Below are 136,256 nucleotides of genomic sequence, written 5' to 3'. Positions count from 1 at the left end.
CCTCAGCTCCTGTTCCCTCATGGGGGAAAGAAAGCAGAAAAGTCAGCTGAGAATGCTGACACAGTAGACTGGCTCTCCCTGGAGTAATTTGTAGTAGAGTGTGCACAAAACTGAAGGGGGCCCTGGCCCTGCACAGTGGGGAGTTTCTAAGCAATCTGATCCTATTATTCACTTATTTTGATGGCTACTACTTCACACAATTTTTTCTTAACGTATAAGAGTTAACACCAGAAGAATGCAAGTGAGTGGCAGTCTTTAGGGAAATCAAAACAATGCCCCTATGTTGAAATAGGGTCACACTCTAGTTCAAGAGTTTGCCTCTAAGTTTTCCATACTTACTGTTTATTTCTGCAATTGCATGTGAACACACAGTACTGTGGGTGAGGTTTAGCTTGATCTCACTGGGACAGCAGGTAATGCTGAACTGTCATTTCCAGTGAGCATTAAATATTGAAAACACAGACTCAGCCTCTCCTTTTGGCAAGTCTTAAGTTTCCATTGGAAGCAGATGGTATACAAGGTAGGGCTAGGCACCTAACTATAAAGACCTCTTGTTTCTCAACTGTGTATCTCTACCACCTGACAGCCAGCCCTCCTCTGATTAGAGTCAAAGGAAGTGGGTGTGCCTTCCATTAGCAAAGGCGGAAAGTAATATTGGTGCAGACTTTTCCTCTTGTCAACTTTCTTTTTGTGACTCTTCATCTTGAAAGCACTTCTCTGCACAGAAGGTGCTGTAGAACATGAGCTGTGGCATTTGTGGTGCTACAGAGGATTTGGGGAGGTGGGGGGATGTGTGTGGGAAACACATATCTTCAGGTGGCTCTCATTTAGCATTCCTCATTTAGGCTCTCTGGTTCCAAAAAGCCAGGGAAAGCAGATGAGCCTCTGAGCAATGGATGGACATGTGTGATAAAGTCATTCCCCCTGAGTTGCTTGCAGCTGTAGAGTAGAGCAAAGTGCAAGCTGGAGTTCTGAAGAAAATAGATAAACTTTGCTGTGAGGATTGAATGTGTAGACTAAACTCCTAGACTTGGTAAGGCTAATCAGTCACAACAGTGCAGTAAGTGTGGCCCTGTACACTGCAGCTGTCCCCCTGTTTGTTGGCTACCCTGCAGTTCCCTCAAGACAAGAGCTCCAAGAGCCCCTCTCCAACAACAGGCCAGAGCAGAAGCACAGGTTCTAAGGCAAAGTCCCTGCTGGGAAGTCCGTGCCCAGGACACTGCAGTAGTCTGTACTTTAAAGGCAAACTCTTCAGTACATTTTTGCACACTGTGATACCTGTGGGAGCTGCATGCAAGGATCAGAGCACAAAGCCACTGGGGCTACTGGTACATCCTGCATCATCAAATCAGTTCCATTTCTGGACTTTTTACCTTCTTAAATTTCATGGTGTACGTAGCTGAATTGAACACTTAGTGGGGCAGCAGCAGCTTCCTGAGGAGTCCTACAATTAGGTTAGAATTAGTCATCACTACAGAGAGCTTGAAGGACTTTGGATACAGCTTTAATAAGCTGCAAACATTAGATCAGGATTTACATCATAAATCTTGCCTTTTTGTTCTACTCAAACAGGAGTGTCTACAAATCAGGTGAATATAATTTACCAGTACAGTAGTTAAATAACAAAAAGGACCATAATTGGTAGTATTATCTAAGAAGCCACAGCAATCCTGCTTACAGCTGTCAGCTAAGATCTGACTCATCTAAGGTATTTTATAGCAACCATATGTTAGGCATGCCTATCTCACCTATTATGCAGAAAAATGATAACGTTTCCTAATCAGGATTTGCCACTAAGCAGGATTTTCCGTAAACACCTCAGTACTGCAAGTGCTATCCAGAGTCAGGGGAAAAGCTTTTGCAGACACTTCTGATTTGGTCATTTAATAAATAGAATAAATGGTTGCAAATGTGTGGCTAGTACTGATTTAGCAAGGCTGGCTGTATTTCAGAGTGTAGGTACATTACTTCAGCAGTTAAATGGTGAACATCACTTTAGCACAGAATTCATTAAGATAATTACTAACTTTTGCACTTCTTGTTCAAAAGTTTCAGATTGCAGACATGGTCTCAAAGCATGTGATCCATTAAAAACACTTTGCTGAGAAAGTGCAAGCAAAGTTGTATTGGTGTAGTATTTTTACCTGCATAGCCAGAAAAGAGAAGGAGAATTCACATCAGTATGGGAGAGAAATATTAAAAAATATTTAAAAAGAACTTTTAAAATACTATGGTCCTTTGATAACAATGTGGGTGGTTAAGCTAGAATAATAATTGCACTTTAAGAAAGGCAGACACTGTTGAAAACAGTTTGGCTGTTGATTTTTGAACAAGGTTTAGATCCAGTTCACTGTTACCTGCATAAGCCTACACCCTCTGCAGTTCAACTTGACTCCTTCTTGCACAAAGGCTGGTTAAATGTCCATCTAACTTAATTTTTCCCAAGCAGTCTTGGGAATACAGGGGAGAAAGCTGCAATCCCAACATTTCCTTCTGCTCTCAGTAGTTTTAGTGCTTAAAAGCTTTTTTGAGTACTGAAGAGTACTTTTTTTTTCCCCTGAACTATGGGTTCTCAGTAAATTTTAAAAAAAAATAGATACTTTTGCTGTTTAAGATCCTTGGCTTAAAAAATGTCACAACTAGAAATGTAGTTAAAGTGTTTGTTCCTTATTAAGATAATTAAGAGAATTTGAAAACTTGAAAAATAAGTGATTTTACAGATACCACATTAGCCCTCTAGAGCTCTGGGTCACATATATGTCATCTCTGCTAAGTATTCATTTCTAAGATCCTCCCAAGCTCTGCTTTTTTTGTTCTCTGAACATCTGATGCTTCTTGTTATTCTTCTATAACCACAGATGTGCCCTCTTCAAAAAACTCACAATCTCACAATGCTAAACTGACAAGCTGAGTGTCAAACCACACACCCCAAGCAGCCCTGAAGAAAAACAGAATCACGCTTGAAGCAAAACAGAATAAATCACACAAATTGTTTCCAAAGAATGAATCTGAAACATTGCAAACTGTGCACAGGCATTGTTTCCTAAGAATGCAAATGCCATTTTTTTGCTCACTTACTCTATAAGCAGGGAGTGTTCTCCGAAATAAGACATTAATGTGAACAACTTTTTATTTCCTTGTTAAGTTTTCTCTCTCTTTGAGCTGAAGAGAGCTTTGCTGTGGGAACGAGCTGGGTCTCCTTTGTGCCGAAAAGCAGCATGGGTGTGCTGGCTGAGTTATTCGGGGCGAGCGAGGCCACTGCCCTGGGAGCGTTTGTGCGGTTTGTGCAGCGCGCCCCAGAGCCCTGCTGCCCGGAGCACACGGGAGCTCCCTCCCGCCCGAGAGCCCTGCTGCCTGGAGCACACGGGAGCTCCCTCCCGCCCGAGAGCCCTGCTGCCTGGAGCACACGGGAGCTCCCTCCCGCCCCAGAGCCCTGCTCTCTGGAGCACACGGGAGCTCCCTCCCGCCCCAGAGCCCTGCTCTCTGGAGCACACGGGAGCTCCCTCCCGCCCCAGAGCCCTGCTCTCTGGAGCACACGGGAGCTCCCTCCCGCCCCAGAGCCCTGCTGCCTGGAGCACACGGGAGCTCCCTCCCGCCCCGGAGCCCTGCTCTCTGGAGCACACGGGAGCTCCCTCCCGCCCCAGAGCCCTGCTGCCTGGAGCACACGGGAGCTCCCTCCCGCCCCAGAGCCCTGCTCTCTGGAGCACACGGGAGCTCCCTCCTGCCCCAGTCCCGCAGGGCCCAGAGGCGCTCCGGGCACAGCGCACTGGAGCCGTTTGTCCGGCTCTCCGCGGCCAGGCTGTAGCAGGACCCACAGCTCTTTCAGCTGCAGTGCCTCTGCAAGCCGTCCCTTCTCCCACGATGTGGGACGAGATGAAGTCTGCAATGCTGTAGTGCCAAGGCATCAAATACCTATAATTTGCCTTGGCAGTAATGCCATAACTGATCTAAAAGGTTTTATGATACTGTCCTGCAAAGAATGAAGGGATCATTTTCACGCTCAAATACTCAAGACCTGCTCGCTGTTTTCTTGAACTGTCGAGCCACACTTCACACTTTACAGCATGTTATCTCCTCCCTACAGTTCAAAATTTGTCACAGCATTAAAAAAAAAAGTTAAAGTGTAGGTACAAACACTTACCTCCCTGCCTTGAAGGCTTGGTCAGTATCTAACTATAAGTAGTGCTGTTGTCTAGACTTCACTCAAAGGTCTCTTTTTTCTAATCTGCTGATTCGAAGCTGAAATACTGACCTCCAGTTCTGATACTTGACTGATCTGTATAGGAGTAATGCTGTATTCTGGGTTACATCATTTATATCTTAAGGGTTTGAGTCAAAAGTTGGATTTCTTTTTTTTCCCTAGTTCATCTCTATCTGATAACCTTGAATACAAGATAGATGATGCCTGAAGCAAAGCTGATAAAGTCACCAGTGCTAAGAAGCATGAGGGAGGGGGGAATGGAAGCACAAGAGCATAGATACATATCTTCACATCCTTATTTCCTTTACAAATGGAGGAAGGAAGTTCCCTGCAGGTTAGCCAAAGAGTATCCGCTCTTACCATCTAAGTACAATTTCTAAGAGCCACAGGCTCTTACAAACACTGAATTCAGAACTCCACAGATAATACTCCATAAATAATACTCTATACTTTTTGCTTCTGAAAAACTTCTACTAAAAATTCACAGCTGGGTATAAAGCCAGAATTATGGACACTCACCCCACCCTGTTTCAAATCTCTACTCTGTTTCTGTCCCCTCTTCTTCCAAATCCTTCCTGTTCTTCCCATCCCAGTGCATGGCCATTCCTTTCTGCCGTACCACTTCACCAATTCCAGCAGTTAGCACTCATCCTCCTGCCTGCTCTGCATGTGTTGCTGTAAAGATCCCACCCAACTTCCCCAGCAGGAGACCCCTGGGCTTCCCACCGCTCCTGCTGCTCCCTGCGCCCAGCAAGGGATGGCTCTGTCTGGCCGAGCGCCTCCCACCTCACGAGGGCACAGGGGCTCACTGTGGGGAGCCTGTTGCAGGGCTCATTCCCCAGCACAGGACAGCAAACGGCCCCTCTGCCCCCCTGCTCCTCCTAAGTGTGCCCTTGGTTTGGTGCCCCTGCCCACAGGCGCTGCCCTGCAGCTGGAAGGGCCCCATGGGCCTCATGAGCTGTGACAGGCAAAAGTACTCATATAAAGAGTCTTACAACAGCACCTATAGATTATTATGAAAGCTGGCTCTAAAACAGGCATGAATCACCCAACAGCTACAGCAGTACTTCTGTGCAGAGATGATTAAGAATTTTTATGCAACTTCTTTAATCAGAAGCGGCATACTTGGTTGAAAATGAAACCTCTGCAGGAAAAGGTTGGTTTTGATTAATTTCTCAACTTGAAAAAGTGTCCAAATTGTCAGTGTGTTTCATTTTGACATTTCTAAACATACAAAGAAGGAAAGAAAGAAAGAAAAAAGAAGAAAATCAAGTTTCAAGTCACTTTTCATTTTAAGATGGGTTAAATTTCATTATGTGATGAAGGGGTGCAGTAACTGCCTTGTTCAGAATTTCTTGCTCTATAAGAATCCCCATATAACAGCCCCTGTATCTCTATAGGCTGTTACCTATCAAGGCCATTACCTTTCATAATGCAACCTCTGGGAAAATTTTTTTACTAAAAAAAGATGCATTCCTACTTTTAATTAATTGTTGTAAGAAATTGTTTAGTTTCAGAACTTTGACCAGGATTACAAATTCACCACTGAAGATGGAACAAACTGATCAGTGACTTCACAGGATAATGCTTATTTTTATTTGCGGATTTTTTTTGTTTGAGCTAATGGTCTCCTTGTGGAATGTTTACGTGCATTGAGGTGAGCTCTTTACCATTAGCAGTCTCCTTTAGAATATTATCAATTGGAAGTTTGATCATCAATTTCAAAGCATTTTTCAAAGATGCTAAACCCCTTTTCACAGAAAAAGAAAGTGAAAGGGGAGTGGAGTGACTCATCCAGGCACACAGACTATGTCACCTGCAGAGCCAGAAATACACTCTGAGATCCTGGTACCCACACTGATGGCCAGGGCATTAACACATCTTGTACCAAAACTGATGGCAGGCATCCCACCATGTTGCAAAGGAACATCTCCTTCTGATGGAACATGCATTTGAAATTCAAAATACATTTGCTTGCTTTTTGGCAACACGTGTTGTAATGCCTCCCTTACTCTTTTGCCTAACCCTACACAGAGCTGAAGAAAAATAAAAGTCCATTGATCATATTTTTCCATATCAGTTGCTTTGCATTGATGTTGCTGATACTGTAAACTTGGCTGCACACCAAACAGAAACGTTACAGCTGAACTGGGTCAGATTTTCATAAGTAATCACCACCAGATTTGGGTCATATCTGTAGATACAGCCACTGCAACCTTTAGACTCAGTTCTGAACATGGTTAAGTATGTTGAGGCCAACCACTTTGGAATAAGAGACTAAAGCAGACCGTTTGCTCTGGCCTCAAAAGTGAACTGAGGAAGAGCTGAGCTCTTTGAGGAATCTGGGTGACTCCATCCATCTTCTCTATTTATAACTATTCTCCCATTGAAGAAGACAAGGCTACAGATGTAAGGGGAGCTGATGGCTGGGACAGAGCTACACCTCAGAAGTTTGAGAGCTTGAGATCTTCTAGTTCAAAGCTGCTTATTGAGGCCACCTAACAGTAAATGGCTCTTGGGGAAATGCTAATGTGGCCACTTAGGGAAAATGGACTGCTCTAGGCTATACAAGAAAGAAAGCAGGATGGGCTAGACCAAATAATGTTACTTTTTAAGTGTCTTGAAAAATCAAAGTGTGTTTGAAAGTAGCAGTGAACTTCAGTATGTTTGCAGTATTAAAAGGTAAAAGAGGTTATTAGGGTCCAAGGAAGCCTAAGCCACATGGTTAACTACTAGTACAACCCAATAGTTCTGGTTATTAGGAATGTCAAAGCAAGAAATAAATGCATGGGGATTTGGCATGGGGGGAACCTGTTATTACAAACTAGTAAGATTACAAATCCTGAGTTTCTTCTACCAGGCATTATTACAAAAAAATTAACCCATTAGGGAGAACAAAAATAACAAGGATGCACATTAAATGTATGGAAAACCAGCTTGAATGACTGAATCTCAGAGCGGAATCCAGTAGTGAATGGGGCTGACTATGAGCAAAGATTGTAAATACTAGTTTTTCACTCATGGTGGGTTGGTTTTGGGCAGCTGTTGGAGGTATATGTTTTTCATGCAGGCCATCTGTGTAGAGGCAGTTTTTCATGCAATGAATTCTATCAGCACAACAGGTGAGGTACCTGCAGTGTGTCTGTGACAGTAAACCTACAGCTGGTACTGAGCTTGCCTGGGATTAACTCCTGTTCAGAGAGGGGCAAGGAAGGGCCAGCACCAGGTGCCGTGTGGAAACTTCAGCAGAGGTTTAGTGAAGAAAAGCAGGATGTCAGCAGAGGTTTGACACAGGAGGGACATGAGCTCACAGTGAGAGAAAGGGTGTGGGGAAGAAGCTGTCATGTTAAAAATCTGTGCCAGTAGAATTGGCAGATAACATTAGAGCACGTGGAGCCAGAGGGTGATAAGGAGGGTAGGTCAGTGTTACAGAGTGATCTGATTCACACAGTCACAAAATGTGTTTTAATACAACCAAATGCAAGAGAACCCATCTGGGAGAAAAGAAAAATCTCTGTGTCAGGGTGAGAACCTGGCTCTGAAAGCAATTATGGGTACAAGGTATGAAGTTCAGGCTGGATAGCTGAATGCTTAGCACAAAAGTGTAACTATATTTTTAGCATCTGAATCTATGTATCAATATTATATACTGCTTATCAGTGTGCAGACATTTCTTTAGGTACAGTAGTAATTACAAATAGGAGAACCACCACAAAATCTGCACAAGCATCACAGACCTGTGAAACCATTGCAGACCCAAACCACGTTGCAGATGGTGAAACACAGCATTGTGTGGGAGTTAACTATTTCCACATTAACGTTATTCAATCACAGTGGCCCATTTTCACACAGCTTGCTCAACTTCAGAAAGTTTGCACAAAGGTTAAGGTTTGACATTTCAAGACAGAATGGCTTAGTCTTCTGTCCTCTAGTGAGAACTACAATAAATAATCAATGATAGAAGAGAAACAGACTCTTACTGCATCCCTTTCCACGGTGGAAGCACTGAAAACATGTTTTTTTGACACAAATGCTTATTCTGAGGTCTTCGTTACCAGGATTTCCAGTAAAATAGCCCATAGGCAAGAAAGCACTTAATCTGACTGTTACATTAGGCTTCCTGAAACCCTATGTAGGTGCAATTCTGAGTGAAGCCACAAGAAAATGTCCTTACACTTCTAAATGCAGTAACAGAATTATATTTCCATCAATATGTAAGGTTATCATGAGGTCCTACTTAAGGGGTAGTCCTGTCGTGTGTTAAAATCAGGTTTTTTATAAGCAGTGTGATTTCTGTTAGTTTATGCAAAGCATGCCTCTAAGAATGAAACAGATTGAGATGGGGCACAACATCCTGTCACAGCAGCATAATTCATGACTGCACTCAGAAATCACTTTTCTCTGTAGATTTAGGTATTAGTTCAGAAATTACTTCTAGAAAGCAATACTCTCTCTCAACCACTCAGTTCTCCATATCTCTAATTAAGTGTTTAGGTTATTACTGCTGCACATCTGTTATTTCTGGAGTAGTGGGTACATACAGCACAGTATTTTCAGTGTTATTACCATTACTGTATCTATAGGTGTTGGCCCACTTCTTGAATCAGAACCTGCCCTTTGAACTGTGGCACTTGGTGTTTGGAGGCTGTGGGAGGAGGAGGACTCTGGAGGATGCCTGACTGCTCTCACCTGGATGCAAGGAACCAAAGGGAATTAAGGGAATTAGGCTGCAGAGCCCTTGAAAGTCTCCACCAACCTGAACTGTGTGTTTGTTCACAGCTTGCAGTAGGAGATGCATGTTGGCCACAGGTAAAACTCCAATACTAAACCCAAGATGTTTGCTACAGGCTTAATCTCAATGTCCCAGAGCAATGAAAGGGCAGGAGAGGTACCAAACTGATAGCCATCACCAACATGGCAGGAGTCAAAAAACCTCTGGTCTGTGTGCCAGTCCCAAGTGAGTAGCTGGAGCTGGCTGCACAGCACTTCCCTGGCACACAGCTGAGCCACTGCTTTGCTCAAGCAAACACAGTGATGTCACCCAGACACCACTCACAGGCAGGCAGGTACAAGCACGAGGTAGAGGGAATCGGCAGGGTCATTAAGGAATGTCCATATTCCCTTGTTTGCCCAGGTATAGGTCTCATTTCCTTGAGGTGAAGAGACAAAAGTGCCCATCTCAGAACAGCAGCTTGAGAGGGATGAACTCTTTCAGGTGCTTCTTGCTCCCTTGGGAAAAAGCAATTTTGCAGGTACCCAGCAAATAGAAGTGTGGAAAAGGGAAGATGTCCTATCCAAGGTGCCATGAGAGGGAACTGTAGCTTCCTAAGGAGGAGGGCACAGAGCAAGAGTGACATTTGCCCAACATCTCGTTCTCAAAGATGGCTGAACTACAATGACTGTCTGTAAACCCAAGCAAACAGCAACATAACAGGTCAGGCACTGACATAAGAGACTTCAACCTATTTTGTTGACAGTTACAGACAAATGAAGGCAGGGACCACAGCATCAACTCTTACACAACATTTAAACACAGTATTTCCTATATGCTCATAACATACAGCAATCACCATGAACAAGTTCTCTTAGCTCATAATGACTGCTAAGTCGCCCAAAATCTAAAAAAAAAAAAAAAACACCACTAAGCAATTCTGCTTTTTAAATGCAACAAAAAGATCAAAAAAGAGGAATTTGAAATAAATACTTGCTACAAAATAGGAGAGGAATTGTCAAACCCTGCTCTGTGTGTTCTGCTAGTTGGAGCAACCCACACCTTAAACCACAGAGCAGTCAGGCAGGGTGTAATCCCATTGCAAGGGGGCTTCTGTCACACAATAACCTCCCCTCTTCCCTAAGGCTGGGGAGAGGAATGTGTTCATCCTTCACCCCTGGTTTCTGAGGATTTACTGTTTTGATACAGCACTGGATATGTCACTTCCAGTTTAATGCAGTGAATTTCAGGCTGACCACAATCAGGTGTGCAGCTACCTAGCGTGAGTTCTTTCTCCAGGAAGTTTTAAGAGTAGCCCTTAGTGTTATGTTAGTCCCTGGCCTCGAGGAAGAGCAAAGTGAAAACCAGATGCTGCCATAAGCACAAAGACCAAATGTGCTGAGCCACACAGAAGTGCAGTGGAGTACTGAGGATAAGAGTAACACCCACTGACCCGGCCTCTCCAGCAGCCAGCAGTGACCAGGAAATGACCCTTTCTCCCAGCAGACTGATCATTGCCGAGTTTAGTCTGCAGAGACACCCCACCAGCAGCAGTGAGACTCTTGCAGTACTAACTAGATGCAATCCACACATCATTGACTGAGTTACAGAGCTGCGAACATGTTCAGTTCTGTTTAGAGCACAGACCACTCAGATTTACACTAAATATGATATATTAAATATAGGTCATCCTGCAGTCAGGTTCCTGTTCTTTAATTTCAGTTAGAGTAAGACAAAGCTGTCACATGTGAGTCAGCTTCTAAATGCTCTTGGAGCAGTGGGAGTTGGCTTCTATATAGAACCATGTAAATACCAAAAAAGAAACTGAAGATTTGACCTTTGTTTACCCAAGCGAGTCTCAACTGACCAAAAGGCATGTCAGATTTTAATAGCATTTCTAGGATTGATTCAGCTCTGACAGGCCAACTTCCACAACTTGATGGCAAGTACAGCACATCAGTCAGCAGGAAGCCTACACAGAGACTGCAGAGGCACCAGGAACCCACAAGTTACACAAAATAAACACTTTGGTGCAAAAATCTGAAACAGGAGCTGAGCCAGCATGACAGAATGCACTGATTTATTCACCGCCTTCACTCTAGTGAGGTGCCCTCCTGCAAACGTCCCCGTCCCCGTTGCATCTGGCTCTCCCAGGGGAATGCCCAGAGGCTGGGGAAGGTGCATGAGCAGTGCCAGTCCTGCAGCAGCAGTGATGAGTCAAGCCCTGTCTGCATGAGCGCATGGGGGCCAGTCATCAAGGGGCCCATCTGAAATGGGCCGTGAGCACCATTGCCACAGGGGCAGTGCTGGCAAGGCTCCCCATCACAAAGCTCTGCGTCCCTTTGCTCACACATAAGCCCAAGACAAATCCTCAGCCAGGGCACTGTTACCTTTAGCCAGTCACAGCTTCACGACCGTCTTTGTAATACCTTGGGCAAATATTGACTCGGATCCAACAGACTGAAAATATTTGGTTTGCACCAGATGTGGTGCGTGTGTATCTTTGAAACATTAGCTAAAGGAGTGATTTGGGAAAATAAAAATTGTAGGTGGATGTGTTTACTTTGCAAGGTTGTTCTCAATGTGCCCAGATGCCAGAAGTGCGCGTGAAGGGTTCACCCACAGGAAGAAAGGCAGCTGTAAGTGCCGTGATGCACAGTCAGACTGGGTGTGCACGTGCATCCCTGCGCCTGCAGCTCACCACATGATAGAGGAAGGGCTGAGGATCGCTGCTGAGACGTTAACGGGTCCATGGATTCCCGCTCTGAAGACTACCTGAAAAGGTCTGTTAGCTAGAGAACAATTACTGAGCTCATTGCTTCAGGACACAGCCTCCAAAGTTCTTGCCATGTAGTGTTGGGGCTGCTTTCTGCAAGAACTTGAGCACCATTTCCGTGGCCCACAGCTGACAGCAGCTTTGGAAATGCAGATGCTGTTCCAAGGGAAGAAGGGAAGGTAACTGCCCACTCCTCTCCCACTTCTCTTTCTCCAGCTAATTAGAAATTAGAGTTCCAGTAAAAAAACATGCATCAAAAGCACTCATCCAAGCAGAGAAACACCTTTTGTTAGAAGGGTGAAAGCAAAAGAAAGGTAGTTTGATTGGTTTAAATACCTTCAGTTTTCAATTCTTAGGTCCCTCCCTGCCCCAACTGTCAATTCCTCGTGTGCATCTACTCTCTCCTGCTAAATATCATCGGTCAGGTGCAGCTTTGGCACTCACAGACCTTCCTTATGGAAACTGGGGGAGGGAGGGAGGGAAGGAAAGCACTTCAGCGCCATCCAGTAACCTATGGCTATTCCTACTATCCATTATTTGCATTTTGGGAATTGATGTGCATTCGTTTTGGGGGCCCTTCAGAAGGAACAAGAGTTCTTGGAAGTAACAAATTTTCAGAAGAAAAAGAGGTTTCTTTTTTTGGTATTTACCAAAGTATAGAAGAAAAGAAAAACCACAGAATTTTGTTCAGTACATTTGCAGGAGTAACAGTATATTTGCAGGGAAAACATTAGTGAAATATTTGTTTGCTGGACCACTCAGGGCCAAACTCAATTGGTAGAATTTTGTACAGAACAGAATTATTCTTTTGGGACTGGAAATTCATAGTAATGCCCTTTAAGCACCTCTCTTAAATAATTTAATCAGCAGCACATCCCAAACAGCACTTGAGAAGTACAAGAGTAACATTTTGCTGAGTCTTTTTCCACAAGTGAATCTTTTCATCAGATACACAACACCTGACACCTGGGGCTCCTATACCCTCTGAACAGTCAACAGATTTTGCCCAGAGCAAGAAAAACCAGCAAGCCACATACTGATCCACACATACACCCACCTCTAATGCATTGCCTCCCAACCCCACTGGAAATTCAGGGGTGTTGGAACTTTCCTGGTCACAAAGGACCACTACAGCACCCAACCCATCCTTCCAGACAGCTTACCTACAGGCTTACTGTGAATCTCTGCAGAAAACTAACCCTGAAAACTACTTAGTCACTAAGCTTGCAATTCATCTGATAACACTGAGCTGCAGGAACATTGCACCTCCCAAAAGGGGAGTTACAAATGGTTTCAACATCATGATCAGTTAAACCAGCACTAGGAAAGAGATGAATCTTTAGCCATATGTTTCCTTGAAAATATTCCAAGTTCATTACCAGAGGCCAAGACACTTCACAGTAACACACCACAGTTCAGGAACTAAGGTTATTTTAAAGGAGCCCTAGAAAGACACTTCTCTGCACTCATGGTAAGGTAGTTAAGCTCAGGCCTCAGTGTCACAACAGCATGTAAAGCCTCCTAATGCAGCAGTAAATCTGGAAAGGCCATTTGAGGTTTCTCTCTGCTAGGGAACTCTAGACATGTTACAGTCAATATGCCTCATACCCGGAGGCTTGTGAGCCACCATCCCCACCATGCACTGACAGGGACAGGAGCTCCCGCCCCAGCTAAGGACCGACAGTCCAGCGTGCTCTTAGCTCTGCGTGTCTCAGTGAGTTCAGCCTGGGTTTCCCTCCTCCAGGTTGCAGCATGCTTTTGAGTACTCCATCTCCCAAGGAATATTCAGCTTATAGCCCCCCTTTGAGGGTTTCCTGTGGAGGAATCAAATCTGTCCAGCAACACCTCATGGATCTTTATCCTGACCTTTCTGCCCAGAGCCTGGATGTGCCAGAGGCACTTGCTGCACACACATTTTCTCTCAGTATTGTGGTGGAGTTTCCTCTACCTCTTTGGCAACCGCTGTTACAACATAAACCTGAGCACCACTGTTAGCAAGACGTGCAATTACCCTATTTTAAATTTCTCTTTCAAGTTTATAGGACTGCTAGGAGTCCCTAGCCAGGTCTCTGTATGCCACGGCAGGTGGACTTAAACACAATCTCCTCTGGCCCATGATTTTATTGTACTGATGGCATCTTCCCTGCTCCCTCTGGCTCCGCTGCCCTGGCCAGCCTTTACACATATCTCTGTCTAACAGAAGTGAGTTTCAGTCCTCAGGGCATCATATAGAATTAAGTCAGATTGTCAGTCCCATGAACAAGGCTTTGTGAGAGCTAACAATGAAAACCTGCTAATCAACAGATAAGGAGTTGGGCTCATTTACACTTGTTTAAGCTGGCAAATTATTTTGTTGTATTGTGGAAAACATAAAACTTCTCAGAAGCATGTCTGGCCAGCTGTGGTGTCAAGGTGATCAGAGATTTTATCACGTCCCTGGCTACTGTGGGCTGTGCTAAAAGGGCACTTTAGCTCCTTTATCCCACAAACCCGATTCCAGTTTCCAGCCTTTATTGTCAATATACCTAAGAGCAGCTTGCTGGAATAAAGGGATTGAAGAAATAGGAAACAGAGCACCTAAACCACGGGCCAGGAGCAGGCCTGCACCATCACAGGCCTATGTTTGCCATGCACTGACCTGCCGGGGGGCCCACAGGCAGGAGCCAGCTCTTGGCAAGGCTGACTGCCACCAGTTCTCACACATGGGTGACACTCCCCTCCTCACAGCATGGGGGCCGGGAAAATGCACAGCCCTGAGTCACCCTCAGCAGCAGAGAACAGGCACAGCAATGCCTGCAGCCCAGCCAGAGGGAGAGGAGAAACAGCATTTTGGATAGAAAGCAAGGCCTGCTATTTTTTGGTTTCTACGTTGGTGAGGAAAATGAAGCACAAGGAAACAATTTTTTGTCGTTGTTGACAGGCTTTTTTACCCTTTTTGCCCTCCCTGCAAAACAAAGCCCACCAGAGCTTCAGGACTGCCAGGTCTCTGGCCAAGAGGCACTGGTACCACCATTGGAGACTGATTCACATGCCAGTACTTGTGCTCTCAGGGAGCTTCAGTGATTGTCAGCTGAATTCCCCCCACACAGCTAACAGGAAGGGGGATTGGAGAGAGGGCAATACCATAAACCCACGAGACTCTCACCAGCAGTACCAAGAGACACTGTCGCTGTTACACATGCTGCACATCCAGCCATGCTCCCTAACTGCAGCATTTCCCCAATTCAGATGAACACTGGCAGAACCCAACGCAGCCGGTGCAGTTGTCTTTTTGTGTTGCTCTTTACTGTATGGGACCCATAGGATCCAACAGTTTCTGGATGAGAAGCACACCTCCTTATACTTGCATTTTGTAGACAGCATCTTGGCTCTCCAGACACTACTGGGATCTAAAAACCAGGAGTCCTTAACCTTGCCAAAGCATCAATATCAAGGCTGTGGTGGCCTTCTCCAATATAGAGATGTTCACAGAAAAAATTGCTCAAACATGAGATTTCAGCAACTGAACATGCAGAGGAACAAAACCAACATCCAAATGGCAAGTGGAAAGAGCCACAGTTAAAAACTAAACCACAGCAGTCTCAGAAGAGAGAAGTAACAGTCAAGCATCTCCCCTTCTGCAATTATTTGGTGCCTAGCAGTTTGAGGCACTTCACACTTAAGCAGGCACATGCTCTGCCACGGCCCCATGTTTTCCTGGAGTATGGTGAGTGATGTGAAAGGTTTCAGACAGACGTATTTAGAATTTAGGGAAAAGTAAGAGAGGACAGAGTTCACCCCACTTGCATAAAACCCCTTCCTTCCATAAATGCAACCGTTCTTTTCCATCCCTGCAAGGGTCTGTGATGCAACTTGGGTTGGGGGAACTGGAAAGGAAACACCCGCTGGAAGATCACCCCCCTCGCCTGGGATGAAGGGAGAGGTGGCAAACGGCCTCACCACCTCAACTGGCCACAGAAATCAATCCAAAGATTGCCAAACGCCTGTAGGGAACAACAGCAGTGAGCCTGCCAGAGCCAGGCCCAGCTGACACAACAGGCAGGGAGGGAGCGAGGCTACCTGGCTTAGTAAAGGAGCTGACAAGCAAAACACCTCAGCCAGGGTGGAAATATCACACAGGAAGGAGACTCTTCTCAATTGCCATTAATGTTAATTTAAGCTACTGAAAACACAAATAATTCCAAAACCAACTGACAGCAGATATATAGAGTACACAGCAGAGCTCAGCAAAGGTCGGGCCCCTGCAGCACAAAGCCCAGCACAAGCACACAGGAAGACCCAGCTCTTTGCTCTCAGAGCTCGAGGTGACAGCACCCTGACTCACACTCACTATTACTCAGTGTGAGCAAGAGCATCCTGGTCCAGAAGGTCCGAGCTCCCTGACTGCAGGTTTGCAATAAGGGATGTTTATCATTCCTGCAATCATCATTCCGGCAGCACCTCAAAGAGTTAGGACAGCTACATAAAAAGGATCAAGACTATTTTTCACCCATTCCCTTTCTGGGTCTCACCCTCCTGCCTGCCTGACCATGTTGCTGTGTTTCAGGGAGGCAAAGGGCAACAGTAGAGGCAGAGCTGATAGTCTGTGAAATTGGGAATTTAGCAGGTATGACAGGCAACATAAGATCCCTTGTCTTAAATAAGTTAAAGTTAATTGCTAGGAGTCCTTGGGAGCAATTTAGACCAAAGTAATGTCTATTCTTTTCTGGCTGACCACATAATATGTTGTGGCTCTTCACTTCAACACTTAAACTCTCCTATACAAAATAGTAAAAAAAATTGGGAGTTAGCTTCTTGTTTTTTGCAATGATACCTCTTTTTCCCATTTGAATTCACCCCTTGAGTGCATCAGTGAGCTTTGGAAATGTATTATTCATCGGGGGAAAAAAAAAGTGTAAAACATAAGTTATGTATCATAATGAACTGTCTGCCACCTCAGAGGGTTACAGTTTCCCTTTAATGCCAGCTGGCCCTATGACAGTACCTAAATCAATGGAATATCTTGGCCATTTCCAACACCTGAAGCGCTGCACTCCTGCCAGCCAGTGCCAGTGCGGTGGCGGCGCCGCCACCTCTGAGCCGGGTGCCACAGAGGGAGCTGGCAGCAGCAGCCAGCAGCTGAGCTGCCTTCTGGGCTGCCTGAGCAGAGGAGCCCAGCGCTGCTGCAGCAACTGCCAGTGCCTTGGGAAGCTGAGCCTGAGTGAGCTGGGGTGGATGCACCCCATGCACTGTGCTATCCAGCTGGCTAGGGGATCCCACGTGTGTCAAAAAGTTGCTGCACAGTATTAAAAGAAAATCATTTCAATACCTATTACATTATTTTCCTTCTATGTTTGCCTTATTCAGTATTCTTTTGTCATGTCATCTCTACTAAAAAAAAAACAAAAAACAAAAATGCAGATGAGAAGCAGCATGTTGGAACAAGCACATAAAAGTGGTTTGCTTTCAACTTATTTGAAAGCTTTATCCCATGTTCCAGGTAAATCCATTAGGCAGCATTATTCCAACACGCATTTTTATAATCTATGAAACATTTCCTTCAGATTTATGTGCTCTCCCTTTACAGTCTGTATGTTGTGCATATCACAAACTGGTGTGACACAGACTCAAATGTTCTGAGACTTGTGTTGGGTTTTTTCATTTTTCTTCTCCCAGTAAAGAACTCATATACAAAACTAGATACTCATATCCAATCCACATTCAGACATATCTGCAACTTTAGATGCATAAATACCTTTAAAATCTGGTTCTATCATTTTACACATCTTATAATGCATAACAGATATTTACACGTCTGACATCTATTTAGACTGCTTTATTACTCAGAGGAAAAAATACTGGAAACTACCCCTAGCCTATTGACAATTAAAAAAAAATACCATTGGCATTCTCAGAAGCCACCCCCACTGCAGGTGAAAATAGACAGACAGGATGTGGCTTGGCAATGGAGTAAGGTCTAAGATTCAGTAGGGAAAATCTCTGGAATTTTAACTCTGAGCAGGCATCCAGTAAGGTCTCTGCTAGAGACACACTCCATTGACTTACATGCATATTTCAGTGCTTTTCTAAATCAGAATTTCCTCAAAGGGCTGTATGCTGAGCTATGTTTCACTATTTAGAGTAAGACCCAAATCTTACAGAGTAAAGGCAAAATCCATTCCTGATGTGACCTGGGGTTATGCTGGAGACGAATTTGATACAACTGACCTGTTTGGTTTTTCTCTCTTACAGGTGGAAAATGCAGAGGCTTAAGGAGCACGCCTTTGTCAACATGCAACAGCAGCACAGCTGGCAAGCAGAATTGCACGAGTCTCGCAATCTTTCACCCAAGGCTTATTCTAGAAACCTCTTCCTCCCTCCCCCATCAACTGCAACAAATGTTTTGCTTGAAGAAGGAGCAAGTCCCAAAAGAGCTGCTCTCTAACTTGTGGTGCAATATCCAATCTGAGTGTTACTATCAGCTTTTGGAAACTGACTGTATAGAAAACACAGCTGATGTTTGCATATTTTAATTTTAAACATCTCTGCTTGGCATACGGATGGAACCTAATAAGGCACTTTGTTTCTGCCTCATGAATAAATTCAGCCTGCTAACAGATTTGGATAAAGCATTTTGATTCCAACTAATAAATTTGTTTTCTGTACAGCCAAAACAACTTTTGGAAGCAAAGTAAAAAGTTCTCTAGCTTGCCTGAGAGGTACTTCTATAATATCTATAAAGAATAAACCTTTTATTTTTATAATCCACTTGTTCCACCCATGTCTTTTAAATCAATCAGATAAATTCACCTTGTTTTTCAATGCCCTGAATCCTGATAGCTTTGCACACTTGATAGGTAATTTAATCATTGTTGGTGTGGATGAACACAAGCTCAAATTAGCTTCTGAAAGGCTTAGTTGTCCCGTAGATAGCTCTGCCTTTCCACTTTTATGCAGGAACTGAGCTTCACCAACTGGTTAGCTAGAGGTGTCATTAAAAATTTACAGAAAGAAACAAAGGTGTGCTCCAGTGTCTCTCCTTACCCTTTCTACTGTTACTCTGGCAAACAAAAGGTATGGAACCTGCTTCATGAATAATGGGTCATGTAATATGCATAATGCATTTTTAATGGCACACAGTAATAACATTGAGAGAGATATTTCCAATCTTCAGACTTGCTCCACAGCCTCTCAGTAGCCTGTTCTGATTCTCTCCAGATAAATCTTCTTTTCCTCTTCTTCATTTCAATTCTTCACCTTAAAGCCATTACTTTTCTCCACGGGTAGTTGCATTTCACCCAAACCAGCAACTGGCACTCATGTAAGCAGGGCTGGGGACATGGGAACACCCTCCCATGCAGCAACACACAAACATTTCAGGGGGTTTGGAGCTGCAATGCAACAGTTGTGCCCTGAGACACCACTAACTGCAAATGCTCTGGGAGGAGACACACTTAAACCAATAAAACACCTGTGGGTTTCTTCCCATGAAGAAGAACATTTTTGCCCCCTGTGCTGTGTCCATACTGCCTCTGGCCATCCACCCCACCCTGTGGGCAGCACTAGACTCAAACCACACCGGTTGCACTGTTTGGAAATAGGATGCTCCAAAGGGGCAAGCAAACATTGATGTTGTACTTTTAAAAGTAAATACCAATAACTGAGCCCGCTCAGGGCCTGCTGGAGCAAGGCCTGCTCAGAGGGAGGAAGGAGGGAGGCTGTGCCTGGCAGGAAAGGTCTTCCTGAGGGCAGAGGGACTGCGGGCAACAGCTGCACCCCAGCCAACCCATACCCAAATCACTGGCCAGCACTCACTCCATCCACAACAACAGCCTCCATGGAAAATAAATACTGAGCATCACCCTGGGGCAGCCCCAAGCCGGCCTGTGCCACCTCCCCTGGCCTTCGGCATAACCACCAAGTCTCCTGCACTGACCTTCCGCATTAATTAATCCAGCATGATGGGTCTAGTGTGGTCTTCAGAGCACCTGTCACCTCCTGCAATGCCTCTGCCACATCCCTTCAGCCTGGCCATTGTGATTGTGGCCACGTTTCTGCTCTGTGAGACCTCAGCCTACGGCGCCCGGCCTGGGCACCCCAGGGGCAGAGCGCAGCCCGAGCGGGTGAGCCCTGAGGGGACACGGCCACAGCCACAGCCTGCCAGGGCAGCCCTGAGGGGACACGGCCACAGCCACAGCCGGCCGGGACACCCCTTGGGGAGCCAACTGAAGTTCTCAAGGGTGGCAGAAAGCAGAAGCACAGGGAGGACCTCCTTGGCACCATGGCAGGTGAGTGCCCCGGCCTCAGGCGGGAAGGGCGCCTCAGGGCTGGGCCAGCCCAGCAGGGCACAGGGCAACTCTGCTCACTGGGTTTGTCCAGAAAAAATATAAAAAGCTGGAAACATGAGTATACATACATACCCGTGTGGGCACATAAGATTACTTGCACATCTAAAAAGCCAGGCTGTCATGCTGTGCTCTGTTGGGAAAAGGACAAGGGACCCCTCCATCATCCGCCTGCTTCTCTTTTGTATGGGCTGCAACTGCCAGATGGAGCCAGCCCTGCTGACAAGGCAGGCAAAAGGCCATATTGTGAGTCCCAACAGGCTTAAGTGTAAATGATGCACCTGCTGCTCAGGTGTCCCTGCAAACTCCCAGGCACAGATATCTAATCTTGTGGGAGACATTCAAGTTGCTCCTGGGCTAAGCAGGGACTTCTGGCTGTCTTACATTTCCAAAGTGAAGCCTTAAAACTGCATTTTCCCCCCTAAATCCTTTTATAGTGATAGTCCAAAGCCATGGTATACCCTTTGTCCTCAAAAGTGTGAATGTTTATCTGAAATCAGTAGGAATAGAACAAATAAATATGGCAGTTGTGTTCTTTAATCACTACAGCCCTTGTGTCTGCATTTCCTCCTTGGATTCCCTGACAGTCACTGTGGTGTATTGTTGTAATGGCCGACATTCACAAATGTGCAGTTACATATGAAATTATAATCACTCTGGACCATCCTCAATACTTTATTAACTTAAAACATTGTTCTAATAAATATGTATCAAGAAATGTAAGACACTCCATAAAATCTAAATAAGGACATTTACAAACTTGTCAACAAAGTAAAAACAGGTTTTTTTTTAAACTGAGGTACATGCAGAGTTGTTAAGGCAAATTAAGTACATTACACTTTTATAGTAAGTCCTGCCCACCTCAGAAAGTTTCCCTTTAAAAATTAAAAAAAACAAAACCAAAAATACAACTGATGGTATTGAGGAACTCTTTTCCAGTTATTAGAACAAGCCCAGAGTGTAGAAGCCAGTAATGGTTCTGGACAGAAAGTCTGTGCTTCCCTGGTGCTCCTGCCCTCCTCAGGCAGGTTCACTTGTTGGATTGGTTTCTAGTTCTAAGGCATAATTCTGTGCTTTGGCTTTTCCACTGGTCTTTCACAAGCTTCCTTCTCCCTAGTGAATGTAGGAAGAAGTAACCCTCCATGCTCCAAACACACTGGCAGTCGGGCCTTGCACAGAGAAAGATGGCTCAGGGAGGATAAAAAGGACCTCTCTGTAACTGTTAATGCAGCTCCTGATTTGCACCAGAATAAGTGAGAGCAGGATCAGACCCAAGCTGGTACCTTTGGTTAAAAACCAGCAAGATGTCAAATTACACAGTCCTGATCCTCCAGGTTTTCCTGACAGGAAGTCATCCAAGAGTGAACCCATTCAGCACTGAACTCAACCAGGGCAGGTGCTGATGGCTCTCTTGTTTTCCTGCCAGCTGATTCAAGCTACTGAAAACTTGAAGGGGTTCATCATGGCCATGGGAGAAATATTTTCCAGCTTGCAGATATTTGATAGCTTATCCATCTTTGGAGTATTAGGCTTTATATCTAAAAGGCTTGTATTTCAGTGTTATTTCAGAAACAACGAGGGAAAGAGAAAGAGAAACCCCAGCCTTTACTTTCCCCCTTCACAGTCATTCAGGCTGAGCTGTCAACATATGGCTCTTTCCTCCTAGAGCTCCTGTTCAGAAAGGTAATGCCAGGGTCCGTGTTCAAGACAGGGTCCAGCAGGGAAGGCAGGGGAGTCCGTTCTCATAGTGTTGTAGCGCTTTCCGTACTGCAGCTGGGACTCATTTCAGGCCGTGCTGTGTCTCCCGGTGTCTCCGTAAATCCACCTTCCGCTGGAAGCCCTTGCCACACAGATCACAGCCAAAGGGCTTGAAGCCTGTGTGCTTCCGACTGTGGGTGATGAGGTTGGAGCTTTGACTAAAGGCTTTTCCACACACCTGGCACTTATGAGGCTTCTCACCTGCGAGCAGAAGGTGGGAGAGAGAGAGGCTGTGAAAGAGGCAACATGCTGATTATGTGAGACCACAGCAAATATACACTGGTACTTAGGGCTTATCAAAGAGATTTTTGTGTGATTACCTAAGTCATTTTTACAAAAAGACATGGAGTTGAGAGCCCAAGACAGAGCATTAGCTGAGCAGGCCTGGACTTGGGTGCACCTCCATCAGCTCAGCATAGTCCTGAGAGTAGCCTGAAGCACGGAGTGCTCTCAGGACACCAGACCTTGTGAGTGTGTTTGTCTGCATGGGCTCTGTGAAGTTTAAACTGGCTTTGTGTCCTAGGAATATGAGGAACTCCTGGAAAAGTGATGAATGCCTGACATTGATTACTATACCATCAGCATGAGGGCTGGTGGAATAGGTAGATAGAAGTTGTTAAAACAAACCCAGTGATCTGGGGTCTGTCCCCAAGGGAGGTATGAGGGCCATTAAGTGAACCCTGAAGGGCAGGGGTCGTCCAGGGTTCTCTCTGTTCCCCACACTGCAATGCTAGCAGTCAGAGCCCTGAAGTTCTCCTGCAGGCAGATGATGTAAATGGGAATAAATACAGCCTCTGGAACTTCTACAGAGGAGTCAGTGACAAAACTCCATGGGAGCAGGATCCAAGTGTATTTTCTTACTGTTTATTATCAAATAACAAATTAAAGGTAACCCAACCACAATAACAAGCCGGATTTTCAGAGTGGCTTTGCACCTGCAGAGCCCACTGGCTTCAGCTGGGAACAACAAACTCTTTGGGTGTTTGAAGTTCAGATTCTTAGAATCAAAAAAATAATGCAAAGTGTGCTTAAGGCTCATTTCACAAGTATATGGTGCATATGAAAGGAATCCCTCATTCAGTTAAAGACCTGCTTTTATATCAGCAATTTAAAAGCCCAGGCACAATTTCTGATCTTACAGGAAAATAATCTGACTGATTTAGAATTTGTCTGAAATTCTACTTAATCAAGCATAATTTTAAAAAGTTACTAAGGAGCTACTTCTTGTATTATTTCATAAACAGTTCATTTTCATTCAGCAACATTCAGTGAAAAATCTTTATAAGTAACATTTATTATTCACAGTTTGTCACCTAGAAAAGTCACAGCCAAGCAGTGCTACGTATAGAGCCATTTCTCTACATATTTGCCTTTTTTAGGCTTCACCCTTTATATCTGCTAGTGGCCACTATCAGGAAAAAGGATTTTGATCATCTGAACTGTACATTTGTCCGGCACAATGGATATTTCACGTCTACAGGTTCTTCCATATCTTACACATTCATTTCACTCTACTCAAGTGAACCGTGCAGGTCTGAAAAGCAAGATATTCTTTTAATGATTTCTGATATGATAAACCTGCCTTCTCACTGAATGATACTTTTGAAACAATTTCCTTTGGTGATTCACCTGCACTTTATATTAGTTTCCATGTTTATTAGTAACAGTGAAACTTGAGAACTCTGCACCTCTCCTATTCAGTATCAAACTGTAGCCATTTCTCAGAAAGTCCAGGTGGAAGTGCAGACAATCTCTGAACAAATATTTAGACTAAGACCTAGGCCCTCTAGTTTAGTGTTTGATCTAGAGGAGGAGACTCCTGTTGTTCCTATTGTAAATTGGTAGATCCTGCAAAAAGCAATGCTGAAATCAAATTTACCTGTCATTTTCCCGGGACCTCAGCTGTAAATCAAGGCCACATGAATATAATACTCTACAAATCATCTTACACAAAAGCCCTGTGAATAAACATTGGTGGATCCTATTAAGGGAACACTGATTGGATTGCGAGGATTTTTGTAGGTTATTTTGCAGCTGCTGTCCGTTAAACCTCCTCCAGATCACCCTGCTTTGCCCAAGTACAGCTCAGGTAACATGAACAGCAGCAGGACAGTGTGTGTGCTGTCCCAGCTGAGGAGGAAGGGACTGCTGCAGAGAGACCTCTGAGACCTGCCCTCGTGCTGGGGCTGACACTAGCAGTTGCAGGGCTGACCTGTGTGAATGAAGGTGTGTTTCTTCATATCGGATTTCTGGTGGAACCGCTTCCCACAGTACTGGCACGGATAGGGTCGGGTGTCTGAGTGGATGAGCAGGTGGGTGGAGAGAGTAGAAGATCTCTTAAAACTCTTGCCACAAATCTTACAATCAAAGCTGCGTTCCTGCAGAGAGATGAGCCCAGACACACACATCACACCAATGATCTCATCAGCAACAAACTGCCCAGCAGCATGTGAGTGTTGTCCCTTCTGCATTAGCAAGAACTTACACTTCTCCAGAGAGCTGGACTGGCCTACACAGATAACACTAGCTTGATAGTAGCACCACATGATAAAAAAGATAATAGATCTTCTCCTAGTGCTGTGCACTACTAAAATGTAATTGAACAGCTCTTCCTGGTGGCAGGAATGGCCAGGTGGGAGCAACCCCAATGGACTAGGCAGAGTCTGCCAACACACTTTATCAGAGGCCTGAGACACAATCACTCTACTGGGAAGCCCAACAGCTGCAGCACTGTTCAGAGGCCACCTCTCCACTGTACACAGGAAAGTGGGTGCCAAGGGCTGCTTGGGTCTCTTGGGAAATCCCTCTGGTAGACTGAGTTCTGGCATGGTAACAACTAACTGTTTTTTTTAGTTCCATTAAAATTCAAGTGGAAGGTATGTAGAGCACCTGGGACAGCTTTTCAGCTTACTACTTTAACATATAAAACCCCATATATTAAGATCTTACTGTCTTTCACCTCTCCCTCACACACTCCTCTCCATCAGTTATGTATCAGTTATGTATACCACATATCATCTCTTCTTTACATCCCTCAACTTGCATTGCACCTTCCTCTTCCTTCTTTGCTTTCTTCAATGCTTTCAGAGAATCACCTTCTTTATTTGGCTTTTTTGCATTCTCCCCAAAATGCTGTCCCCTCCATGGACACATTATGCAGTGCTGCTCTTTTCACCATTGATTCATGGATAATGAGAAATCTCCCTTCATTGTGTGCTCTGCTGGTTGCACACTCACAAAATTATAAAGAGCAAAAAAACATTACTGTAACACTATCCTCCAAAAGTCAATCTGAAGAAGGAAGATTTGCTGGGTCAGGTGGGTGGGGAAGGGGAAATATGGCATGGTATCAGCAGGTGGAAAATGTTACAAGTCCTCCTACCAAAATTAACCACCATATTCTTTTGGTGTGTGACTCAGTGTGTCGAGACGGGTGAAGTCAGTGCCCTATACCTGAATGGTCGTTTAGATGTTCCCTGCACTGACAAAAATTACTACAAACAAGGGAAGACTCACTTCTTTGTGGGAGGGAGGAGAAAGAATGAGGAGTGCTGCATCAGAAGAAATCCCACTGAGTTGCTTTAGCTGTTAAAAAAAATAGCCAACGTCTGCATTACCATTTCCAGCTCTGAGAGTGAATATTTATTATTTTCTGTTACTACTTGAGTGCTAGAAGTGCACATTGCTTAATACAGACTATGCAGGAAAGGTCTGAAGAATAGAAACAAAGCCTGTGTTCTTTAATTACCTGATAGCTCCTCTGCACGCTAACTGGCCACCCTTTCCTCTGATTGTCACCATATTCTTCACCTACAACTGCCCGCTGCAGCTCTCCACGTTCTCTTCCCCTCCTCAGTATAGGTCTCTGCCTCCTTGCCCTGTATTTGCCTTCGTGGCTTCCCCAGCCAGCAGAATGGAGCAGCTGGCCCTGGCCCCCGGCCGCCCATGCTGGCAGCCTGCCTGCTCTCACCTGCGAGTGCACGGCCTTGTGCTGCTCCAGGCTGACTGCATGGCCGAAGGTCTTGCCACACATGTCACAGGCAAAGGGCCTCGTGCCGCTGTGTGAGCGGCGCACGTGTACCTCAAGGCCATGCGGTGTAGAGAAGACCTGAGGAAACAGAGTACACAGCGTCAAGGTTGCCAGGGAGAAAGGGCTGGGGAGAGTCAATCCAGCGCGGGAGAAAGGGATCCCTACCTTGCTGCACTTGACACACTTGTAAGAGCCAGCGCTGATGAGCAGGGGGCGGCACAGAAGGTCAGACTCCACTTTGATGCCAGCTGGCCCCTTCTCCTGCTGCAGTCCAGGCTGCGTTTCGGCGTAGAGTCCAGGAGCTGCTGCTGGCGGCCGCTCAAACAGCCCCGGGCCCGGGGAGCTGAAGTCACCGTACAGTCCCAGGGAAGAGCTGCACTCGGCTCCATAGAGGGCGGGCTCCGAGCCTCGGTCGCAGAAGAGCCCCAGGGCTGAGGTCCGCTCCAGCGCTGGGCAGGGCCTGTAGCTTTGCACGAGGTGCCTGAGCTCGGAGCCACCCAGGCTGTTCCACATGTAGGGTTTGAAGGGCACCGAGAAAGGGGATGCTTCTTCTAGGGACGGACACACAGATCTCTCAGAGGCTGTGGAAACACAAGGGCATGGGAATTGGTGCACTTCACAATCCACACTATAATGAGGCAGAGCAGTCTCAGCATCCAGGCTTATGTCCAGAGCCTGACTCCTGGACTGCACTTTGAGCCTGCCCTTTCATCTCAATGGGAGGACATTTTATATTGCATATTACAATCTGAGTGTCCAGTACTAACTCCTTACCCAGTTACTACTCCAGCCAAATTATTTAAACCCAACATCAATTTTGTCTACTTCCTACTCTGAATACCTCATGTGTACACACTGATCTGACTAGCAAGACTCTAAACGACTCAGTCTGCAACTTCCTACAGTTTTATCTGCAGCTTCTTTGAAACATGTATCTACTGTATCCTAAGATGGACATCAAAACTGACAGTCCACATGTTTAAGCTCTGATGGAGATCACACACACACAATATATATATATATGTGTGTGTGTGTGTTTGTCTGTGCAAATATAACATTACAGAGGTGCCAGGCAGAGCAAATGTGCTGAGATTTAGCTGGTCAACAAAATGAAAAAAACTTGTTGCACAATTTAATGCCCAAATCTAGTCTTTCAACTTAATGCCACAACTGACCATAACTATACTGCAGAATAACTTAAATAAGTAACAGCTTCTAAGGTGCTTGCATGTTATGCTTCACTTTTTCAGAAAAAAAAAACTTCTCATCTGAAAGAAAATCATAGCTGTTTCAGATTGCTCCAAGGTTCTCCATATAAAGAAATTGAGTCCACCCAAAACACAGTGCTTTGTAAAATCATTGGGATGGGCCACATCCAAACATGAAGACACAAACTCATTTTCCTAGCAGTCATAATCAAAGCAAATTTCCACCAGGGCAAGCTTAAATGGCTTTCGCAGGCTCGAAGAGGCTTGCCTTCAGCAGTGGCATCTGACCAATGCAGTGGGCACATGAGTCACACTTGGGGAGCCGAGTCCGATACAACGGCAGGAGCACAGCTTTTGAGAGGAGTCTCTAAAGGCACAACTGCTCAAGGAGCCTCACATGGAGGAAAGCACAGCTGGGATGGAACATGAGGCACCAGACCCCAACAGTGTCTGCCAGAGATGCTGATTATTGCCTGAGGTGCACTGCTTTCACTCCTTATCATAAGAGGCAGCAGCACTGGGAGAGTCAAATGTCTCCACTGGACAAGTTTTAGTGAGGCAAGGAAGAGATTAATCAATTAACTACTGAAATGCTGATGTCTTCATGGAGATATTGGCTTCCCTTATAACTTGGGCTTCCAGAGTAACCTCCTTTAACCCACTTGTCCACCCACAATGAATCTCTTACTTATTCATGTCAGCTCCCACGGATTTTTCAGCCTTTGGCAAACCCAGATAAATGGGGGTGGACTGAGCAAAGAAGGCACGATGTGTTAGGCTATCCACTTGGATAGGCAAGTGGTCACCGAGGGATTACAGACGGCAGAAGGAAACGAGGTTAAAATTGAGCTTTGAATGACTTGACTTTTTCCTATCTTTTACATAATTTCAGATGTTCACAGTCTCAAATTCTTCCATTGAAATTAGCAGTCTTTTGGTTGGAAATATACGCACACATACCAGCTGGGACATTTGAAGAGAGTGATGAAATCAAATTAGCTGACATGGTGTTCAGCATGATTTTTCCTGTTCTGCACTGACTGCAACATTGTGGTCAGCATCACATCATCTATCTTGTGTCTTTGCAACCAGTTTCAGTGTTGCCATCTCACATGATTTTATCACAAAATTCAAACCTATCTTAAAGTCCCAGCTCTTGAAATGGCATGATTTCATCAGGCCCTCAGCTCTGCTTTTGTTTGTTCTTGTTATAAGTTTATTTTTGCCTTTTAAAGTCAACTTGTAGCTCAAACTGTAAGAAAAGCATGAAAACATAAACCCTCAGTATTTCAACACTAGAACTGAATATCCACAAGGTATTACTTACAATCTTGACTTCTGAGCCAGCTCATTGAGTGAGAGGGAAGGCTGACCTGATTTTTGAGCCCTTGGAATTGGCAATACAGTACACAGTGAACATTGCACCACAGATCAGTTTGCGTGCAATGTTCCTTCCATCACCTCACATGCTTTGGAGCCCTCTCAAGCACAAATGCAGGGTATTTCCTCACAATATACTCAAGCTATCCAAGCTTAGTGGCAAAGCAACCGCCAAACTCTGCTCTCCCACACTGCAAGGCATTTCTGTATGTGCCTCTTCTCCACAGCACCTAGGGGGGAGCAGAGACACAGAGAAATATTCTCCCTCATTTTCCTAGAAATTCTGTGCAGCCGTTATAGAGACTACTTCTGGGAAAAAAAAAAAAAAAACAAAACAAAATCAGTGCTTGTTTTTGAAGCTAAGACAAACTCAACCTTAAATGGTTGGCAACAGATTGATAAGCACAGCAAAAAAAGATTGGAGCATCCTCTTACACAAAACACCACATTTTCTGCACAACTCCATTATACCCAGGAAAATTCTTTCTCCTTCTGCATCATCAACAGGCTCATCAGGAGCTACTAATATTGCTGCACTGAGCTGTCATGCACCTTCTGCATATGCACATGTGTGTGATTAGACACATGTAGAAAGGTGAGATTAAATAAAGTGATTTGCGCTGGTGGAGTTAACAGCTACTATGTCTGTGTGTTGTATGACTGCCTACATCAGCAGCACAGCACTCAAAGACCAAAGTGAAATAAACACAGCTTTCACTGCATATTGAATTGCAACCTGCAGCTGTGTTCACTTCCAGAGATACTGGAGTGGTAGTACTACTCACCACACACGCCTTCAGCGTGATTGGGAACCTGCATTTCTCACCTGCTCTGCCTGGCAAAGCACAAAAATTGTGCCCCATCTGAACACAATTGTAGGAATACTGTCTCACCACTGCATGTTGCCGAAGTGACCTAGACACAAATTCCAGCTTCACACTGAGTCTAAGAAAGCAGCTGGAAGGCAGTGGGGCTGGAGGAGGTGAGCTATGGGAGGAAGCCCAACTATCTAATCCTGTTGCCACTGCCTTCATCATTAATATAACAGCATGTCACTCAGTTCACTGAGATTCATTTAATAAAGCTCTTATGTGCTTGGAGTCCTGTACATTCCCAAAACTCCTTTGAATGGGATCAGACGGCCCCAGGATTGCCCATCCCACCCTGAAGAATCTTGATCTGGGGACATCGTCCTCATTTTATAAAGATATCTTCCCTGGACAGCCTGATGGTTGGCCAAAAGCTGATGAATGTGAGGGAAGAAATGAGAGGGAAGGAGGAAAAGGCAGAGCAGACCTGATAAAATACCTGCTCTATTTCACATCTATCTTTTTGACACCCCGTGAAAATGGTCTGTTTCTTGTGCAGAAATTGTAGTTATTTGGGAAAGGAGAAGCAGGAAAAATTCATTAGAACAAAAATTACACACATTGCTACTGTGTCTGTGCAGAAATATTACCAGAAGAGTAATGCAGCAATGCTGCATTTGGTCTGGTGTGTCATTTGCACAGACTGAAAGTGTCCTGTGGCTGATGCTGGACAGCATTTTGAATGTCCCCTTAACGGAGCTTAGGACTCTTGAAAGAAGATGCGGCTTTAAAAATGCACATTCAAATCATTACAATTAGCCATTCATATGGACGGACACTGCAGAGACGAAGTGGGAATGGGTGGCAAACCGCGCTAATTTTTTTTTGCTGGCGTCTGCTGTCAGTCGGTAAAGCTGACACAATTTTTCCTTCATCAAGACAAAAATTGTCCTTTTTCCAGATGTCTCTTTTTAATCGAGGCAATAAAAAGTGGTTATATATATACATATTTTTGTTCTAAAATGACGCCATTGTATTTTTAAACGAGATAAGTATTTGTGCCAGGCTGGGGACAGCGTCTTCCACTGCTCCAGCCACATCAAAGGCAGGACAAGGGAGCTAGAGACAGGCGCTGCAGCCATAAGTGTGAGTTTCCTGGATTTGGGGTGTTTAAATCTGACCATCATTGGGGGTTTTTTCCCTCTGTTTTTTACAAATGTGTTTTTAGAAAGGAAAAATAAACAGACATTTTAAAACCCCAAACAAAAATACAAAGAAACAAAAACACAAAACAAAAAGAAAACCCTCAACCAAATAGCAAAAGAAAGGGCGTTAGGAGAATGTCTAGCCGGCTGTACAAAACACAAAATCAGCTCTGTTTACTGCAGGTATATAAATTGCCTATACTGTCTAAAAAGACTGAAAAATTCTGTGGAGACATGACACTGTAGGAGAATGCTAAGACCATTAAACATAACCTGGCTTGCCTCTAACAATTAATCACAAAACAGAAAATAACACCCCATGTCACGACAACAACTTTCCTGCTGCAGCGCGTCACCTGCTGCTCCCTCAGCAGCGCAATACGGCCTGGAAAAGCAACCCAAAAGAGGGAACCCGAAAACGAAGGGAAAGAACAGATTCTGGCAAATCTGGGGGGAAAGTAATAATAATTTTTAAAAGGGCCAGGCAAATCTGTCCCTTATACTCGTTTGTGGTGGTGGCGCACAGCCATGAGATGCATGGTCCAGTGCCCCACGGCACGGGCACAGGCATGCAGCCGGACTCTCGCTGAGCGCTGCTCTCCCCGGTCCTACCTGGCGAGACGGAGGGCGAGGGAGGTCTCCAGAAGTCCTCGAACTCGGACACTCTGTCACAGACGCTGCCCTCGCAGCTGGGCGCTGACTCGGAGGTGCCATCGGCAACCTCCGTAAGGTGGGATTCCGGGGAAAAGCGCCCCCGGGAAGGCTCCGGATCGGGCAGGGCGGTGCGGCACAGCTCCGTGTCCTCGGGGATCTTGCAGGGGTCTGCAGGGCAAAGGAGAAGAGGGAACTCCTCAGCGTGGGTCCCTGCTAGGAGGCAGCCACCTCCCGCGCGGCCCGCTCCCGCCAAGGTTTGATGCCCGACTCTCTCCAAGCTCGCATCAGCCCCTCCGGCGTCCCGCAGGGGCTGCAGAGTGACCGCCCGGTGCCGAGAGCACCGAGGTGATGTCGGGCAGGTGGACAGTCTCCGAGTGAGGATGCGACAGAGGGACTCCTACCTGCACAGATCTGGGCTAGCACCGTCTCCAGCCGCAGGCTGTAGTCCTCGTCAGCAGAGCGAGGCTGGTGGTAGCTGTGCGCTTTCTTGCTCTTCACTAGGAAGGACCTCGGCATGGTGGGGTGCTGTCACGGCCGGCGCGGCCGCACTCCCTCTCTAAGAGCCGGGCACGACAGCGGCGGCGAGCGTCACCCCCGAATCTCCTGCGGGGCGGCGGCGGGGAGGCGACCTGCGGAAAGGCGCCGCGCCCGCCGGTGAGGGCCGGGGGCGCCGGCCAGGAGGGGCCGCTCGCCAGGGGCGGCGTGCCAGGTGGCAGCGCGCAGGTAGCTCCGGCCACCGCCCCCGGCCCCGCTCGCCTCGCCCCCTCTTCCAGGAGTGCAGATAACTCAGCCTCCAACCGCCCCCAGCCAACGCCTTTTACCCCCCCTTCCTCCCACCGTGGCCTTGGGGCCGCCCCGGACACGCTCCGACAGCCGCTGCCGGATTGCGGGGAGCAGGCAGTAACAGTAGCTGAGCACGGTTCTTCGGACGAGCGGAGGCTGACTGAGCTAGGGGGTGCGGTCGGGTGTTATCCCGTCCCTCCAAGTGGGCACACCGCGCCTCCGTGTTTGCCCCTGCACCGGTGCCATCCGAAACAGCTTATCACGTCCCACCACCCTGGACGGGCTGGCCGGCGCGGGGTTGTTACCGGGATGGGAGGGGGAGTCGTTACAAACCCGACAGCCCAAACCTGGCGCCTGAGAGGCTGTTGCTGTCGGAGGGACTGATTCACCCATCCTGCGCGAACCACGATAACACGAAAACGAACAAAACGGAATCTCTCCTCCAGCCCGCAGCTGTCGGCGCCGCGCCACCTTGCAGCTGCGAGCACCGAAAGCCGGGGCGGGGAAAGCAGACAAGGTGGGAAATCTGCGGGAGTCGGGGGGGAACCGGGTTAAACAAAACTACCCCGAGCCGACTCTTCGGGAGAAGGCCGGAGAGGTTCATTCGAACCCATCCAGCACCGGGCCGCCTCTGCCGTTACACTTGACTTTGCGAGTTTAATCCACGTTCGTTTGGGGGATAGGGGACTTCGGAGGGTTGCAAACGGGGAAGAGAGGGAAGAGCCCCAGTCCACCAGCTGGGGCCCAGGAACTGCCCCGCAGGTGGCGGCACTGGCTGCGCCACAAAGCTCCGGCCCGTCCGCGCCCGGCAGGGGCAGGGCTGCTCAGCGCTGCCAGGGAGGCGCCGCCCCCCGGGTGGGAGAGTTGCTGCTCGGACCCACCTGTGCCTGCGTTCATCCTTGAGCAGGGGCTAGCAGCCGGCGGGCCCGCACGGAGGGGGCAGAGAAATCAAAGCGGCCCGATAGCGCGTTACCCACCCGCGCCCCGACAGCAACCGCTGCGGCAGCCGTTGGGGGATCCGGCGCCTCTCCTGCAGCGTGTTTCCCTCCAAAATCACGCCGCGGAGGCGCCGCTGGCTTTCCAAGGCCGGAGCTGGCCAGGCAGGTGCCAGGCCCGTGGGAAGGCGAGTCCCGCAGCCCACCTGGCCGCCGTTCGCCCCGGCTCCCGCTGGCCGCACCCGCCCGGCTGCCGTCACTGCGGGGGCGCGGGGCTGGCGCCGGGCCGCGCGGCTGAGGCAGGGCAGGAGCGGCGCGGGGTCCCAGCCGAGAGCAGAGGGGTCGCTGCCGCCCCAGCCCGCCCGCCGGCAGCTGCCCACGCGAGGCGAGAGAAGCGAGAACGCTTACCCATTTGGAGGGCCGAAGAAAGCTGGGCTGCGGACGGGGTATGCGCGGGGCAGCCTGCTAATTTGTGTGACTTTAAATTTAGCCTCCCTTTAAGGAGCAATGGTGCTTGAGTTGGCTTTTTTTTTTTTTAACTTTTCTGTCTCTGTCAACTCCTTCAGAGCTCGGCCCCCGAAACCACAAATTCCACTTCCTGAGCGTTAGTTAGGAGCTTCTGCAAAAAAAAAAAAAAAAAAAAAAAAAAAAAAAATTACAAAAAAGCGCCAAAGCCTCACAAATCAGTAGTGTTCCCCGCCTCTGTTTCTCTCTCAGTTTTCCTTAAATGAAAACGTCTTACCGTATTCCACCTCACAGAGCTCGCTGAAGTGACATCGAAGTGTCATTCTGGAATCGGGCGTTTCGTTTCTCTCGGGGTTCTGCTCTAGAAATTACACACATCTATCTGAACTATTCTTGGATCCCCTTCGACTTCCGCAACGAGAACAAGTCACAGATTCAAAACACAGATTGATTCGGGCGGGCAGAGGGCAGGGGCTGGGGCAGCCGGCGCTCGCCCTGCCCGCTCCGCGCCGCATCCCCTGCCCTTGGCCGGCGGTGGGGGAACACAACTCCCGCCGCCATCGGGCCGTGCATGGCGTTATCGGGGCTAGGGCCGGGCCCTGGGCGCGGAGACCTCTCCTAGGCTTGAAATAACTTGTTGTGGAAAACTCTTCTGGGATAAATACGCCCAACGGCGCTGAAAATACCTAAAGACCCAAACCTAGAGGTTTGCTCATTTCCCTTCGGATTTAGGTAATGGTTAAATATGGAAGGGGTAGGCGAGAGGTGTCGTCCCCCCGTCCCGTCCCGTCCCCCCCACCCCTTCCCGGCCACTGTTGCTTGACTGCGATTCAAACTAAGGCGAAAGCGGAGCGGAGTCAGGCAAAGTGGGGAGAGATTGCCCTAATCCTCCTCGTCTGCGTGCCTGTGCTCAGGTGCTAACTCGGGGTGGATCCGCCACGAGAACGGCAACGGGATTCGCATCAGGCAGCATCCTGCACCGCTGGGGACCCCTGCGTTGCACAACGGGGAAGCCTGCTCCCTTCTGCAAAAAGAAAAGGGTTCGCCTTGCTTTATGCACACACACACGACCCCAAAATACAGTTTTCCAGGTCTCATCTCGGATTCCTAATGCAGCCAGGAAGTCAGGCTTAGATCTTCAGTATCTTTCTGAGGCGATTCTGGGCTTCGGTCTTAGACATCTCAGGCCATCAGCAACTTCGTTTCAGTGACTGTAGGGTCGACTAAAGTGCGACACTGCAGTGAGCGAATCGAGGTTTAACACCATTTCCCGTTCAGAAACGACAGAAGCAAACTTCAGCTTCCCTCACGCTCAGGAGTATGCTGGCTTTGAGACCAGATGCTTGTTTTTCTTCACCAGTCCGGAAGCATTTACAGAAAAATTAGCCACTTGGTGATTGTGAGCCCCTACGGGCTAGTTCATAGGAACTAGCCCGACTTCCCAAAATCTAGCTAAGCAAGTGAACACCACCTCGAGTAAAACTGTCCAACAGCTGTGTGATGCTTTACTGTGACACAAAAGGAAGCCGAAGAACACGACTGATAGCTTCATTTTTGCCGGAAAGTTCCTGGTGCTGGGCACAGCAGTTTTACTTTCCGCAGTCGCCTTGCTGCCATCAGCCTTAGGTTGATTACTGCGAAGATCATTCACGCCTTCAGCTTCAAGAATCAATGCTGGAATCAGTAGAAATAACCAGATGAGAACAACTGGGTATAATTTCGTGTATGTGCCTTCGTTGACTCACTGTTACTTTTTGCAAAACCATCTTTCTCGTTTGCTTCTGAAATGGGATGATAAATTCATGCCCTTTCGTTTACCTTGCTACACATCTCTCTGACTGTGTAATGAAAGCGCCAGAACACACTGAATTACTAGTAACTCTCATAAATAATTGTGACCTGGTTACAAGAAAATATACATTCGTCTTTATATATGTAAATTTAAAATGCGTACAGGTGCTGCTGTGGGCAGTAAGGCGTGGTGATCTCCGTTCGGAGGGTGTCTGCAGCCTTCCAGGAAGCGGGATGGGCTGCCGGGCGCCGAGCGGCTCCGCTGGGGCTGTCCTGCGGGAGGCTCCCTGCTGAGCCCCTTGCGCTCACCTGCGGACGGCCCTTTCTCACCTACTGCTTCCTAATCAGGTTAAACCACTTCAGCAGAAATAAATAAATCAAACGAGTGAACAAAGCAAATGCTAAATCCAGCATATAATCTCTCGTGTGAACGTGGGTGCTGCACGGGCACAGGGAACGCACCTCCGGCTCCTGAGGTGTCAGCTTTCTCAAACGATTAGAGGAGAAATGGTACGAAACTGGCTGTGTTTCGTGTTTTGCAAAACTAGTTGAAGCACATCCTCTGCCTTCCCGAATCTCGGCTGGACGGGCGATTTGTTTCACGCCTCCGGTGAGGACGGGGGAAGCGGGGCGCGGGCGCTGCCCACCGAGCGGTGCCGAGGATGACCCGACACTGCCTGCGAAGTTTTGTCTTTAGCTCTGTCACCGGAAAGTGCGCGAGCAGCAGCTTTGGCCGGGACGTGGCGGGTCGTGACACGGGCCGGCGGTAGCGGGGGCCGTGAGGGCTCGCACAGCCCGCTCTGCCCGTGGGGCCCGGCACGGCCGGCGGTAGCGGGGGCCGTGAGGGCTCGCACAGCCCGCTCTGCCCGTGGGGCCCGGCACGGCCGGCGGTAGCGGGGGCCGTGAGGGCTCGCTCTGCCCACGGAGCCCGCGGGGCCCGGCACGGCCGCCTCGTGCGCGCGGGCTGCTGCGTCACGCGCCCGCGGGCGGAGGCGCGAGGCCGGCGAGGCGAGAAGCTCTGAGGGGAGCCCTCAGCAGCCTCCACAGCCGTGGTCCCAGGGCTCTTCCCACCCCGAGAGGAGCTGCTGTCTGCGCTACCAGCACGCCGAGCAGAGGTGAAGGGGTTCAGCTTTTATTCTTGGTTTACGGTGTGACCTGTGTGCCGCAGCTCAGTAACCATTGAGATGGTCTTGCGTGTGCAGTGCCGAGCTGTGTGACAGTGCCAAGTGTTCTGTGGTCCAGCGTGGAAAAGCCATACGCCAAGCCCAGAGCTGGCACAGCGATGTAATTAATGGGAAGTGTAAGGCTGGGTTGTAATGAAATTACTCTAATACTTCTCTCAAAGGGAGTGTGATATTCAAAGTAAAACATTAAAACTTCGTAAGATGCATTTGAATGCAATGGCACATGATTGTTATATCATTGTGACAAGAGAGGGGAATAAATAAATAAAAGGAGGGGTTTAAAGTAGGGTGGGATTATGTAATAGTCGTGTTTAAGATTGAAGAGCTACTCAGTGTAATTCACTGCATGGTTTACAGCAGGTGCCTGGTGTCGGCATTAGAGCTAAAACATCAGATAAGGCACAAAAGGTGTCAAGCTGGAGGTGAGATCTTTGCTTTCAGAAGTGATGAGACACTGCAACAGGAGGAAGGATTTGAAGAACAGGATTTGACAGGTTAGCTGCTTGGTACAGAGGGGAGGAGAAGTGGTTTCCTGTATGGGGGAGCCAGGACTGGGAGAAGGCAGCAAAAAGGATGATGCTGTGGGGAATTTATACCCACTTTAACGTGATAAAACTTGGGATCACAGTTATGCAGAACACTTCCACTATGAAAAGCTGCTAGAACTTGTAGCGCTGTGCATTCCGTTGGGAAGTGTGTCTTTACCTTTGTAAAACCTTGCTTGCTTTTTTTTTTCCCTCAACATCTTATCACTGCCTTCTCTGTGGTCCTCCTTGTGGCATAAACACATGCTGTAAATATGTCAGAAATTAATCAGTGATTTTGATTGCAATTTTTTTGATTGCTGGAGAAACCAAAGAAACTTCTGCTGCTCCCAGAGCAGATTAGAAAATGATCACTGTGAACACAAACTGGAGAAAGTGATGGTAGGCTGTGGTGTTGAAGGCTAGGATGAAAAGAGGGATTCCAGCTTTGGGAAGGAGTGGAGGACCCAGAATGTACCTCCACAGTGAACAGAAAACAGTTGAATCAATAGTTACAGAACATTGACTGTGCAAAATGTTCTCATAGGAATTCTAGTTTTCATAGTGGGGCACCAGAAATTTCGGTCACTTGTGCAGTACTATGCAATTCAAAGAGTTTACATGCTTTTTCACCTTATGCTTTTACTATTCATATTGAGCTTTTCCAGCCTGCATGCAAGAGCAAATCTAAGTAAATAGCAATGTTTGTTAGAAGGTAATGAAAGAAAGGTCATAGTGTGTAGGATAATTAGCATGTTTTATTTGTTGACACGTCATTATATATATTGTCTATTATGGTAATGATTTGTCATTATTCTGATGTATATTCAAATTGTAATATACATAGGCAAAGAGATTAGTGTCATTTGTCTGCCAGAAGACTTGGAGAAAAAGCAGAATGATTCTGAAGAACCTATCCTGGGCTGCCTTTCTAGGATAGTCTGTGTATAACCAAGTCTGAAACTGCAGCGTGTTCAGTGATTCACTTTTATCACTAGAAGAGATGTAGTCAGTTGGATAAGGACTTCTGCAGATTTTTATTTATGCAATTATTCAGTATCAGTATTTATTCTATTTGTATATTTAAAACCACAAAAGTTCAGGAAATAACCCTTGCCATCTAATCTCATTTGCTATCACTTGAACCGTAAGGCAGTTATTGCAAAATCATAACACTTCACTATTCAAACAGACAGAGTTTTTATGGCCCTCCAACTGAATTTTACTCCTGCCACTTATTACAGAACATTACCTTTAAGAGAGGCTTGCAGCTGGTACTGATGACAGGCAACAAGACATTTGTCACCTATCCTCTTGGGCAACAATGATCCAGGTGCAAACATCAGTTAGCAGATGCTCATTGGAAGGAAAAAAGACAACTGTTACTCATTTGTGAACAGAGTGCTCCTGATTTGGCTTTGCATACATGACATTTTCAACAGGAATAAGAATCACTCAGCTAATCCAAGTCAGAGGTGGCAATTTCCACAGGCTGTACTTGGAGGTACATATCCACTGGTATGATATGTGGAAATTTGGCAGAAATACTGAAACAAGTTAGGAGCTGCAGAAATCAGTAATTGGGAATTTGTCACCTACATGCTTAAAGATTTAAATTAGATTGCACCTAGGCAGATAGTTATAAATATTGTTGAGATGCCCATAATATGCTGTTTCCATACAGTCCTTATCATTCTTTGAGCATTTGTTATCTCCTAATCGTGCTGTTTCTTTCTTAAAACACATTCAAAATAAAGGGAAATGCCTAATGGGACCAGCAGATACATTCAGCAGAACACTTCCACACTTTTTTTGCAATTTTAAACAACTACACTGCTTCTTGTAGGTAGCAAGCCAGTTAACATACACACTGCTTATCAGTACCAAACTTCTGCATCACTACTTTTTATTTAATAGAACAGTTGTAAACATTTCTAAAAGAAGTCTTAAAGATTGCCTCATTACATAAGATGGCAATAACAGAACATTCTTGACTCTAGAATGTGTCTGCAAGTGCACATAAATGTTCATATGACAACAGTAGGATATCTTGTTCTGTTCGAGAAGCTCAGGCTGTTTGACCAGATCTCAGTTTTCCGGAGCCTGGAAGCAGATTGCTCAGCTCTTACTGCTCTGCTCAATCACAGCTATTTGGTGGTGGCACCAATTGTTTATTTCCTAAATAGCTCTGTAATATAAACTCTAAGAGGACTGAACCTATGTGCACTGCTCTGTGTATTTATTAAAACTAAGACATGAATAATTCTTCACCTTATTTGAACCTAGCTAGAGCCTATGCAAGTAACTATGTGGTAACCAAGTGGACGGGACTAAACAGTAAATGCTGCAACCTTGTTAAATCATGAAAAATTTATTTTCATTACATATACATGAAGGTAAAAGATTTCAGTCAATAGTGTTTTGAACAAGCATTTCTGACATGAGCCTGTTAGTGTAGCTAGGCTGAAACTTAATGCAAAGTTAGTGTTTTGCCTTTATTTAGTAATTCACTTTTAGTGTGTATATACAGAATTCATTTTCCTGTTAGAATACCAGAGACAGTAATATCGCAACATTTACATTCCTCATATAAAATGGAGTAATGTACAGTTTCAGCTTGGTGTAGATACATAAATATGTACAAAATAAACATTATTGTAATTAACATATTCAGACCATTTATTATTTAGCAACATCAAAAGCAGATGCACATAGATTTAAGTGAAAATGGTGAAAAACACCTTTATGACATTAGTGACCATTATTTGCATATATGAAGTAGTACAGATAAAGGCTTGCCTTTCAAGCCTTCTGTGGGCATCCAATAACTTTAGTAAAAAACCAAAACTAATTGAGAAGCATAAGATAATTATATATATATGTGTGTGTCATGATCAGATGGTTTACTAGGGTCCATCTTGATCACAAAAGGATAACAATGTAAAACATACACATTTGTTCAGAGCATAAAATATTGCACAAAAGCAATTTCTTTTGAGGAAAATAATTCCTGTGTTTGTGAACAGCAAAACTGCTTCTTACACATTAAAGAAATTATATATTTGCAGTTTCTAAACCAAAGAACATTCAGTAATACTGTCAAAACTGTCATCCATCAACTTCTTCCCAGCCTGTTTTATGGCAATGGTATGTCATCAGCAAGATTTGGCAAAGAGAGAAGGCAGATAGACAGTACTTGTATATATTTATCACAGGCCAGACCAATCCAATAGTTACTTAAACCAACTGCTGGATGGTTTCAGTTCCCTCAAACTTTCAGCCTTAAAGAAATATGGAAGTCTTCAGTGCTAGTCACAGTGATAATCACACAGTAGTAGAGTAAGATTCTGTTCTTCTCTGCTTGGAAACCATCTTGTCTGAATTCCCAGTCTGAAGGGCACTTTCCTCAGTATCACTGTCACTGCTGTCTACAAGTGTGTGATCCAAAGACATCTGACCAGTCCTCCTGGGAAGATGAAAGTTCACCCCACTCTCCTGTATGGAGTTAGTTAGAAAATCTTCATCAGAAGAATGAAATGATTCATCATCTCCGGTGAAATGGTTGACAATGTGAATCCCATCAAAAGTGGGTTGGTCTGAGAAGCTTCTCTGGCCTTTTAGACATTTGATCTGTTAGAAAAAGTGGAAGTTGACAGTTAATCACAGCTCAAGAGTCCAGCAATAAAAAACCCAAACAACAAAAACCAAATGAAAAAACCAAGTGTATTATCAAGAAATGCCTCATTGAACTCTTACTGGATAAAATGAAAGACCAGAAAGTAGCACCTTTGATGATCACTTCAAGTATTTCAGTTCTAAGGCTTAATAATCAAGGTACCTAGAATCAGTAATGAGAGATTCTGCTTTTACTGCATCTTTAATATCCCCACAAGGATGGCTTCTGTCTTCTAGAGTGGCCTATTTGTTTCAACAGCACTTTTGGCCTTAACATTTTACTTTATAGCTCCATTCTTTCTCATACTGCCTGATTTCTTACTTGAGAAAGCACCCCCTTCAATGAACAGGCTCCCAAGTAAATATTGCCAGAGTCACAGAAAAAAATCCCCAAGAGGACGTTTAGTTCAGTCTACATTGTAACACTGAGTATCTTAATTATCTAATTCAGATCCTATGAGATTTCACATCAAATAGTATGAGAGAAATATCTCTGTACAGCATAACGAGATTGTAGTTGCAATTTTAAGAGAATGTCAAACAAGACAGAAATTGTTACCTGACCACAGACAGATATTTTAATTCAATGTGCTGCAGAGTGATAGACAATTTCAACCATGCATTCAAACTATTCAAAACTAAGACCCAAAGCACTAAAGTTTGGCAAGTCTCCTATTAATTCAATGAAAAATAACTGCAACTCATGGAAGACATTCCGGAGGTTGATTGTTTTAGTGGTGTTTTGGTTTGTTTGATCTAGAATTTAATTTTTGTTAGCTTTTAGTAGAAGATACCTCAGAATCAGTTTCACAGTTAGATATTAAGCTAAAAAATCCTGAGGATGCAGATAAATATTAAAGATGGATTATAGAGCCTTCCTGATGTCACTCTAAAAGCTTAAAAGATGCACCTAGTGCTAATTTGGAAGCGGCTTTTTACAGTAAGAGACCTGGAGAATAGAAGGAATAAAATGCTGAAGTATTTCTTTACCAAAATCTGTTTGATGTTTCAGAAATCTGAGGCAATATTCACTTTGATAAGTACGAAGTGCTTGTATGTCCTTGGTATTGACACCAATAGGAGATTTTTACCTGTCTGTTTGGGGAAGAAGGCATCTCTCTACTTACCATGAGCTTGTGCAGAAGATGAGAATAAAAAAGGAGTTGAAAAAAGATCACAAGAGTCACAATCATGCTAGAAGCCATGAAATTGCATGTTAGCACGTAAAAACTCCAACTTTTGATGTTATAGTAAAAAATCCCTGTTAGGAATACGGGAACATGATGTAGATCTAAACCTTTGTGGTTACTGTGCATACTAACAGTTTTTTGCATTTTCTTCACATACACATAGGCTGCTGCTGTTTCATGAGGACTTTGTATAAAGACAAGAAAAACAGAGCTCCACACTTGTACAGCATAACTCATGATGCAAGCAAAACCAGCTTATATCACATATAAATATATCTGGAATAGATAATTTTTACTAGCTTATATATCTAGATGCAGAAAGCCTTGTGTTATTTAGAAATATTATTCCTGAAAATATCCTGCAATATGATCAGATTAGCTACCACATGAATTTTCCAAAACAGCTATCAATTTTAGTCACTAGGAAAATAAAACACAGAAACCCAACAATTTCTCTCCACCCTTACCACAGGAAAAAAAAGAACTGCTGTACAAGCGACTACGAACTTCATATTAGAGAAAGAAATTATATGCTTTTAGGTCTGTACAGTTAAGCCCTTGGTTCACCTGAAATTATAAAGCTGATACTCAATGTTAGTTGTTTGGAACACTCAGCCAAGCCAATGACCTCAACTGTTTTTGTGAAGACTTAAACATGATACCTTTAGATGAAGTTATTTAGGTAACATGACAAAATCATGGTTTCACAGTTTAGGCAGCAACTGTTCCAAATGGGAGTCTGTGGAAAATGCTGGTGGTGAAGATAATCATGAATAGACACAGCCTTTGCCAGTTCCTAAAGGGAGGCTCAGAAAACACTGTGTTATCTTTGTGCATCCTTTTGTTAGAATAACAAATCTCTGACTTTCCAGAAACACTTTTGATCTGCAGCTTTACACTTGGCTGCCTTTTTTCTTAAGCACTCCTCACATGTAAGGGAAACAGACCGCTGTGAAGAAACATAACACGCTGCAGAGAATACACACTACACATTTATCAATGGTCACAGAGCTCCAGAATTTCTGTCTGCTCCAGAAATGGCCACCTCAGCCAGAACACTGTGGCATGGACCTTGCTTGTATTACAAGGATCAGCAGGCTGGAGAGCAGCACTGTTAAGAGGACAATGGGATCCTGCCACAAGGAAGGCTAACTCAAACCCACACCACCCCTGGGCAGCGAGGAAGGTAACAGCATGCTAGGCTGCACTGACAGGGACAAGTGTATGTCATAGCTGAAAATTGTTCAGGGCCCCTTCAACCTAACATTTGTTCAGGAGCATTTCTGAAGGAGCTTGATTATTTGGAATTTTTACTGCAACAGGAATGCTTTGTATGGCTTCTCAGAGTATTTGAAACAATTTGCAGACAGCCTGCACTCCAATGCAATTCAATACAAGCAGATAATGCAGCATAAAGCTCTACAATTGAAGTTTCCTGAAATTAAGTTTTGCACTCTCATATCTCTCATATAATTTTACAGTCTAGCAAGTGAGGCTCTACACTTCTAAAAGAAAAAGCAGTATCTTTTTTCAAGGGAGGAACTTTACTGTACTGTTGGCTCAGGGCAATGGTCCATCAGCCCAATATGGTGTCTCCAACAGTGACAGCAGGATGTTCACATTACCAAGCCTCCATTCACTTGCCAGAAGCTGTTGTAGCAAATAGGAGTGAAATCCCTTTCTAGCTGCTCTGGCATACATTCATAGATCAGCTGTCCCTGACTGATCATAAATTTGCTGTCTATCTCCACATCTCATGTGGCAGCAAATTCCAGAAATTCTTTTATTTGTTTTAAATTAATCTACTTATTTTAGTAAGTGCCCCCAGATTCTAATTATGCAGGAACAAATGGTGAAAAGCAGTTCTGTGGTCATTATTCTGAAACTATAATCATAGTACCTTCTTCAGTTTTCTCTCTAGAACAGATGCCTCCCAATCCACTGTAGCTTCTCATAAACAGGTGTTAATCAAGACAATCATCATTCAGTTCCCTTTAACTTTCCTACAGACCTTCTTTAAATTCTCTACATCCATCCAGATGCCAAGTGGCAATATAACTCCCTTTATATGGTTTTTAATATACTTCCTGTTAATGCCCAATGTTACTTTGTCTGGTTTGGCTGGTGCTGCGTGCTAAGCCAGTGTCAGAGGACTCAATATCAACTGAAAACATCTTTCCTGATTTGTAACTACCAATTCTATGTTTGCCATTGTGTAGGTATGGCTTAGATTTTGCAACAGGTGAACAACCAGCTTATCCACACCGAAACTAATTTGTCAGCTTTTTAAGACAGACTTGAGATTCTTGTTGTCAGTGTCTTATTTGAACATGGGAAAAGAGTTTAAGGTAGGAACGAAAGCATTAGGCGAAGATCTTGCCATTCATCTAGCCAAGCATACTGAGACAATGGGGAATCCAACTAAGAGCTTGGAATGCAGGATGTGTGGATCCAACCCAAACACTCCCCCCACAGCCTAGTTCTACTCTATACCTGTCCCTAAAGGAACTACAGCCATGTTGAGCAAAGTGTGGACCTGCACCCCAGGGTCTCTTAGTTTCTCTTCTCTTTTATACAGTCGATATTGGTTAAAGGCTTTCAGTTTTGGGTCTGGCCTTCCTTCATGTGAAGGGAACTTGATCTCTGTCACTCCAACAAGTAACATTTAAAGGAACCTGTTTTTTACTGCTTCAGTTTGCAAGAATCTCAAATCTGATCTCTAAAGAAAAAAAAAGAAAAACAACAACCAATAAAAAACCAGGTCTGGTAAACCCCATGTGTTTTGCTTTTAATTCTCAAATCCAGGTCATATTGTCTAGATGACTGCAACTTCAACCCAGTTAGTTTTTACTACAACACATGCAACAAGGTCTTTAGGACATTTCAAAGGGTTAATAATGTTATGTGATCAAAATATATGTCACCATTATCCCTTCAAAAGCCAGCTGAATCAATAACAAAATTTTAATAACGTGCACATTTATATATCTTCTTGTGTCTAAAGAATTCAGCATTTGAAAGACAAACTGTTATGTCTACTGGGCAACATATGAAAAAACTGTACATACTCTTAACAGGTAACAGTGTACTTCCACAAATACAAAAGAGCTGAAAAAAGGCTAACAATCAGATCCTTGAACCTTAAAATAAACTTTCTTACCTGATGCTGACTGCCTCATCAAGCCAGGCATGAAGGAGAAACAGTAAAGAGAAATTTAGAAGTTTTAAACAATTCAAAGGTGTTCCATATTAAATCATAGAATCAAGTTTGAAGGGTGATAGTCAGTTGCAAGCAAGTTATATTTCTAAGTCCCTCTGGGTTTTTTGAGTAGGGAACATAGGTTAAGCTTTCAAGTGGGACTTTTGAAACAGTTTGACTTAAGCTCTGGGAGACATTTTTATGTTGTAACCTGTGAGGTTTTAAGCTAGGAGTTCAGTGGTGAAAAGTGGAACTAAAATGCTACTGTCTGCTCCTTTTAAAAGGTTTCACTCAGTAATTCATTCTTTAAATTTACTCAATTTCAAAGTAGTAAAGACAGGTTTTAACAAAGCTTGCCAATAAGTATTAAATCTAGTCACAGTAAGATAACCAAGAAATACACAAGTGAGATGGAAATGTGACCACTGCCTTGGGTGAATAAAAATAGTTTTGGCAGAAGGCAGTATATCAATTTAAATGTTTATTTAAAGAATAAAGACCCTGAATTCTCAGTGCTTTTACTTGCAAGAAGAGGAATCTAAAAATCAGATTTCCCTCTTTATGTGTTCTAATCTTAGTAACATTTGAAAGTCTTCATAAGATTTCCTACTTAAAACCCAAGCATGATTCAAAAGAAAACTAGAATGCTGCTGAAAATATGATCTAACCACATTTAACTGAAGAAACAAGTCATAAGGATTTACAAATACCTTTCCTCTAATTCAGAAAAATACTGTCAACTTGGCACCATGAATAATAGAGGTTTAGAAAATTACAAGTCAATTAAAAATCAGTTATGATCTATTAAATTATAATCACATTTAACATGAATAAAAGCAAATTAATTGGAATTCTTAAAAATTCCTGAGACTGTCCACAGCATCTAATGGGATCCCTTATCCTACTTAACAGCTGACTGCTATTTAGTGATGACTCTCCTGCTGTAACAAGATGATTCCAGTTTAAGGCACAGAGTAGTACACTATCACCTCATTTAAAAAACTCCCACTACCTTCTTTTGGAAAAATGCTTATCACAGCAAATCAAGTAAGTGAAGCATCTCCAACAGAATTAGTAGGAAATACACTGCCATTAATGACAAATATCAGTCCAGACAAATATTCCATCCAGCAGGTGTTACAATGCAGCAGCCATTCTTCCCCTGTACTCAGCACTGGTTAGGCTGCACTTCAAGTGCTGTTTTCAGACCTGGGCCCCTCAGTTTAGCAGGGATGTTGAGATGCTCAGACACATCCAGAGAAGGACAACAAGCCTGGTGAAAGCTCTAGAACACAAGCCCTGTGAGGAGCAGCTATGGGCACTGGGGTTGTTCAGCCTGGACAGGAGGCTTAGCACTCTCTACATCTCTCTGAAAGGAGCTTAGAGCAAGACAGGGTCTTCTCCAGGCAACCAGCAACAGGACAAGAGGACAAAGTCTTAAGCTGTGCCAGGGGAAGTTCAGGCTGGACATTAGGAAAAACATTTCAGTCAGAAAGAGTGTGTGGGGATTGGAATGGGCTGCCCAGGGAGGTGGCAGAGGCACTGTCCCTGGAGGGGTGTGAGACTGGATGCAGCAGTCAGTACCACGGTCTAGTGGTGGTGTTATAGGTGTGATAAGGTGGTGTTAGGTCATAGATTGGACTCAATGATCTCAAAGGTCTTTTTCAACCTAGTTAATTCTGTGATTTTTGGAGTTTATGAACTGATTCAATCTAATATAGCTGCAGCATCATTTATCTACTTCTCATTTCTTCAAACACTTGCAGCAAAAAAAATTGAAAGTGGCAAGAGTAGCTCATTGGAAATCAGAGCAAGCAGTAAACTCCAGGCTGGATAATCCTACGGTGGGCCCAAGCCAGAACAGCGGTGAATGGCAATATTAAATACCTGAATAAACCTAGGCTCCTTTTTCTGGCTGTGCCAGCATAGCTGCTATTCCTAAAAGTTAAAAAAACCCCCTGGGCTGACTTTTTTTTTCCTTTTTCCACCTATAGTAGGCTTAAAGGCAACAGTCATGAGGTACTACAGGATAGATTGAATCTGCCCCACTCATCATTAGCTCCTTGGAAACCAAGATTGTGTATGTGATTAATTACTGAAGTCTCCTGTTTAAGGAAACTATTACCTTTGGGTTTGAAACTCATACTTTTAAAAGGATGACCAACATATTGCTGTATAACCTGAAATATTTATGTCAAATGAACTTTGCTGACCATACCACTAAAAAGAGATAAGTGTGCTGTAAGTGAAAAGCAAAAGAGCAGCAGAGAATTTCCAAGACTGAGTAATTTCAGGCTTTAGGGGTTTTTTATCAGCATTTAAATATTTGGCTTCTGTTTTAAATTGCCAGCTTTCATAAGTCATAATCAGTCTAAGAGTAATACAAAATGTATTTTAAAACCCCTATAACTGTCAGGAAGCTTAAATAAATCTACAGAATAAAATCTACTGGAGCTCACCTCCAGTTAGTCGTCCACATGTTTATTTCATACTGCTCTGAATGTACTCTTAAATTTCTTGACTCAAGTTTTTTTATAAAAAGTGGGTTTTTTCAACATTATCATTTTGAGAGTACTTGAGCTAAAATGAAATATGATGTTAAATTAAATGTATGTTGTAGATCAGTTCTACCATAGAGAAGTCTGCTGCACTGCAAACGTGACAAAGATTAAAACCAGCAGCAAGTGTTCAGACCAGAAGGTTTCCAGTGAATCAGAACAGGAAACCAATAAAGCGATCAATGGGAGGTCATGACTTTTTGATCACTGCACTCTATGGTTAAGTATCTGGTTTTGATCTGGTGCAGTCTAATCAAGCTTAACTTTGAAGTTAGGTATCAAATATACAATTGAAATAGCAACAGCACTGAGGAATACCCAACTTTAATGCTGTTTGAAAAGAAGTTAGTATTTAGTAAGTGTGTCAGGTTTTATTTCTTGAGGGAAGTTTTCTAAGAGCTGACAGGTTTGTTGTAGTGAGACTGTGTGCAATTCCAAAGGAAGGTCCAGGACAACAGGCCTAGGAATTTTCCTTCTACCTCCTAGCCAGTTATTTATAGAAAGTTCCCAGAAACTCTTTCTACAAGAAGCTGTAATGGAAGTGTTTGTTTGGTGGGAGGATACAGCAACAAAAATATTTTAGAACAGCAGTGCAATCACACCTCATGTACTGCAATTACTACATTCAAGAAAATACCTAAATCTCAATAGTCCTTCTCCCTACCTTATGCATCTATAAATACAAATGTCACTGAAACCTCAAGTATTAACTAGAATGTACTGGCTGATAGAGACTGAAAATGCACCCATGACAGGCAACAGTTACAGGAAATGAGCATTTCACACTTTTACTCTGTCATTTAAAAGCAGGACTTAAACTCAGCATTTTTAAATGGACTAAGTAACATTTCTGCCCCTGATTGCAGAAGCTACTTTCATCTGTGCTGACTGGCACTCAAATTGATAAAAGAATTTTAGGAGGTGTTTCCACTGTTTGCCTGCTTATATTCAGATAAGCATACAGAGACCTATAACAAACTAACATATAGTAATCTTCTCCAGAGCTTGTTTTCTCCCAGAGCTGGCACCCGTGTATGGGTGCTAATCCACAGTTTTTGCAAGGAACAACTACTCAGATAAACCAGTAGACCCTCAATTCCTCCATTTTTTAATCCCTAAAATTTTATTTATAGGCAGAAAAACATGACAGACCCTAACATAGCTCTATCAGTAAAGCAGACAGGTCACACAGCTTCAACAATCAAGAACATTATAATGCCATGATAGAGAAACAATTTTACCTCTAATCAGTTTACTTGCTTTGGCAATCCATACAAAGTTTAAAGGACACAGTGTAATTAATTATAGCTAGCTGTATTTCTCTCTAATGCTGCAATCAAGAACTATTACACTGCTCAGCAAGACAGATCTGGAGCTGTGATGTGTAGGATACAGTCAGCACAAAAAAGGGGGAAAATGTTTATAAAAACAGCAATCACCAATCTTAATTTATTTTAGCACTGAATTCAATCTGTCACTAGTGGTAGTGCAATAGTTAAGATTCATACCAAAAACCATTTCCTCATCCAAGTAAACAAAGTCATACCTGTTCCATTTAAGGAAAACTACACCACTGTCCAGGTTATATTGATCACATTTAGAGGTTTTCTTCCCTCTCACAAGGGATGGAAAATATTTTGTTGATGGTGTTACCAGGGGGGAAGGGAGAGGAATCAACTCTATCTGACAAAGATGACGATTCATGGAATGAAGTACCATCATTATGGAATCAATACTGTCATTTAGGGCAAGTGCAACATGCCTGTGTTAATTACATTGTGACCACTCAAAGTTAATTGAATTTAAAAAATGATGGTTATAAAATACACAGGGATTCAATTGTGTATTCCATCTGCCTGTTGATTGCTTGTTTAGTGAGATAGTTTCTAAAGGTAGTTGCTTTATTAAGGGCAATTAAATTGGAGAAAGCTACTGAATAATTAAATCTCCCAATCAGTTCAGTCTTTCAGTAATAATCTGGGTATTTTCAAGCCAGTATAACATCTCTAACCCTTATAAGGACAAGCTGAGTTAAAGGAATAAAGCAATTCACTTTTCTAAAGTATAGAGTATATATTTAACTATCCTGTGTAGACAAAGCTGCTACATTAGATTGGGTGTTTGCAAACCACATGACCTCACAAACGCTATCTTATCACATCACAGGTTCCTCAGACTGACCACAACCACTTAAATCAGACTCTGCCAGCACAGACATTCTGTAACTTTGACACATACTAGTAAAGCAACTACATTTTTTAGCTGTCCCTGCAAGAGCTTTATTTGTGGGGAGGGAAAAATCTGATCATCTCTTGTCCAACTGTTCTTGCAAGATATGGTAAAAGAAAAGCACATGATTTATTGTGCTATAAACTCCACCACAAGCTGAAATGCTTACTTTGTAAATCTGAGGGCTAACATATTTCCTTTCCGAGACAACATTTCCTATCAAGTAAGAAAACATTTATAAAGAGTCACATATTTTGAAAGCACTTGTCTAGTAAAAAATCTATTAGAAGATGTTAATGTGACTCTAGTCTGGATTGAGAAACAAGTGCTTTACAAGAGTTAATACAGGACTTTCAACCAACATTACTGAGAACTGTGAAGGGAAAACAATTGACTGAAGTAAAAATTGACTGGAATGAATCCCACAAATCTTAGCTGGTTTTATCAAAGTGAGCAAGTACAATGACAGTTTCCAAGAGACAAATGTAGCTGTGTTTGCACTACATAAAAAATGAATAGTACACTTCTTCCAGAAGAAACGGAGGGGGGAGAAATAACTTGGCAAGAGACTGAGTAAAAGAACATTATATCTAATTGCATATATTACAGAAAGAGGATGAGACCTTTTGGGCCTTGCTGGTTTTGCCTTAGCTCTGATAAATGAAATGTTAGCTATTTCTCTTCCTCAGGTACTCAAATGGTGATAAATTTGATCTTCTCTCATTCTCATTTGCGCACACGATCTGATCCGCTGCTATCCGTCACTCTCTAAGTACGTCCTCAGAGAACTTGAAACAATTTCTGGTAGGTTGAACTTCAACTACCAGAATTCACTTTCCCCAGTCACTCCTCATCTCCATTATGCAAAGCTGTGTTACTTACTCCAAGTTATTTGCTCTGCTTCTGAATGTAGTCTAGTGATGCATCACATAAGAAAACATTTGATTTGGTAAGAATTAAATTTGACTCAATGGAAGCCTAATAATAAAATTAACAGAGGAAAGGAATATTGCTTCTACTGGCATCCCATCATCAAGCCCAGATGCAATGATTACAAGAGACAGGAGCTAGGAATCTGCTAGAAGTGGCCAGCCCATCTTGTGCTACTCCAATGGGCCACAAGCAGTATCATCATTTTGTTCTCAGCTATGGCCAATGCAGAAATAATCATTTTACTGCTTGTACAGACTTACCCTCACCTCTTCAGGGGACAACCTGGATTCATCAGTGCTGGGGCCCAGAACCACTAACTGATTTAAGATTATTAGCTAACAATAAAAAATACAAGGAGGAAACACTTTAAAACACAATTTACCTACCATATAAATTTATGGTATTTAAGACTAAAGCAACTATTGATGTGGTTTAATATTTCATTCAGTGTACTACAGTGCATTGAATTTTATTTAGGTATTCAAGTTCAGTTTCCCATCTCCATTTTAGTTCAGTGAAAGCCTAGAAACCTAATGCAACTTGCAAGATATATCCTTATTTCAGCCATATAACCAATTACTTTGTTGGTCACAATTTATACATTATTTATCCTCAAAGTCATTACTTAAAGTGTCTTGAATTTTATTTAAACAAGCAAAATCTTTTAAAAGCATAGTATTTAATCTCCAACTTTTATATCTCTTTTCATTAAGCCAATCTTAAAATGTTAGCTCACCAGGAGCACGATCAGACCAAGAGATAACACCTATATCAGAATCTTACTGACTGCATTAGGCTCTAAAGACATAATATCAGATCCATTCCTAGATAAACTATACCTATGTGGAAATAGAAGATTAGTAAACTAATGCTCACTACTTCTTCAAATAGCCATCAAGTTTTCAGATTCTGAAATGGGAATTTCACTTAAAGGGACTATTATAAAATCTTCTAAATGCCTGAAAATGATTCTGGCAGAATAGTAACGCTCCAGTTATTTGTCATGTTGTTCTTTTCCATCAGCCGTGCTGAGACACTGTTAACTTGTCCATGCTGGACAAGTTGCATTTTCTAAATGTTGGACCAGTGTATCACACTAACACCAAAATTTTGGTTTTCATTCAAATATCGAACACCTGCATAAGATTTGCACATCATCCTTGCTTCTTCTCAAAATATTGCAACTAATTATTTGTCAGGAGGATATCTCACTAGAAAGGACCAGCTAGAAGCTGTATTCTCCCTCTGACATTGGTCAATAGCAGATGCAAGCACAAAAAAAGACAAAACATGTAGTGCTACTTTCACAATATTCTTCCTAAACTCCAGCAATCATCTCTAGATTAATGGTGGGTGGAATAGTCCATGCAGATGCACAGATGTCATAGTAAAACTGAAAAATGGGCTATCTTCAACATCCATATTCCTACTTTCTGAGGAAAAAAAGTCTTAAGTAAAGGAAGCACTGTATGTTCTGTGTATTGCTGTTGCCTTCATAAAGCTGTCCTGTAACAGACAGCCAATACACATCCACAATCCCAAACAGTAGAGGCTGCTTGCTTTTGTACAAGCAACATGTTAGGCAGAATTCAGCTTTTAATATGACAGCTGTCATAAGATTAAACCAAATCCACTTTTGAAATACTATAGTACATAAAGACAAAAACCTGAGATTTTACAGCAAAACAAACATAGGATTCCAAGAGGGACAAAAATCACCTAACAGTGCGACAAAGGCAAACTTTGTCAAATTTCAAGTGAAACAAATTAAACTTAAGCACTTCAGTCCTAAATCACAAAGTCTGAAAGACTGGAAACCACTTTCTTTTGTCTCCAAAGGTGTCTTGTGGTCTGCCAGTGTAGTTTGTGGGTAAGCACATCAATTCTAATCTTTTGTACCACCCCTGTAATCTAGGTAACACATACAAGCCTTGCAACATCCAACAGGAAGCAGAAGCAGCTGCTGGGTAATATATATAAAGTGACTGCACATACAGAGAGGTAGTGCATGAAATGCAGAACCTCAGCAGTTTATAAATCATTTAATTCCATTCAGTTTGAATTAAAAGGAAAAGGTGGGAAACTACAAACAACCTCCTCCTTGTTTCTCCAGAATATGATTTGTGTTTAAAAGAGTAACAGCTTTTTCAATAATCATAGTTTTTCTTAAGCATTCAAATTTACTTAATGGAAACTTGTAACAGGCCAAACTTCCAATGTATTTATTTCCACATAGTTTAACAGCTTTACTTCAGTACTACCTACTTAGTGATCTATTCTCTTGAACAGTAAAAATGTTTCACAGAAGTTGCTTCCACACAACATTTCTGTATCTAATCAAAGGCAACTTCTGTGAAATGTTAGCATTCCTGGGGCAGCCTGAAAGTATCTAAGTACAGGACAACCTTAAAGGGTCTGTGTGCTCAGGCCATTTACGTTACATCAGTTAAAGCACAAGAACTGGGAGGTCAAGTGACAGAACAGACTGATCACTACACCTTATTTCTCCTGTAGCAAACATAGGGCAGCCAAGCTTCTGTACCTACTGACAAGAGTAACAAAAGCTGCTTCACAGAAGCTGCAGCCTGCAGGAACTGCACATTGAGAAAGTTAAAATCCCACTAAGCTAGAAGTCAAGAATGCTGCAGAGATAGCTTTAAGAATGGGAGGGAAAAGAAACAAGAAAGAAAATGCTAGGTGGAAAGCCTTCAGTTAATGAAAAGAACAAATGGCAACTCAACACAAGAATCTGAGAAGGCAGAGCGTCTAAGGCAAGGACATATTGAAAGCTCTCAAAGACATTTACATCATGATGTCACGTTTGTGATGATCCTTGATCATTTCAGGTTTTCACAATAGTTTCAACCTTCAACAATAAAGTCATAAGTCACAACCACCTAACAACTTTGTGCCAAATAAATCACAAACTTAGCCAATAAGGAGGAAAGGAAGTACAGCACTTGACATACATGACTGATCACAGGATTAGCTACTGGCTAACTAGAAATACTTCAATCTGAGTGTCCTTTCAGTATGCATCAGCTGTTCTTTGAATACTGATAGGTTGTGTAAAAGATTACAGGATAGCTGTCGCTGTCAGTAGCTTTCTAGGGAATGAATATAAAACCAGATATGTTTACTAATTCAAAATGCAAGTAAATAATAATTGATCTACATGTACTTGATTTCTGAATGGAGTTATGGTTTCTCTGAGGAATTTAAGAATTAATGCACTATTTTACATAACATTACGAATTATACTTAATATTTATATTCTAACCCATAATTGGTTGTTCAAATCAGTGCAAAGAAAGAGGTGCACGTAAACAGATTTAAGACAATATGCATAGAAGCATAGAATTGGAAAGGTTGGAAAAAGCCTCTGCAGAGTCCAACCATTAACCTAACACTGCAGTGTTCATCAGTAAAGCAGAAGTTTACAGAAATCTAGAGCCTAGTAGAGCAGAAGTTGACAACTTCTAATTATAATGTTCTCAAAGCTCCAAATTTTGTCTGTTCTCCTGAAGTGTTCATACTTACTCTGAAGTAGTTAATATTCAACTCAGATTACCATGCTACAGAAATCCTCTGTTTGGTAAAAAAGGAATCAGGCAGGCAGCTTGTTAGAACAAGCCAAAAATCCAGTAATTCCATTTATAGTAATTTTACAGTGTTTGAATGGTAAGAAAAAAGGCATCTTTTTCTATTTAATTACTTTGTACATTGAATACCAGTGTGGCTCATCGGTTAAGGTTTGGGTGCCATAATACCAATTTCCAGTATGTGTAGTTTTATTCAGAAACAGGAACACAACTTGAATTTACTGCAAATAAGTATTTTTATAATGTTATTTGAAGACGACTGCAGCATTACTATTCCTAGGTGAGTAGTAAAAGCAGCTGAAATTTATCCTTTTGGCTGCAAGCTGCATTATTCTTCACAAGCATGCAAAATTTTGAGCTCAGGAAAGGTGACCAAAATTATTTTGATTTTTCAGAAGTTTTGTTCATACTTGTTACAAAAACTTCCAACCAACTTTGTAATCTGAATCCATTGATTAATCATTTGATACAACATGCAGAGTTCCAACACATAGCTGATTTAGGTTATCACACTGGAATGAGTGAGAGAAATATCTGAATACTAAGGGCCAAACTTTTCTCACCCTGAAAGCTGAGAGATAGTACAGCAGCAGCTTGTTGCACCTGTACCATAGAAAACTCCCATTCTCAACCCACCTTTTAGTGAAGAATTCACCTTTAGACACTGCTCAGTAATAGTGACTCTCTGCTGTCCTTATTGGTGTTCCTCACTGATATTCCAGATTTCCCTGTGCCTGGCCACTAGCCTGGCTTGCAAACACTGATGGAACAGGAGAACTTTCACAAGAATTCTGCAATCAGGATGGACCATGTTGTTGCCAAAACTTGGTATCATTGCCATCTGATGGATGATATCACAGAATGGAATTAAAGTATTTAGCTCCTCCAGGCTCCACTGACACAGAAACATTTACATTCATACTGCTGGCCAAAAGCACAAAATAGTGTTTATCCAAAGGCCAGAATATGGACTTAGTCAGCAGTTATTTGTATTCAATAAAGAATTTGGTCATTATTTTGTTCCATCTTTCAGATGGAGAACCTGCAACTTTTTTGGTGTAAAAATCTGTAAAAATGCAGTGCTGGAGAGGGAAAAAAGTTATATTTGCAGAATCAACATTGATGGCCATGCCAACACATTTCACCTTGTTTCACACATACCTGTCCCACCCCTACCTTAAATGATAAGTTTTGCTTTAATTACCATTTGCATTTATGTGCAGTTTAAAGTTCCACAATTACAATTTATTAGAAGGTAACCATAGAGTCCCCAAAAGCTCTGTTCCTTTTCCAGTGCCTTTTACAAGGTAACCAGTTGGAGATTGTGGTCAGCATGTCACACACACCATCACCCTATCTTCAGGAAGATGCATTTGCAAATGTGTAACGTTTCTTTTAGCTTTTGCAGAAGTAGAATCAGAAAGCAGCTAGCCAAAAAACAAAGAGCATGGCCATTAATGGATGTATGCATGAGGGCACTTCAGTGCAGATTTAAGGAAGTTGTTTATTTAGCTAGCATTGAATGAATTATACTTCTAAAATTTAGCAGTTGAGAGCAAACATTTTTGCCTCTTCCTGTTGCCATTTTCTTCAGATTTTGCTTTTTGAGGAAACATTGCTTTCCCTCTTAAGATTTGATTTAAAAACTAGACAAATAAATAGGTAACCATAAAGGGGAAAGGGAAAAATAAGTCATTAGTAAACAAAGACTTCCAGGCGTGAATACAGTCTGTGTAAAAAGCATGCAGAATGCTGCCAAGGTAGCACACGTCTGTTACATAGAGTTTCATGAAATCATAGAATGACTAGTCAGAAAATATCTGTAAAATCATCAAGTCAAACCATTTCTTCTTACTGTTCCTATATATCCTGGAAGGATTTCCTTCCTATAGCGTTTCTCTAGCTTGGAAATTAAAAATTTAGTCACCACAAAGCACATATCTGGGAAGAGGAGTGCTCTTCTACATGAAATTACTCAAACTCTGCTATTGTTGAAATTCATGTTCTTCACAGCATTTCCTTTCTGCCAAATTGAAATGCTGATAAAGATTTGACTAGAATGAACTGAACCAGGAAATCACTGGTATTACTCAGAATTATCATTATTCTGTCAGCTCATGAACATCTTCTCTCATCTTCTTTCCAGCCTGTTCACATTAATGCATACACATTTACAGATGTACAATATTGCCTGCCTTCATGACAATTCAGTTGCTCAGCCAGGCATGAAACAGATGATTGTATAGAGAAAATTATGCAACAGCTTTCCAAGAATAATTCTACTTTTCCCCCAAAGCAGTGTTTCTTACCTTTTAAACCTACAGTGAGCAGAGGAAAAAGTCAGTACAGTGCCTTATTTCGGTCATAATGCAAAAATACACTAAATATCTAGCTTTCTGGGAATTCTTCAAGCAAGCAACAAAGAAAACTAATTAAAGTGCTTTAATGGAGAAAGCCTGGTTATTGATTTTTAAATCTGTTTTTAAGTGAGCTTAATGATTAGTAAAGGTGCTGGACTGATGACCCTAGAGACTATCCTACATCTATAGCATAGTGATCTATAGCAGAGACAACATTCCAAGATCCTCAAGAGTGTTATAAGTCTCAAGGGATTGATCCTAAAAGCTTGGATCTACTCAGATTGTTATGAAAACACTATGTACACTTAAAGAAAGGATGTGTTTATTTAATAAAAGCAAAAAGGCAACAAACAATTAGGTCGAATTGCTTTTCAATCCTGTGGTTTCAAGCAACATTCTCAGAGCTGTGTATGAAAAGGCTAGAAAGAGACTCTATGCAAAGATGAGCAGGCATTTTGCACACGATGGAGTATTGGGTAAAGACATTTCTTCACCATGCAGCATGAAGTGAAATGAGCCAGTGAGCACAGGAGTTACATAAGCCATTTCGGTTTCAAGATCTTCTGATCTTTTTAACTAACAGAAAGTTACTACAACTATTAGAGCAAGGAAGTTTGAAGACAGACATTTCATAGATTGAAGGTTTTGGCAGTTTAAAAGTTAAAAATCTGTTAACTGATGTTAAGCAAGCATCCTTCTTTTTTTTGAAGCAATCTCAGTATACTACCACATAAAATTCATCCTTGCAACAGCAAGAACCAGAAAATTTGCACATGAATTCTTCTACTTGCACAAGTGAGGCTTAGCTTCTAACTATAGTGGCCTTAACAGCTGTAGCAAATAGAGACATCAAGGGGCTTATTTTCATATATGCAGTTCCAAATGGAGTAAATGCAACATGAATATATCAATTCATGAAATTAAGGAAAAAGTCAAGATGGAACATTGCCAATCTCATTTAATGTCAAATCACAAAACTAATCACTGTTTTGTTCTCTTACATTCCAAGATAAAGGCAAGATTCTTGTATAAGAGTTTTATTGCATTAATTTAAAATAATGTACTTCAACAAAAACAGGTACTGAAGATGTAATAACTATTAAATAAGCAAAACCTGCCACAGGTGAAAGGACAAAAGTTACAAGAGATCAGAGACTGTAGTATAATATCACTCACCTCATGATGCAGCTCAGCTATCTGATCTTTCAGCTCTCTGATGTACTGGTTAGAATCAGATTTATTAAGCTGCCCTTGAATTTTTCCTTCTTCTTTCTGTTTTGGTTAAAAAAAGGAATCATATTCAAATTATTCAAAGATCTACTATATTAAAAATCTTATTTTAACTGTCTGCCTATTTTTGTCACGAACAGAAGCTATTCCCAGACACCACTCAGCACTTTCATTTGGTTGAAGCTCCAGCAGCTATCTGACAGTGGCTCAGACCAAGCTGACTCTCTCAACAGTACAATGCAGGATTCTATGGAGGAGCAGGAAGAATTAACAACTTCACAGGTGGAATCCACATCCTGTGCACAAGAGATTGCATTTTAGTAAACCACTCCTATAGAACACTGTCAATACATGGAACATAGCATATTTTATTTTCACTAAAGTTTACCCTTTAGCAACAACACATTTTCTTTTGTCTCCAATTAAACAAAACAATTCTTTCCTTGCTTCGTAGGACATGCACTAGGAAACACTGTAGAAGACAAGTTTCTTTTGTCCTGTAAGAAGAGCTGTAAAATCCAAAATATTGTGGTATTTGTCACATAGGAGTTCTAGACAGTATAAATAATGTCCCCTAATAGCAATGCTTCAAGAGGCATACAGAAAAGCTGCCAAGTAAAAAACAAAACAAACAGAAACAATAGATTAAGATTAATATGATGTTTCCCTCATTTGTCAATCAAATGCAGCTCCTACATTTCAGGATGCTTGAAAAGGCCTGCACTGAATGCCTGCGGCACTGGTTTCCATCTTGTCCCTAAAGGGAATCCTAATGTGAATGAACCAAACCTGGCAGATCTGAGATAAATAATCACCCTGATGAGGAATGCACTCCATGTCTTCTACGTGCTACTAATAAAATGCAGAACAACTCTGTTCTTGCCTTTTTCTAGCTAAATAATTTCTGAAGCAGCCACCAGTTCTAGAGAATGCAAGCATCTTGGTTTTATAAAACCCTTTATAAAACCTTGACTGTAAATCACATATGAGCAATATATTACAGAAATACAAATATAATGGGAATATCTTGTTTTTCTACCTATAGCTCATTTTGCTGAAGTTTTAATTACACTTGAAGAAAGCAAACAGTTTACTTCAACAGCCAAATTGAAAGTCATTAGCAAAGAGAGGTTAAATACCTTTTAGAATGAAAAGTGTTAACTGTTCATCAAAGGATAAGACAAAAAGCTTTAATGGAGAGGTTCCTTCAAAACACCCTTCTGAAATATAAACCCCAGGACAAAACTATGAGAAGAGATAACATGCTACCTTCCAAACCCTTTTGCTGGGTGAAGAGAACAATCTAGAACACTGTCAGTATTGGCAATATCAAAGCCATATCACTTTTTTTCAGGTTTTGTTTTTCTTGCAGTGAGGTATGCATTACAAAATTACTCAAAAAATAATTTTATCATAATCACTATTAACTCCCAAAATCTGTAACAAGAACAAGATGTTTCAATGCCTATTTCCATACTGAACCTAATTTCCAGTGTAACCTATGGCCAAATTCACACATGTACAGAAAAGTAGCATTAATATTAACAATAGTTCCTGTCCTAAATTGATTTAAAAAACCCAAAAGTGGTCTAACCCCATCATCTCTCTCTACGAGAATGACTACTGGTCTAAGAAACAAAAGCAACATAACCTGCAGACAAAAAATACATCAGCATATGAAAAAATCTTCCTTGCTGTCAGACACTAAGATTCCACACAACGAGCACGACCTGATCTCTTGAGGTAGCAGGAATATATGGGAGAAATTATTAAGTCCTTTCCCTCTGTTTGAAACTTTGACTTTCCCATTTAAGCCTCTTACTCTATGGAGCCTGCTATGTCACTACACACTCTGCAATCAAAATGCAACAGTAAAGCAAATTTTAGCAGAAGCAGAAGAGAGATGCCACAGCCCTTCTAAAACAGAAGTGTAACAAACAGCTGAGCTTAGGTAGAAACTGGGTGCACAAGGGGCTGTGAAACAGGCACTGCCGAGGTCAGACTGTATAAACTAACAGCAGAAGCAGGAACATGCAGCAGATTGGGTTTGGCACACAAACAGCTGAAAGCTGTTTGCATATATCATATGGGAATTCCACATTTCCATTACATTGAAGTGGTGTTATGGTTACTTTTTATTCTAGGAATAACACTGTAAAGTCAATGCAGATATTACAGAGTAATTGTGTGTATTTGCTCACGGAAGAACTGACTGTAGCTACAGCCAGTTAGAGCTGAATGGAAGGCATAAGCCTGGCCTGTAAGGGGGCCATAATTACTGAAAGGCAAGTAAGTTTCAGTTTTCCTTTCAGAACTACAGATTTTGTAGAGCTAGCAATTCACAAACCAAAAAAAAGTAACCCTGCATCTTCTACAAACACTTTTAAAAAGGTCATGCTGTAACTTCCTCTTGCAACGTTCAAAATACAAGTGATCAGAAGCTGATCCTTTTAACTTGCTGATAAAAAAATCATCTTCCTAATTAAATAATCCCATGTTCTATGGGCTACCAGTCTGTCTACAGTGGATAAATTGGAAGGATGACATAGGAAAAAAATTACTACAAGATATCAGAGTCTTCTTTACATCTGCTGCTCATCCCTGATCAACAGAAAAGTATAGTATACTAAGCTGCTCATGCCATTGTCTTTTAAAGATTCTTATGCAAGTGCGGCAGCAAACTACTGGAAAACATGCAGGAGTCAGACACCACAGCATTAAAATATATTTTAATTTCTATCAAAATAATCTTATTTAGAGAATAAATAATAAGTAGACAGCTGAAAGCTTACCTTTATCTAATGAACAAAAAAGTCCTTCAAAATTTTACCTGTCATATTATGATTTTTAAGTTACCCAATATTCTTTAATACTGTGAAATGAGACTGATATTTCTCATCAATAAATACATTTTTATACAAGTACAAAGTACTACCATGATCTTCCAAATTGTTTCACCTTCCATTGACATTTCATGTTAGAACATCATCTGAACTTAATGCAAATAATTCCCACCTTAGCATGAGCATTCATTAATCAAAGGCAAATTTGAATGTGAGGAACTTAAATTTGGCAGTAATATTCTTTAACAGTTGTTTTTCATTAGGGGAGCTTGACACCACCACCCCTCAGCTTCCTTGTCTCTGAACTAAGTTGAGCCCAAAATCCTTAGCCACTCCTCACAGACTTTCTTTTCAGCCCTTTCACCAGCTTGATTTCCTTCTGGACACATTCAAGGACCTTCACATCCTTCTGAAACAGCAGAGCCAAGGACTGCACACAGTAGTCAAGGCGAAGCCATACTACACAGTTACTACACAGCTGCACTGACATAAGAAAAATTAAATTGCTTTCTTGCAGCTCAATTTCACTTAATGCTTCCTATTGTGCCATTTACTTTAGTAGGAACAGGACATCTAACTCTGCATTGCTTGTATACTGTGCTTGAATAGTTTTGGACTACTGTGCTTGAGCAGCTCTGAGGAAAGCACTCAAATCAACAGTAAGGGTTCAAAACTGAATGTTAAGGCTCCACTTACAATTTAGCAGTCTTTAAGGTCTGAATGTCACACCTTTTAAAAGAGAACAGCATAAGTAATTAGTAATCTCCATGTTAAATTGTTTAAATCTAGAGTTATTCACATAGGATGTGGGTTGCTTGCTCGGTTTTTTGGTGGTTGAGGGTGAGGGGGAGCACTCTTATAACAAATCTGTGATATTTGGAGAAGTCACAACACAAAAACTATCTGGTTGCTAGGCAAATCATAGTAATTTTAAATGTGAAATTAATATACAGAGAAAAAATCAGAGAACGTATAAATAAGCAAAGTGTGGGTATTATCAGAATTGCAAAATAGTGAAAGCTAGTCAATTCAAGAATGTAGGAATTTGTTTCAACCCTCCTGCAGTCACATGTGAATGAATCTCTACACCCACATCCCTGGCGTACTGCGTCTGCGTACCGGCACCGCTGCAGTGCCCACCTCCTCTTGCCTGAAGGATTTTTAGCACAGCAATGCCAACTGGTGTTACACGTAATTAAAGAAGCATCATTCTGATTTCACTGCTTTTGAAGACTTTTAACTGCTCCTTTTTAGTCTTTTCTGACAGACCAGCTCCAACAGCAGCACCAGGGTTAGAAATCTTTCCCAGGGTAACAAACCTTGTGGCAGCCATCACCCTCCACCCGGGCGCTTGTAGCAGGGTACTCAGGCAATCCACAGTCCAACCCCCTGCCCCAGAGGCTGTGTATATAGTGGGAGTAGCACGGGCAGCCAAGCAGGAAATGAGCTCTACAGATCAAAAAAACCCGCTGCTAAAACAGAACTCAGGCCCCTTCACAGTTTTGGAAGCTCTCACCTCTCTCATCCTGCTGTGAAGCAGCAGAGTGACTGTACTTGTGTGCATATCAAGAGCTACACTGAGAGCTCCTGAGAAGGAAAATCTAAACTCCAAAAAATTTCTCCTTAAAATGAGAAAAAATTCTGTCCACAAAAAACTACCAGCTGAGAATCATGGTTTTCATATCACACTCAAATGCTCTTTTGTCTGGCTTTCTAAGAAAAAAGCATCTTGCCAAGAAGCAACAGCTAGTCTCAAAAAGCCACCTGATGCTACTGAGAACTCCTGAACATATGGAGACCTTTCAAATTCATTTAGCATCAGGCCAGGATGTATAGCTGGAAATACAAGAGTGCAGGGACAGAGTGCTTAAAAAATGCAGATTTAAAATACCTGAAACCATTACTGTATAACAGCCTCCCAAAATCAAGTTTGGTACTCATAATAAAAAAGGGCTTATACAACAAATAAATAAATCATCAGAAAGCCCCTGAAAAAAACACTGAAAAAAAAGCTGGCTTTTGCCGCTTGATCAAAGTTTAAGACACAGAAGATCAGTGTAATCAAATTCCTGTTGCAGGTGTTTCATCCTAACAGGAGTACAACTTTGCTAAAACACTCAATTTTCACATTGAATAGGAAATATACATCAATAAGAAAATAAGCTGTTTTAAATAATAGAAAACACCTAGGGTTGTTTTAATTTTAATAACTGTGAACTTAAAATCACAGAAAAAAATATTTACATAGGCAGTCAACTCCAGGCACACCAGACAACTGTCTGTTCCTCAGTAACCTCTTTACTAAAAATTACTCAAAGATAGGATGCTTCCCTAACACCCTTAATTTGATCTTTTCTGACTTAGAAATATTTACTTGGTAACAACTAGCCTCAGCCTCTTTTCAGGCTTTAAAATTCTTACTTTGTGGCAAAAGACACTGCATTAAAAATGTAAATTAAGTATATGCAGAAGGGTAGATGTGGTAACTAGTGTCCTTTCAGTGACTTTACAGTGACTCATTCTAGACTTTCAAAAAACACATCACTAACATCACACACCACTATTGATAAGAGTAAAAAAAGGGTTTCCTGTAATTTGAAAAGATGGAAACAATTTCTTTACTGAACAGTCAGTACTTGGAAAAGTTATTAAACAGAGGTCACAGAAAGGCTTCATTCTAAAGAAATAGTGCTAAAAGTTTAAGCTGTGGAGAGATTACTAGCACAATCATGGATTTCCTTTACAGTTGTTCTCAAGCTGCTTTGACCAGGTTAGAGATAGGGTAAATGTGACACAATTCTCTGAATCTGCCAGGAAACACAGCAGCAAGAAGTGATGTTACTGTCTGTCCAGATCAACCTAACCAAAAGAAGAATTAATTCTTATGGATAATTTTTGCATAAGATCACTCAGATGTAAAACGAGTTTTTCATATTACAAGTATGCTCTATGCTGCCCAACGCAACCCAGGCATGGGTCATTTAAGAGAATACTACAGTCACCAGCCTGCATAGAAACGGAGGGAAAGGAATTAAGCTGCCAAGCAGAGGCTACAGCACTTCCACTGGCCTACTGCTCCTCACCCTAGGCAGCTGAGTGACTGCAGCCTGTAACTGATTTAACCTTGCCTGAATTTTTCTATTCTTCTTTCAATTACTGTCAGGAAAAACTTAAAAAACCAAAACAACATCAGTGGACCAGCAGGGCTGCCCATATGCAACCAGAAGGAACTATGTATGCTCATTTCAGAGACCTTGGAGCCCTTTCCTAAGGAGGCTACAAGAGAGCTGCAGAGGGAATTCTGACAAGGGCATATAGTCACAGGACAACAGGGAATGGCTTTAAACTGAAAGTGGGTAGATTGAGATTGGATATTAGGAAGAAACTGTTCAGTGTGAAGATGGTGAAGCAGCCTGCTCTAGGGAAAGCTGTCCTGCCCATGGCAGGGAGGTTAAAAAAGATGTTCAAGATTCCTTTGCAATTCAAGCCATTCTGTGATTCTATGTTTACGTCCCAAACATAAGCTGAACTGGCAAGTGAGAGAAAAATAAACACATGCTAGAGAAGTAAACAAATAAACAAATGCTGGCAAAGTAAACCTTTGTTTCTACATAACAGGGTTATAACATCAGGGTTTTTCTTTGTCACTTCTGGGCCTTAGGTATGTGCAACATAAGTTAAACTTCAGTTATACTTCAATTCCATGCTATTTTTGCACAGAAAGTCTAAAGAAAGACCTAGAATATCCATCATGTATTGGACAACTCGTTGCATTTCAATATACTTACACAAAAGTTTAAAAGCTCAGCATCATGAACTGAATGCTCAAACAAGACAAGGTGACATTTAGAATATATTAAGAAATAACTTCTTAACAACATAATAAATTGACAACTTGTTGCAGAATTACATCTGTTATTGAATGATAGTTCACTCTCCATCCCTGTCATTGTTACTAACCAAAACTAAGAGTGACCCAGAAACTGTGATTTAAATCTAGCATGTGTGTGTGATGTCAGATCAGTTCTTATGTGGGAGTAGTGATACTCTGCATTACAAATTTAACATCACCGTCTTGCACCTACACCTACGTAAACTTTTAAAAGAAAACCTTGCAATTTAGGTTAAGAGCTGCTATGGCCCATGTGGACCTTGCAATGAATCCCTTGAACTTCTTAGAAAAGCACCACCCCCCTCAAAAAAAAAAAAAAAAGGGAAGGTTATGTGGTAGGTTAACTTCCTCCCTTCATTTTTATCAGCTTTGAAACAGCTTGACAAGCAGACCTATTTGTGATGCACTGTGAATCTGTACTTTAATCCTGGTGCCTATTCTCCAAGACTGGCTAAATGTATTTCTGGTATTAAATATTGCATTTCAAGTCATTAAGGCAAGTTCTGATTAAAAGGGCCTCTGCTCCCCACATCAGGTGACAGCAATTACAGCTGTCACCTGATTACAAGCTGAACAGAAGAGAGTGGGAGGCAGCTCTTTCTCCAGTGATGAAGAAGTTATCTAGATTTTCAATCTCCTTTAAAATTCACTTTTGTTTAAACCCTGTTATCAATTGCATGTTTTATGATTGACAAGCTTTGGGAATTCAGGATTTCCAACTCCATTATTACATTTCTTTTGGTGCAGGTGTTTCAAAGGCTTTTGAGCATGAGTACCCAAAAAGGAAGTTCTGATCATAAGTTTCATATTTGCTGGCAAAACACACTGGTGAAAAATATATGCTTAGATTTTTTAAAAAACCTAGACGTCTACCACAGTTCAATAAAAGCAGTTCCAGTAATGTCTATAGTGTCAAAAATAAATAAACATTAGCAGAACTTAATTCTGCTAAATTATTTGTTTTAAATACTATAAAGTTCACACCAAAAATCTGTATTTCACAATTCAAGAAATTATCTTTCCTGCTAGTGTAAGTTTGAGATCAGATGCTCACCAAAAACCTAACAGTGCAAACCCATCAAATGAACATGAATCTCAGCCACAAAATGACTTCATACTCCACACTGCATACAAAGAAAGCCCAGCCACTCTCGCTTTTGTGAAGAAAATCAAGAATTTTACTGAGATCCACCTCAAGAAATCATTAGCAGGTGATAATCTGAGAATACCATAAAGACTGGGACTTGAAATATACTTTGGAAGGAAATAAAAAACCCTATAATAATAAAAACATAACTAAAAATTGCATTGTGCAAAGTAGCACTTGTGAAAACAAAGGAGAGATGATGTGGATAACCAACTGAACCTGAGAGCGTGCAATATGATGACAAAACAGGAACAGTGTGATCCTTTGGATGTATTAGCTGGAGTCATAAAAAAGATTACATTCCTGCAGTTCTTTCTGTCTCATGACAAGGTATAAAAATCCACATGCAATCTAGGGATCCCTAAACTGAGCAGAAATATGGAATAGGAGAGAGCAATAAAATGATGGAGCATGGATGGTTTGATCAGTTAAACAACAGAAAACCAAGTCAGATGTATTTACACAAAAAAATGAACACAATTTGAATTGCATGCCAGCTATCCAAAAATTCCCAACTGATCATGAGGGGATTCACCATTTCATAAGTCAGTTCATACTGACTACATTTTGAGAGATGTGAATCTATCAAATAATGGAAGCAGCATGGCATTTGAAGTCTCTGCTAAAGTAAAAATAATGTAAAATGAGTACTCACTGCTCACCTACTAAATCACATTGTTTGAAGTAACCTTTAAACTTCCCCTCTCTTTTTTTAAAATGTCAATTTGAGCAGAAGACTGACCTTAACTCAGCTACTCTCTCGTTATCTTACTAGATGATAAATGATTCATATGCAATGCTTACCATACTTATCTAGGTATTTCTAATGTACAGATCACAGCATTATCTAAGCAGTATATGATTTAAAGAAATGATTGCTTTAACTTTCAGTAAGTTTAGTGCTTGCTGCATTAGAGGAAATATAACAAAAATTATTTATGCAAGCTCAATGAAATTTATGTGCACATTCCATATACAAAGAGATGAAAAAGATACAACTAGTTGAGAAATGATAGGGAAAAGGTGACTTTGAAACTGTATAATAAAATCATCACCTCAAAGGAAAGATTTCAGAGGGAAGAAACACAATAGCAACACCAGGTTTAACAAAAAGTAATCCAGAGAGCAACTAGATCGTAACTTAGTAAAAATAGCCAAGAAAAATTTTGCATCAGAATTCAGACAGGGCAACAGTACATGATTATAGAAAGGTCAGACTATAGTAAGACATCATGATTTCCCAAAGCCAAGAAAATATAAAGCACAGCAATCTCAGGTTTTCTCATAAAGGGAGCTGCAAGTTCATGGGACGGTGAAAGTTCCAAAAGGAACTGAAAGTGTAAGGAACAACACAGAGGCCAAAGGATGCATCTTGAGATCCTACAGTGACGAGGTAGCAGTAAATATTTCTGGTTTCAAGATTTACATGAAGGGAGTAAGAGTTTTACAATAAATCCTTCAATACTGATCATAGCAGAAGAGTAAGCACAGAAAAAAAAATGGTTGTTGGAATCAAAATTGTATGCATCTATTTTTGGATAGAGGATGTTTACAATCTCATCTCTTAATTGGTAAGAAGCACCAATTACAAGGAAAAAAAAAACAAAACAGAAGTCAGAGTTAAATAAAGTGTTGTCTTTAACATGGTATTTGTACTAAAGGAATTATTAACAGCTCACAGGTATCTGCCCAAGTTAGATTTAAGGCTTTGCTTGTACAGGAAATCAGCAATACAGCATTATCCCACTTGGCAAAGCAGTGTCTTGTATTCACAGTAGGCTAATGAAGAAACACAGCAGAGGAAGAAAAAACTTCACAAGTACAAAATCTAATCAATATCAAGTCTGACATTTAATGCCATCACTCGTTACCTGGATTTCTAACTCAGCGATGTGCTGCTGGAGCTCTGCCACAGCTGCGATGCGCTCTGCCTCACGGAGCCGTACTGCCATCACCTCTTCTTTACTCTGCAAAGTCACAAAGGGCAGCTGACTAGTACCACTTTTAGCTGATTAAAGAGTGTGCACTGCTTTTGCTCAAAATCCTGACAAAACTTAATATACTGCTCTGTAAACTACCACTATTCTAAAGAACTTAAATTTAATTTTAACCCATAGGAGGAGCATGCAATAATCTAATACAAACTCTAAAGTATATTAATTAAAAAAAATAATCTCTGCAGATATGAAAACTTGCTGTTATCAGTTTCAAAGTCCAGAAAACAACTGTCTTATTTCCCAGAAATATTATACTGTAAATTAAGAAAAAGAATCAACATTATAAAAGAAACCAGCTCATGCTTTAATTTTGGATTTTGTGTAGAGAGAAACAGCAAAGCTACACAAGAGTTACTTATTTCATCATTTCCTTTGTCCTAAAAAATAAATACAAAAGCAAATATATTTTCAACCTCATTTAGTCCAGCTATCTTAGTCGCAGTATAAAACAAAGATATTTTAGAATCAAATACTAATGCACGTAACCTACAATTGGCCTCCCACTGTAAGCTTAACCCACTAGTCTGTCTATAAATGATAGAGAGTTTGAAAAGAGAGAAAAAAATGTCCAGATTCATGAGGCAAGTCCTCAAGACTTCAGAGCATAAAACAATATTATATTGTCAGCAGCCTGGTACAACCACAGAGAGAAAGCAGCATTAGATAATTAGTGAGCAATACTAATTATCTGAAGAGCAAACAGCTCTGGGGAAGAGACAGATTAGGCTCAGGTACACCTACTTTTATAGCAGACTGGTGTAACTAAACTGTATTTACTGCAAATCAGTTCCAGTACTTCAGTTATTTTAGTGTGCTTCGAACAAACAGTACTCAATCACCCTTCATTAGACAGTACAGTTAAAATAAAATCAAACATATTAAAGCTTATCCATAGGAGCTACTTCTAAACATGCTACTTGTTTGGTTTTGGGTCCTTTTTTAAATATTCCTGTATTGGAGCTATATAATCTACAGGACCCAATTAACTGCATTTGTAATCAGTGGAGCCCATTTCAGAGAAATCTACCATGTGCTAGACAAAGTTTAGCCATTCTTGCTAAATTCTGTAGCATGATTGCTTAAATAAAGCCAAACCGACAAGTCCACAGGATTGCATGTATTTAACTGAAAGCTGAAGGAAAGACTGGCTTGGTTTGACTTTGGCATCAGAGATGAGTCAATAGTGCTGCTCTAGATGGCACTGATGCTTTATCTCTGAAACAGAGCATGTTCTCAGCAATTACCACAGAAGTTGATATGGTAGGAAAGACAAGACTGGGTAGGGGCACAAACCTTAAATCATAAATTCTTTAGCACAACTGATTAGAAAGATCAGTGGCGAGTTTCAAGAAAAAAATTCAAATTGATCCTTGCTGTAGAAGCAGTAGTCAGATAAAAAAGGGAAAAACATAATACACACCTGTGGCAAAAACAGTTGCTATACAGGTGGTATGAGATGCAACTGGCTACCAGAAAAATTTAATTTCTGCTTAAGTATTTCAAGACATCTTTTAAAAGAAAAATACAAGCTCCTGAGATAACATACCAGTTTATTATGCATATATTTGGAGTTGAACACCTTAATATATACTTTTTGAGACAGTAGAAATATTGCTACCTAGCCAAGACAAAAATATAACTAGAGCATGATTTCAAACAACTTGAAAAAACAGAAAAAAAAATAATCCAACATCAGTTAATAGAATCAGGAATAACTGTTGTTGGTTTTGATATATAATCAAATACTACTTGTAAAACTGTAAAAATTAGCTGCAAAACAATTCTTAGAATCTAATGTTAGGATGTCAGTGAAGACATTTCACTGGCTATTCACCATAGCTACTTTCAGAATTTCACAGAATCTCTAAAGAGTATGACTGGTGCTCTGTCTATTACTGTCACACTTTTCTCTAGCTCATGCTTTAGAACATTGTTCTACAAATGTATTATCCCACTGAGAATACTTATGTGTACTAATTCATTAATCAGGTTAATATTGCTCTTTACATAGTCAACATAAAACCAGAATATTGATTACAGTGTCTCAGTCCTCAATCTCTCAAGGATTAATGAGCATCTTCAGTATCAAAAACTAATCAAAGTAAGTTATGGGTTATATGAAAAAGGCATCACCAAGATCATGATTATTTTAAAAAATCAGTAAAATTAATCTCAGCAGTAAAAAAATAGTACTTAGGAAACCAGAGGCAAACAAGAAAGTCAGTAGAAGCAATTTCTTCTAGTTAAGTTTCAGTGTCTTTTTTCCTAAAAGCTTGTGATGGAGTTTGACGAGACAGCAGCAGTTACTTCTTTACTGCACTGTACATTCCAGTCCCACTAGAAACAAATGGAACTGGCAAGACAGTAAGAAAAATGAAAACCTGTTGCTGAGGAGTCTTTTCATATTATACACAGACACTTTTCTGAGTAGAACCATGCTCTAAAGTAAATGTTTATCTTCGTGGGACCACAAAGAAGCAGCTCTGTCAAAACCTCAAGTGGTTTTTGTGAGATAGTAAATTCAAAATTATATTGCCAAAAATCAGTAAAAAGAATTTTGGTTTTATGATTTATGCTTCTCAGTTAAGACACAATTTTATCCAATAATGGCAGACAAGACTAAAATGTACATATATTAGCACACAAATATTCTTTTCAGGATGTCATTTACCTTGCATTCAATCTCTGCTTGTCTACGTTTTGCTTCATTCAACTGAGCCAGGAGTCCTTTGTTCTGTGCAGAAAGATACTGCACCTTCTCCTGTAGGTTGGTGACCTCCTGCTCTGCCCTTCGTAAGTGATTGCTATTGATCTGGTTCTGAAATGTATGGCCAAAACAAGGAAACAAAATACATGTTAAGGAAAGGATATTAATCTAAGTCCCTGAAGCGTGCTAAAACAGACTTAGAGGTGATTTACCATAAAAAGCTTTTGATGAAAAGCATTCAGCATTTTCCAAGGGTAATCAGAAGAGACTGCACAATAATTTGCTTATCAGGATATTCAAATTGTTCTTGGACAGGTGACTCATTGTAAGAACATTATTGCAAAGCTCCACCACACTCCAGTAGATCTCCTTTTCCCAATTTGTTGCCTAGGTAAGGCAGATTTTGTGAACTTGTATCCCAACTACACTATGCATCCAGGAAAGATCAGGTATGTCAGAAATACTGACCTTGCACATTTCCCTGCCCAGTAAATTCCTGAAAGCAACATGGCACCTTAGCTGAGATCAGTGCACAAGTACAAGTCACAGCATCTGTACCTGAAGCTGTGCACACCATACCAGGAGAATGGCATTTTTCATAGATGACAGCTGAACAGCCTAAGCACATACAAAGACTCCGTGTGTAACACTGAAGTGAGAGGTACCCAAGCACATGTGAGCCAAACAGCAGGATCTCTCCGCCCCCTACTGACCAAAACATTATTGACATGTCAGTGAAAATTCTAAAAAATTTAAAAATTTTGAAAGTAAAGCAAGAGGAAACTCGTTCAGTTGGTATGGACAAAGCAGTGCCTCTGTCAGAAAGAAGCCTTCCTATGCCTTGCAGTTGCTTCATCTATCTTCAATAGCACATCCTTACATGCTCTCCTGGCTTCTGGAATAGCTGAACCTTTCCAAGTAAAGCTGTTGTTTGTTTAGTTTTGTGGATGCATGGGTCTCAAAAAGTAATATTTAGCAGGTATTTCATGGGAAGATTTCTTAGAAGCCTCATGCAAATCCTTCTCAATCATCAGCACATTGTGCTTATTAACTTGAGTGAAAGTTTACTAATACAGTATGAGCTCACCACTTCAGTGCATTTTCATTTCAGGTGCTTAGCAACTTATTCCTTACTTATACAAAAACAATCTCAGCATTCAAGGTATGAGTGTCTTTTCTGCACAAACCTCAGCAGCCATAACCCATGCTTTTCTATTCTGGCACATTAAAGGCAAACCTCTGCTAAATACCCCTGACCAATACACAGCTGCTTTGCTGAATCTCCAGCTTAGTAACCAGATTCAGGACCTCAGCAGAAAATCAATCACCAATGTCATCAAAAAAAAGCACACACTGCCAGGTAAACATTACTATTATCAGAACTGCCAATAAGATTTGTGAAATTTAAAACACCTTAAACATAACTGGTGTAATAACAACAAAAGTAAGATTTAATGACTTAAGATGCACACACATTCAGTGTCTAACAACTAATCCAAATTAGAAATTCAAGAAGCATAATCCTGAAAAAGATTGAAGGAGAGACATTCAAGTTGGACTGTAAGCACTAGATTCTCCCACCCATAGACAGTAAACATCCCACATTTGAACAGGTCTGCTATAGACAGTAAGATCATCACAGATACTTATGTAACAGCAAACTGCCATCACTCATTCATAACCATTAACAACTGTCTCACTCCATCATTCTTTGCTTGGTCTCTTTCAGCTCAGCCTGGGTTTCTGCTTCTCTCAAGCGCACTGTCATCAGCTCATCCTGGAGCTCATTCACTGCATTTTTTTTGGGAGGATCTTTCCATCTTCCAGTGGTACGAGCTAGGTGACGCTAGAAAAACAGCATGGTTTTGCTGGCAATGCCTGATCATTCCTGCTGTTTCCTTACTTCATCTAAGCTCTCAGTTATAGAGGACAAATAGCTAGAGTTCCCCTGTTGATCCCATGGAAACATACTGGTTTTAAGAACAGACAATGAAAAAACTGAACGCATTCATTCCCAACTACATTAAGTCAGTGAACTGCAAGTATATCCTGAGACTTTTGTCTATTTCTAGCCCTTTTTAACATGCAGCAAAGTAGGAGTACTGATCAGGTATTTCCCTCCTACCATTACAGTTAGCTGGTAGCACAGGCCCTCTGCCATCTATACCAACTAGGCACCAATTTCTAACATTTTTTGAAGTTAAGTTTCTTGTGACAGCCAAATTTAAGGATTGTCTCACCTCAGCAGTTTGATCCATAATCATTAGTTTCTACTTGATCTCAGTATCTCAACAATTTATAGTCTTATGCTTTATCCTTGAAAACAAAAAATCATAAAATTGTAGTGCAGCCCATACCTGCCAGTGTTCCTCCAAATCTTTGACTTGCTGTCTTAGTTCTTTGAGACCCATCAAAGATTCTGCTTCTCTTAATTTTACTGCAATCAGTTCTTCTTGTAGTCTGGCAACATTTTCCTCATCAGGAAGGGAACTGTTCCTCTGCAACAAGGAACATCCTCTTAAATATGTATTTGAATAAAATTGTGCTTAGTGAAACCCAGTCCAAGAACATAGACGTGCAAAAATAACTATGAGAACTTTAGGTATGCATCCTCTGCAAAATAAAAACCATCAAACAATCTAAGCTTCTGGATATTGTGTGTATAAATAACTTCCAATTGCCAACTACAAAAAAAATTTATAAGATAGTAGTTCTAGGTATTCTTACCTCAAGATTTCCCTGAATGGTATCCCTAACAAAATGTTACATTTACAATATTTGAACACACTATCAGAATATGGAGAGTAATCTGGAAGGTTTTGATTTAGTTGATAAAAAGTAAAGCAACAGTGAACAGAAATTACACCTTAAAGCTAAAACTTTTATTTAGGTTTACAGGAAAAATAACGAATGGAAATTCATTTTTTAGGAAGTAGGTCATCAGCCTTTGAAAAGGAGAACAGATATGCTAATAAAGGAACCATCTGTTAATATTTATAAACAACAACCAGTCAAGAGGTCTTAGAGATGAACAGTGCAAGACACATGAGGAAAAAGCAGAAAGGTGAGAGAAGGCTAACCAGAAAACATGAAAACACCAGGAAAAGCATAACAAAGACAAAATCCTAATGATGGAAATGTGGGAGAAAAACAAGAGGGGAAGAAAACGGACAGGCTGTCTACAACCTCCCTACAATAAATCACTGGTCACCAAATATTCAAAGCTGAACTGTTCTTCATCACTTTATTTCCCTGTAGTTGTTTTCAGCAAAATTGAGTGGTTTTGCAGACGTATAATACTGTGACAGTTGTCAGGTTTTCTTGAGAGTTGAGTAAAGCACCTGATTAACATTAACAGAACACAGCACAGCAGCCATTGGTTAGCATTCCATGGGAATTTTGGGATCTGAGTATTGGCAAATACAGGAAATGAGAGGGTTTGTTTCTGAATGCTTGTGGCACTGTCACTGTGGCCATGCAAGTCTCGGGTTATTCAGCAGAAGCCCCCCAGATTACCTGACTCATCACTACCAGCAGTAAAGAGCTCTACTGGAGGAATTTGAGGGACTTCAGCCACCTTGTCATGTGCATAAGTTCATTATGACACACTGAAATATTACTGTATGTCTGCATTTGTCTGGTGCACTGGAACTAATCCCACTATTCCAGTTTTTCTTCACAGGTAAGTTTGCACTGTATGCTGTCTCTATACTGATGAAGATTAAGCAGTCTCCTGAATTTTGAAAAATACTTTATATCCTGAATTCTTACCAATGGTCAATACAGTAAAAACTACCACCCTACTAATACTAAACTCATCAGATAACTGAAAAATAAATCTTGACTCCAGGGGGTCAATCTAATTAGCTACAAAGCCTGGGTACACAGCTCATTAAAATTTCCTAAAGAAACTAATTTCAAAGCCAGTACAACAGGATCTGAAAAGCATGCTTTATACCAGGTCAGTTATTGGTTTTTTTGGTTTATCTTGCAGTTAAACTTTGCTTCAAAAAAGGTAAATGTTTGACAGTAGGTTTGAGTACAGCTTGAACTCTGGCATCAATAAGTCACAAGCTAGCATGGCACCCAAAAAGCAGTAGAGATTTTGATACTGAGCAGTGAAGGGATAAGGGATTCTTTCCCTGCCCACAATGGGAATGGTAATATTGAACCCATTCTTTATCCCCTTCCAAAATATTCAGTTTCACATCATCTCAATGCTCACTCTAAGCCCACTGCTCTTGTTGCAGGATATAATTTTGAAACAACTGATGTTTCCTCTCAGGACTTCACCAGAATCCAAGTTTTCTACTACAGCAGGTTTCAGGAATAGAAGAAAAGTGATCAGTTATTCACAAACCTTTCCCTGCACAAACAGACCTTAGTTTTATTGTTGTACTTTCAGGTTTGAAAAGCATCTCACAGTCACAGAAGCATAGAAGAGAAGGTTCTAGAGCACAGTTCTGCTTGTTAGGAAGGACAGGGACCTGTAGTTTGTTTCTAGTGCTGTTCTGTACAGAGGTCCTGGTTCGATTTACCTTTTCCATCTCTAGAACTTTATCTTGCATCTCCTTCAGGGCACAATGGGATTCTGCTTCACTCAGCCTGGCTTGGACCAGCTCTTTTTCCAGCTGTAGCACAAAGTCTTCACTGTATCGTGAACTGCATTTATGCTACAAAGTTTGCAGAAATATGTTTAGTATGAAGTACAGATTGTTTGAAAGGGGTTTTATATACCAGATTTGGTGGGACAAGTACATTCAAATGTTTAATATCAGGAGTACCAGCATAAGTGCTTGCCATATACAACTCTATTAATGTCAGTCCAGACTGCTAACAAACATATCCCTACTGCCCTGTTTCTCAAACAACTGCACCTCCACACAACCAAATGTATCTGACAAAAATGAGACCCCTACCAGTACTGACAAGCAGCAACTCACACTTCTCTCTCATTGTAAACCCAACTGAAAGATTCTCCAACGATTTGTGATTATTTTGTGATCTGCAGAAAAAGATGTTTGGGAAACACTAACTAATTCCAAGGTTAGTACAAGTATCATTCAATCCTTTTTCACTTGAACTCCAACTCAACAGAATCCTTCCATAATCTTGGCTTTAAATAAACTACACATGCTTCAAAGCACAATGACTTTGGTTTGCCCTTTTCTTCACTCCAGCTCTTGGGTCTCGTTTGCTCACACACTATATATTCCTTCTGAGATTCAGATACATCCAACTGAAGCACTTCTATTTAAAAGACTCTCTTAACTTTTCCCCCCAATCAATAGTTAAAAAATACATTTTATTTCTTTCCTTGTTTACTTTAAAATGACCTGTCAGTTTGACAGATGTCAAACTTGCTTGATAGGCAACACCAACCTAAATCAGCCTTTAAATTTCTGATTGAAGAAAAAAGTGGGAGTTGGAATCCTCAAAGTGTAGTTGTTTAGTTACTGTGTTTACTGTGTTTCAGCTACTCTGAAAATTACATTTAGAGGAAAATCATATATTTTTGGTGTCATCAACTATATTGTGAAATATAAGTACTATGCTTGGATTCATAGATTCAGTTTTAATTTACAATTCAACTTTTAAAAGATTACTCATTATACTACAGATACAGCTGTGTCTTACATTATGTTTGCATCAAACAATTTCATCTAAAGTTTCATCATAGTTTGCATCTAAAAAACAGTTAAAAAATGAACAGAAGTCTTCAGTTCCACATGCTTCTGTTAGGGTGTGACACTGACTTTTTATGTATAAATAAAAGGCAAACAGGACAGAACAAGAATTTAAATATAACTACACAGTCAAGGAATTTTTTTTTTGCTTTTATACTTCTGCATGTCAATTAAACCTTTTGTCAAGACTTACAGTACAATCCAAATTCAAAATGTACACTCTACTCTTAGTGTTACTATATTTCTTGTATATATGTGCCTACAGGAAGCTGCAATGAAGAGGATATGCACAAAGCATTAAAAGGCAAAGGCAGCTCAGGCAGGCAGATTTCAGTGCCATTAACACTGTCCACTTAAGCACTCAGCATACTGTGTGCACGTGAACACACATGGAACACAGACACACTATGAGCCTTGTACATTAATACTCATTTTTCCCTTACACAATACTACTTATTATTCCACTTAAATTCATAGCATTTTCAACCCACACAGCGTTCTTGCCTCAGCAAGCAGTGGAGGCAGACCTGATGTGAGTGTAAGGAGGAGGATGGTGGACAATGCTGATTCATTTCTACAGGTGCTTCACATCATGTAGCAACACAAGTACCACATGTAACACCATGCAGAGGCAGAGAAAAAGCAACCACTCTTTTTTATTCCCTGGCTGTTTGTACAGGTTCATCCCACAATACACACAGCAACTTACATGGACCTTACATTTTATGTTCCAGGTTTCTGTCTGCGATACACATGGAATGAGAGCAAATGCAGTGTTCTCCAGGACACTGACAGAACACAGCAGATTTGAAGAACTGAATACATGCTGATTTTGCAATAATGTAAGTGTATTCTATAAAAATCTAATAGATGTTTATCAAATAATTAGTAATGGAGAATGTAAGAAACGTTATTAATCCAGTTTCAAGCACGAGCCATGACTTCTTTAAATCTGTCTTAAGATTTTGCCTGCCTAAAGAATAGGTTAAGAGTACTTATTTACTTAGCCACAACAAACTCTGAGTCAAGTCTTGATATACAAAAAGCCCAGCCAAGATCAAAACAGACTGAAGAAATCAAGATTCACAAATCAGAAGTTGTGCATTTTGTTACTTAGTAAAACAAAGCACATTTTCAATAATTTAGTATATAAAAGTAACACAAGTTTATATCTAAAACAACACTTGAAAACTACTTTTAAATTGACTTCAGGAAAAAGATCTGCTTTTATATATTTGCCTTAAGCCCTAGAATTTCTGACAATAATCAAAATGCAAATACAGACTTTCAGGCACCAAACATTTTAACCACAGTAAGACTTTCTTGCCTATGTTGAAGAGACACAAGTAACATAAAGGACTACAACTGTAGTTCCACAGCCATTTAATTCTAAAAGAAACAAGTCCTTGCTGGGCTTCATACAACTAGACTGATTTCCACCCAACTTTTCTTAAACATAACCATACCAAATACTATTTTGGCTGATGACACATGTAATTACACAATGTTTCTCCAGTACACTATACTGAAGAGCACTTAACAGATGACTCAGCAGCTCCCAGCTAACTTTGTTTATACATTTGAGCACTAACTGTAGTACTTCCCTAAATACAGAATTCTTATTTTCTGCCTTTTTATTGCAAATCAGAATACAGTATTAGGAAAGTATACTGTAAAATAAAGTCAAGCCTTTCATGAAGTTGCAACACTCATTTACAAGCATATATTCCCAAGGTCACTTACTATGTTCTTAATTATTATCAGTCATTTCAGCATGAGTTCCTGAAAAGAAACTATGCATTATGAAGTTGCTGTAACAATAACCAAATACATCACTATAAATTACCTTGCAAAATGCATATGCTTCCATCTGAATGCTTAGTCAATTAAAATTCTATCTTCACATAATATAGCTGAAGAGCCTATTTAAAAATAAGATGCGAACTAATTTTAGCTTGATTAGCCTCCAGTTTATCAGATTCAATTTTACAGCATTCAGACTGATGAACTGGGTAATCATAGACAATTACAGTGTCACAAGGAAAGACAAGATTTGCATTCTGGAGGTGTTTACATCCAGCAAGAAGCTACCCCTTTCATTTAGAAACACAAGAGGGAAAAGAACAGAATAAAACCTTCAGAACATCATTATCAGGAGTAAGTTACAACAGGCTAACTAACTCCTCAAACACCATTGCTCTTAGCATGCCTCAAAAGAAAACTGGATTTTGTTCAAGTCAGGCAGAACTTCCTCTATGCAGTTCTCGATTTACCAGCAGTATAAGGAAGAAGCCACCTCCCTCTTAATCACTTGGTAACACACCATGACTTTGGCAAGCTTCCACATTTAAAGACCAGACAAGCCAAAGAGAGGTTCAGTATCATTTGTTAGTATAATTATTACTTCTTTAAGCAGACTCCATGCTTCATAATGAAGTCTTTCTGGTTCAACTAAAAACTCACTATAAATAGTTGAGCACAGGAAAAAAATGAACTTGTATGTAATCTGGGCTTCTGGTGTTGGGCTTCAATCAGAAGAATACTCCCCTACCCACCTCTGGATTCAGAAGTGCTGCAGGGGAGAATTTCTTCAGACACAAATCCAGTAAGTATTTTCAACACTTATCCTTAAGCCATCCAACCTATGCTATCCAGTCTCATAGAACACAGGGCATAAACCCTTGACAATACTCAAAGACAAATGAATAACCTTTTTACAAAGGCTATGTTAACCTTCTTAGAAATACTATTGTTCAGATAATTTTTTGCCACCAACAAAACAGTGGGGTTTTTTAATCCCACAGTGCTGTTCAGAAGAGGCTGTTGCAAGTACCTTTAGGCAGTTCTTTCCATACATTTCTATTCAGAGATTCATATCCAAACATTACAGTTTTTTATCATGCTGAAACAGACAATTCAAGACTGAAAAAGATGTAGATGATAAAATATATACAATAGATGCTGTATCTTTAAACAAGCACAGAAACTATGCAGTGATTTACAGCTTTACAGTGCAATCATTTTTGCTAACAATAAACAAAGCTGAAATAATTAGAGAAGAAAACATTAAAGCAGATACTCACATGACAATACTGAAAAGGAGTATTGCCAAGAACAAAGCCACTGGCACTAGCAAGTGGCAAAAAAATTAACCACCGTACAGTAAAATGCCAAAATCCCAAATAAATCCACGCATTCCCACCAGGTGGCGCCCGAAACGCACACAGCCGCTTACATTTGCTGCTCCCACTCCCATGCTTGGAAACAGTTAAAAGCCTGTTCCTTTACACGTCTTACTGACGCAGCAGGAGCTCGCAAACGCTCCTCACTTAAACCATTTTAACTCTTTCACCACATTGTCTAATTCTGATGGGTCTCAAAGCCACAGTGCTATTCCTTGGACTTGAAAATAAGCCAGCACAATTATTATTATTGTTATTATTAGGCACAAATCTGTCTATAACAATATGGATTTATAGTCTCAGTTCCACACACACAATTTCCTACAACCATGTTCACGTTTAAGTGGAGGAAAACATGCTGCAAGCACGGAAAGAAGGAAGCGTGCTCATAATTTCATTTACTCTCCACTCCTGCAGTACTTGTCCAGCTGTCTGCACCCACAGCTCCAACCAAGCCAAATTTGCAATCCACAGTTATCCAAGGTTTGCTCAGGATCAGTTCCCATACCCAGGCAACCTGTCAGGCCACTCCATCACTGGTACTCAGTAAGGTCCTCAGCATAAAGGCAGTAGTTTTAAAAGTCATATTCCCAACAATTAACAAATAAATAAATACAGTATCTTAGTCTTCTTCTAATAACTTTTCAATGCATACATGTCATTAACATGTATGCCTCTAAAAAATACATTCCAAAGGCACGTGTACTGTTGTAATCAGATAATACAGCTGTATAAAACAGCTGGATATGCAAAAGTCTATGAACACCTCTCATTGTATTTCACTTGAAAGATTACAAGAAACCTGGTAAGGAGCTGCAATATACTTAGTTCTAGTAAGTGGTACTCCATACACCTGAAATTCCCAAGACTCCAGACAAGTACTTGGATACCACTTACTTAAAACAATATGAAGACATTCACATCAACACTAGTAGTGCACAGTTTTATTCAGCAAGTGAAGATGCTAAAATGCTTCCCCCTGTCCCACCAAAGAGAAGATACTGAGCATTTTAAGTGTCTCAGGGAAAGTAACTTCAGTGTTACAGCAACAGTCAGAAGTCTTGAACATTTTACTGCCTAGAACACTAAGTGCACACAAATACAGCAGTACAAAAGGTTACTAAAATTTATTTTCCAGCTCCATATGCCCATAAACCCACACTTTTTAATCAAGTTTTGTAGTGGCAAAATCAGGGATAATACTCTTCTACCTCAGCAAGCAGTAAATTTTAGCATACTCAGAAAAAAACCAAATATGAGTACACAGAAGAAACATTAACATGAAAGAAACTGACTTAAATTATACACTAGGTAAGGGCACTGTGAACCAATCCTCAAATCTGAGTACTCAGAGTAACACAACTTGCAATGACTAGATTCTCAGCATTTAAGAGCTATCAGAGGTTGTATGTGTGGTTTTTGTTAGTATTTCTTTTGTGGTGGAAGGGTTTGGAGTTGGTTTGTAGGGTTTTTTGCTTGGTGTGTTTCATTGTGGGTATGTGTTTAGTTTTTTTAATTAACTCAACTTACACCTATCCAGGGTTATGAATCTCATCTATCAGTAGAACAGAGCAAAATTTCATTTAATCCAATTTGTGTCCTTTTAAGAATGCAAATCACAGTGAACAGGGGTTTACAAAGACAGCACAGAGACCATGTCATATAATGATGAGGAAAAATAAACACATGTGAGGGGGAAAAAATGAGATGATGTGCTGCCAGGCTCCTTACCCATTGCTGCTGTTGCTGGAGCTCCCTGATGGTATTCTCAGCTTGCTCCAGTTTAGTATTGGCCTCATCACTCTGCTGTTTGATGGTGGCCAGCTCCCGTTTTATGAGGTAGTTTTCCTCAGCCTCCTGGGCCCTTGTCACTTGTCCCTTAGGACATAATTTATTTTTTTTAAGCACTTGATGACAAATCCAAGGAAAACTGCCTTTGTGATGCTTAGCTGCTTATTTCATCAGATTGGTTTTGCAAACAGCACAGAGTACAATTGGTAGAAATTTTAGGACAAGTAGTACTAAACAGCTGCTTTAGTACTTTATTACAAAGTTCGGCATCCATTTAGCAAGCACAGTTTTGTACTTGCATTCAATAAAATTCCTTTCATGCATTATTACTCAGTTGTACATGCACAGATTTAGGCTCACAATATTCAATTTCATTGTTAATACAGTGTCATAGAATCCATTTGCCACAGGAATTTGTACAAAAAATTACAATAGGTTAGGAAAATTACTATAACGTGCAGGTATTGGGTTTATATATTTTTAGTAAACAAAATTAAACAAGTTTCTAGCAAGATGTATTAGCTCTGTATTTATGCCAAATCAGCAAAGCAGGAATAGAATACAGCATGCAAACATGCATGCATTAAAGCAGTTGGGTTTTTTTATGAGTAGGAAGAGAGTCATACAGTAAAAGACTAAAAGGACTATACCTGTATCAATCTATCTGCCAAGGAAGCACTTTCCTACAAAGGAAAAATTCAGACAGGAATGAGGAAAAGGGAAACCAAAACACAAGGGGCTGATAATAGTGTCAAAAAAGACCAAGAGTTGATAGAAAGAAAATGCCCAAATTCTACCCATTTTTTGTGCAAACTCTTATTGCAAAATTAACAACTCTTCATATAAATGAAGGCAACTCAGTCCAAAGATCTCAGGAAGCAGCCTTTTCTGCAACAGATTTAACACAGTCCATGTGTGATACAAAAAGGTTTCAAAGCCAGATTTCTGTAACACTTAAAATTCACCTACAGGAGACTGGTTGTTTTTATTTGAGTGGCTTGCTCCTGAATTAATGAAAGTTATCAAAGCATTATCTGATAGGATCAAACAGATAGATGCAGGACACCACCTACAGTCCCCCCACAACATGAAACAAAGGCATAATTTGAGCACAGAGGGAACTCCACTAAGCACCAAGGCACTCATGCAGAACTACAGCTTCCACTAAGATGAAGCAGGACAGTTAAACAGTGTAAACTGACAGACAAGGAGGAAATGTCAACTGACAGCTAATGTTCTGTTTTACTCAACTCTTGCACTGACTCATTCAGCAGTTCACAGATTCTCTTTTCTTGCCAAACTTTTGCAAAAAAAATACTCATTTTTGCACACTGACAAGCCCTACTGCCCTGCAGTTACATTTATTTCTACTTTATCATCCCTGAAACCAATCAATTTTTTTGAACATTCTACAACAGAGAAATACATCTATTCACAGACCTTCTTTGTCTTTGAAGCTTTTATTAAAATTGAAGTTCAAACTAGTAGATAAGAGCTATTTCTTAGAAGTTAAGGTACACTAAGGAAATCACAACTAAATCAGATGGGTTTGAATAAAGGAAAAATATTTTTAAAGTAAATTTCCAACAGAAGAATTTAATGTATTTTTCACACTTTATGATGTTTTTCAAATGCTGTGATGATAACGTTCTTCAGGAATTCTTGTTAATAGATAGTATTTTCCAGTTCTGAATTGGTTTGATTCCAATCAGATTGGGATAATCTGAAGGTGAATTCTGAAATTCTAAGCACAGAATTTGCAAAAGCACTAGCGTGCAGCAATTCATCCTGGACTTTAAAATTAAAGAAAGAAAAGATTTCAAACCTCTACAAGTTAAGTATAAAACAAGGGTATTAACTATTACATATTTACCAAGGTCATTGAAATGATTCACTACAGCTTCAAGCTTCTTAAAGAGAGCCTACTCTTTTCCATCCATTTCATAAATCTCCAATGCTAGAAACAAAAATGTTCATCAAATTTATTGTTGGTCACGACTTTCACAATGTGCCATCATTATGCATCTTTTCCAAACTAAATTCTGAAACCAGTCAATTAGAATTTGACATAGACCAACTTCTCTTCCAGAAATTGCATTGGGGTTTAACATCCTTAGTGTGACATCTTTCAATTATGTCACTCTCAATAGAAACATGACCATTTTCTTCCCTGTGAAACATGAACAACTGTTCGCAACTCATAAGAGCATTCAATCCCATTTGTTCAAAGATGGTCCCTGTTGGCTTAAGAAGGGCAGGAATGCTCTCATTCCTGAGCAGAGCAGCTCAGATGCAATGTGCCACACAAGTGTGATACCAGGGTACAGCAGAGGCCACTGGAGAACAGTTGGACACACATCCATAGCACTCCTCATGCCTACTTTTGAAGTTTCAGTCAGTTACAAAAAAACCTAACAAAACTCTACTCCAGACTAAATATAAGAGAAATAAGTCTTTGGATATTTCCCCACCAGGTACCCAGACCTGCCACAAAACCTCAAAACCACAAAGAAGGAATGAATGGCAGTGTTCCTGTTCTCAGTATGAATGCTGCAACATCCCTCTGGTCATTGGTAGGTCTGTCATTTTGCTCCTACATAAAAACACCAAGCAACTTCACATTTTCAAAACTGAGGATTCTCTCACAATGACCTTTTTCCAAACAACCAGTCCACTATTTCATGGACTCTTCTGGACTTTGAACATATGCTTCTAATTCAGAAAGAAAACAGTACAACACAAGCTGAATATGTCAAAATGTTTGATTTTATAATCACTAAGCAGCAGACATAACCTTACATATTTAAAGCACTGACCTTAATTGCTCAGTGATAGCCATGTTATTTGGCTAAGCACTGCTAGTAAACACCAGAGATTATCAGGAAAACAGTAAACTGTAATTCTGAGATTCCCATTTCATATAATGAAGTTGCCATCAATAAAGTCTAAATTAACAGATTAAATCTAATCCCCAGCATACTTACTTTTTCTAGTGTTTCAATGCGCTGTTTCAGGAGTCTATTTTCAGTTCGTAACCTCTGGAAGGTAAACAGTTCACAAATCCATTTCTCAAGTTATGAATTGAAAGTCAAAAAACAAAGCAAACTACCAATATTTTTATCTCATCACATCCATGAAAATCAGTATAATTACAAAAACAACTTCTGACCTTAACATCCTTTCATATTATGCACTAGCTCAAAATATGAGTTTAAACAGCTTGGTACAGCAACAACAATAACACATCTCATGTTATGTGAAAGCTTTTATGTTGCATTTGCTGAAAGCTGTATGTCTGCAGGGGAACCATGGGGCTTAACCCACACCAGACTGGACAGCCTCCCCTTCATAAAGAGGGTCAAAGTCTTCATGGTTAAGAGACATGACAGTGCACTCCCTGCAGCAGCACAGCCTAATGAGGCAGCTACAAGGTTTCCTTCATAAGAATTTATATTAATCTATAAATCTATAGTATGGCTATACTGAGAATTACCTCAAACGTCCCAGAAGCCAGCAAGAATTGTACTGAACCCTATATTTTACAAGTGCACTTCCTTTAATTTTGGCAGTAAAATTTTAGCAGTCAGCATTCAGACAGAAAAGATCTATACCCCTCAGAAGAGGGCATTAGATATCAGTTCAGCATATGCTTTACTCTGCCAGGCTAAAAGGCAAACTCAAAATACAGTTCTATCTCCCCTAAAATAGTCTCTTCTGCTAAGAAGCTCTGCTAAGTCAGAAATTATTTACATATGTCCCAAAGTAGGGCCTAGAAACAGGTAGCTCTGCGTTGTTTAGTTGGGGTTTTTTGCAAAAAATTTTGGTTGCTTTTTCTTGGGGTGGGCTTCAAGCTTTTTGTTTTGGGAAGAGTTTTTGCTTTCTCCTTTTTTGGGGGGGAATGTTGGCAAGAAGCAAGAAAGGATTTGAAAAGAGTTAATATACTAGAATCTAAAGTTACAGTTGTCTTTCACATGGTTTTACTCTGTTCTGCAGAGAGCTGTCATTTGAGCCCTGCAAATCTGATTTCAGCTGCTGTTACAGCAGGTATTCCTGCTGCTAACTGCCTCACTGCCTGGCGCAATAACAAACTGCCTGAAAAGGCTCCTAATACCTTTGTGCTCCCAGGTGCATCTCACAGTCATTTTTCTGAAGAACTGATGCCTCAAAAACTGACATTGAAAGGCAAACTGACAAGCAGTGGACAGGAAGAAGGAAGGCTGTACCTAACGCCCTCACCAAACTTGTATATCATACACTTGCACAGCATTTCTCCCACTGTCTTTAATCATAGAACTGGCTAAAACCACAAGGAAGAAAATCCAGATCAAACAACATGCTGTGAAAAAAAAAGTGAAATAGGAAAAAAAGGCATCAAAAGCCTATTTATGTCACAAAAGCAAAAAGATGCAGTGACTAGGTACATACAGGAAGTAGGTCAGTTAGTAAAAAGGGAAAAATAAACTCCACTGGCAGCTTGGCTTTTCCCCCCCAGTTTGTATTAACTGCAAAAGCTCCAAAAGAAAAAGTGACCGCAGAGAGAAGATGCCACAATTTGGGTCCAATGCATAAGAAAAATCAAGATCTTAAAATCAAAGACAAATCAGTCAAGTGGACTCCATGAAGCCTATCTTAACATGTGTCATACAAACCTCCTGTGTGCAGCACCTACATCTAAACCAGCGTATTTGGAACCCCTGACAAATGAGGGCATCTATTATTAAGCTTCTGTGAGCAGGAAATACTTAAAAAATAAGTACAGAAAGTCCCCATAGATTTTCTTTTTTTAATGTCCACCAGAATCTCAATAATTTCACTGGAAGTGTCCTTGGGGAACAGACATCCCAAATATAAATGCTGAAAAAATTTGGGGGTCTTGATTATGTCCTGCTACACCCAGAGATCAAACATGCAATCCCCCCATCTAGGAATTAAACTTATTCATAAATGAATTTGTTGAGGGCTCCTTACTTTAATTTCAACTTGTTCTTCCATTTCTTTTGTCTTTATTGTAGTGTACTCCTTTTCTAGCCTAAGAATTAGAAATAGTAAATTATGATCAGAAACACTGTGGATAATTTACTTGTTGGTGTAATACCTAACAAATAACAGTAGAACAGAGATACAGATTATTGATATTTCCTCTCAAATGCACTCCTGTAAATGCTTAGACTGGACCTTAAATTTAACACAGTAGATATGATTTCAGTAGATATGAACACACTGAACCAGCATTCTGAAGTGCAGGAGCTTGCCTGGATACATTACAGTGGCAGCAATTTGAAGCTACTCTGCAATAACCCCTTTACGCAATACAGTCATCAATTCAACAGATTCAGCCAAAAGAAATCAGAGCTTGGAAAGCCTGAAAGACAAAGATGTAAAGAAATCTGAGAAAAATACCTTAAAGATAAACCAATTTTAGCCTTTCCCCAGCAAACCAAATGAAAAAGGCAGCAAGAAAAACCCACAAGCTGAGATAACAACGCCTCTACAGAAAGCAGATCAGGAAGTTCAGACTTGGAGTGGTGGATTTTCAACTGCATACACATGGACTGATTTGCAAAGAAAATATTTTTCCTGAAAGCTTTGTTGTTACTCCTTTTTTAGAGAAGACTGCTCATTCTACTGATCATAGGCTGCTGACAGAAAAATAAAAAAGATTGACAAACTCAGTTTGGAAGACCCTGGACACAGCCAGCAGTGCAACAATGAACACAGGATACTTCACAACCAGTGAGTGACCCAACAAACTCAACCCTGGCAAGCCACACTATCTGCAGCTTGCTAATCAAAACAGAATTTACCAAAGGCAGAAGAGACATGCATATAACTTTAACAACAACAAGGAGCAGTATTCTCAAGATTTCAAACCCCACATTAAAGTTATTTTACTGTTGTCAATGTTACCACAAAGTTTTATCAATTTATACTTTCAAAAGCACTAATTTTGATTATAAATGCACTCTTTAGCAACATGATTATTTGTCCAGTTCCTGAGAACTAAAATCTTCAGAATTTAGGCCAGATCACAAAAGTTTCCTCTCCTTTACCCTGAACAAAACAAAAACAATCTCCCCTCCCACCAGAGGAGAAAATCACCCCCTATCCAGCCTTCCTATTCAGTTCCTTTTTACAGAAGTGCTGTAATTCCCCATAACTCACAGTTTTCTTCAAATGCTTTTCTAGTTATTTTTGTAAATGAGCTATAGCTTTATCATATTTAAGAAAAATAGCAAATACTACTTTAGAATCATTTTTTTCAGACAGAACTGCAGTTTTAACTGCTTATATAGTATAAAACCCCCTAAAAATGTAAAGATGGAAAATTCAAAATGAAACGCTGAATAGCAATTCTTAAGGGTAAACAAACAGTAACTCAGCAACAGTATAATGTATGTTCTCAAAATGTAATACCTACTTTTTCATCTTTTTTGCATTGTATTTGACTTGGTAAGATGCTTGGATTAATTTGTCTGGACCACTGTCAAACTGATGTGGAATGACCTTTTGAAAGTGCTAAAAGCAATCAGAGCACAAGATTACATATAATTAACAGCTGCAAGGAAATACACACACTGCACATTTCAGATATCTCTTAAAACTATTATAATCATAGCTTACCTGTAACATTCCTTCCATGTCAAGTTGCAGTAATTCTGCCTGGTTCATCTGAAGTAATGCTAAACCTACTCTAAATACTATCTCTAAACCCTGAAAAGAGAAGTCAAAAAATATTCAACAATTATTCATGCCATTGTCAACAGCACAGAGCTTTTCTACTACTAACCTTGGAAATCTCACCCAACTAAGCACAAGTAAAAGGGCTACTGAAAAAATCTCTCACCAAATTGCTTCTGCGTTTCTTTTTTTATTCCAAGGACAAGCAAGCTGGCTATTTGTCCTGATGCCAGACATCTCCCTCAGCGAACTTAGTGATGAGGCAAAATCTCAAGTGACAGGAATTCTCTAGGTCAGCCCTATCTACCATTTTAAGTATATCTAGTAGAAACATCCCCAGTACTCGTGACAAAAGCTATTTTAATTTCAGACACAGTACAATGCAGTTAAACTACTGGGGAAAAAAAAGGAAAGTCTCACTATATACCCCATCTTGGACTTTCCTGGGGACAAGGTGAAAGGATCCACCTTTGACTTACTGCTTTCTCAAAGCTGACTGCAGGGCAAGCATAAACTATGATTTGTTATTAGTTACAATTGTGCAAAGCTCTAATCCTAAACACAGCATAGGTGTCCTTGTGATAACGACACTGATTTCTTTCCCTAAATTTCTTTGGCACCTAATATCATGTGAACAATAAAAAGAACTAACACTCCCCCTTCTTGGCTTGCATATCCACCATGAACTCCAGCTTTGGCCTGAAAGCAGCATTAGTTTCCACTGCAAACTCACCATAATACTGAGGAATGGATATCCCTGCTGCATGCAATGCTAATGCACTGCATCCAGAAAAAACATATTTGGGACCACTTTAACTTAGAGCACAAAGCTACACACAATACCAACATTCAGTGACTTGGCTACTCCTCCTGGACAAACTGCACACACAGACACCTTCCCTTAAAATAATCTGATCAGCATAAGAAATAAAAAGCAAGACTATGAGATTTGTCCATCATGATGGGATTTATACCACTACCTAAATAACTGCTTTCAACAGCTACTCTTGAAATATAACATATGGCTACATTTAGTAGTTACCTCAGACATAAAGATATCAAATATTCTCGTTGCAATTGGTAGTGGAAAAGTTGTAAGGAATATAGTTAAAAACCATGACGATGCATACATAGAAGTGTGAAAACTTTGAGACTGAAAGTGCACATAAAGCTCTGGAAGATGTTCCTGGAAAAGAAGAGGAATAAAATACACAAGTATGTTAAGCTTTTGCTTGTAGTTTTAGTGCAGATGTGCTTTTGACAAATTTGGAATACAAGACAGTAATTGATACTTAGTACACAGAGGAGCTGTCTGTACTAGAACAGGACTAGCAAAGACATGACTCATCATTATCAAGAACCATGCATGCCTACCCTGCAAAGCAGATAACAAAAACACTTCCTGATCCTAAGGGGAAGTCAAGCTTGTAAATCCCTGAGTAATAACTAGAATGGGCTACTAAAAAGAGCTGAAAGCTCTAAGGCTATGTGATATCTCACCCTTGACCACTATGTTAGAAACCAGGTCACCAAACAGAAACCTCTTTTTCTCCATCAGCCTCACCAGGAAGAACCTGCATTCCAAATCTGAAAACAATTTCAATCCTAGATAAGAGGGTATCTCCCAGTCTTCATCTTTTAAGATACTATAACTTGACTATGAAGACTTTGATTTTCAGAGTCTTCAATCCAAACAGAATTAAACATCCATCTGCTTAAACTGCAGCAATACAAATCCTCATGCTTCAGTGTTTAAAGCCAGTCACTGCCTGCCAAAGGTTAAAAAAAATTGCTCAGAGCCACATGCATTTACTTGTGAAGTTCTGAAACTAGCTATTGTCAAGAGTGCAGCCTGTTAGCCAACAGACATGCCTGCTCTTGAGCTGTAACTCCCAAGTTCCTTATTAAGAGCTACTGAAGAGCAAGTTTGATAATTTTGTATGTACCTGTATCATGCATTCAAACTGGTACATACAAAGGCCCAGTTCAGCCATGCTTGGTTTAAAGAGTTCTCGTAGTCTGTAATCTTGCATTAATTTAACAAACACACAGAATGCCTCTTCTTCTGGCATCTATATCAAAAACAAAAAAGCATAGTAAAAACTCTGGACAAACATAATGATATATCAGAGTAAATGCCTGGGAGGATTTAGGGTTGGGGTTTTGTGTCTGTGTGCATGTGCACATAGCAGAGCTTTTTTCTTGGTTGTTGGTTTGTTTGTTTTGAGGTTTTTGTTTTGTTTAAGGGATTTACAGCCAATTATTCCAATTAACTTTTGTATATATTAAATTCTAGCAAATAATTTCTCAACTGAAATGGAGGTCTGTAAGTTTCTTACTATATAGCATACTTTGTCATAAACCAAAAACCAATAATACAAAGGAACCTTTAAGATAATCAAGTCAACTGTGTAGTTTCATTTGAACTCTGAGGAGATTCCATGTAATAGAAGAGAAATAACAAGTTAATTTATTTTTGAAATATTACTCACCAAAATAGCTTGCAAGCTTGCAATCTTACCTTAGCTCTGAAAAACAAATACATTCTCCCACTCCAATACAAGTATCTTGGCAAATAGAATGACACAAAGTAAATAATTTTATTTCCAGACTAAACAGCTACCCTTGACAGTTCCAATGTAACAAAATTATGAAGGAAAAGCATTGCAAGAATTCCCAATAAACCACCACAATATATTATGCATTCTAGCATGGATTTAAAAGGTTCACATATTTTTAAATATTTTACCTGCATAAGCAGTAATCCAACTATAAAAGCGCTTCCTTGACAGTATCCAACCTCACGATCCACCAAAGAGTAAGCCTGGAAAATAAAGTTAAAACTATCAGCAATTTAAACCTCATTATCAATAAAAAGTAATCATGGTTTATCCTGCTATCTTGTTAATAACTTATTCTTCCTCTCCCCAAATCCAACAAGGGCAGACATCCTATCCAGAAATTTTAGTCAGACATTCTAGTTTCCACCTGCTGCCACAAACTCTGCTCTCTGAGCACATACATACAAAGCTAAACTAAGGCATACCTATCAAAAATACAGGCAGTTTTCAACTGCAGGAATTTGGTAAAAGATAAGAGAGACCACTGGCATACAAATCTCACAAAGTACTACTTTTATAGGATACAGACTAGACAATGAAACAAGTTGTCTTCAGAAAAAATATGTGCTGCTGTTTTATTTACAGGTGGATGAAATGTGGTGATCTCCATTCAGGTGGCATCTTTGTTTTAGAGTTATGGAAACTACTATGGTTTGGAAATCTGCCAACTTCTCCATTGAAACCATGTTCTATGGAAAAGTCTGACCTTCAAAGTTTAACCTCTAGTGAAGAGTAAGTGATGCAAACAATGCTACATTGGCATTTCCATTTTATGTTTGGGCACTGGAACAACTGCACATTAGCTTGTGCCTGCCATGTACACTTCAGAAATACCTGCACACTGAATACTAGCTCTGATTGCCAATGTTCTTGTCTCGGGCAACGCTGTTCACTTTAATTTATGGCACACTTCATTCCATTGCACAATCAGCAGTCAGCATGTGGCTTTGTTTTAATGCCACCTTGGTTTTACCTTGTGAGATATAAAAAAACTTACAGGAATGCCATCGAAACTAAAATGGGATTTGTTGAACTATCCCAATGTCTATGGTTTAAAAAAAACTCATAACACATGAAACTGGTGCAAGTTCTCTATATACAAGGCAATCCAAGCTGGTGCATGCTCTTGCTAATACATTCTCAAGGGCTGAAACACCAACTCACCTTCATTACGTTGAACAAGACCTCCTGTCCAAGGCTATCTTTTTCTTTGAAAAAATCATGCTCAGGGTATGTTCTAGCAATGTCCCTTCTTATTAATTTTTCACAAGGAGATGTCATTTTTAAAAGCTCTGAATACTGATCCTTAATTGGCATGCTTTGAGCACTGCATAAAAGTTGCCAAACAATTGCTCTGAAGTGATGAGGTATCCCTTTTCGAACCAGCTCCTAAGGCACAAAAAGACAATTAATATTTCCTGAAAATATTACAAAAAATAAACCTAGAGAAAAAACAGCTTGAAATCAAACTCCTCACAATTTCAAAAAAAACTTTACATCATGGCAAAAACTCCTTATACAGTTTATAACGTCAAATTTAGTAGGATTATTAAGTTCACAAAAGTAAGCAGTCTCTGAATCATTTTTAGTGGCTAAATTAGCTACTGAAAATAGTTCCTTATCCATGGCAAACTATGTGGAAAACAGAATATTCAAATAATTTTATACAAGAACTTCCATTAAACAGAACTTAATACAATGATGTCTATATTTCATGAAAGATTACTGAAGATAACACCTTTAATAATATTTGCAGTCATTGAGACCTAAGAAATCATGACTAAACATTACGTCCAAGATAGGCAAATGACAAAAAGTAGAACTAACCATAGCACAGTCAACTGCAACAAAAAATTTGCACAGTACAGCTATCATTTAGCAAACTTGACAACTTATGTCCAATTTCTCTAGTGTGCCAGGATTTCCAAGTTATCTTTTAAGAAAGCATTTAAATGCAGTTTCAGACACTGCACCAAGAAAACATTAAGTTTACACCTACTGAATTAACTAAATTTACTTTAGCTTTTGAAGAAAAATTCTGCTAGGTATTATACAATTCAAACATGCCCAGATGAGTACAGCTAAGAACCTATTACTTGTCCTTTAAGAAATCACAAGGACAAGAAGTCTTGCTGCTTGATCTGAAAACTGAAAAAGAAGCATTGCTCAGGAATTTAACAGACTCTTGGTGGTATGCTCTGCAACTAGAATCAGTCTGACCTAGAAAATTGTCTCTTCAAGACTATTTCCTTTTTTTACCTTAATAACTTTTTTTACTTTAAGAATTCTTATCAAGTATTCAGTCTCCTAAAGGCTAATTTCTTTCATTATTTATTCTGAAGCTAGAGTAACCTCCAATTCTGCAAAGCTTCCTCTTCTTCCTGTTTGTTTCACATTTTTCTCCTACTTCTCCAACATTACAATTAATTCATGCAACACTGATAACTTTCAAAGAGACTCTTCCTTTCAAGTTTTGTTTTTCTTAAGCTCAAACTCTGCTGCAGGAGTTTTGCATCACTGATCTCCATTTGTGAATATCCCTAAGCTCTCAATCCATCCTTCTTCAGAACCACCATAGTAATGCCACTCCAACTATTTCTCCTGTCTACAACATAACACCAAGGTGTTTTTCCTAAAAGAATGCCAATCCAAGACAAGAACCCTAACACATCAGCTTTACACAACTGTATCTACCTATCCTTTGCCAACAACACAACTGTACTGTACATCAGCCATCTAAAGCCTCAAAAGCACTAATAAAGCAAGAAACTTCTGGCTAATGCCTCGTTAATGTACCTCCTTGACAGAATAATAGGGTTAACCCTTCCAACTTTCCTGAAAGGAACAGCAGGAAACACATCTACTGGCCATGCCATGTGAACTGAACAGCAGGACTCGAGTCATCCTTCAGAAGTGCTCCATAAACAAGAAACAAGTTCTGAAGTGAACTGAGAGATGTAAAGGATGGAACACATCATCTTTGGAGGAAGGTATAGACACTTATGCCTAAAACATAAAAACTTACCAGATTTCTAATAACCAAAGACCAGGTTTTACAGCCAGGACAAAAAGATACCTATGCTGCTACCTATTTACTTATTGGCACAATCAGGGAATAGATGTGGATGTTCTGATATTCCATCATAAATACAGACTCACAGTTAAGGTTGACTTCCAACAAAAAAATACTGAGCATTATTTAACAGCAAATGAAACCATGGCTAGTTTTCACTATATTAGTCAGTAATGTAATTACATATTCCCTGAAAGTTAGTCAAATACTCCTCAAATTGTACTTGGGCAGCTGTAAAAACAAGTGACACTTGTGACACTTGAAAATGTTCAAACAAATTCTAACTGACCAGATCTTATTACCACCTCACTTTTACTTTCTCTTGCCAGATTCCTGTGGCCTTCTTTTCATGGCCTTTTGGAACACCTCTCCAGAAACTGCTTTCCCTATGCAAGCAGGAAATCTTTAGTTCATTTTCTTCCCTTGTTTCCTCTCTCAAATCATGTTCTCTTCACAACTGCTCCATACAAAAGATACTTTACTTTAGCCCATTGTTCTGCCTTCCCACAACCTATTCATAGACACACATTTCAAACTGTTCAAAAGACCCTGACACATTTGTATTCTGCACATAAAACTGCAGACTACAGCCAATAAAGAACCAAAGCAGAACAGACTTGCCTGCTAACAAAAAAATCCCACGCTGTTCTGCTTGCTGCCACTGAAACATGGATATGTTCAAATGCACTAAATGCTTTTTGGTTTGAATTTAAAGTGTAATTGAACCCCACTTCTGTACATGACCACAACTAACCCAGACTGGACACACTGGACAAAGTTCATCCAATCCATCCAGAATTTAGAAACTGTGTGTTCTTCTGCCTAAGGTCATCTCTGGGGTCAACATACTTGGCAAGCACAAAATCTAAACTCGTTGTAGCCTTGGAGAAGATTTATCAGCTCCCCTATTAAAAATGCTTTAAAGAGAGCTGCTCAGTATCTGGCAGCATAGCATACACATACGGAATCAGAGCATCGAGCTATGAGATGCCCTTCTGCTGATCTTCAGTAATTCCATTTTTGGAAACATGAAGCTAATCATCCCTGCATTCATGGAAATCTCTCATCAGAGGTAAACTGAAAGCTTTAGTATTCAAGATACAGTACATGCATCTGGTTTTCAGCAGGAGACATTTGCTGGGTGACAGCACATAGGAAGGTTACAAAGGAAGCACCAAGGCTTAGGGATGGAAAGACTCAACTGGAAGTTTGTATTGCATATTAATTTTAAAAGAATAAGCCCATCACAAATATAAAACAGTATCACTTATATCACATTAAAAATAAATCCACAAACCAGTTTCCAACTACCTTAACTTGCTTTTCTTTCTTTTTCCGTACATCTTCCCATTCATTCACAATCCGCCCCCACAGGATCCACGAGTCTTCTTCAAGATGGCTGAGATTGCTAGAAGCTGATGAACTAGATACAAGGGAAGATCCACTATTTCTTCTTGACCCATTTACTGATCGTAACGATTTGCTATCTGTTTCCAAGAGTCTGCAAAGAAAGCACACAAAAACCAAATTCAAGTTCTTCTAATCAAAGGATGGCACTATTAATTGTTTCCAAATTCAAGTTCTTCTAATCAAAGGATGGCACTATTAATTGTTTTCTTGACAAAGAATGCACCCAGAGGTTCAGTGAAACAGTTTCACCAGCATTCATTTGGACTAAATGTGAAAAGAACCATTCAATGTTACCCCTTTCTCTTGAGATCTCAAGTAAATCTGCAGATAGAACAGTTCACACTGCAGCATTTTAAGAAACAGATAAAAATGTCACCCACAGCTGTCATGCATCAGACTGACAAAGAAAACCTAAGGAAGTTAAATATCCTCAATAATAACATCAAATGTCACAGAACTTAAAAATAGTCATTTAAAAGACAAAAAATTACCCTCCTATAAGTCTACCTGATTACACTTGTTGAAAATTGACAGTATAAATAAAAACAGAACAATTAAAACCTCTGAAGCAATTTTAAAACAACTGATCCTTGCTGACAACTGTTCACAAATCAACACAGTGTTTTATAAAGGCACGGGAGAAATCCCAGACCTGCAGCCCAAGGACGAGGCAACACAAGCGACTAGTGGAGTTAATAAATGTGCCATTGAAGTGAGGAGCTCAAACGTGAGACCCTGTGGGGCTGCCCAGCAGCAAAGTACAAACAAAGGTGTGTCAAGTGCCAAACAAGTTCCTGAGGAGACCTCCCTGTGAGCTGCTTGCTGTGGCCATGGGCTTGGCAAGAAGGCAACGCTTTGTTTATCCTCCAGTAATATCGAGCCCCACAAGCAGGGGAAATTTTTTGGACCATGTGTTAGTTAAGAGCAAGAACTCAGAAGAACTTGGAAGTGTGTCACTATACCATGAGTTTCATTTGTGTTTCATTTGTGCTTTAACTTCTAAGAATTCCAAAATCAGAGCCATGTGGCTTAATAATTTTTCAAAAATTAGTACAAAAGTTAATCCTCCAGCATTTCAGCAAGGTCAGGTTATGTTTTAGATATTTAAAAAATTGTTTTAGATATTTAACAAATTGTAAGGATATTGTATCTAAGATAGTACAGAAATCTCAGAAATACCTAATATTTAATAATACAGAAATACCTACAATATTTAAGCTCTCTGCTACAGTGAAATTATTTATACTAGCTTTCCATGTTCTCAGCTTTCACCTACTGGTGTTTATGAAAGCAAGGGAAAAAGTAATTTAACTCATTAAGATATATAGCACAGTTTCTGCAGCAGTATTTTGTTTGGAAAAGAGTTAAATGGTAAAAAAAAAAAAGGAAAACCTTTTCAAGACAAATTTTCATTTGAGATTTTATTTTAAAAAATCAAATAATTTTCCATTTATTAATGGAATGCATAAAATCTATTTTTAAAGAAAATACTTTAAAAATCCCCTTCAAATGTTTAGAAACCTGGTCTATACTGATCCATAATGAAAAATTAGTTTGAAATTATCTCAATCCAAGACAATGACTCAAAACCAAATTCAAAGTATTCACAGAGGAAAAAGCATAGAATAAACATTAAGATTATAAAAACAAAGGTCTAATGAGACACTTCCAGTTTTCACAGGTTTCTGTAAAAGTTATACTAAGTTTCTGTAATTAGACCTTACCTGGATAAACTCATTGTCCTTAGATTTGAAAACAGGAAGTTCTGTTCACAGTAAGTCGCAAGTTCTGTGACGTTTAGTCACTCTTTTCTTTCATTTAAAACTTTATAAATGATTTACTAATGCCAAACTGTTCCACCAGGACTCTGGACTGAGCTTCCTCTTTATTCTGTGGGGACTTTCAGTATAATTACATTACAGAATGCTACAAGACATAGCTTGAAACAATTTGAGTTCTTCCCTTTTCTAACTGTTACCTAATTCATATTCTCCTTCTGACAAAAAAGCTCACAAAAAACCCAAAACCTTTACAAACATCCACAGCAGCAATTCTTCCAGCAAGAAGAATGGCTCCCTGTGAACAGAGCACAATTGTCAACAAAGTGCCACTGTGCTAAACTGCAGATGCAAACTGTTCTGAAACTACAGTGCAGCCAGCAAACAGCATCGAATTTCAGTACTAAAGGGCAGCACCTCACCAGCAAGGACACACTGGATAGGGCAGGCTCCAAACAGAATTCACACACAAGACTAGTGTGGGACTAACAACAAGGCTGGCTAAAAGGAGATAAAACCAGACAAGATTGGCTAGTTTACTTACTAAATGAAGAAAGCTGACTTGAGACAGAAAGCCCAAGCTCACATTCTGCTTTCAACAAGCCAGGCAGTCTGACTGCAGGCCTTAATGAGAAGGCTCTACATGTAAAGACATTACACTCCAACATAGATAAGCAGTCCAAAGAACAGTTTGCTTTTCAAATACAAGTTAGTTGTTCTAGTCATGAACAGACTAGAAAGCCTCAGATTAAATGCAGATTAGCTTTCTTAAAAAAGCGCTATTTAACCATTTTTCTGCTTCTTTTGATAATTTTTCATTTGCACAGCAAAAATTAAATGGAGTTCATCTTTGAAGACAAGGAAGAGTGTATGATGTGGTTCTAGAAGCTTCCTTCTATTGTCAAAATTTGGACAGATGTATCAAATTCCCTTAAAATTGTGGTGCTATCAGGCTGCAGAATGCAGACATGGGAGAAGATATGCCTGGTGACACACAGGCATTGCCTCTCCTCTCCCCAGTTACTCGCTTCCTCCACTGAAAGTTACTACCCTCAGAAGTGACTCAGCAGGGAAAAAACCAAACAAATAAACAAACCAACTAAAACAAAACCCCAAACCAAACAACCCCTCCCAACTAAGAATAATAATATTAAAAAAACAAAAAACACACACAAAAAAAACCACAACCAAAGAAAACCACACAAAAAACCTCCTCTCCCCAAACCCACCAACCAACCAAAAAAACCAAAAGCAAAAAGCCTCCAAAGAAAACCCAAACCAATCAAAAAGAGAGTACCTCAACTGCTTCAGTGCAAAGGCCAGCACTCTCATAGAAGCTGGAACAGAAGCTAGTTTGAGCTAAATTATCAAACCTCCACTACAGCTCAAGGATAGCCATCTCCAGTAGGTAACAAAGCCCTGCAGCTAACTGCCAAGTCTAAAACTCTACTTGGAGCTCAAGTTGTTAACAGCCAACCTCTCAAAAATTACTGAAACATACTTGTCAAATATAACCAGATTTTGCAAAAGGACAGATGACTTAGGAGTCCTGTCTCAAAAGTGCAAATGAGTATGGCTTCTGGAAATTCAGCATTAAGAAATTCTACAGTCCAACTTCATTTCTGAGTGATCTTGCGAATTTGCATCACTGTGCACATCAAGAGCAACTGATCCACCTGAAAGTTGCATCTTCAATTGTGCAGATAAATAGGCACATGGAAAGACTACCATGAAAACTGTTTCTATACATACAAAGGCAAGATGGACACAAAAAAACTGATCAGGAATTAACCTCTAATTAATTTAAGCTATTATGCATCAGGCACCACTAGTGTAACAGCAAGAAGGTGGCTGAACATGGTTCCATCTCTCTACATAGTAAGTTATGTAGCTGAAACAAGAACTGGATAAAAGTGGGGGAAAAAAAGAATTGAGAAAGATTTAAGATTTCAAGAAATTCATAGAAATTATAGTTATGATTTTAGAAGGTAAGAAGGTTTTACACAAGTCTCATCCCTGGGATACTTTACTTGCAATTGGATGCTTTAAAAATCATAGTATAATTTCTTACTGTTAGAGGCAGCTATAAACACTCCTGTAAAAACAGTAGAGAAAAACACCTTCTAGAGTTTTGCAAAAACATAACTTGTAAAAACACAGCACAAAAATACAAATTCTTAAACCTTCGGGCTTTCAAATTGAAGTGCAGTATCATGAAATTTTTAACTAATTCCCCTTTAACAGCCTCTATGCTACAATTGCAACAAACCAATTTTAGTCTCATTACTGTACTTCGAAAAGCAAAAAGTTTTCCATTCACCTGTTCTGCTCCTCAAGTTTAGCCAGTAATTCCAAGTCGTCGGGGCTGAGCTGTGTCGGCGAGGATGGTGAGAGGGCGGGTGTGGACAGGGTGGTGGAGGGGGATGTGGTGTGGAGGGAGGCAGATGGACTCGCCACCTGGCTGGCCATTTGACTGACGGTGTGCGACACCGTGTTCTTCACCCATGAGAGAGTGGAGCTCAGCTTGCCTGCAACCTTGTCTGTCGCCACCTGTATCGACACAAAGAACAGCATGCAAAAGTTGTCCTTTTTAAACTCCTTTTTTCCAGCAAACCTGCTGCATCCAACAAAGGAAAAAATGTACAATAGGCACAAAGCAACACCGAGATTATTTATGTCTCCAGGAGCCCAAGGCTGTCAGAAGTCACACAAGCATCACCAGCAATACAGTATAATAGAAGGAACATGCAAGTATGTTGCTAATCCACAAAGACAAACCCCGAGAAACTCCTGATGTATACTCACAGAGCTCATCTCTGCAGTACAGAAATACCACAGGATCCAGGATCAGCTCCGACTTTCCATTATAAAAATAAATAGAAATAAAAGCTTATTTTAAAACATCTCGATAAACTAAAATAATGGCACAGAAACTGTAGAAATATAGATATAGAAACAATCAACTACTTTACTGATGGACACTGAAGCAGAATATCAGTGTAACCCCCCAGGCCACCCACTGCTCACCTTCACTGAACCCTAAAGTGCCAGGACAAGGAGCAGGGCTGCCACATTTCTGATGTACACCAAGAATCCTCTAGCATTGCCAGTGTGCAGGATACAGTTACCAAGAATCTATGCCCATAAATCTACAACAGCTCAAAATCTCACAGTAAGGCATCACACTGCTGCCTCTTTTCTCTCCTCACTTTCTCTTCAGGTCACTTCCACACCAAGTGTCCTTGATCCCCAGTCCCACTGTGCCTGGACAGACCCCAGGGTTTTGGGGGAAAAGCAAGAGGTGCTGCTAGAGTCAGGAAAGCAGTGGGCCTGGGAAAGCAAAAGTTAACTGGCGCTGACCATTATCTGCTGCTACTTCTTGACCAGTGCAATGAACAAAAGAGCAGCTGTTGGAGGCATCTTCCAGTGAATCCCTCACTAGAGCTTCCCTTCAGCATCTGAAAATACGAGGCTTTGACACAAAGTAACTCAAGAGTTTAATCCCTCCCCAGCCCAACTGAGAGGAAATCCAGGTGCACCTCAAAGGAAGAGCCAGCTGCCTAGCAAATGTTAAAACTTGGCAAAACCAAGGCTGAAGAGGAACTTCTGAAGTGGTATTGCTGGTAACTATTTATTTTGAACTTTGCTGATTTCCTCAAAACACTGAATTACTCAATGCCACAAAGAATTCTGCAGTACGGCCTATAAATAATTACTAAGATACTAAAGACACTGAGCTACAGGGAAGAAAAATCTCTTCCCAAGATCCTCCAAGAGAATCTAATTAAAAGAAAATTTCAACTGAAAGAAAACACTCCATCTCATCACACTGTGCATTTATCTGAAGCACAATATATAGACTTAGCACAATATATAGACTTAGTAACTGATTGCTGAAACAGAAGCTTTTATTTGGATACAATGCTACAAAGAACTTTCCTGTCAATCAAATCCATCAGTATTTTATTTTCACTTCATATCAAAAAGAAGACCCATTGAATGCCTTCAGAAAACAAGCAGAACAACACAGGCCAAACCCAAACAAGTGGTAATCAACCTTCCCACTTACTCTCCATCAACAACATGACACCTAAGAGCTCTCCTAGAAGACTAGGAGAAATTTCCAATTTCCATATGCTTATTAGCATTCATTCTGAAAATGGTTTCAAATTTTGCTGCAAGTCTTCAGAGGCAGGGATGCAAACCACAGGCAAGGATAATAAGATACCAACATAAGCATCAGAAAGGTTCCGGTTGGTTCTTGTCACTGTTGGACAGCAAAAGTCAGGTATATAAAAAGAAGAAAAAAAGGAAAAAAAAATCTGCAACAACCCAAAACACAAAGATCCTAACACATCTTTTAAATATAATCTTGGAAAAAAATTGCTTCCAACACTAGCATTTGACACCATCTTTTATAAAAGAAAGGAATGAAAATTACTAGAGGTTTCAAAATTCAAAGTTTAATACATGCATTAATATTTCACTCAGTCTATATCCTTTATTCACTATTGCTATGAAAGGATAAATTACTGCTGTTTCACTTTGAATAAAATCACATTATAATGAAGGTAACCCATACATCTCACTTAAGACTGATTATTTTCTCAAAGGCTTTAAACTGCTTAAAATATCACAAGTAATTCCAAAAATAAATGCTGGCAGAACCAGGGCCAATCTTAACACAGTAAAATGACTGCCATACACAGCAGGCTTTAGGAGTCACAGCTCTAAGAATCTTAGGTATAAGGATTAGAAAAGCAATGATTTTGAGTAATACCCTATGTGGTGCAAACAGGAAAAAAACCCATACACCCAATTTTTATCTTTTCACAAAGTAAGGCAACTGGAAAGACTTAAGGCATAAAACAAAATTCAAGGTCAATCTGGCCTATAAATGATGAGGCTTATACTGTACAGTAAGACAACTGAAGCAGGGGTGGTGTAGGGACAGAAATCAAGAATCTTGCTAGCACTCATTTGCTAACACATCACTGGGCATTAAAATTAACTCAAAAGTGTTAAGAAGCCAATTGTGTGAAGAATATAAAAAATATACAGCCAAGAACACCATGCAAGACAGCAGTTAAGTCAGTCAAAACAACGTGCCTAACAACACTGCTCCTCAGGGCAGCTGAGAGGTGCATCAGAATGTATCCGAGAACTATTTCCAGCCAGCTATCTGAAACCATTGACACACACAGAGCTCGACCCAGACCACTCCTGAGTCCCAGCACCTCCCAGACCTAGGCAAGCTCTCCATCCCTGCTCAGCTGACCAGCCAGGCTGGCAGTCCCCACTGAGCAGCATTCTTTGCCCAATTCACCTCAGCCACTTTTTCAACTCTGCAAAGAGAATTGGTTTCCTTCTTATTCCCAGCATTCTTTGGATGCTGAAATCCAAGTTAGCTCTAAAGAGTACAAAGGTAACCTACATTGGCTGGGATGTATGCCAAACCAAGAACACCATCAGGATGCTCAAGCTATTACTAATTATTATTGATGTGTGATCAAAAATAGAATCAACCAATTGTAAAAATGTGTGTTTTCTCTGGAGGGGGATCACTCAAGAACCTGCCAATTTATCCTAGATTTTGAACACAAATGCCACTTCCAGCCCACTCTTGGGACACCAATTCCTTCCCTTGAAGGAAGGGAGCTATGGCTAGATCTGGAGACAAGCAGGCAGGGGCACATCTTCCTTACCCTGTGCAGGAGGTTACAGGGAACTGAGCAGGTATCTCCCAATTCCAAAGCAGGCACTCACTCAGGCTCCCAATCCTATTAACAGCTACACTGCTCCCAGCTTGCCAAGGAACCCAGAGCACAGGAACTATTCATTGGCTTGTGCCTGCCTAAGGTCATGCAGATCCCTCCTAAAGAAAGGTGTGAATTTTGAATTTGAACATTTTGATCTTTAAAACGATGGGGGGGCACAAGACTTAATTACCAAAGACTCTGTACTTTTACATAGTTTCCACTGGGAAAACAGAACTACCAGCAACTCTCAGCCACCTGATAAGTCAATCAGGCAAGACACAGACCTGTCTGCTGTATCCTCTAAAATACTGCAAAGATAATAAATGTTCACATTGATACTAAACACAGAAGCATGATATGTGGTATATATATATATGCCAACTAAAATATATAAAATTCAGTATCTCAACTTTATGTTTAGTATCCTTAATTAGCTGATGATTACAGGGCTTTATTGCCAAGAGGAATACAATACTGCATTTAGTTTTCCAAATTACTCAAAGGAACACTGCAATGAGGCTGCATATGAAATATTTTAAGTAAGCCAGCTAAAGGTAGACTGCAACATTCCACATTACACACAAATGTATAAGCCTCTTTCCCTGAGAATACTCAGGTAATGTGCATCACCTTTCAGAAAGCCTAATTATGATAGCACTCCTTGTATTTGCATTTGCCAGACAAAATCTGTTTTTTTGAAAAAGGTCTATTTAGATTTCTTTTAAAAAGGTATTTCACTGTACATGTTGAATTTGCTTACTACCTTTTTCCTGCATTTCCCTGAGGAACATTTGTATCAAACAATTATATCTTGATATCTTGATTAACCCACAAGATTACAGGTATCTTGAAATACTGTCTCAATTATTCTAACCACATGACAAAGTAAAAATAACTGCAAGCCCCACACAAACACTACTGTATGTATCATTTGTTTCAATGATTTCTTCTCTTCATGAAAAGAGAAAGAAATTGGAACTTCCAGAATACAGGAAGCAATCTCCATACTACATACAAAAAGAAGTCTGACATAATTGGGTCTGAAACTGTATATGTGGTTTCAAGCCAGTTTTATAGCATTCCACAGATCCAGTCTCCTTCCTGCTCCAAGTTAATAGCATTCTAATATGTGTAGAACAAATTAATCTAACTCAGACAATGACACATGCAGGAGATGTAGCTGGTGAGTCAGCCAGCAATCATGTTCCCTTACAAGCTGAAATCCTAATTGAGGGCTCAAACATGGATTCACTATAAGCTTTATTTGCGTCTTTTACAATAAAAATTCATAACTGATTTCTGCCAAAGCATGAGTGAGAAGTCCTCACTTATGCTCATATTCCTGATTTTTCTTGTGATTTAACCTAACAATAGTAGGAATATCATGGCTACCATTCCCTAGCTTCCATTTCACTTGATACACACTAGCTCTCCAAGTCTTTCTGAAACAAAAAAAATAAAGCAGTCTAACATTTTAGATTGTATAAAATTTAGGCTATCAAAGGTTAGTGTAGTATCATTTTTAAAATTCATCATCTGACTAACATGCCATGGGGTTTTGATGATCCCAGAGAAAGGTAAAGTGGCAGTTCACATCTACAACTAATTTATGAGGTGTTTTAAAGAGAAGCTTCATTAGAAATGTTGTAGCAACCCACAAAAGGTTGAAACCATTGCTAAAAGTCATATGAGTATCATTTCCATCACTGACCAAGTTGTACTAAATTTCATTTCTTTCCAAGAACAATTCCAGGTTTTTAATTACCTCTGCAGTCCAATGTGGTTTACAGTCTGTCAGGCATTGTCCCAGTGTGCTGAGGAGACAAACCAACAGTGCTGGGGAAATAAACAGATACAGTGCTTTTGTACCCAAGGTGGCTGACAGCTCCTCAGAGCTGCAAGAGAAAATACTGATGGACTACACTAAAACACTAAAAATCTTTAACAGAAAACTTCCTTTGTTCTCTTAAACCTCAGTATGCAAAATTTCTTTGCATGTCAATGGCAAAATTTCTCAGCATGTCAATGGCTCACACATGTACTTGAAGGACCATCCCCTTGGCTAACAAAGCAGAGGCAACAATCAGATTAACCAGCTAAAGTAAAATCAACCTTGTAAAGTTTTTTTATGCAATACATTGGAAGATTTAGAGATTTTTGTCTTTTCAGTAAAATGCAACTCAATTATTTAACTGGTGTTCAAGTATCATCAGGCACTTACAAAAGAGCAACCCACTCCAAAGCACACATGTTAATAATTATAGCTTCTTTCTACAGATTTTACTTTCCTACTCATTCCCCAAAGCCTAGCTTCCTCCTGGAAAGGAGGCAGGTCTGGCATCTACACTGCATTAGGACAGAAATAAACAAAAGTGCACAAATGCAGTCAAATTTACTAAAAGCTTTAGGTCCATATTTTGGAAGTGGGAAACAACTGAGTCCTATTTTTAAACATTCACTGACCCTTAATCAAAATCAATGTTTTTAACACAACTCTTCATTTAAAAGGATACAAAATTTACAAGCAGTTCAATTGGTAAGTTTAAAAGGATTTAGTATCTGATGAAAACTTACCATTCCATGCAACTTGGTTTACATACTAGCAGCTCAAGAATTTTCTAGGTCTAATGCTCCTTTTTAGAGACCAGATAAACACAATGTGCAGGTTAGAATCAAAATGCTCATCTCTCATTTATCAGGCTGTGCACAGTTCCCTTCCCAAAGGGATGTATTAAATAAGACTTAATGGAGAAACCAATGAATATAAGCATGTCCCTCATGCAATATGGTCACACTTAAAACTTTATTAAGTACTTCCTAGAAGAAAAAAAAACACATGACAGACGTTGGTGAGACCCTCACCTTCAGGATATTCCTCTCCTTCAAATGATCAGCTAAAAGGCCACCTTTCTATCAGTCATCACTATCCAAAGTGATGGCCACCTCCAAAGTGAAACAGTTTCTAAAGGACTGACTGGTAGCCAGCCTTTCTTGTGAACTACAACTCATTGTAACCTGCAGCTGCTGACAGACAAGAAATAGAATGTAAAAGTTTCAGCAGTGAGAAGCATAACTAATTAGTAATTTCCACATAGGAAAGGTGTCCAAGCTATCCAGTAAACAGAGCAAATATAAACACAGCTGCAAACAGCAGTAGTCAATTCTTCTAACACAATCCATGCCAACATCTGTGGTCCTGCAGTAATATTCAATTTTGCCCACTAATTTACTTGCCATAGCCATGACTTGCCTACACAAGCACTTAGAGCATAACTGGAAGCAGTGTGCTTTTGTGCTGTGGCAGGGTCTCCCTCCATGCTATTCAAGCCTGTAATAGCACTCCAGCAGCCTTCTCTGAGCGCAGCACAGAGAAATCTAATTTTCCTTAGATATTTAATAAAGAAAAGGGAAATGGCTCTTCAGAGAAATGATGTATCTGCTCATCATCAAATGAAGTCAGTTATGTTCTGATTAGTTGGCCACTGACTTCTGCACTTTTATTTGCAAATAAGGGCCTGTTTACTTCTTTCAAAACAGGAGAAGAATGAAAGGAGATCAATGAAACACAGATGGTTTTTTTGTGTCAGCCTGACACCAAGAAGTTCACATAAAAATCCCAGGTCCATTTTAACTTAACGCATCTCATCATGGAATTTAAACTTGTTTTTGCAATCTTGTCTTAGAAAGACTAAGCACAAATCTTTCTCCAAAGGGCTGAGAAATACTTGCTAAGACTTCAGCTAAACCCATGAAGTTCCACCAGTAATGCATTCTAATGGAGAAAAAAATTACTTTGCTCAATGAATATTGAGTTTTAGCTCTGCTGTTTCAGACAGCATAGAAGCTGGAATTACTTTTTACTATGTCTGGAAGTAGTTTACTGCTTGAGCTACACATAGTCCAGAAGAATGCATGAAAAGTGAGACACATAAAACTAACTTTTATACAATAGTTATGTCAACAGCACATGTTCAAAATGTTAGGTTTTGGCTAACTAATAACTTTTTTAACACCCATTTTAAGTGACATTTGATAGTTTTAGCCTTCTGTAACAAAAATTAACAGTAAACTCCTCCAACATCATCTTAGCTACAAGTGCAGGGTAATTTATGACAACAACAATCCACTACTGAAAGACTGACCCCATCTGCCAGCCTGATGAAAACAATGAAAAAAAACCATAGTTAATGCAATATAAGATACTGATGAGTCAAAATTCTAAGACCATGTTATGATGTCATCAAATAGATATTTAATGCTATGCTAAGAATCACTAAGATTTAGACATGACAACAGGCCATAAGAAAACTCAGGTGTTTGGGAAGATCAAGAGCTTACCATATGGCAGAATACATGAACACAGCCTACTAGCAAAATACTAAATTTGGATTTTTCTTTTGTTTTTTTTTTTTTTTTTTTTTTTTTCAAAGGAATGAACCATAGAAGCAAAAGCAATACTGGTCGGAGAAGATGATAAAGTAACAAAACCCACCAGAGACAGGTAAGGTTTGTTCAGGCAAAAGAACAAAAAAATATTTGATGATGGCTTTTGGCTGCTTTCTAAGTTGGAAATTAGGACAAAACAGGTGTCCACAGACATTCTATCGCACCACCTTACTTCTTGTCTAGAATTAAGACTCACCCTAGTATTTTACTTCAACTCCAAATATGCAGCTGCCTCACAGGGACTGGGGAGGATCACTCCTACAGACAATTAGCAAACAAAGTTGGCAGTCACACTGTCAACATCATCACTGTCATTGTGACTGAAAGGAGATCCACTGCCTGAACCCTAGAGCAGGCTCAACACTTCCTAGGCTGTCCCCAAAACACCACTGGATGGCTAAACTGAATAGTTTCCAGAGTTCTCAGCAGTTAGATGACATTAAGACTAATTATGGAAAAGTGACAATTCACTAAATCTGCTGCTCTGAGCAGACTGTTTCTGTGCACACACACACGACAAAAGCACATCACAGCCATGTGTACAATGAGCAGAGGCAGAGCAGGGCCCAGGCTCCATCCATCACCAGCCCCCCATTCCATGCAACCACCACTGGCTGGAGAAGGAAGGGATGCACGATGCACTGCAATGGACAGACTTGAGCAGAGATCACTACAATGAAAGCAAGACTATTCCCAGCTTAAAGGAACCCAAACACGTGATGGGCAGTGTTACAAACACAGAAGGCACAAGGCTGAATTCAGCATGCTGCCTACAAACTTCAGTGACATAGTCAAGAATTTCAGGGAACCCATTTCACTACTTTAAATGACATATTACTATAATATTTACTATCTGCCTTTTCTAAAATTGTTACTGTTTTAATTGGGTCTACAAAAAAGAATTAAGAGTCCATAATCAAGGCAAGTATAGGCTGGTTTAGAAAGCAACATTCATAAACTCAGGGTTAGTTTTTATTATTGTTTCTTGGATCAACTAGAAAAGAATTTTTTTTCTTAGAAACAATGCACTTGACACTTTAAATGCAAATGCTACATTCTGTCTGTTTCTTAAGCATTAGAATTTCTTTTTTCTACAAGATAAGGAAACTTGAGGGTAAGAAAGGGTAAACAGTCTTAAGTATGCATACCCCCAACTCAGCTGTTTTCCTCCTTCTAAATTGTGATATTTGAACCTTGAAATAGCAAAGTAAGCATGAAAGCAAAGTTTTTTCATGACAAAGGACTTGTCTTCCCATTTTTAAAACTTCTCTGTTTACCATCAGTGTTACCCAGAAAATAAACTGACAGTAACTGCTTAGGTATGTCACTTTCTCCATCCCTTCTTCTGCCATAAATCTAGAAGGGCTTTTCTCCTATCTCTTCAACTACTCTAACCACCTCCTGCTTACTTGTTCAAAGCAATTCAACAAGTCCACAGAAGACAAACATATGAAGAGCAATTCCAAAATACCCAACCAAACAAAGCCACATTACCAAAACAAAATATCCAAGGCACTAGCTGTAGCTCAAGAAGTGCTTAAGCCTCAACCTGTGGGAGTGTAGGAAGAGACATGGGAAGGAAGTAGGGCTGTTCTGTTGAAGCTTTCTTCTCCAAACATCTGTTCCTCTTCAAAGTACCGTGGGGCTGGATGGACACTCAGTGTCAATCACTACAGCTGCTGTCAGCCCACTTGATCAAATTCAGGCAATGCTGACTCATAATACTGAGTGCTCTCCTTCTGATCATGCCCTTCTTTCACTGGCTGTCTCTATTTCCTCTCCTAATCCTTACTTGAGAAAGAACTCATATCTATGCATTTCAAAATAAGCCTTAAATCTTTATAAGCATAAATACAGAGCTGTGATCAAAGCTGTCAACTCACACTGGGAAAGGGAAGAGAAATAAACGGGCACATTTAAAAAACCATTTTAATGCTATCTACCAGCAAACCAAACAAGATCCAACTGCCATTTCCTTTAGGTAAACGAAGCAAAGTGAGTTAAAAAATTGTTTTTTGCAAATAATTTGGAGAGAAGTAAAATAAAAAAGAATATTATCTGTCCTTCTCTGTATTAGTGTCTCCTTTCTATGTCTTTTGCAGGTGATCTTTGCAAAAGAAAGCTATCCTAGACTGACATGGAGTACGATGTTTTGATGCAGGCAGTGTTAATGGCAGCACACGCTGGAAATTGAAAACCGTATAAGCCAACTTCTCCTTTGCCACAAAACTGCTTTATCAATGCTGACGATTAGCAGGTGTTACATGGAAGCACGGCCATAACTGAATAACTAAACCTGGAATATGTAAGTAGCCAGAATATTATTATCGACTTTTTACCCTCATTATATAATCACGTTCAGGCTAATGCAGCACGAGTTATCGTTATTTATTTTGAAAACTGAAAATTATCTCGTTTAAGAACGACAGACGCGCGGGTTCCCGGCCCGGCGTTCCGCCGATAAGCCAAGGCAGAACTCGCCCTCTGCAGACAGAGCCGCCGGAGGCTCGCCGAGCCGCGGCCCGTCCCGCGGCCGGTGCCTCGGGGCGCTTCCACCGTGCCCGCTGCCCACCCGTGTCCCGCGGGGCCGGGGCGCGGAGGGGCCGGGACACGCCGGCCCCGCGGCCCCCTAGCCGGGCAGGGCCGCGCAGCGCGGCCTCTCCGCACCCCGCCCGGCGCGGACGCTCCCTGCCCGGCAGCGCCGCCCGCTCCGCCGCCCACCGCACCAGGAGGGCCCGGGCGGGGGCGGCCGGCGCTGCCCCGGCACCGCTCGGCCCCGCCGCCGCCCGAGGGGACGGCGCAGCGCGGCCGTGATCGCCGCGCCCCGCCCGGGCCCGGCCGACCCCCGCCCCCCGCGGCGGGGCCGCGCGCCCGGCGCGCCTCACCTTGGGAGCGCTGCCCGCGGCGGGAAGCGGCGGCGCGTGCGGGCATCGGCGTCCGCGCCCCGCCGAGCCCCGCGCGCCGCTCCGCCGGCCCCGGCTCCCGGGCCACGTCCCTGTCCGCGCCGCGCGCAGGCGCACTGGGCGCGCAGCCGCCGCGAGGGGCAGCCCCGGCCCCACGGGCCCCCCGGGAGGGGCGGGCGGCGGCTCTGCCTCGCCGTGCTGCCTGCGGGCGGCCGGAGCCCGCGGGTCCGACGGCGGGAACCCACCGGCTGCTCCCGGACGGTGTCACGGCTCTCCCTGCGGGTCTCGGGGCTCCCGGTGCCGTACGCTGGAAGGCCGGGCGGCGAGCCGGCTCCGCAGCGTGCGGATCGCTCGCGTGCTGCCCTCGTGCGGGTCGCCCGCTGTGTCACCGCCGCCGCCTCCGCACGGCCCCGGCCCTGAGCCGAGCCCCGGCCGGCCCCGGGTCGCGGCGTCCCCGCCGCCCGCACTCGCTCCGGCAGCGGCACGGAGCCACCGCGGCGCCGCCGCCGCACGAGGCGAGGCCCCTGCTCGGGTTTGGTGTGGTCAGAGTGTCTGCCCGGGCATCTCCATAACGCCGGCTCTGCGCTAGGAACTGCGCACGGTAACGCGCTCTCCGGGAGCGCCACCGCCTCGGGCTACACGGGCCCGTCCCTAGGCTCATTTGTCTGACACGTTTCAGCCAGATGCCGATTAGGTTACACAAACAGTTGAGACACTGTCTGCCCGGAGCTGCTCCCCATCTAATAATGAGCCCATTCGCCATTGTCATTCTGCAGTGAGTAGAGACTCCTAGACTAAACCATACAGAAATTTTCATTTGGAAGAATTCTAACAAGACCTTTAATAAATAATTTTAATTTAAAAATATTTATGAAAGTAATTCCAACACTACCAGAATACATACTGTACTCTACAACACTACTTCATAGCCAAGTATGCAGAAATACATTCTTTGAAAAAAAAGTATGCAGCAATAGCAAGGATAGGCTTTCGCCAGGTCTTCAGCCAAACTTTTCTCATTGAAATAAGGCTGTCACTCCTGCAAGAACAGCAAAAAAGATCCGAAACAATTACTACAAGTGACCACAAGGGTCAGTCCAGTCACAGACAACAGCCTTACTGCCTTGGGTCCTCTGCAGACAAACAGGGAGAGCGTTTGTCCTGCTTGCAGGAGATGCTGCTCAAGCATCAGTTTTGCCAGTCCAAGAGACTTATAAGTACTTGTCATTGCTCTAAAACCCCTGCTTGATCCCTTGCTCTCCAGAATACACCTAAGTAAAAATACCACATACAAGAGAAATTGAGAAATAGCTTTAAAGGAATGCTTTTCCCCCTATCAACGTGACATGAATAAAAGGTACTTAATTAAAGCATTGAAAATACTAGCTTTTACCTTAACGTGTTCAGGGTGTGTATGAATAGCAGTCACCCTTCCAACAAACATTGCCACTAAAAGCCAGAGGGAAAAAACCCAGAAGAGCCATTCTCACTGAATTTATAAGAGATGCTGGGGTGGGGCTAATAAACCCAGCTGGGGTCTCCATCTTGCAGGGTGGCAATGAGCAAGAAAGCATGTGGGTGTGTCAGGTTAATAGGCTGACTTTTGCCATGGCGAGCTATTTGAGGAGTAAAAAGCCTTTTTACAGAGAAAAATAAGAAATTGATTTTGTTTTTCCTTGTTTAACAAAAACTAACAAGTCTTGCTTATGATGTCATTGTCTGTGAGGCATTTGTCATGGAAGTAATTGCCCAGTAGTAGCAGCAGACTTTTTGAAGACTATGGATTTATATGCCAGAGGGGAGGAAAAAAAAGTGTTCTGCTAGAGATACTTTCTGTACAAATTGAAAAGCACATAGAATTCTGAACTTTCTAAAATTCATTCTTAGACCACAGAATCATTTTTCAATTAGGTTGAAAAGATCTCCAAGATCATTAAGTCCATCCTTTGATCATCACCTTGCCAGTGAGGCCAAGGCACTAAGTGCCACATCCAGTCATTTCTTGAACTCCTCCAAGGATCGTGACCGTGCCACCTCCCTGGGCAGCCACTTCCAAAGCCTAACCACCTTTTCAGCGAAAAAATTCCTTCTGATGTTCAATCTGAACCTCCTCTGGCACAGCTCAAGGCTGTGTTCTCTTGTCACTGGTTGCCAGGGAGGAGAGGCAAATCTCCATCTTGCTACAACATCCTTTCAGTCAGTTAAATTACTTCCGAAGCTGGCAGGTCCCTACCAAGTAGGAACCATGCTGGTATTTGTCTGATGTAGTAAACATTTATTTTTTTCTTTAATTTTCTTGGTTATTTATATCAAAGTATTTTTTTTTTAATACTGGCTTATGTGTAACTAGCTAAGTGGATTGTTTGTATTTTTAGTGAAATGAATGAGCATAACCAGACAAATGCATCAGGAATGAAGATTCACTATTGCCTGCCAATGTCGAGAAACCTAATGCCATTTGACCTGTTTGATCCAGTGTATATATGTGTGCAAGTCTGCATTCTTGCTTTAATGCATCAAATATCAATAATCCCAAGCAGCTATAATTTATTGTAGGGACAGTATTGAATTGAGATTTTGTTTGGTTTGATGTTATTAATTACTTGCTGCTTGATCGGTTGTGAGAATTTTCCCTAGAAAATGACGGGAATTAAAATCCTATAACATATACATAAATGGTGACTTTTTAAAGGATCAAATCCATGGATTGTTTTCCGTTTAAGACCCCTTCTCCGCGCTGCATCTCTGGCTGATGCGGTGGCGCTGCTCGCACCGCCCGCGCTCGGTCCGCCGGGCCGGCAGGGGGCAGCACGGGCCGAGCGCGGCCCCGCCCCGCCGGGCAGGGCAGGAGCTGCGGCTGCGCGGCGCGCGCGGCCTTTTCCCGTTTGCTGCTGAGCGCAGTCGTTGTGCGGAGCGGGCGCCGGCCTCAGGGACCGGACAGTGCCTGGCACGATGGTCGGTACCGGCACGGGGGGGGTCGGCGGCATCGCGTCCGTCGTTCCGCGGCCGCCGCGCCGCGCTGTCCGCACGGATGGAGCCCGATTGTCGCGGGCTCGGGGCGGCCGCCCGGCGCCGGCGTGGCAATGGCTGCCATTCTGAAGGGGCTGCGCCGCGGCGGTTTGAGGGGCTCCAGCGGGGCCCGGCTCGGCTCCGTTACCGGCTGCGCTGTCCCCATGGGCCGCGGGGTCCCACCGGCGGCTGGGTCGGGCCGAGCCGCCGGGCCGGGGCTGATGCAGCCCCCGGTGCCCTGCAGCAGCCGCGCCGGGCCCCGGCGTGCGGGTGTCGGAGCGGCTGAGGGCGGGGGGCGGCGGGGGAAGCGGCTCCGTGGCGGAACGGGCCAGAGAAATCGCGGCTGTGCGGGAGTGACAGGAAATGAGCGCGGTCATTGCTCCTGTCCGTGCGGACGGGCCTTTTTTCATGGCACGTTTAGTTGGAATGGTGTTGGCTTACAGGATTATATGTTAATAACACATAGTTTATGTTTCTTATCCAAGGGGTTTGTGAAAGTTGTCAAGAATAAGGCGTACTTCAAGAGATACCAAGTGAAATTCAGGAGAAGGAGAGGTATTATTAAATTGCCTGTAACACACAATTAAATGTCCTTGGTGAATATTCTTGGTTTATGCATGCATTTTGCACACTGCAACTGTTATTTTTCAGAGGGAAAAACTGACTACTATGCTCGGAAACGTTTGGTTATTCAAGATAAAAACAAGTACAACACTCCTAAATACAGGATGATTGTGCGTGTTACCAACAGAGACATCATCTGCCAGGTAAGGCCCGCCGTGTTTGTGCTTACCTGCCAGCCTTGCAGGTGAGGTCAGCACAGAGAGGGAGGCTTGGAGCACCTGGGGTTTCTTAGGCCGGATCTGCGCGGTGTTTGCATTGTAAAACAGCTCCTTAGAGGAGGACAATCTTCAGTGTTATCACAACTTCAGTAATAAACCGTGTGCATTGTAGAAAAGAAGTTCTGCATGCGTTAGCACTTTTGCTGTGAGGTAATTTGTGTGTAAGATTGTACTGCTTTAATGATTCTGGGCTAAGTAGAACATTTTGGGGAGAGGGAAGATGTCTCTGAGGGGGTTTTTTGCTATATTTAAAGGGCTTCAAAAAGAGGCCTTTTATGCTTGGCTGAAGACAACCAAGTTCACAGTGTGACCTGTTAACCTGCATTGACTTGTGTTATGTCTAAGGGTTCTCTTTTGAGAGTTCTATTTCTGTGTTGTGTGGCTCACATGAAGCTCTGAGGCTTTATGATGGCTTTCCTGTGAGATTGAAGGAGGCTTGTAAACAAGAACAGGCACTTTTTCATGCTCATTAGGCTGTGGTTGTGTGTAGCATCATATGCAGTTCCTCACTGTGGCTCACTTTTATTTAATTTTTAGACTGTTTTAACTAATTTTTAAGTTTAAAACTGAGGAATGCCTGGTTTATAATAAATAGTTGTTGTTGAGTGCAAAAAGGAAGCAGCTAAGTTTAACTTGGTTTTTCATAGAGTAGTTATCTGATGAGAACAGTTCAGTCATTAATGAGGTTATTTTATCTTTGAAACTCAAAATGAAGATCAACGGTTGCAGGGGCTTACATCTGACTGAAAGTCCTTTTCCAGTATGTCAGAATCCTGCAGAAATGGGATGACATTTGGATGTAGAGAGGAGGTGTGAGAGTCAAAAGGAGAAGATTCTATACCTGAAAGAAACAGCAGAAACCTGATAGTCCTGCTGTCCCACAGGAGACCCTGGGATAATGATGGTCTTAGACCATGATTAATCAAATCATTCCATAAAGTTACTAACAGTGTTGACGTGCTGCTTGTATTTTTTGGGATGTATCAGAAAATGGGACAGAACTCATCCCCATTCATAGTGATTCTTTGAAAGGTTACTATTATAGGCAGCTTCTGGCCTGATTTATGTGGAAGGGTAATAACCAGTTGTTGCTGACAAACATTTTAGCTGGCCTAATACAGGTTTCATTTCTTTGTGTCTACTTGAGGAGTTGATGACTCCTTTTGCAAAAACAAACAAACAACGTGGGGAGACAGGAGGGGCAGAACAAACAAACACCCCCCCAACAAACCAAAGCAGCAACACTCCTTGAGCTTGCATGCAGAGCTTGGCAGTTTTTGCACACTCGGACCCAGCATGGCTTGAGTAGGTGTCAGAAGAGGAGCAGGGAGCCCCAACGTTTGTGTGTTGCAGATTGCCTATGCCAGGATCGAGGGGGACATGATCGTGTGCGCTGCCTACGCCCACGAGCTGCCCAAGTACGGCGTCAAGGTGGGGCTGACCAACTACGCTGCTGCCTACTGCACCGGCCTGCTCCTGGCACGCAGGGTACGTACGGGCACGCCTGGGGCTGCTGCTCCTCGGGGAACGGGGACACCCTTCCCTCAGGGCTGTGGCAGCCCACCGAGTCCTGGGGGCTCTCAAAATCAGAACTTGCGCTCTTTACCATCACGGATTTGATGTGGCTTGTGGCTGTCGAGTCTCAGGGAGAGAGGTCTGACAGCATGCAGGCTCAGCTCCAGCAGCCCGCTTTTATGCCTCAGCCCTTAAGTTTGGTGGAGAAAGGGAGGGAGGAAGGATAAAAATGTAAGAAATGCACCTTGTAGAGTTCAAAAATATGTAAACAGCGGCCATCCTTTTCCACAGGGGTTCATGAATATGTTCAGTGGTGTACCTGTAGGAACAGAAGGTTGGAACTTAACAGACACACCTACAGTGGTGGTTGTTAAGAATCTTTGTTATTATTATTGGGTACATACTTTTTGTAAAGAAATTTGTTCAAGACATGATTCTACTGCAAATTCACATTTTAAAGTAATTCTAAATTAATATCAATAAATGGAGGTAATTTCAAAAGTGTGCTTTCTTTCCTCACAGCTTCTGAATAAATTTGGCCTTGATAAGATCTATGAAGGCCAAGTTGAAGTCACTGGCGATGAATACAATGTGGAAAGTGTGGATGGCAAGCCTGGTGCTTTTACATGCTACCTGGATGCAGGTCTTGCCAGAACTACCACTGGAAACAAAGTCTTTGGTGCTCTGAAGGGTGCAGTGGACGGGGGGCTGTCTATCCCTCATAGGTAATGTGTGTTACAAAGAATTTCTTTGGGGTTAGCCTGAGATGCTTATGTATGTGACAGTCTACTTACACTAATCAATTTATGCTGGAATAATTTTGTACTGACATAGTAATAGTTATGTAATTAGATTCTGGGTTTGAAGGTTTTTTGTTGGCTGGCTTTTAATCTACAAATGCAATTCTGATAGTGCTGCTGTGAATCCTACAATTGTCGAGATGTTACAAAATTTGTAGTAACTAAAGAACTATCTTGTTGCTTTTACCAAAAGTCAAGAGAATGCCCTTATCAGATCTTCAAAAGGGTATTTGCTTGGTGTGAGTCTTCACCAAGTTGTGTGTAGGTGTTAATTTCATTGTGAAAAAATTACTTACCAGGTACAAACCCACTGGTACTTGCTACAGTTGTCAGTACAGCAGTAAGTCTGAGCAGTCCACCTTCATTTAGAATTTCCACGTGGATATTTTGTCTGTTACCTAACAATGGTATTACAGCTGAGTGCTGCTTTCTGGTAGCAGCAGTGGAGTAAGAAACTATTGAGATCTTTTGTGTGTTTTGCTACCCTCTCCCATGCTGTCCTATTCTTGGCTGATTGTCCAGTTGTTTTGAGTTGGCTGCTATGTGATGATACTTGCAGTGACTGAACACGCTGTAGTTGGTCCTCAGCGTGTGTCTGATGTACTGCAGTGTTTCAAGACGGGACTGATGGCAGCTGAGATTAATTTAAAACATCCAGTTTTTATAAGAGGGTCCTATCCCTCAGTTATCTGTAGGAGAATCTGATGTATGAGTCATTTCAGTGTGCATCTTAGCCTCTGCATTGAGCCTTAATGTGACTGTCCCTGCTGTTTGACAGCACCAAACGTTTCCCTGGCTACGACTCGGAGAGCAAAGAGTTCAACGCTGAGGTGCACCGCAAGCACATCATGGGCCAGAACGTGGCCGATTACATGCGGTACCTGATGGAGGAGGATGAAGATGCCTACAAGAAACAGTTCTCCCAGTACATAAAGAACAATGTAACACCTGATGGGGTAAGGTTCATCCAGCTGGAGCTCGGGAATTTAAATGGAGAAGCTGATAGGCACTTCTCTAGTAATGCAAATACGTCTGATATGTCGCATTGTGTGACTCACGTTGTATGTTACCCATGCAAAGAAAATATTTTTTCGTTCACTAAGGGCTCTAATATTAGTGTAGAACTTCTGAAAGTGGAACCTTTTTGCCTGCTGTGAAACTTTATATTCTGCCTATAAATCAGACTTGACCTAAATCTGTGCTGGACCACTTTCCCCCCCTTCCCAAAAAACTAAATAAGAAGTTTCTGTACAAACTCTCTACTCTTTCCTTATCCTGCCCCACAGTCTGTCATTTCTGCCAATGTAGTGCTTGTACCATGGGTGAGCATGTGGTTGTGGGTCACATCTGTGGTACTGTTTGTGTGACCCTAGAAGGGAGTTCGCCTATTCCAGGCGAATAGAGAGAGCCCAAGGTAGCATTTCATGGAGGTCTAGACTGTAATACACTTTATTTTAGTACTGCTTCACACTTTAGTTAATCAAATACTAGAAGATGGTTAGGAATGCAGAGGTGGTTCTTCTAGTTTTTCCAAGTATTAAACTCCTTCCAGATAGCTTGTCCTGCTGCCTCTAAAATTCTTGCTTGGTTTTCCTAGTAAGTGATCTTGCAGCTTTAAAACATAGCTCCCTCATACCCCTTTTTAGGCTACAGCAAACTTCATTCTCTTATCCCTTCATTTCCATGGGGTTTTGGGGTTTTGATAAATTTACCTAGTTGCTAGTTTTTTTCGAACAACTTATAAAAAGAAAGTAATGTAAATGCCAACTTCATCTGCTTTCTAAACAAATAGTAGTTATAGCTTGCATTCAAACAAAGTGAGGCTAGGATTTAGGTCACTATATAGACACTTCCTCTTTGCATATCTAAAAAGTTTTTCACAGCTGAGATCTAGTGGTCTTAATTAACCACCAGCAAAGATATTCTTAAAATTTGTGCCATTATGGAGCCAGAGTTGCCTTTGGGATAGAGCAGCATTTCTGCATGCCTGGGGACAATGCAGGCTCAGGGATCCTGGATTTCTGATAAACCTACAACTGCACCACTATGCTAAATTTAATTTTTTTCTTTTTTTCCCAAGATGGAAGAAATGTATAAAAAAGCCCATGCTGCTATACGGGATAATCCAGTCCATGAAAAGAAACCCAAGAGGGATGTCAAGAAGAAGAGGTAAAATTCTCATTCTTTCTAACATCTGTGTGACTTCTCTGTTGGACATACCTTAGTTACAGAGAAACTAGTAATATAGTTTTGCAGTTCTGTCATTAGTTCTGTGTTCTGGACCAGATTAAGATACAAGCAGTTCTGTATAACTTCAGAGTTAAATTTAGCAGCAGGAATATAAAATTCAAGAGCTCTTAACTATTTAAAAAATCAAAGTGAAGAGTGTTTGTGGCTTGAATAGCTGGAACAGTGTGTACCTTCAGGTCCCAATGTTTTCAGTGGGAAAGCTGCTTCTCTTCAGCTGAGAGCTCATTGACTATTTTGTCAGTACCAAACTATTTTGATTTTTAAGGGTGTGTGGGAAAAGAAATCAAGACACAGCTGTTGCACTGGGCTTGATAATGTCTATGCTTCAGTCATAGAGAATACAGAGTTTACCTCTAGAGAAATTGGAACTGTCCAGCCATGCTTTTTGTGGTGTTTTTAACTACAGCTTTAGATCATTATGAGGAAATAAAGCTTGTTACAGAAGTGGAACTATATTCTCGTTGCACTCCTACACACAGTTGTGTTGCACTGCTACTTTTTAGCTTTGGATCTGCTGCTCACTGTGCTTCCCTTCCAGGTGGAACTGTCCCAAGATGTCTCTTGCCCAGAAGAAAGACCGCGTTGCTCAGAAGAAGGCCAGCTTCCTCAGGGCCCAGGAGCGCAGAACGGAGAGCTAAGACAACTTCCACAGTTTTCTGTGAAGCTTTGGAAAAAGAGGCAATAAATTTATTGAGGAAGCAACTGCGTAAGACCAGCTTATTTATATAGTTTATAAAAATAGAGAATATTTTTATTCTTTTTATTTTTTATTAGGTATTCTATACCTGAAAGAGTTCTTTTTCTCCCCTCTCAAAGTCCTGTGTGAATTGAGTTTTCACAGAAAAGAGAGGTGACAGACTGCAAAGACCAAGGCTGCTGCATCAGAATTACTTCTATAAGAACGAGGAAGTAAATTCAATTAATTTTTGGCATGGTTAGTATCAAGAACTAAGTATAAGAGTTTGCTACTTCTAACTAGAGAAAGATTTTTTTTTTTTTTTTTTAAGGCTGTACCTGTATTTCACAATTCTTTCAGCATACTTCCTGTTTGGGGGGAGTCTGGATGTAGCTTTGGAAAAGGCCAGGAGCAGTCACAGAGGTTCTAAAGCCTCTGCCCAAAGGTAACCTTAGGCTTTCAGGCACTTGCCACCTCCAAGCCTTGGCTGCTACTGAATCAGGTACTGTCTTGAGCTGAATACTCCACATGATTTAGTTGATAAGAGAATTCACTTCAAGTTGCATATACAGAGTAAGTACAGAGGCCTTGTTAAGGAAACATTATGAGACACCAGAGCCTTTCCCCTTGACTCCCCACACACTCACCAGACCATGTTCCCTTCCAGTTCACCCCTAGGGTTCCCTTAGCAGAGCACAGAAAATCTGGTCCCACAAGGCAGTTTATTCCTGGTGCAGGAACAACTGGAGATGGTTCCTCTGAGGAGCACCCCATACCCCATGGCTTTTATATCCTCACACTGCCTGCCCTCCCTGATGCCAGTGTGGAATTCCTCAGTCTTCTCCTGCCTCCCCTCTCTGTGTCTATCCACCTCACCACTCAGCAGCTTTCATCTCCTTATCCTAAAGGGTGGCTCCCTCCCAGAGCCCAATCTGTGTTTCCCTCTGCAGGCTGAGCCACCTGGAAGAGAAGCATTCCCCACCAGTTTTGTCCTGCCCTGCTCCTTTGCCTCCTGCTTCACAGGCACTTACTTCTGTGTGCCAGTAGGTTTACACTAGACTCAGACAAACTGTTTGCACAGTTTAAACACCAGTAATGCAGGCTACATGGAGGAATGTTTTGCTGTAAGGTACTGGTAGTTGGTGTAAATACTGCTGTTGAAAAAAAAGAGGCCTGTGATTTATTGTAAACAAAAGTGTATTTTTTTTCCCAATGAAAGCTTCAACTTTATGCAACAGTAATAAAAATGAAGATTGTGTACAACAAACTGCACTATTAAACATATTCTCCAGTTAAGATACCCAATGATGTTGGGTATTTTAAATATCTGCCCAAGTAGCAGTCACTGTCAGATTTCTCCACAAGAACATGACCACTTTACACTTTTAGTGCATTGCTGGTTACGAATACTTTTTAGTTCATAGTTGGAGCACATTAGCAAGTTCAAGACAATAATTAGCATGAGCACAGTATTTCTTAAATTAAAAGGCTGATGTTCACAGAACAATCTTAACCCAAGCTGCATATTATTACATCTGGTATGGACAAATTACTTTATTGTGGTCCTGTACTTCAGTATCATCATTCTAGGAATGCATTTAAGACAGGATCCCTACAGCAGTTAACCTTTCAAATACTTAAAACTTGTTCTTACCTCTGCTGAAAATGAATTAAGGGTCCAGGATTCAGAAGTATACAGATGTCGGCCATTAAAATCATAAAGATTGAACAACTTTATACCTAAAGCATTTAAAAATTAAACATACAATAGGTAAGTATTGGCCTATAATCAGGTGTATTATGGACATCCAATTCTGCATAATTATGAATACAGATGTAAATCTGAAAAATGCAAGGGTGAAGATTTAAGGTGGTAGAGTGGTCATGCTTTGTGGCGTGCCAGGATCAGGTGATGTTTATTTACTCATGACTTGAGCCTTAACAGTGACTCATAGATGCTACTAGAAAAAAAAGAATAGTATCACACTGCAGCTCACTTAGTAACAGCTAGGAAAGAGCTGGAAAATAGCTCATAGGCTCCCATTTGAGCAATATTGCACAATCCTGAACAATCCAGCTTCTGTCCTAAAATTCAGGTCTAGCTCTTGCTTACATATTTCCTGCAGTAGTTAAGAAGATTGAAGTACAGGTCTGTAGCTAAATGTGGAGGGACCATTAAGAGACAAGACTATGCACAACTATTGTTTCTCATGTCATACAGCAGATTCCTGCGCTGTGCAAACTTTTTAACTGGTTGGACATGTCTGCTATTCAGTATTTTTAAAAATTCAGTTTTCATGCTATAGCTTAGTCCACAAAGTCCTTGTTTTTCACTGTTTGCTACAGCTTAATTTGGGTTAAAGGTTTCCCCTGAAGTTTTGAAACAGAGAGTGGTATTGCTGCTAAACCATATAAATGACTTTAAGAAATAGTACTCTAAAATTGTTGGCTCCCACAGGGCTCACCATACAATGACTTAATTAAAAATGTTGAACTACTTAAACATTCAAGACGTAAACATGAGGTAACAATGTGTAAACAGAATCTGATTTGTCTCATATTACAACCTATCCATTCTAGAATAAAATTATAATTTTCCACCATTAAAAATTATTTAATGTGCAAATTCTGCCATGCCAAGGTATTAGTAAACTTCAATCTCACAGTTCAGTTTATTCATAACAGCAGCTTGGACTTGGACACATTACTTGCAGTAGTGGTGATTCTTCATAAAACTACTTAGGAAAGAAATCCTCTGCAGGTATTTCACAAGTGGGCAGTGTTTTTCACAGAAATGGAAGATGTTGTCTCAGCTGATGGCACAGTGAATATTTTCATCCTGTTCAAGATCTGACAAAGTGCACAGAACAGTCAAGCATGCAGAGTTCTTGTTTCTGTAACACAGCACTGAACAGCAGGCAGCCTTCTGGCCTCTGCCGGGTCCTTCAGTGGCGTGTTCATTCTTAGACAAGCCCTGTCCTGAGTTACTGACTGAAGGGCAGGACTGAAAGAACCATTAATAAAATCTGAGTAAAGAAATATCTTTTTAAAAAGGTGCAGATTGTTTTTATCAAATGTCTTGGGCCACCTCTAGTGGCAGGCATCAATATTCTCTTCTGCTGGTGAAGAAGCTACGAATCATTTGTATGAGAAATTTTCTTCCACAGTAAAGTTTTTAAGTTATTGAGTATTAAAGAATGCTCCATTTCCATCTGATTTGCTGTGACTTTAAGGGCAATGCACAAGTACAGTTGTTTCTCTAGTTCTTCATGGATATCAGAAGGAGCACCACGAAGCAGATAGTCTTTAAGGAGCTGACAAGCTTTTGCTAAGTTTGGCTGAATTACTTCAGTGGTACATCTCATTTTGCTTTGGTCACATAATGTTCTACAGTCTGTACCATAAACGCAGTCCAAATCTGAGTCGCACTGACGATCTTTAATTATTTCCTTCAAATTAATTTCTGGCACTATTTTTCTCATGTCCATCATTTTCAAATCATATTTATCATTATATCCCAAGTTTTTGGCACTTGTATCACACATAAGAAAGTTTCCGTAAGGTCCGTGGAAAATATCTTCCACAAATTCTAAAAGCCCTATAGCTATTTTTGCCTTTCTTGGCCATGATGGAGTGAACCACTGGTCCATGCTTCTTCTGAAGCCAGAGGGAATGAGAAGTTCTATCATCCATGGAAGGCTGATTCCATAGAGAGAGGTATATTCAACTCTTTCGGTCACATAGAGATCCCCACAAAAACCCATCAGCTTGGGAGTATGTTCTTTATCCTGCAAGATGACCATTAACAGAAACTCTTCCAGCTGCAGGAGTGCCCATGCAGATTTTGCCTCTGGCAAAGAGACTCTTCCATCTTTGTTTCCATCAGCGAAAGACAGGATGAGATTAACCAGTTCTGAAAGATTCCCTTGTTCACCCAGTTTTGCCTGAAAGCAACAAATGAAAAAGATTAAGTATGACTTCATTAACTACTCCCAATCCATCTGTCACTCTGCCTCTGTTACTCTCCTTCTATGAATAATAGGAAAAACTGGCTATGTTGTGGTTTTCATTGGTTATGGATGTAACAGGACCTGCCATCAGCTGCCTGCAGAGCTTCCTTTTTTTTCTGCTTTCATAGACACTGAGCATACAGTCTTCTGAGAGAACTACCTTTCTTTGCACTTCAAAATGCAAATATTAAAATTCAATCATTGTTATTGATCAGATCAGGCTTTAGAAAAATTGTATCAAGTAGCTTTTTCAATGTTCTCTAAGAAAAAGTATGAAGAATTCAAAAATTTAGATCAGGTTTAGTTTGCAGCTGATTAGACCTTAGAAATGTAGAGGAATAATGTTATGAATTACATTTGGTCCAATTGCTAAGGGTACCAAGACAAAACTGAGTACAAATCCCATAATTACACTGAAATGCTTAGTTTTGTTAGTTGATGTAATCACCTCCATTGTAGGACTACAGAGAAAAAAAGCCATTGCTGGAATCAGAACTATTTCATTTTCAGCTAGGCAGATGAACTTTTTCCAGATTTTCCTTAAAACTACCTTAACACACCTGCTGCTCACCATTGTTAGAGACAAAGCTGTTTTAATGCATGACAACTGACATCAGCCTTACATCATGTTCTCTATGCCAATACTAGCAAAATCTATAGACATACAAGATGAATGCCAGCTTCCATCATTTAAAGAATAAGGGAAAAACCCTGTTAATTAGTTACTTCAAACTTCAAATCACCTCTGGGAAAAACTATTTTTGTGCTGATTATTTATCTAGCATACCCTTGAAAAAGGCTCATACAACAGGGTATTTTCTCCAGCTTCAAGAAAACAAGCCATTCTGTCAAAGTAGACTAAATAAGAATATACTTACTTTAAAAAGACCATATACCATTTCTTTGAATTTCTCAACAGTGGTTCCTCTTGTTGGTTTATCAAATAGGACTATTTCTTTCCTTGGTTCTGGGTCAGTACCAAAATCAAGTTGAGCAGCTTCCTCCATCTGGCATTTTATAACACTTTGCAGATTTCCCCAGATTCCTAAATAGATCTATGCAGAAAAAGAGGGGGAAAGGTAAACACTGTAGAAGTTCATCTGAAGACCACCTGTCCTCCAACCATTGCTTTAAGAATCAGCACAGATCAGGAACTGAATCCAGTGTGCAGACAATGGATGTGGCAATTTGAACAGACAGCCACTGCTGCAGGAGCCACTGCACTGTCAGAACACAGACAGCTCCCCAAACAACAGCCTGGCATCACTGCCACCTTTGCACAGCCTGTAACGAGGCTGCTGCTTCTACTGGGGATGCAGGATAGCAGAGAAGGCAGTATGATGTACAAAGTGTGCACAGGCTGGCAAACTGTGGCAGGATTTAGGATGTATTGTATATGTTCATGTAGTATAAAATAATCATATACCCCTCAACATGCAGGACTAATCTCTATTAGTGTATATAGGTGCATATTATGTATTTTGATTTGTATTACAGTGTATCTTTGTATAGGTGTGTGTATATATGTGTATATATATATATACACACCTATACAAAGGTATATATATACACACACTCACACACACACTCTGCCTGTCATAGCAAATAGAATTTGAAATAATCTGTATTAAACAGATTCAGCTTGCTGACACTAAGGTCTACCTGATGTTCTAGACAATGACATTTCAGTGGGAAATAATAAAACTAGATTGGATGAGTAAAGCCTTACCTGGTTATTGGGCTTTGTTGACAAACATTTTCCAAAATACAATGTTTCTTTAGCACAAAGACTACTACATGCTGATCCATCAATAACACCAGTCTTGTATTTGTCACACTGAAACAAACAGGGAGAAAAATATTTAACAAATTGCCTAGGAAAGGAGGCAATAACTGTATCTCTTCCAACACCTGAGTCTTGAAAGAAAAACCTAAGAAAAATGTTAATAACCCTATGCTAAAATATTGTTAAGAGACACAACTGGTTTTGTTTGTAACTGAAGCTGTAATCTTACATCAGCATGATGGAATATGAGAATTTAATTAAATCACATGTGGCACAGACTGAATTAGTCAAACACTTGAGAAAGCTATACTAAATACACTTACTATTATTTTCCTGCAGTCATGGCCTCTGCAGAGTTCTGTGTAGGTGGAGTACTGAACATACATAATCCAGCTGCCAACAAACACCACCAGCCAGGAGATGAAGAGATATTTGATCCGCACGTACGACAGACGGACCTAGAGCACACAAACAGAAAATATTGTTTGTAATTCACTGAGCAGCAGGACATTTACTATTTCATTTACTAAAAATCATTTACTATTACATCTCTAAGGAATTTGCCTTCCACAGTGATAAAATAAGCAGACTGCATTATATGGAACATTTGCTTCCTTCAGTGAGCAAAACTGACAGGGGAGGTCAGTTTCATGTATGTAAGTGGAAGGAAAATTGAGATATAAATAAATAGAAGAAAAGGTATTAGACCCTCACAGGGCAAGCCAGACTGCAGGAACCAATTTGATCAAAATCATTAAATCCCAGAGCTCAATTAAGTGCATTTTTCTCTAGGCCAGTTACCTATGTTCCACTCATGGTAAATCAAATCCAACAGACCAGGAATTTGGTAAAAAAATAATCTGTGTTAATGTGTAAATATGCAAGACAGAGGTACAATGAGCAGAAGGGTCAGGTTCCATATGCTAAAGTCTTCCACTCCTTCCTTGAAATGACACCATTAATTATGCAAATAAAATTCTTCTATAGTAGCCTCACCTTCCCACAACTGTGGGAAGTTGTATGCACAACTTTCCTGTTGTTTCTGTGGCCTCACAAATAGAGTTTTCACAGGGGCAGAAGGAAAAACTATTTATAAATTAAGAACTGAGGGAGAGCTAAGCATCTTACAAAGTAGGAAGGATGTTTTGATCTTTTCCTTCTTTTTTTTTTCCTCCTCCTCAGAGTCTGGTGTGCTAACAGGATGATTTTCATATTCACATCAGGATCAGAAACTAATTAGAAGATCAGGATCAGCTTTAGCAGCAAGATATAAGGAAGTGGATGAGAGCAGCTATATTTGGTCAGTACAAGATCCATTTCTATCAGTATCCTGATCTTCAGCAATAGTTATAAAAAGATGCTATTGAAGACTGGTAACATATATTATATACACCAAGTGTAGTCCCAGTTTTCTCTAGAAGAACTTTCTAAGCCAGATAGTAAATCTCAAATCTTTCACTAATTTCCCCAGATTCCCTTAAAAATCCACATAAGCATCCACAACAAACTTAACAATTAAATCACAGGTCTACTACTCACTACCACAGTCAGGGACTGGACTTTATTTTGCTGCAGTCTGATTCATATTAACTTTGTTTGAGACCCCTTAGTTCATCTATTGGAAGAGAAGAGTGAACAATCTCTATCCACTCTGTCTCCATCTGACATGATTTTGTAGGCCTCCATAACATACCTCCCCATGATCTCATCTCTTTTGCAAATTGACAGGTCCTAACTTGACTGTACATCATGGAGAAATTATTCCATATGTTTGGAAAAGGTTCCAAGAAAGGTAGTAATCATGATCAGTTTTGCAGTCACACACATACACAGAACTGCAGCAGATGCAAATAAGCAATTTTATTTAACCACAAAGACCACAGTAATTTATTAGTATTTATTAAAATATAACAACCAACCAGCATGCATTATACCCTTTCTCTTGGAAACAAAAAAAATTGAGAAAAGTCCATTTCAAAAGACCCAAAGGTGATTCCAATCCATAAAGCTGTGCCACATGCATCAGCTGTGCATCCCTATTCCTTCACGCCTTCACACACACTCACTTGACAATCTTAAAACTACCTGGTTAAAAAAGGAGAAAGCTACAATTAACTTTTTATTCCAGTGATTTTTTTAGAGACAAGTTTCATAAGTTCGGGGTTTTTTAAAGCTATTTCTAATAACTCTGTTATGTAGCAGAACATAATGCATAAAAAACTACTGGTAAAATCTGGGGAAGATCAACAGAAATAAAACAGACAATTTTAGGGAAAGCTGTTTCATGTGTAAAAACTGCTTGGGAACCAAAGCTTCTGGGACAACAAACCCTCTTCATTCCTCAGTGTTTCTTGCTGAATCCTTCCATGAACTTTTATAATACATTTTAAACCAAAGTGCTGTTTAATGAAATTTTGTACTATTGTATCCATTTAGTACAACCTCAGAGACCAGCAGCAGCCTGCAGGCCTCAGGACCACTGCAGAATATTGACCATTCTCCCAGTATGGATACTGAATATATTGTCCTCCTCCTTAGGCTGAAAGAGAATGTACTTGAGACTGAAAATCCTCCCCAAATGCCATCTGACTACCTCATGTATTTGGCAGGAAGTTCCAGAGAAGCTAGGTTTATTTTGAGCTCAGCACTGTGCCAATGGAGTCATGCAGCTTTTGACTTGCAGAAGCTGCCCAGCCGGTTCAGAGCATGGACAACAGCATCCCTCTGCTTACAGACAACCAAGGTTCCACTCTGCTTCAAAGGGAATTACTTTCCTTATAAGGACTTCCTCATCAAGTTCAGCATTCCCCTACCAATTGTTCATGTTCTCCCCAGAACAGGTCTGTGAGCATTGACAGACGTAGCTCACTTCCCCTGGCACAGGCACACTGTCCCAATGAGGGCACAGGGCTTCACTGAGCTGCTCTGGCCCCTGAACACAGGGACACACTGCTCTGCAGAGCACTGGAACGTTTCTGAGCAGGAAGCTCCAGACAGCATTTAGAGAACAACACATATAGATGGACTCCATTTGAAACTGTGACAAACTGACAGGAAACTTGTCATAAGAACATTTTTGGGGCAACAGAATGACAGAGTTCCAAAATTATCAAAAAAAAAAGGAAGAAAGTGTTCAAAACAAGGAAACAGTTTCTTTTTTCAACTCTACTCTTCCATCAAGACTTAAGCATAAGCCAGGGAATGCAAGAATGAGGGAATCACTTGCAATGCTTGATGTTACAGATTCAACTTCTTCCATCACTTGTATATTCTGCTAAGTCATATGCACTGAATAATAATTAGACATTCATCCCCTGAAATAGAACTGGAAAACCACTTCTGGCAAAACTCAAGCCTGGATGCACTCCAAAGCATATGGAGAGTAGTGAATCAACATGCAACATAACTTGACAGATTTTTGGTGAGTGTACTTTTTATTTAAAACACTTTTATGGTTAAAGAGTGTGAAAGTGTTTCTTTGTTTAATAGTACAGAGAGCTTAATTCTGGAAAGTATTACACATAACCATAGTGTAGTAATCTCCAAATCAGAGTTGTTCACTCCATTTGTCTTACATGCTTGTAATAGGAAAGGACAGATGAAAAAGTAGGCCAATCATGTTAGAAATTCTATTTTGTTCTCTGTTCAGGTTGATTTGTCTCTCACAGGAGGCATTTCAGGTAGGCTGACACGATGTCTGAGAGCATTAGCCCACACTGTTTTGGATGCCACGAATATCTTTAAAAGCAGACAGTGCGTGCTTATGATTATGCCAATGTCTTGAGTTATTTTGTATCCTGAGTAACCAAAGTGAGGAAACAGTGCTGAGGTATCTTTTGAAATAGAATAATGACCAAGATGGAAAATGGGACATCTCTCCTTTAAAGGTTAAAGAGAGCAGAAGGGATTAAAATCTTAGAGCAAAGAGATTATTTAGGAAATTTCTTCTAAGTGGGGCTTTAAACTTGCTTATTCTTTGGCCCTTCAAAGACAGTCTCTTGTACACTAGTGAAGTCCATGAGGCACCTTTAAAGAGGCTGTAAACTTGATCCAGAATCTATAAAGCCAAACTTCCACACATGCAAGTGCTCTTTACATGATTTTTGTCATAAGGAATCCTGCTGGTTAGTCCTCAGCCTCACAATACAGTTGGTAACTACAGCTATCTGAAAAGAACTTCAGGACAATGTCCCTTAAATCTGGGACACTAACTCTCCTTGTCAAACAAAATCCCAGTGTTAATCACCTAACTGTAAAATCCTATAAATACAATTAAATTATTTTTGTGGTCTTTAGCAGTGTTTAAAAGTTTTTCAGGTTTGAGGGTATTTTTGTTTTGTTTTCTATTATTACATGATTTGCAGTCTAAGCAATGGCAAAGCTTTGTACTTCAGACTTACTATTCTTTGTAGTGACAGGACTTTAACATTTACTCAGGGAGGACCTAACACTAAGTTTTGGGCTGAACTAAGATAGCTAAGAGTGTGTGCCCTGCTCCTTTTGCACGAGCTGACACATGGCAGGATCTTTTTTAGAGTCAAAGATCATCAACTCATTACCTATGGGTCTTGCATTCTGCACAAAAGTTAAAGCATGCATGGAGCAAGAGAACATTTGCCAAAGAATATCTGTTGCAACCAGCTCATAACATCCTGCTCCCATTAGGGCAGAAAAGCTGGAACAAGTATTAAGTTCTTACTGACAGAAGCTGATGTTCTGGCAATTCATTTCACAACATAATGTTCAAGAAGTCTGGAACACCAGCCAGCAAAGGCTGGAATTCACTCAGTGATAACCTTCCACTGTACAAACATCTCCCCTGGTGTGCTAATTGAAATGCTGCATAGAAACATTGCACAAGTCTTTCTACCTTGCTCACAGCCCTCAGTGAGTTAGGTCTACCCCTTACTTAGAGAGCTTTGGCTTCTTTGGAGACAAATCTCAATAAAGTGCTCAGCAATCAGTAAATCACGACTACATTTGTCATGTACCAACAGTAACATGCAGTGACAAGAAAAGCCAATATATTGATAGTTGCTGCTGTTCTATGGATGCATCAAATATGAACATACATTCACTAACACAAAAAAATATGTTTAAGGTCACAAAGCCACTATTAGCTCTCCTAAAACAAGTCCATAGAATATGCAAAATCAGCTCTCAGTATAAGAAAGCACAACCAGATTTTTTTTTTTTTATAATCTGCAATAGAAACAAACATTTAACTTCTTAACTATATTTTCTAATAAATAATTTTGTGGTCTTCTTGTTTCTTAGCAGATTTTAAAAGAACGTATTTTGCTTGGAAGGCCTTAAATTTAATTTTGAGAAGAGTAGAGAAGAATATTTTCAGACATCACCATATGATGATAAGAAAGAGACCATCAAGGCAAAGGAGGCAAACAATTTGGAGACTCCTCATTTGAAAGGTAGCATATAGATTATTAATTCATTTTTATTTGTATTGAAGGCTTTATGCTATGGGAATTAAAATACTGTACAAGTGTCTACTTCAGTAAATAGATCTAGAGTAATCTTTTTTTGTTTAAAACCCGAGTGATATGGACCCAGAGTTGCAGATACATATCATTTTACCCACTGAAGAGGGTGAAATTAGATCTGTATTCTTCTTTTTCAACATTACACCCCAGTCCAGGTACTTCCAGAAAGAGAACAAATTTCTCCTCATCTAGAACTTTTCCAAATGTTTTTCAAGATTTTAAAATGCACCAATGTGAAGTTGAAAATTTTTTAATCCAATGACCATTAAGCATATCAACAGATGACAAACACATAAACAGAATATATAAGAAAAGTAAACATTATTTAGCTCCTCAAACTGAACAAATGCTCATCTTAATTACAATCTAGTTAAAATACAACCCAGCTGATAAAGGGAAACCCCGTGGATAAATCATCAAGCTACGACAACATCATGACCGACTAACATTTCACCGCAGAACTTCCTACGACACAACAGCCACAGCACTTCCAACCAAAACATCCTTACTCTGCTAACTGAAGTAATGCAAACATGTACCTGCATATAGAAATACAGAAGTGTGTCTATGAGCATATAAGGAGATGCATGGAGCAGAGGTAGAAAAGTGCCCGATATTAATTTTTTAGAAGACACGCAAAAAAGGGCACGAGTTGCTCCTGCAGGCTGTGGTCCGTGCGCCGACAGGATGGATCCCGCAGCACGGGCGCTAGGTGTAAAGCAGGGGCGCGGAGCGCAGCTCGGGGCTCGCGGGCCGCGGCAGTGCCGCAGGTGTCGCTGCCCCGCCGGCCGTGCCGTGAGCCCGGGGAGCCGCGGGCCGCCCGCCGCGTAACAGGTCCTGCGCCGGCCGCTCCGCGGAGCGCGCTGCGCCCGGAGGCGGCGGGAGAGGCCCGATCCGACCGGCGGGCGGGCGGCGAGAGGCACCGCGGCGCCGAGGCCGCCGCCACCTGTTCCCGTGCCCCGACACGGCCGGCCGTGCCCGGCGCCGCCGCCTCCCGCCGGCCGAGCGGCAGCGCGGCGCAGCCGAGCCCCGGCAGCCGCCAGGCGCCGGCGGGAGGGGAGCGGCGGCCGCGCCGGGCCGGGCCGAGGGAAGCGGCGAGAGCCCTGCGGGGGGCGCCCGCTCCGGAGGGAACTTTGCGGGGAGGGACGGGCGCCGGCCCCGGCCCCTCGCCGGCCTACCTGCGCGGAATGGGGCTTCCTCAGCCAGGCCCCCGGGAAGAGCCGCCTCGCCATGGCAATCACACATCCCCGCAGCGGGCGGCGGTCGGAGGCGGAGCGGTGAGCAGCGCTCCCCCGCCTGCCGCCGCAGCCGCGCCGCCCGCTCCGCTCGGCACGGCGGGGAAGAGCCGCCTCGGGCACCGGGGCCGCCGAGAGACGGCGGCTGTCAGCGGGCAGGGCGGGCGGCTGCCGCCTCTGCCACCGCTCACGCCGCGCCGAAGGTGCGAACGCGGCAGTCGCGAGGGAGCGAGGCGGGGCTGAGGCGGCGAGGCGAGCCCCGCCCGCCCCGAGCCCCCGGGGCTGTCCCCGTGTCTTTCCCCTCCAGGGCCGCCCGGAGCCCACAGCCACCCCCGAGGTCCCCTCGTGTCTGCCAGAAACTGCTCGGGGCTGTCTGGGGACAATTACGGAGAAGTCAGTTAATAAATAACGCGTGTCGTTGATTGCGAACAGGCTCCCGTCATTTACTGGGCAGGGTATTAAAACCAGCTGCAGGCTTCTTACCGTCCTTAAAAAAAACCCTAACACACAAAAACGCCCCGCAAAACCCCCAAAAAAGGAGTAGTTCCTCCAGAATAAGGAAGGAGCGTTTGCCTGGACACATATTAACACAGATGAGCAAGTTTTTACCGCGAGGTTGGTAAGAGCAGCCTGAATAGGTTGCCCAGAGAAGCTGTGGGTGTCCCACTTGAAGGCCAGGTTGGACAAGGCTTTGAGCAAACTGGTCTACTGGGAGTTGTCCCTGCCCATGGCAGGAGGGTTGGGAAAAGGTAATCTCTAACCCCAGTTATTCTATAATTCTACATTAGTGCCATTAAGTGGAGAAACGTTACCTACTTCTTCTTCACCAAGAGATCTCTCAGCTCTTCATACATTGTGGGAAGCCTCATCCAAATTGAAATTGGTGGGAACACTATTAAGTTCAAGTAAAATCATCCTTTCTTAAGCAAGGTTTGGGTTTTGCCCAGCCTTCTTGCCTTTATGACTTGATTGTGACTTCTTTTAATGCAGTGTGTTAGCAGTGTCAAAGCTAGAAGCTGGGAGTCTCCAGTCCTGATGGTTTTTGTCTATGAGACTTCAGGCACAAAGATTATGCCAAGGTGTTGGGATAAAAATGAGATAAACATAGCATGTTGTGACTTGAGTGTTCAGTGCACTTATCAAAGAACGCTGTTTTGATGAAAAGAACGAGTCACAAAATACTACTGTAAGGATAAGCTAACTTTTTGGCAGGGCTTACTCTTAAGAAAAGATGTGTGCGTGGAAAGCAAATGTTAGGAGCTTACAAAGAATTTAGAGATTTGTGCTTGAAGATTCAAGAACAGTCTGTGACTGTTTTTTGAATAATATAATCATCGCTGCCAGAGTCACCCTGAAGTATAAATCTGAAAATTAATTAGTAAGATTTGGCATTCCTGCAAAAGCAATCCTGGCTTTAGTAACAGCCAGTGACTCTCCCAGGGTTTTCTTCCCTTCCTATTCAGCAGGCCCAGATGGCTGTGCTTTGTGCATCACTTCCCTCTGCAGTTCAGTGCTTTGCTCAAGTTTAGCTGGGTTGTGGACATGCAACAGAGCAGCAATGCAAGAGGAGGCCACAGAGCAAAACATTTTAACATTTTGCTGAATAATCTCAAGCCTTTACTTCATCTAGTGCTGTATGCCAAGCCTTGGAATGACAGGCTGGGAGTAATTGTGAAATGTCGGTGTCCCATATGGCTGGCAAGGATCTAAATGTTTCATTCCTATTCCATCTAGATCCAAACAGCTCCTGGCATATGTTCATTAGGGGATATATTTTTCACTTAGTACATGAGATCTTCATCATCTGTGAGAGCAGGTGCTTTATTCCAGCACTGAAAAATTTAGTTCTTCTTCAAGTACTCTTTGTGCCCAGGCTTTGCTAAATGCTAAAAAATAAGGCTGTTTCAGCCTTTTTCAGTTACCTGTTAAATTCCTGGTTAAGCTTCAGTAGAGACAACTCCCATGAAAAGCTAGGCCACATAAGCCATGACAGTAACAGGAACCATGTAACATGCACTGACTTGGTGCTCACAGGATGTGGAAACCCAAAGGAATATTCTAAAGACTGGGGGGCAGATGCAGAAAAACATCTGCACCTGCCCCCCAGTACAACATAAGTCATATTGATACATTATCTGCTGTACAGCCTTTCCATTCACATGTTTCCATTCTGCAGTTCACACATCATCCATTTTTGTAGGCCCACACCAAAGCTTTGGTATATCTTAATGTCCAAGCAGTAGAAGTTTTGCTAATTTATTGCTACCTATTAATTCTTAAAAGTTTCTTATCCAGCTATAACAACATTAAATGTTATTTTAGTGATGCAGGGGTTTTGTATAAGATAGAAATCGACTGCTAGTTGTACAATGCAGTGTTTGTCACTCACAATGTCAGAAGGTAAATGTGGTTTTATAGTACCCTCTTACATTCACCTGCAATCCCATGACAACTTAGAGCATATTACATATTAACATAACTCGGAAAAACCAAAAAATTTTTGCAAAGATTGAAACATCCAAGAATTTTAAAAATATAAGGAATGAATATATGAGACAAATGAAAATACTGAAAAGCTACAGAGAAGAATCTGAATTCTTCAAGAGAGTTAGTGTAATGTGCACCTTCAAAATATAAGAAATAATTTTATCCAATTTCTTTTGAAGGCAAGTCTCTGTAACTTGAGCAAGTAATACAGGTTTTAACATCACATGAAAGCTAAACATTAACTTATTGCAGTGGTGCTGGACTTGCTTGTTTCAGTTATTTGAAGCAGCTGCACCCACATACTGATTTAACTCAAATACTGTCATAAGAGGCTCCATGGGAAATCCTTAGGGTTCACCCATTCTCCCCACCATCATATTATATGCAGGGAGCCTCTAGCTCATGTTAATAATCATAAGACTTCTCTTTCTCACAGCAGCTTTACTAGCTTCCAATCTGCCTAGAATAGCTTCCTAGATTAATGCTCTTTTGCTCTGGAAGAGCTTAAAAATATTCTATGATCCTGGGCAGCTACCGCAGTCTTAAAGTATTACAGCACCAGTAGAATGTAATGCTCTAGCATTGGCCATTGCCCAGCTTTGTAGCTCCATTTAATAACTGTATTTACACAATATATAATATGGTAATGATTTAAAATAAAATTACCTGCATTTCCTAAAATAAAGCCTAGAAAAATTTAGAGGTTTCTCTCTTTTTGTGCCACTCAGCTCCTATGCCACTTGCTCATATATCTGTCTAGGAGTCTGTTTTTATACAGACTACTTTCTTTGCCTGTCTTTGTGGATGAGAACAAAGATCTGGGGATCCATCCAACCTTTATATCTAAACTTTCCCTCAGGTTCCCTTCAGAGAGAGACACTGTTTCCTTCCCCTTTGCAAGTTTCTGTGAACTCTGACTTAATCAGTGTATTAGCTTTAGATTTATCCTAATAGATGATTTCCTATTATTTCCTATTCACATTCTTACAAATGCTAATGCTTCTACTGCATGAGTAGGTGGAACCACCTCTTACCCAAAAAGCAGAAAGCCTGTTAAGGATTCCCTTGTCCCTTAACTTGGTATAAACAAATCATGAATCTATTTGAGGAAATGGCAAACAGGTTTCATTTCTAAGGCTCTATTTACATGGTCACTTAAACCTCACATAAATCCACCCTGCTGCTGAGGCAGATGGTGTCACCTTCTCTTGCTGTTGGTGCCTACCTTCTCCCTTGGGCTGGCACAAACATTTCTCTTGTTGCATAAAGAACTGAATCAATGATCTGAACTAAAAACTAATCTTGACTCTTTTTTCCTCTGAGATAGGTTAGAGGCAGTCCAATTCCTTTCATCAATCGCTTGGGCTTACATGGGAGCAAGAGGTTGTTTATAACCACTGAAACCTTTACCTTATTTAAACACAGCTTGTAAAAGATGATGTTTTACCATCAGATAAATTGTATAAATGTGTGTGACTCATTTGTAGCTCTTGACTGGGATTAGATACAATCATTATTATTAAACATTCAGAGATACTGATTAATTTGACATACAAGTCTTTGCTTTGAGGGACACAATGTTTACACTTTTATTCTGATATATTTTTTAAAATTCAAAATGTACTAAAAAACATTACGGTAAATAGGTCTTAATAACATAACATCTCTAGAGTAAATAGGTCTTCAAAATCCAGAATAGAAAGTTTTACAATCCTATATACCTTAGAGGACTAAGAAAACTCCATAAATGTTGTACTCAGAAGAAAAAATTTGAAGGTGGTCACTTGCAAGCAAATGCAAAAGAACAGTTTGCATTTATATTTGCATGTCTGTATTTCAAAGTCTACAAAGACAACACAGTTCAGATTCAATCAGCCAGTAAAATTAGGTTTCCTTTGTACATATTTATGCTTTCAAGTCTACTTCCACTATTAATTGCTGGAGTTGTGATGTTCAAGAATTTTACCCAAGATTAATTGAGATTATATGTTAAAATGCATGGTCAGAATACACTTGCTAGCATTAATCTATTTCTGGTTTGGAAAGCCTTTTATAATTTTCAGATAACTTATTTTCAAGGTGGAGATTTTACTTAATTATCCTGGATGTTTCCTTCTTTGAATTAGAGGCGAAATAAAGTTATAATCCACTCTGAACTTTATTTACTTGAAGTAAAAGGCTTCTTTGTTCTGTTATTTTATGCTTGTGGTGGTCATCTGTTAAAAACCACAAACCTTTTATAACAGAAATGTTAGTCTTAATTCCTATTTATGGACTTTCTAATAAACAGGCTAGCTGGCATTTTCTTTATGCCCTATCCCCATTTCCCAAAATTCCTTCCTCTGAATCAACACTTGCACCTTCCTGCTTACCTTATAAGGTAAAAGAGAGAGCTAGAAAATATCCAAGTCCTAGCCCACACTCTTTAAAAAATCCTCATAGGTTCTAAATAGTAGATTTAGAACCAGTATGAAGCTGGTGCGTACTGATATGGTGAAGATGAGGAGATGAGCAGAA

At 41.1% G+C, this 136,256-nt stretch overlaps 3 protein-coding genes and 1 non-coding gene across 9 annotated transcripts; 2 read left to right on the top strand and 2 right to left on the bottom strand.

Moving 5' to 3' along the window:
• Nucleotides 1–20,668: 20,668 nt before the first annotated feature.
• GFI1 (growth factor independent 1 transcriptional repressor) lies at nucleotides 20,669–33,311 on the bottom strand. Of its 6 annotated transcripts, none has more exons than XM_064719814.1 (7): nucleotides 33,183–33,311; nucleotides 31,458–31,685; nucleotides 31,015–31,224; nucleotides 25,966–26,381; nucleotides 25,741–25,878; nucleotides 23,983–24,148; nucleotides 20,669–21,971 (listed from the first exon to the last, which is right to left on the bottom strand). In XM_064719814.1, the coding sequence occupies exons 2-7, from the start codon at nucleotides 31,570–31,572 to the stop codon at nucleotides 21,793–21,795; spliced, it is 1,224 nt and encodes a 407-aa protein (XP_064575884.1). In that variant the 5' UTR covers nucleotides 31,573–31,685; nucleotides 33,183–33,311; the 3' UTR covers nucleotides 20,669–21,792. The 6 variants fall into 6 exon arrangements, with proteins under 6 accessions (XP_064575884.1, XP_064575888.1, XP_064575885.1 ...); XM_064719818.1 differs by lacking the exon at nucleotides 33,183–33,311 and adding an exon at nucleotides 32,721–32,833; XM_064719815.1 differs by lacking the exon at nucleotides 33,183–33,311 and adding an exon at nucleotides 32,187–32,612.
• A 4,163-nt stretch (nucleotides 33,312–37,474) lies between these two features.
• Nucleotides 37,475–131,341, bottom strand: EVI5 (ecotropic viral integration site 5). The gene is given in 24 exon segments (XM_064719826.1): nucleotides 37,475–40,368; nucleotides 57,661–57,756; nucleotides 67,468–67,563; nucleotides 70,265–70,411; nucleotides 71,538–71,542; nucleotides 71,993–72,146; nucleotides 72,658–72,798; nucleotides 74,839–74,973; nucleotides 80,901–81,047; nucleotides 81,611–81,643; nucleotides 83,945–83,998; nucleotides 85,929–85,989; nucleotides 87,379–87,476; nucleotides 87,582–87,671; nucleotides 88,681–88,824; nucleotides 89,585–89,710; nucleotides 90,388–90,462; nucleotides 91,424–91,648; nucleotides 94,644–94,833; nucleotides 98,841–99,070; nucleotides 123,609–123,785; nucleotides 124,460–124,567; nucleotides 124,840–124,974; nucleotides 131,196–131,341. Coding segments are annotated over 24 exon segments (3,027 nt in total). The 5' UTR covers nucleotides 131,250–131,341; the 3' UTR covers nucleotides 37,475–40,062.
• On the top strand, nucleotides 112,455–118,746 carry RPL5 (ribosomal protein L5). The gene is made up of 8 exons (XM_064719822.1): nucleotides 112,455–112,583; nucleotides 113,123–113,192; nucleotides 113,289–113,404; nucleotides 114,833–114,967; nucleotides 115,517–115,719; nucleotides 116,573–116,750; nucleotides 117,875–117,963; nucleotides 118,583–118,746. Exons 1-8 carry the CDS (start codon nucleotides 112,581–112,583, stop codon nucleotides 118,680–118,682), a joined length of 894 nt encoding a protein of 297 aa, XP_064575892.1. The 5' UTR covers nucleotides 112,455–112,580; the 3' UTR covers nucleotides 118,683–118,746.
• LOC135451379 (small nucleolar RNA SNORD21) lies at nucleotides 116,333–116,429 on the top strand. The gene has a single exon (XR_010441294.1). It is a non-coding gene; the product is annotated as a small nucleolar RNA SNORD21 (small nucleolar RNA).
• Nucleotides 131,342–136,256: the final 4,915 nt, after the last annotated feature.

This window comes from Zonotrichia leucophrys, chromosome 8 (assembly GCF_028769735.1).
Source record: "Zonotrichia leucophrys gambelii isolate GWCS_2022_RI chromosome 8, RI_Zleu_2.0, whole genome shotgun sequence".
NCBI classification, from domain to species: domain Eukaryota; kingdom Metazoa; phylum Chordata; class Aves; order Passeriformes; family Passerellidae; genus Zonotrichia; species Zonotrichia leucophrys.
This window is presented reverse-complemented; position numbering and strand designations above follow the sequence as displayed.

Coding starts and splice junctions, on each gene's coding strand:
- RPL5 (XM_064719822.1), top strand. Junction 116,751..117,874: donor ACAATGTAACACCTGATGGG/GTAAGGTTCATC, acceptor TTTTTTCCCAAG/ATGGAAGAAATGTATAAAAA. Junction 117,964..118,582: donor AGGGATGTCAAGAAGAAGAG/GTAAAATTCTCA, acceptor CTTCCCTTCCAG/GTGGAACTGTCCCAAGATGT.
- GFI1 (XM_064719814.1), bottom strand. CDS start 31,572: ATGCCGAGGTCCTTCCTAGTGAAGAGCAAGAAAGCGCACAGCTACCAC. Junction 25,879..25,965: donor AGTGTGTCAAGTGCAGCAAG/GTAGGGATCCCT, acceptor CTGTTTCCTCAG/GTCTTCTCTACACCGCATGG. Junction 24,149..25,740: donor ACAAGGCCGTGCACTCGCAG/GTGAGAGCAGGC, acceptor ATCTCTCTGCAG/GAACGCAGCTTTGATTGTAA.